Here is a 110,813-nt window from a genome sequence, read left to right as displayed (position 1 = left end):
TGACCATGCAGAGCATCCCCTACCCCGTGGAGGGACCGGATTGCATCAAGCGCTGCTTGATAACAGAGATAGCTGTCCCGATCCCTGTCATTAAGTGGCGCATGACTGTTCATAGTAACCTGTTAATAGTACAGATCTGTAACATTTTCCCAAATGCAGTCACATACCATGGTAGCATCAAGTCTATTAAAAATAAAATAATGAAATGAATGGGGACCCACATGAAACTGGCTCATGACCAATTTGGTCATGGTGGGTCCTGACCCACAGTTTGAAAAACAGCATGCTGGCTACTTTAAGATTCTGACTAAGACTGTAGTTATTTTGCCCAACTGACATAAGTGTGATTGTCGAAGAGAGGAATGTGGTCAGCTGATTTGGTTGGGGCATAAAAAAGGAGGAAGGAGGTTCATTGTTAGCTAGGAGGATGACCTCTCCTTGTCTTGAAACCTGCAGATGAAAATGTGCTTCTCTTGTATTATTTTAAACTGCCTTTCTGTGAATTTGGAATGAAAGGAACTGAGCGCTTCCTACCCTATCCAGCCCTTCTCTCCTTTTTCTATGAAGGGAGCTTAAGGCCAGGAACCTGGGAAATGGGTCTAAGGCTGCCACAGCCAGGATCAAACTTTCTCAGTAAAAGATTCTTTGGTCACACGTTCAATCCAATATTTGCTCCCTTAATAATGATTCTTTTTATTCCTTTGGTTCTTAAAAAAAAAAAAAATCACTTCTGGTTGCTAAGTAACCATGGCAGTATTATCACAGATGTGCAAATAAGTACACCTACTTTTTATTGTCATCATTTTCTTTTCTTTTTTTTACATAAAAAGCACTTGCATTTTGAAAATTATTTCAGTCTCATCAATAGATTGGTCTCTGAAATGACCTCACTGTTGTTGGCAAATAAGCTGGCAGTCTGTCAGAGCCTGGCCTGGGGGCTACTTGTACTATGTCATAAACTCAAATATCATCAACATCTTATCACTGGTGATTTATTTTTTCTCAACAAAAATGTGACAACTTGCTAACTGATTATATATTTGGTTTTGATATTAGCATTGCCAGCTTTTTTTCTGGCATGGCTCTTGTACCTTTGGCAGCTGCAAACTAGACAAAAATTCAACAGGTGTAATTTTCCTCAGCATGGAGATTCACTAATGTGTAACATTTTGTCTGCCAAGAAAAAGGGAGCCACCCTATTTGGTTGTTTTCTCATGCTTGTTTCTAGGACATCTTGGCATATCCATTATCCTGGGAAAGGCACGCAGGACTTGGAGCCATGGAGCTAATTTTTTAAATATTATTTATGGGCTCCCTTAAGACATAACAGGAATATTACACTTCAGGCTTGGAATGTATCTTTGAGAATGTCCACAGTGTGAAATTCAATAAGCTGCACTTCATGGATTTGTGGGCATTCAACATTTGTGAAGGGTCTGAAGAATCACAAGCAAAAGAAGTCTTCACACTTAAAAAAGGAGGAGAGTCCCCAGGCATCACCTCCATTGGAGGCTAGCTCAAGTTCACCTCATTATGCCAGAGAGATGCTCTTAACAAAAAAAGTCCACCTTGCCACCAGGGCCATCCTCCATGGCAGTTGTTTGTCCTCTTTTATCTTGAATGACTCTTTTAGGCACCTTAACCTACTATTTCTCTTTGGGGAGCCCAATCTTAATTAAATCCCCTGGGTCAATGCAGCGGTGCCAGCATGGCTTGCACTGCACCCTGCAGGGGAAACCTGCGGTCTGGAGGTCTCCTCGGGGTAAGGGGTCACCTTGGCCCGAGGAAAGCCCCAACTGCTGCAATTGGTCTATTTGGACCTGCACCTGCTAATTCACCAGCACAAGTCAGAGTAGACTCATGTTGGCAGATCTCTCCTGGGGAGGGGAATAGGATATGTCATGTGCCAGCACAAATCCCATCCCTCCAAGGCCTGATTCACTCCAGCATGTGGACGGAGCATCACAACACCCCAGTTTGGGAACCTGCCCTAACAGCTTGATCTTATGCAGCCTGAGCCCATTGAAATCCTGAGCCTGAGCTTCACATGCAATATGTGTCATAACCTAGGCATTAGTCAGTGACTTCAGTGACTCTGCAGAGGTCTTGTGGCCCCACAGCTTGGGCTGCAAGAAAGCTAGACAGAAACCACAACAGTGTATTCAGTTTGCTAGAGACTGGGGGGAGGGGGCAAAGTCATGTACTTGTCCCCCCAGCTTAATAGTCATAAAAGCATAGAACGTTGGAGTTGGAAAACCTTTAGAGACTATCTAACCCAATCTCTGTTCAGGGCAAGCAGTGACCACAGCATCCCCAACAGGTGGCTATTGAAAACCTCTAATGAAGGATAGCTCACATGTGCTTGATGTAGATTGCTCCAGTGCTGGATGATTCGTATAGATAGAAAATTCTTTGGGTGTCTAGCCTAAATCTAAGTTGCTGTCGTTTCAGTCCACTGGTTCTAGTCCTGCTCTCAGGAGCCACAGAAAGCAAATCTTCCCCTTCTTTTGCCTGACAGCTTTTTACATACTCGAAGATGGCTGACATATCTCCCCTTAGTCTTCTCCAGGCTTAACGTATCAAGCTCTTTAAACAGTTCCTCTTAGGATTTGGATTCCAAACCCCCTCCCCATTTAGTTGCCCTCTTCTGAACCTGCAGAGCATTGCCTTTGAGTCTGAATTTTTATGTGGGTTCATATTTGCCTAACTGTTGTTATTTTTCATCAAAGCAAGCTGTGCCTTTAAAAATATGATCTATAATTTGATTGCCGAGCATGCTGGAAGAAGAGTTTTGTCCTTGTGTGCTCAAAAAGTAATACTCTGCCTGCGTAAGCTCCAAAAGGTCAGAACTTGATTTAATAAATTCTTCTTTCAAGAATATAAGATGCCTTCTTTAAAGTTTAACATTAGCACTTACTGGGGAAATGGATGCATGGGGCATTGCTAATGAGCTCTTTAACATGCATGTCACACATCTGAATGCATACCACAAGGCTGTATAAGACGTACTCCCTAATGAGGCATGTGTGATTTCTTTTCTTTGGTGCGTTTGATGACTCTGATGTGCAAGAAGCAACTATAGAAGATGGGTGTCCTCTACCTCAAATCCCTGGGCCTTGAGAGGATTGGGTTGCCAGATCAAAAATTCTACAAGGAAATCCTTGATCTTATGCTTGGCGCATACTGCACTGAACAATGATTAGACTCCTGCCCCTGGCACATGGGTGACCCCCTCATCATGCTCTGGATCTCAGATCTTGCTCTGCCTCCCCCCTGAAAAAATTGCCACTTCTACCTGATAATTCCTCTTCCAGTGCAAGCAGGAAGCTCTTATGTGATCCATCCCCCTCCCCAACATTGTCAATAAGGAGCTGTGGCAAGGAGAGGGCTGGAAGCGGTGCCTCAAATAATTGTGCTGAAATCTGGACTGTCCACTATGATGGATGTGTGGAAATAAGAAGCATTCATCATCTTCTGTGGTCCTGCAGTTTTCTCAAATGGGGGGTCTAAAAGCATGCTATCTCTGGCAAGTCTGTGGGACATTTGGCACTGTTATTGTGGGCAGTACCTGCTCTTGCTGCTACTTTTGTCCCTTATGCTGCTGAGACATTGCCTCTCAAAGCAAAACAAATCCTTGCTGTATCTCTGGGTCTGTTCACCAGCTATCACTTCAGAAATCCAGACTTTGTACTAATTGGTACAACATTTAACAGGCTGTCCATGGAGAAATAATAAGCGTTGGCTCGGTCATGTCGTGAGAATGGATGATGGCCGGATCCCAAAGGATCTCCTCTATGGAGAACTCGTGCAAGGAAAGCGCCCTACAGGTAGACCACAGCTGCGATACAAGGACATCTGCAAGAGGGATCTGAAGGCCTTAGGAGTGGACCTCAACAAGTGGGAAACCCTGGCCTCTGAGCGGCCCGCTTGGAGGCAGGCTGTGCAGCATGGCCTTTCCCAGTTTGAAGAGACACTTGGCCAACAGTCTGAGGCTAAGAGGCAAAGAAGGAAGGCCCATAGCCAGGGAGACAGGCCAGGGACAGACTGCACTTGCTCCCGGCGTGGAAGGGATTGTCACTCCCGGATTGGCCTTTTCAGCCACACTAGACGCTGTTCCAGAACCACCTTTTAGAGCGTGATACCATAGTCTCTCGAGACTGAAGTCTCTCGAGACTGAAGGTTGCCAACAACAACCATGGAGAACAAATGGAATCGTTCAGTGGTCCCCAAATGTTTTAGCATCGTGACCTACTTAAAAAAAAGTACCAACCGCTCAAGCCTCTGAGGCTATAATGGTGATTGGGCAGCAGTGCTCCCCCCCCCCCAAGTAGCAGGTTCTTTAACTCTTGATGCACATAGCCTAATCTGTCTTGTCAGTTCATGACCCACAAAAATTGGGTTGTGACACAGTGGTGAGCCCTGGACCCACAGTTTGGGAACCGCTGAAATAGTCCACGGAGATGGAGAATATTTTCTTTCTGCTACCTTTTATAGAGAATGTCTTTCCCTGAGTGGTTTACTGATAAAGGAGTTATTACACAGTATGTACATTTTAATCTACAATTGCCTGTGAAGTCCATTACCAGACAACAGCTATTGACGACATTTTCTTTAGAAGGTTACTACTTTAGGGCTTCTATGCCTTTAACATCTGTTTGACTGACACAAAATCCACAGGTGGTTTCTCCCAGCACTCTAGCCAATGTGGGGAGGCTTCACCTCTTGAACTTCTATCTGTCATGCAGTGGTTAAAAGTACAGAGATTCTGACAGAAAACCCTACCAGCATATATTTTGCTGCTCTGCAACAAAAATTCTTGGCAGCTGGCGCTATCTGGATATAGTGAGCAGTTAAGTTGTTTGGCAAAACATTAATTCAGCTGCAGATAATGGCTCAAATCCAGGGGATCCATTTATGTTTGGACAAGAGAATGGTATGGGCAGCTGCCGCAAGCACTCTCATTTTCATCATGTGGTTCCCTAATAATAATGCCAGCAATTTCTGAGCACATAGCTATAGTGGATAACCTTGTGATGGGCCACACTGGTGAGAGACCTGGGCATTGCTAACATAGCATATAATTGCGTGATCCACCTTAACCATGATATATGCAAATGTTTCTGAAAGTAGCATGGGAGCACTCGCAGGATAGTGGCAACACTTTGCTCAGGGCAATGTTAGAACAGGGCTTTGTGGGATCTTCCTTTCTTCTTGTGGGATCTTTCCTACAGCAAATAGCAGCTGTGGGGGGCAGGGCTGTGCTCCAGATGGAAATCACAGCAGTGGCGGGGGAGAGTGGAGGTTAAAGTTCTAATCCAGACCAGTTCCCTACCTCAGGGACTCATATTTTGAAGAAGAAAAAAACAGGGCTCATTCTCATTCTCCTTGGTATGATCTGTCTAGCTCAAAAAAATTGGAAGTTCAGAAGATATTCGACTTGCGGTATATTTCATTCTGGAATAATTTGCAAATTCATACATTACTGGCAAAATGTGGAAGTGTACGGTGTATCTGGACAGCTTGCATGTTCGTGCAGCAAAATATATAGAATGAAATCAGCTACCTATTTGTCATCTCATCAACATGTAAAAAGTATAATATTTAGGGCCCAATCCTGAGCCTTGTGCGCTGGCTCACCACCAGCATGCATTGTTGCAAATGTGCCATAAGGCATGTTTGCGAGCCTTACCGCAGGCCCAGTGCCGAAGCTAGCCCATGGGACTCCTTGATTCTGCACCAGCTAAAGAGCCACTAAAGAACTAAAGAGCCACCACAGAACTGAGTAGCCCCATTGCAGGGCTACCTCCCTTCCTCAAGGAGCCGGTGGCAACTGCCCAGCGTACTTAGGATGCCGCTTTTGGCACCGCAGCAGCCCCGCACACCTGGCAGCTCAGGACTGAGCTGTCCATCTCCTCTCAAGCTCCTTCCTCATCATACAGTACTTGCAGCACAATCCTAGGCACATGTACTCAGAAGTAAGTCCCACTGAGCTCAATGGAACATACTCCCCGGTAAGTGTGAATAGGATTGCAACCTAAGTAATATCTTTTTCTGTTCACTCATCCTTAGCATGAGCACAAAACAAACAATTTTAAACATTTAAATTCAGCAAAAATGGAACACTGACTATGCTGCTCTGAAAATCTGTTTAGCAGTTGTCAAATCCCTTATATCTGTAACTTTGATATTATTCATATGGATTACTGCAGTGTTTCTCACACTGTGGGTCAGGACCCACCAAGTGGGTCACGAGCCAATTTCAGGTGGGTCCCCATTCATTTCAATATTTTATTTTTAATATATTGGACTTGATGCCACCATAGCATGTGACTGCATTTGGGGAAATGTTACACACCTGTACTTTTAACAGACTACTAGGTATATACTTTTAACAATGATAGTAAATGGGACTTACTCCTGGATAAGTATGGATAGGATTGCAGCCTAGGATTGTTAAAAAAATTTCCTGCTTGATGACATCACTTTCAGTCATGACATCACTTCTGGTGGGTTCTGACAGATTCTCATTCTAAAAAGTGGGTCCCAGTGCTAAATGTGTGAGAACCACTAGATTACTGTATTTAGCCACTGTTGTTGTTGCAGTTCAATCTGCAGCTGGATTTGTCCAGTGTTGGACTATAGGTACAACACCGCCTGAAGGACTCTGGAGTGCAGTGTATTGACTAGATGCCTGAGACCCTTTACCTTGTTCTCTGTGGCACCTGTAGGAGGTGTGCTCTTCAAGGAACTTCCTTCCTCTCTTCTGTCACATATCTCTCCTTAACCATCAAAGGAGCCACATCTAGGCTCCTGATCTCTGTCCCTAAATAGTAGACAGCCATTGCTAAAGAGCACCTCCTTACTTCCCACACATTCATGTTCTCCGTTCCCTTTTTAAAAATCTCAGAAATGTATATGACTGTAAACTGTGAGCAAAGTCTTTTCTTTTAAAACTTTAACTACCTTTGCTCCTGGTACTTATTGATAGCAGCAAACTAGCTGGTTGGCAGAAATTACCTTAGGAGAAGTGTTCTTCTGCGGCTTTGCTCTGCTCATTAGAAACCCCCCTTTCCACCCAGGCCTCTGCAGACATTTCTGGAGATGTCTGAACCACTATCAGCATGAATTGCATGGATCCCTTTTCAAACATTTGGAACTGCAATCTTGAATGGAACTTAAAAGACTTAAGACACACAATAAGCTAACTGATAGAAAGTCTGTCAGGCTTTGGAAAAATGGAAAATATTGCTTCAGTAATGGAGAAAAGATGATGAAAAGTCTGTTTCTATGACACACCTGTCTTTTCAAGCAGTCCGGAACCTGTGAATTTTAACAACTGTGGTGAGTGAAATGTCACTGAGCTGTAACTGCATATTTCTGAAGAACCATTTTATTGGAGTGAATTGCAAACTGAATTACTTCACTGATGGTACTTAAGATGCTGGTGTCTAGGAGGCACTTTGGCCTCGAGAGCCACTTACCTTCCAAGTTAAAGAAAGAGGAACAGCTTGCCTTAAAAGGGGCATTGCCTTCAGCCAGGAGCTCTACATTTTGCAGCTGGTACAATTCATTGCCTTTCAGAAAAAAGGCATTATACCACTCATGCTTTAGACTCATCATTTTGACATTGAAGGCCAAACTTGATGTAATGTGGCAGGCCCATTTGTTTAAATCCAGCTTTACTTCAGTCCCAATTAAAGCTGCTGGGGCTTTATCTCCTGATTTGTGAAGCAAAAGGTATGTGAGGAGAGCTGAACCCATCCTATACTTGCTTGTAGCCTTTTTTCCCTCCTGCTCCATGCTTTTTTTTTAACTGCAAGCAAATTTCCTTCCAGGATTGGACATTGACTGAAGAGAAAAAAAAAAGGGGGGGGAGGAAATGGACATTCCTCAAGGAGGGTTTTTAGAGTGAAAGAAGGTGTTAACAATTGTGGGGGATGCCAACACGTGTCAGTCATTAATACCTTGTTGTTCGAAAAATCAGAGTGCCGTTACCTAATACAGTGGTTCTCAAATGTTTTAGAGGTCCTGGAGGCTGCTGCCTGATTTATAAATGCCAAGGGGTGTGGCCATAATGGTGATTGGGCAGCAGTGCTCCTCCCCCCAGTAGCAGCTTGTTGAACCCTTAATGCACATAGCCTAATCTGCCCTGTCAGTTTTGCAAACCAACAAAAATTGGATCACAACCCACTGGTGGATCCTGGACCCACAATTTGGGAACCGCTGGTCTAATGATGTGGACAGGCCTTGGTTTCAATAAACAGGATTACTGCTGTCATATCTAGAAGCTGTCACCATCTGTACCTCATCCAGTTGTTGCTGGAACAGGCCTTTATTTGTGTTCCCTCATACAGACCCCAATGGGAACTTGGCTCTATAATGCTTTACAAGCTTCAGATGATTCAGAAATCCTGTTCCATTGGAAAAGGGGAGGGTGGAGCTCTAATGCTAATCAAAGCATGTTTGCTAATTGAGGCACTGGCCTCCAGAGCAAATCAAGAGTTCATTGCCACACCCTCCCTCAACAGGGTACAAAACAATCAGGGAACCCATTTCAAGCTGGGGATGACAACTCACTTCAGTACCCTTATTCCCTCTGCTATCAGAAGACAGCTGTGTCAGCCATCTTCCATGACAGGTATCAACCCATTCCCTTTCCAGCCTTTCCCCCTTTTTTCTTCCCTAAGTATCACTGAAAAGCTGCTGCTGCAATGCCTACTGCTGAGTCATCCTGCAACACATCCCTTGCCCCCAGGAGAGCAGCTTGTACTCCCTTGCCTTGCTTTCCTCCTTGGAACTAGCTATGGCTACTGCCTAACAGTTGGATTTGCTTTTCTAGCCCCTTTCCCCTTTCTGTCATGCTTTGAATCAGGAGATTGCTTGCTCTAGGCCAGTGGCATCACTGGAGGAGTACAGGAGAATGTGGCCTGCACCTGATGATGTGCATGGAAGGGTGACACCACTACTGGCCAAAATTTTTAAAATCTTGGTATTTTTAAATAATACCATAATGTTATATAACAATTGATGCAAAACGCAATGAAGCAAACCATGTTGAAATATGCCTATTCTTTCAAAAATTATAGCCAAAAAACCAGCAGGTGCAGGACAATGGTATATCACCATGCCCACTGCCTGGAGTGTTGCCCCACTCACTGCATGGGAGGAGATGTGGGTGATGTGCTGGCTTCCCACTCTGGTTGACGCAAACCCTTGTGACTGCTCTTGGCAGTCTAATCTGCTGCAGTGTTTCAACTCAAAACAGCAGAAACAAATGCCACCTTGGTCTTTGGTAAGTCTGGCCCATTGACCCACAAACCCTGCTCTATAGTCTTGTCTTGTGTGCAGTCAAATAGACAACACGCTTATTGCTTTTATCTTTTTGTTTTTTGTGTGAGTGAATTCACATAGGTGAATCTAGGACTTTTAAGTCAATTTTTTATCTGTTTTGGGGGGAAACCCAAAGGTTGGCCCTAGGCCTCCAATGACTGGCTCCTGTTCTCTGACCCATTGTGGCAAGATACATATGCATGTACTGTATGCTAGAACAGCTATGTTTAGAAAGAACATATTTAGGAACACCTTAACTTAAAATAGATTTTAAGCTGTCTGATGCAACAGCTGCTTGAGTTTGTCAAGACAGGAATGGAACTGGGGTTAAGAAGATGGGTGCATACAAAAGGATCTACATTCAATCCTTGGCCTAGTGTATCCAATTACTGTTGAGAAAGACTTGGCCCACCTCCCATTTTTTTTAGCAAACCCTGACCATTTTTTTTAGAGACCCTGACCTGCTGTGATCAGTCAGTCGCTATGTCCATTCAAACTTCTATATATGGAACAAATGAGTTAGCAAATGAGATAGATATTATCTTACTTTAGATTAGTTTAATGGTTCCTTTTTAACCCTTGCTCTTTACCGATAATAATATCTGAATTGCCTTCTCCATTCTTAATCTTTTTCAACCTTTTAAATTTTTAAAAAATATCTTATTGATAGAAGATTGAGCTACTACAGACATGGACATATTTTTATTATTCATAAATTTAATATTTTACAACCCTGAAATTTCAAGCACCCATTTGGAAAAAAGACAAGACAAAAAATCTTGCTAACCTATTTTATGATTTTTGTGATAGAAAACTCGTAACAGTGCAAGCCTATAGGTGCCTACTCAGCAGTAAATCCCACTGAGTTAACCAGGACTTACTTCCAGATAAGTGCGAATAGGATTGCAGCATACATTAAGGCACATAATTTAAAAATAGCATGTATTATCACCATTAAGCAGCAAGAGGCAAATGATTTTAAACCACCCTTCCTTATGTGACTGAAGAAACGGCTCTGTGATCATTTTTAACCTTTCATCAGGATAATTGCAAAAAAATTAATAATGATAAAATGATTACAGAGTGTGAGGCATGAGAGTGATTAGCATAAAAGTGCACAGCACATTTGACTGAGAGGTGACCTATTTAACTTGCCGTTTATCTTATGAAATATCTTGGCAAGGGAAATGGCAGGAATTCAAAAGCACCTGCGTGCTTGTGAATGCAATATTTCTTTAACATGTTTCTCATGTTCCCAAAGTTTAAATTGCTCATTCCACTTACATTTTTTTAAAGTATGCAGATCCTGGGCACAAGCAGAGGTTTGATCATCCTTTTAGTACGTGTTCATGAAATGGCACAAGAGATTCCAGTTGTAAGATGGAAGTTTCTATTCTTCCTACCCATCGGTGTCAAAGCAGATGTGATGTTAAACATCTTGTCTTCCTGTGGTTTTTAAAGAAAAAACAGTAGCCATAACAGGGAGCTTGGGGTTGTGGCACAGGTGGAAGGGTTTTAATCCATCTTCCCCACCACAATGCCAATGAAAATTGCCCTTCTCTCTCTCTCTCTCTCACTGGTTTTTCAAATTTCAGAATTTTCATATGGATCACTATGCTAAATGAAAAAAAAATTGCTGTTCTGCCTGCCTCTCTAGCAGTGAGGTTGTCCCTCAACATCTCACATCCAAAGCAACAGCAACAATGTTGTTGAATATTAGTAATGAAGTGATACTGAAAGTATTGTGCATGCTCAGTAGATACTGTTTGCAAGTATCTACAGCAGCCATTTTCAACCACTGTTCCGTGGCACACTGGTGTGTCGTGAGTGGTTCACAGGTGTGCCACAGGAATTTGGGGGAAGATTATTTATTAGTAGTGCCAATGGGGAAGTGAGCCCCCCACAGGCAGCATGGTGTGCCTTGTCAAGTGTCAAAAACCTGATGGTGTGCCTTGACAATTTTAGTGTCTTGTCAGTGTGCCATGAGGTGAAAAAGGTTGAAAATCGCTGATCTACAGTATTAGCACATTCTCTGTGTGCAACTACAACTAAGGACCCAATCCTATGCAACTTTCCAGCTCTGATGCAGCCGCAATGTTCGCTTACCTTGGGGAGGCCTCTATGACTGCCATCCCACTGCAGGATGAAGCACATGCCCCATTGGCACGGCTGCACTGGCACTGGAAAGTTGAATAGGATTTTGTCTTTATGTATGTATGGAGTAAGAGCCATTGTAATATTCTGCAGATTAGTTCATAAAAACGGAATGCATGAAACAAAAGTTATAACTTTTATACCACAGATGAATCGAAGTGGATTGATGGCCTTACTTGTTCTACACAGTTGGTGCCTTGGTATCCGCAGGGAATCCATTTCCAGACTCCCTGCAGATTAAAAAAAAACCCGCAGATAAAAAAATTCATGGATAGGCACCCCTTAAAGCTGCGGTTTTCAACCTCTCCAGGAGTTTGAAACCCACAGTAAGTTCTTGCAAGGGAGGGGAGGGAAGCAGCAGGGGTGGGGGGAAGGCAGCGACATGATCCCCAGGATCACACCACTTGGGGGGCTGCAGGGACTGGGGTGCATCCACCAGTCTCTGCAGCAGCCTTCCTGGAGTGCGGGGAGCCCTGCATGAGTGCCAGCAGGGCTCCCCAGGTCAGGAAAAGTGAAAGTGGAGCGATCACGCTCTGCCTTTGCAAAATCGGAAGCAGAGTGCAATTGCCCCACTTTCACTTTGGAAGCATCTGGGAGCCCTGCAGACAGTTGAGCAGGGTTCCCCGCACCCCCAGGAGGCTGTGGTAAGTACAGCCAAGCCCCTGCAGCCCCCTGAGTGGCGTGATCCTGGGGATTGCGCTGCTGTCTCCTCCCTGCCTCCTGGCTGCCCCCACCCCTTAAGGGGGCAGAGGCCAGGGCCCACAGGCTGGGGGCGTCGCGACACCCCAGTCTGAAAACCTCTGCCTTAAAGCCTCTGAAAGTAATTGGAGCTCTGCTCAGATTGCTTCTAGAGACTCTTCTGAGGCCCGTGGAGGCCTCCATGGTCCTCTGAAAGCCTTCTAAGACCTCTGGAAAGCCTTAAATGTCACTTCCAGTTTTGACGCAGAGGCTTCCACAGGTTTCAGAAGAACTTCCAGAGGCAACCAGAGCATGGCTCCAGTCACCTTCAGGTTGGGCCAAATCTGGCTTAATGTGGGTCCAGGGGACCTGAGCTGAGCCAGAACTGCAGACACAAAATCTGTGGCTAAGTAGACTCAACCTATACTAATAATCATTACCCTGGAGTGGGGAAAGATCACTCAAGCCTATAGGGTAATTCTGGTCTCCCAACTATGATTAGAAGACTGGAAGATTTAAACTTGTACTCGTGCACCTGTACCAGTCCAACATGGGGTGAAATTGTTGCCATCTCAATGATTAAAAACATTTGTATCTGAGCTTATGTAGAGAGTATTCTCTTCACCAGTGCCTACCCCTTTCATTATTTATCCTGTAGCATTGTGTTTGGGACAGTGGGGCCATCTTGTTTTCTGTGTTTCTTTAAACTTTTGCTTAAAGAAAGCCACTGTCCTCCTTTTGCTGTTGTGGGAATAATCAATGTTTGGTTACTGTGCACTGTTAATATATTTGATGTTATTTTTACTATAGCCATATGCGCAAACAGCTTTTTCACATTCTTTGTTATTTAAGCAACTGAAAGTCATTAGCATGAGTTGCTGTTTTTGGAACAGCTAATTAACAAGATCACTGTGATTCAATAGAGTAAAATCTACCAATATATTTTAAAAAGTGTTAGGGAAATCATTTTTTTTTTCTCAGCAGTGCAGATGTAAACTTCTTTAGCAAGCAAGGACATGTTACTCTGTATTATCTTTGAAGAGATGTTTATAGAACCTTTAAAATGTCATTCATAAGTAACAACCGCTAGGAAAATAATTGCATGAAGTCCTATTCCATTACTGATAAGCAGAATTTGTTTACCCTAGCAATAATGTAAAAATAATCATCAGGTTTTATTAGATTTTCTACTTTCTTTTGGCTTAGTCTGACTTCATTATTTCTGAACACAATCTAATATGTATTATACTGGGTGTCTTTTTTATTGAAAAAAAATGTATTGAAATTAGTTGGATAAAAACCAGATAATATAGCAAACGTATTATACATTATCTGTTCCTTGAACAGTGTGTTTAAGTTTCTACGTATGTCTTTGCTGAAATTATAAGCATATCTGCATGGTAATTTTCAGTACAGTTAAATAAATTCAGCATATGACAGGAATGAGTCATTTATTACTGACTTCTGACAATATACTTTGATGGAAATCATAAAGGCCAGAGAATGCATGTTTTTAATAGTGTGAATGAATCAGAGAAACAAAGGATATGGAAAGCATAGGTCTAATGGGAGAAACTAGCTGGTAATCTCTAGAACTTGAACAGAATTCAGACTAAACCAAGCCCTGAGTCTCACTTTATTTGGGGGTTAAAGTCACCATGAAACACCTTTTCCTCATCATTTTTCACTTGATAGTCTGTATCAATACAACATCTGGAGTTTGGAGACTAGGGAGCTAAAGGGGATAAAAAGAAACAGTCGGAAATACTGCAACTAGCAGACCAATCCTAATTTCCAGCATCAATGCAGCCATGCCAGTGGGAAGAAATCATGGAGCCCTCATTTGTTAGTCTAACTTCATTATTTCTGAACACACTCTAATATTTGTCCTCATTTGTTCCCATTCCTTGTGCCTTCATTGCAGCTGAATCAGTGCTGGAATGTTGGTTAGGACTGAGAGACAGATGTTTTATATACCTGTGAGGGCCTCCTGTGCTTAAGTGCCACATACCTCCGTGCATGTTTGTCTAACAGCACAATCCAATGCATGTCTACTAAGAAATGAATCTCATTATGTTCAGTGCATCTTACTCCCAGGAAAGTGTGTATAGGATTATAGCCCAAGAAACCACTAGGTATATCTTAGATTTCAAAAAGCTTCTGACAGCCCTTCCTTAGACCAGAATATTTTTTGGACAAGATAAAAACAATAACACATTTGTTAAACTATCTAAAACCCATATGTTGGTTGAATTTCTGTCCCAAAATGCAGTCCACAAGTAAGCGCCCAATGCATTCAGGCATCACTTTTTGTAAGTCAGTGATTCCCAAATATTTTAAAGGCCCCAGAAGCTGCTGCCTGATTTATAAATACCAAGAGTTGTAGCTACAATGGTGATTGGGTAGCAGTGCTTCCACACACACCCCCCCCCCCAAGTAGCAGCTTGTTTTAACCCTTGATGCACATAGCATGGCAAGCCTGCTACATTATTGAAGTTGTCAGATTCTGGCAATTTTCTTTTTAAATGGGACCTCTGGAGTAAAAATTGATTCTCAAATGAAGAGCAGAAATTTAGCAGGCATTAAGATTTTTAACCTATTTTTGCCCACAAGTGTACACATTTGGTCCCTGTTGCGTATATGCAATATTGGGTAGAAATTAACAGTCTTAGTTTGTCTAACTTTTCCCAGAGCTGAACTATGTGGTAATATCCATCTCTGGTTTCAGTCAAGGTACAGGTTCTTCCAAATAGTTCACACATGCTGATTCATACATGCATGCTCATCGCTTGATGAGTACAACATCAAGTAATGACAAATTTCACTTCTGCTATACAGTATATCACCCATAAATAGTCTTATGATTATTTGCTCTTACAATTGATAGATGTTTCACCTGAGGAAAAAATGTCATTCCGCATTTCTTCCAAGATATTTAATGAAAATCTTCCTTTCAATCAATCTAAGTGTGTGTGTGTGTGTAATATTACATAATAATGTAAGTACATACATAATAATGTATGTATTAAATATATTTAATTAAGATCTTTCCAATCCAATCTGTGTGTGTGCATATGTGTATATATAATCTTTTCCCCAGAAAATAGGAGTCTCTTTTTGCCAGTCTCCTTTCTGATTAAAAAAAGTATATGATGGAGGAGCAAGAAACTTCTAGAATTGTCCATAAGCATAATCCACAGAATGTCATTTTGACTAGATCAGCCCGAGCTTTAAAAAAGGCAGCTTTTCCAGGAGTGATTGACTTGTCACCACTGAAAATAGTTCATATTTCTCATCTTCTTTATATTCAGTGTGTGGCTATAGCTAAGTGTGATTAGCATTAGCAAATACCCAAAGAGCTGGCCACTGTATGGAAAACTGAAAACCTAAGTCGGAAGGAACTTAAGGTTAAATATAGCCTCTTTTTAAGAGCCAAGACTAAATTTTCTGAAAAATCCAGGGTGACAGGAGAGAACCTAATATTGAGAGGCCCACGAGAATCCTTTCTAATCCATTTTCACTACTGTTCTTCACTCAGCGACCCCCTCACATCTGCTCTGGTCTGCTTCAAGATACAGCAAATCTGTAATTTAAATATATATTTAATCATCAGTCTATAATCACAACCTCTATTCAAATCTCTTTAGGCAGTTTCTATTTTTAAAACTGTATTTTTAATGAATATGGAATAAGTGTAGGCAACTTTAGACATCTAAATCAATCCAAAATGAGCAATATCTGGCTGTCCTCCCTTTGCCATCTTTACTTACCCATGGTCAGCTGCTGCCACTTTCCCCAACTGTTGTCCGTCTACTCACCCAGACACATTATTATATTACATGCAAGTGCCTGGATTCTGAAAAAATCTGACATGCTGTGTTACTTGTGTTACGTATGTTAAGTGACCTTCTTCAGAGAGATCATTATATAGTCGGTTCTCATTATCTGCTAAGGTTAAGTTCCTGGAAAACCTAGCAGATACCAAATTAGTGGATACCTTGAGCCTATGGGAAAAATTGGGTTAAGTCCCAGGGAATCCTTTTCACCATACACTCTATGAACTTTATGAATCTGAATTTTAATTTGAAGTCTGTAAGGCTGGGTGATAGCAAGGGTTCATCAACATCTCCAACATCTGGTACTTTCTTCCATGCTGGCAATCCTTTAAATCAGGGGTCTCCAAACCCTGGCCCGGGGGCCAGATGCAGCCCACAGGGACTCTCTATCTGACCCTTGGCCAGCCTCTGATCCCCTGAGAGCCTCTGGCCCAGTTGACCAAACACAACCAGAGTTGTGCTTGTGAGGTGGGGGAATGGGGGTCTATTTTAGTGTGTGTGCTTTATTTCTTGGGCTGTGTTGGTACTTGGAGAAATCCTAGACATTTGAGCCCATTCATTCATTCATTTCAGTTATTTATCTAAGCTCCATCTCTAATGTATGCATTTAAATTTTATATTTAATTTTTTTCCTGGCCCTCGACACTGTGCCAGACATTTGATGCAGCCCTTCGGCCAAAAAGTTTAGAGACCCCTGCTTTAAATCATTGAAGGTTGCTGACCCAACAACAAGGCCTCAGATTTCAGCGGGGGAGGGGGGCCTGCTTCACCTTCTTTTCCACCTGACTCTTGGCTCTTTCCCTGGGCTTGCCCCAGCTCCAGAGTAGCCCTCAGGTAGCTTTCCAGAGACCTCTCATAATCAGTCTCTCATCATTGCTAGGGTTGTGAAGGGTCAGCTGGTGTCACCAAGATGATGGGGCAAATTTGGACGCAGGCACAAGTGTGTCTGATTCTCCATGGGCCAATACCAATGTTTGATTGATGCAGAAAATTGACCCAATCCAGACAACTTTCTTAAAAATGAGGAGTATCATTGACTGTATGCAATTACCACAGCCCTCTCCCCTGGAGACTGTATACCAGGGGTGCTCAATAGGTGGATCCCGATCTACCGGTAGATCGCGAGGCAAAATGAGTAGATCGTGGAGTGCCGGACCCCCCCTTCAGGTGCTTCTGGGAGGAAACGCCGGGAGTAAGGCCCATTGTACTCAATGGGGCTTACTCCCAGGTAAGTGTGGCTAGGATTGCAGTCTCACAGCCTAATCCTAGGCATGTCTACTCAGGAGTAAGTCCTGTTATACTCAGTGGGGCTCAAGGTACACCAACATACATTGTACACATAAATGTTATATGTTATGATGGCGCAAACATTGTAAAAAAACTCTGGTAGATCTCCGGGCCTTGCTGGGTTTCAAAGTAGCTCTCGAGCCAAAAAAGTGTGAGCACCCCTGCTGTATACTATAGGCATCTCTTTCTCTCCCCTGTGCATGGTGCCAGCCTTTTGCTCACGAGGAAGCCATTGTCTCTTCTTTTTCTCCTCCTCCTGCAACCTCACGCCCCTGCCTGCCTTCTCATAGCTGTGCTGAGCCATTCCCCCACCCCAAGTGCACTGGCACAGTATGCACTGGCACAGTATTCACTGATATCGAGAACAAGCAGATAGGTAGCAATTCTGCCTCCTGCGGAAAGCAAATTCACATAGAAAGAAAACTGACTGTACAGTTAGTCTTCTGAGGAGGACTGTTAGTATTACTATGCCCCCATTTATGTCTATATATGTTGCTGTTGGCCATGTATTATAAGGGGACACTCACTGGACATAGCATATTATCCTTATCTACTGTTCCATTTTTTTAAGACACTCAAAATTATTTGTGAATTTCAACTTTTAGCTTGATATTTCTGAAAAAGTGAGATGGGCTTCACTAAGGAGGTCTTAACAGTTGCAGGGAGAAATGCAAATTCCAGCAGCGCAGCCCAATCATAGGACTGTGCTGTCAGCCACTACATTACACCAGCGCTCTATGAGTGGTATGATATACAGATAAAATTGATAACAACAAGGGGCATATTGAAATGGAAAGAAATGTGACTAGGGGCATTGGCACAGACAAACCTCTATAGGGCTAAGCAAACAAATTACACATAAGGTTCATAATCCCAAATGACAACTGAGCAAAGATCAGTTTCTCAACCTATGGTTTCCTTTCTTTAGCAGCAGATGGTGCCAGAGCAAACTTGCACAGTAGCTGAAGAGAGTAATTGTGAATGAGTTTGAAGCAGATATAACAGAGAATCTGAGGAAGGAAGACTAGGTAGGTTTGATAATAAAAGAATTAAGGCTGTACAAGCTTTTTGTTTTTAAATTTCATTATCGGTTTCTTCATCCATTTTGGGGTGGTTGGCAACCTTCAGTCTCAAAAGACTATGGTATAAGCACCCGGTATTCCCAAGCAGTCTCCCATCCAAGGACTAACCAGGCCTGACCCTGCTTAGCTTCCGAGATCAGACAAGATCGGGCACGTGCAGGGTTGGTTTTTAGGTTTTATGCTGATTTTTAAGATTGCCTTTAACTAGTGGTGGCTATTTCCATTACCCCATTCACAGCCCAACCCTAATCAGTGATGGAGCAGAGAAGCCAAATGGTCCATGCTGTATCTTTTACTGGTTAGGACCAGGCTGGAGGTCTATGCCCCAGGTAATGCCCCAGCCTGCCCAATGAGGCTATTCCAATCTGCACCAGCAAAATTACTGGTGCAAATCCAAAAAGCTTCATGTAGGTCTTTCTGATCCAAGAAGGGGGCTGGGATATGATGGACGCCTCCTCCACCGACCCCACCCCCCTCCCAGACCTGAACTGCCCCCTTCCCACCCTCCCCTGCCTAAAACCTTCTCTTCCTGCCTCTCTTCCACCCTCCCACTCCCCCTGCACTGCTTAGTGCTGTACTTACCAGCGCCAGTGGCCATTGGGCTAGATTCAGTGCTGGCAGGACAGAGCTAGTCTTCCAACTGGCACTCATTACTCACAAGTCATTGCAGACATGCTTTATGCATGTTTTGCTTTATGCATGTTTGCAATGGCTAGCATCAGTGCAGCAGTAGCTGCACCAGTACAGTACAAGATTAGGATTGTGCTCTCATTTTCATAAGGGGAGCTTATTTTCTAGTGTGGCAGTAGCCGATGGGCTCTTTTTTAAAAGCCATTTGAAGCCGAAAAGGAGTGGCATAGCTCATTTTACCAGCTGCCTTTGATGGCAGCCCCCTTTTCCCCCACAGTGCCCTGGAGGTTTCATTACTGCAGGCCTTGGTGGGATGGGGTGGGGGGGAAGCTTCCAATAGAGGAGGCCACTCATTTTTTTGTGAAAGGTTCTCTTTTTTTTTTTTTTCCTATAAGGCAGGAGTGCCCAAACCCCGGCCCTGGGGCCACATGCGGCCCTCAAGGCCTCTCAATGCGGCCCTCAGGGAGCCCCCAGTCTCCAATGAGCCTCCGGCCCTCAGGAGATTTGTTGGAGCCTGCATTGGCCCGACACAACTGCTCTCAGCATGAGGGTGACTGTTTGACCTCTTGTATGGGCTGTGGGATGAGGGCTTCCTCCACTGCTTGCTGTTTCACGTCTGTGATGCAGTAGCAGAAGCAAAGGAAAGGCCGGCCTTGCTTTGTGCAAGGCCTTTTATAGGCCTTGAGCTATTGCAAGACTTTTATGCATTCATAGAAGTTCATCTTTAATATATTTATTTATGTAAACTTATGTAAATTTATTTAAATTTTAAATGTAAATTAATTTTTTTTTCCCTGGCCCCCGACACAGTGTCTGAGAGATGATGTGGCCCTCCTGCCAAAAGCTTTGGACACCCCTGCTATTAAGTGTTGGGAAGATGCAACATCCAGGGCATGGGAGGAAATAGCCATTGCCAAAGACAGCTACCAGAAAGAGTTCTGCTACTCCTTCCAACTTTAAACAAAAATAGAAAGAAAAACAAGCCTACTGCTGCTATGCTACAAAGTAAGCTCTCTCCTCCATTATGAAAACAAATGACTTTCCATCTAAACCAAATGGTATCTATGCCATCCAATTAATTCAGGCATTTGAACATGTTTAATTTTTGGACAGCAACAGAGAAAGGGAGCAATACTTCAATGTGTAATTGGCACTTGTTTTATTACACAGCACAGCTTACAGGCTTCATCACCATTTTTACCGTATTTCCTCCATCTTCTATTTTCAGCATTTTTAAGGGGGTGGGGTGAAGCAACTATTCAAAGGCAAATTTTAGTCTTCATCCTTACATCAGAAACAGTTACTATCAGACCATTCCTGCATTTTTTGCATCATTGCACCTCTATTTTTAGATTATATTAGATCAGGGGTCTCCAAATGTTTTGGCCAGAGGGCCGCATCAAATATCTGGTGTGGTGTTGAGGACCGAAAAAAAATTTCAATATAAAATTTAAATAAATAAATTAGAGATGGAACTTAGATGAGTGAATGAATGGGCTCATTCATTTAACCTGTCTGGTTTTCAGAACACCCTATAGACACAATCAGAGCACAGTTCTGGTCATATTCAGTTGAGAGGGCCAGAGGCTTTCACGGACAAGAGGTTGGCCTCGGGCCAGAAAGAGGCTTGCTGCGGGCCGCATCTGGCCCCTGGGCCAGGGTTTGGAGACCCCTGTATTAGATGGTAGAATTCAAATAACTTTAGATTATGATGGTGAAGTTTACGAGAGTTGGTAAACTCTGATTTATAATATTTACATTTAATGTATTGTAGTGTTAATGGGTCCTGATATCTGAAGACATTTCTTCATTGGCCCATGATTATTGATGACTACTACCAGGCAGGTAAGAGTAAAGGCCAATCTAGACAAGACAACTTGTGCTGGAACAGGTAGGCCGACTGGCCTGTGGTGTATCCAGCACAGGGCTGGGGCTGGCTGAGGTGCCAGATTAAAGGGAATCACTTTCCCTTATCCCATGTTGTGTGGCAGCTACCCTACTGGGGCAAAATAGGTGGTGCAGATCTGAACAGGATGATGTAAGCTCAGGCTGCTTGGGAGAGGGTTAGGATCTGGCTGGATTCTGGCACCTTACCCCTCCTGGGCCCAGACCACCCACCAGCCCAACCTCCCAGCTCTATCTCTCCTTTCCTCCAGACTCCAAGGTGGCGGATGAGGGCCTGGAGCGCTGCCTGGAAGCAATGAGGATCTGGATGGGGGCTAACAAGCTGAAATTAAATCCGGATAAGACAGAGGCTCTCCCGGTTCGGAAATCCTCGATGCAGGTGCTGGATTATCGACTTGCTCTGAATGGGGTTGCACTCCCTCTGAAGGAGCAGGTTCGCAGCTTGGGGGTCCTCCTGGATTCGCAGCTGCTCCTGGATTCCCAGGTGGCGGCTGTGGCTAGGGGGGCCTTTGCTCAGCTTCGGCTGGTGCGCCAGCTGCAACCGTACTTGGATCGTGCAGACCTGGCCACGGTGATCCATGCCATGGTGACATCGAGGTTAGATTACTGTAACGCGCTCTATGTGGGGCTGCCCCTGAAGACGGTTCGGAAACTACAATTAGTACAGAATGCGGCGGCCCGTGTGGTCACCGGAGCCAGGCGGTTTGACTCTGTCAGCCCGCTTCTCCGGGGGCTGCATTGGCTGCCCATTCGTTTCTGGGCCCAATTCAAGGTGCTGGTTTTGACCTTTAAAGCCCTATACTGCTCTGGGCCAGGATATCTTAGAGACCACCTACTCCCGTACAATCCGGCTTGCCATCTCAGGTCATCAGAGAAGGCCTTTTTGCAAGTGCCGCCACCCAAGGAGGTCCAGGGGGGTGGCTGCAAGAAATAGGGCCTTCTCGGTAGTGGCACCAACATTATGGAACTCCCTTCCCCTTGACTTGAGAATGGCTCCCTCTCTTGAGAGCTTTCGGTGAGGCCTGAAAACACTGTTGTTTAAACAAGCCTTCTGATTTCTGGCCTTCTTAACTTTTTATACATCTTTTAGTTTTACAGGCTTGATTCCTCGGTGATCTGCTCTTTTACTCTTTTAATCTGACTACTGTTTTTATGGCCCTGTAGTGTGTTTTTAAATGTTTTTATTTGTTTGTATTAATGTTTTTTAAATTCTATTGTTTTTTAATATGTTGTTAGCCGCCCTGGGTCCCGTTAGGGAGAAGGGCGGGATAAAAATAAAGTTTTATTATTATTTATTATTATTAGTTTTCTATGTGCAAGACTTTCTCTCTCCCTCTCTCTTTTGTTAGGTAAGGATAAGGGAATCCTCACCTACATCTGAGGACAAGTCAGACAATTGTCATCTCAGACCATCTTGAAGATTTGGGTTTGTTCTGCAGTGAGATGAGCTTCCTTGTGAAATGCTTCCTTCCACTCCACTATATTGTTCTGAGTTCTCTGAACCCAGTTCTTCCTGTTGTCAGTCTCAGATGCAAATGGATCAGTTATCTCAGATACTAATATCAGCTCTTTAGTTGTAATGTATCGAGAAAGCTGCATACCTTCAGGATGGTAATGCTTGGAAAGCCTGTGAGAGCCAGAGATAAATCTTTCTCACTGAGAAGGATTGCTCTGTGGACTAACTTCCAAAGGCGATTAGATTAATCCACAGTTTAATCACCTTTAGGATATTCTGTAAGACCTTCTTCTGTTCTAAAGCTTTCCCTCCAGTTAGACTGATGTTTACAGGAACATCATTGCAATAAAATCAAACCCATCCTAAAATTTCCCTGAATATGTAAGTAAGTGTTCCTCTTTTTATTGTCAGTTTCAGGATGAAAGTAACTATCAAATTGTTTGTTGCTTTTTAGTTTATCAATACACTAGACATTTGATGCCTTAATTCTAGGTATTAACAAAATCACATTTCAAAATTAATATACATGACTGTCACATTAAAAACGGCACACTATTGACTATGGTGAAGTATGCAATTCATGTTCTGTAAATGGTGGGTTCTGAGCTTCTCGTTTGCAAATTTGAAGTGTTTATCTTGAACTTTACCACAGACATTAATTTACAGGCCCTCTGGTGTCACATGGCAAACTGCTACTGATATAGAGGAGAGTTTCAAAAGGAGAGACCAGCAACAAAATACTGTATCTTCCCAACCATAAATTAGCTCAAACAGGCCAATTGTTACTCCTTCACACTTTCATGTCCTGCTGTTACTTTTTTTTCCAATTGACTCCTCAATATTCCATGGCTTCTGGGAGACTATTGAGTGTGCTCTGTTGGCACTGTACTGCATCTTTGGCAATGAAGCTTCAGGCTGCAATCCTAACCACACTTTCCTGAGAGTAAGCCCCATTGAACAAAATAGGACTTACTTCTGAGTAGACCTGATTAGGATTGTGCCCTCAGACACAATCTTGCCTAGTTTTCTTGCTGGTCAAAAAACAAGGGCTGAAGTGGTGCAATGACACAGAATGAGCATAAATATTTCAACTGCCAAGGGCAGTGGTTGTCACACATTTAGCACCAGGATCCACTTTTTAGAATGAGAATTTTGTCAGGACCCACCGGAGGTGATGTCATGACCAGAAGTGACATTATCAAGCAGGAAAATTTTTAACAGTCCTAGGCTGAATCCTACCCACACTTACCCAGGAGTAAGTCTCATTTACTATTATTGTTAAAAGAATATACATAGTAGCTTGTTAAAAGTACAGGTCTGCAACATTTCCCCAAATGCAGTCACATACAATAGTAGCATCAAGTCTAATATATTAAAAATAAAATAATGAATGGGGACCCACCTGAAATTGGCTCGCGACCCACCTAGTGGATCCCGACCCACAGTTTGAGAAACACTGGCCTAGGGAGCAAAGCTGCCAGAATGTCTGCAGTCAATCTTCTTCAAGGAATGGGAAAATTGCTAGTTGAACTGGGATGAAAACATCACACAGGCAGAAGGGACATTAATAGCTTTGAAGTAGACTGAGGACTTGGAAAAGATCCCAAGAGATACAAAAGGCAAGGATCAAGGAGCCTAAAGGCAAGGTGGTGGAGGAACAATGCAGATCAGTCAACAGATTGAGATAAAGAAATCTGAGGAAAAAATAGGTAGAGAAGCAAGAGGCTGGTGCAACGTACTCTTACCTTTGTCTGGCCAGCTCTTTCTCCTTACTGCACTACATGTTTTTTAAAAGGCAGCAGTAGGCATGGGAAAGAAGAAGAGGGAGAGCAGTAGAGACAACTGTGTGTCTCTACTGCTGGGCCATAAGTGTGCATGGTGCTTTATATAATGAAAGACTGCTCCCTGCTCTGGAGTACTTACAGCTATTTACATAAAGGGGACAACAGAGGGGGTGGAAGAGTTTGGAAATGGGGTAAACAAAGTAAGCATGTACCATTATTTCCATTACAGGTAATTACCTCAGTTAGAAGATGACTACAGTGGTACTGCTACGGAACTAGTTTTTCTGTTTTTTGTTTTGTTTTAAATAGGCATGGGTTTTGCATAATTACTCTTAATAGTTATACAGGTCATGTCTTGTTATCCACTGGGGTTCCATTCCGGATTTCAGATTTCTTGCTCCTCTGTTGTCACCCCAGAATGCATTGGTATAAATGCTATACCACATCCAGACATTAGATGGGGTGAAAAATGGAATCTAATGGAATGAAATTATAATTATTTAACAGCGCAAAGATAGGAAATTTTATTTTGGTGCTTTTTTCCTTGTTTCAAGGTATTTAGCGGTGGACCTCTGTATCAGTGGTTAGTCAAATCAGTGGATAACAAATCCGTGGATACTGAGGTCCCACCTGTATGCCATTTGTCAACAAGTAGTTCACAAAACAGTTTACATGGTAAAATAAATCAGTGACATTTGTGTTTGGTGAGTCAGGGTGACCAGACATCCTCTTTTTCCAGGATCTCTTTTATAGCCTTGTGTCCAGGAAAAGTTTTCCTTTTCCCTGTGAGCAGACTCCTGCAGACAGCGCATAGCCTTTTCTTATAATTATTAAAATACATTTAATAAATTATATGTAATATAGTTTAACATTTAATAAGTAAGATAGTGTTTAGTGTTTAGTTATAGTGTTTAGATTAAATGAAATAAATATACAAGGGTTTTTAGCTCTTATTTTGTCCTACATTTTTCTTGGATGTCTTACATTTTGGGGTACCTTGTTCTCTTTTGTGGTTATGACATCTGGTCACCCTGCCTCTGGCCCACCTTTGAACTTCTGCCGGAGCATCAGCATTTCTCATTTGTTGGCCACCGTTTGTGGAAGTGGATGGCTGGCCATTTACTATGTAAAAAAATGTTTTAAATGGATGGGATATGGTATTACACTGATTCAACATTTACATTTTTTTAGAGCTAATACTGTATTAACACTTCAAATTGTATTAGTGTTTTTAGGGAAATGGATAATCAGCATGGTCATGAAGTGTTACCGGGGTGAAAGGAAGAAGTTCTTTGTCTAATGATGCAGGAAAGCAAGCAGGCTTTGCTGATCCCTCCTATGGAGCTCATGGCACCCAAGAGGATATTTTCTACAAACATTTCTCCTATCACCTTCCAGAAACCATTACCCCACCCCAGCATACTTTCTACAGAAAGGGTTTCCTTCCCAAAACAAGAAGGGGAAAAGAAGTTAAGGGTTCTATTCCCACAAAGGGGCTGGCAAGCATTTTTTACTTGATTGAGGCTACAATCCTATACTCACTTTCCTGGGAGTAGGCCCCAATGAGCACAATGGTGCTTACTTCTGAGTAGGATTGGGCTGTGAATGTTACAATTTTAAGTTACTAAGGGCACAATCCTAACCACTTCCAAATGCCATCCAAGATGCAGTACTTGCCCCATTGGCACCACTATGCAGTGCTGAAAAGTTGGTTAGGATTTGGGCCTAAAGGAATAGAATAGGATCAGTATTCTTTTTTATATCCATTAAAGCTTATTCTATTCATTCTTCCAGGTTTAAATGCTTCCCTTGAACTATATAATCTTTTTCTCTTACTCCCTCACTCTCAACTCTTCCAATCAAAGTAGAAGATTGGGGGGGACGGGACGGGACAGAAACAGTTTTAGCTCAAGATCTTCCTCTGTGGATGGGGGGGGGGGATGACACATCTTTAACCAGGAGAGTTGTTGGCATTCTTCAGTCTCGGAAGACTATGGTGTCACACTCTGATTGGTGGTTCTGGAACAGAGTGTCCTCTCCAGTGCGCGAAGCCTGGGTAAAGTAAGTATGGAGGATAGGCTGTTACCCATGCAGCAAATCCCTCCTCTCCACATCGCTGAAATGGTCCAATGGAAAGGCAGAAGGCAATACGGTTGGTTCCAGCGGCGTCGCAGGAGTGGCCAGAACCTGACTTTGTTCAGCCATGAACTGCCTCAGGACTCTGGCTCCGGATTTTGCCTCGAGGTTAACTCCTGAAGCCTTTTCCATAACTGGATGTAGCCACAAGGCAGTGGAGGTTTGGGATCAGAGTTTCCAGGAGAGTTAGAGATGTGTCATCTATACACTTGTTAAAGGTCCAGGATTCCTAAAGTTGACAGTTTGTCCAGCCCTGCTCTAGATACCTGTTCTCAAATTCTTTGGTCTCCAGAGCCCTTTATACTCCGAAATGAAGTCTCGGGAAGACCCAGAAGAACACTGGCTCATGTGCAGTATGGCACAGCACCGAGCATATGGTGGCCACTTACTTATGTTTGTGGAGACCTGGAGGGTTTTCAGGGAGTCCCATGGCTCCCAGGTGCACACTTTGAGAATCATTGCTCTAGGTCACTGTTGTAATCCTTATTTCAAATTTGGGAGCTCCTTCTGAGTAAACTTAATCCATGGGTTGGTATTGTGTGATGTCTAAAACTGCTTAAAATAGAATGCCTGCTGCAGAAAAATAACAAGTGGGATGTTACGTGCCACACCAGGTGAAGGGTTACAGCAGTGGGGAAAAGCAGAACTTGTAAATTATGTGTATAATGTGAAATGTGGAAAGGTTCTGAATAAGTGAAGCACTTTAAAATACACGTGTCAGTTTTCCCTTTATTCTTTATATAAGTGTCTAAGAGCTCTGTCCAACACTTGTCTACTCAGGAGCAAGTACCATTATGCACGATGGATCTTAGGGCCCAATTCCATCCAATTTTCCAGTGCTTGTGCAACTGTGGCAATGGGGCTTACGCTGCACCCTGCAGTGAAGAGCCAGTCACTGAGGGAGAGGCAGTCACTGAGGTCTCCTTGATATGGGAACATATGTTTGTCCTCTCACTTTGGCGCGGCATTGTGGGTGCACCAGTGTTGGAAAGTTGGGTGAGTCCCTTAGGACCCAATCCTATCCAACTTTCCAGCCCTGGTGCAGCTGCAGTGTAACCCCAAAGTAAAGGAACAAATGTTCCCTTACCTTGCGGAAGCCTTCATAACTACCTTCCCACCGCAAGATGCAGCATGCACCTCATTGGTACGACTACACCAGGGCTGGAAAGTTGGATAGGATTGGGCCCTTAGCCTCAGGAAAGAGTGTGTAGGGCTGCACTCCAAAAGATGTCTCAATGTGCCCGTGTGCACATACGAACAGTGAAGCCAGCAGTCGAGTCTTTGTGATGGGGGAGGGAATGGAGTCAGAGTGTTCAACAGAGGCGTGCATCTGTGTGAAGGGGGGGAGAGGAGAGCAAAGGGCGGGTGGCTTGGCCGGCGCATTGTTTTCCTTCAGGGTGGGGCTTGTTATTGCAGTGTCTTGGCTGACCCTGCCTCAAAGCAGCTGCAGCAGCAGCGAGCACACACACACACACACACACACACACACAGGCGTGTGTGTGTATTTGTGTGTCTAATGCATGATGGCAGCGCCTGGTGTCCTGTCCTGAGCCACGCTGGGGGTGCCTTCAGTAGCACACCCCGGCTTGGGCGAGGGGCTGTGAGGCTGGGTAGGCGGGCTCCGTGGCGGAGAGGTGCGCACTGCCTGCCAGGCGCTGTGAAGGCAGCAATTGCAGCAGCAGCCACGGCTTTTGTCCGGCAGGCCCGGGCGCTGAGTGGTGCAGCGCGCGCCCGGAGAGCGCTGCTGGCTGGCTGGTTTGCTTTTCCCCGCCCGCCTCCTTGCTCCGCCTTTCTCGCTTCGCCAGGGCGCATCTCGGCCGCCCGGAGCCAGCCACCGTGGGCCCAGGTGAGTCTCCGCGGCGCTCGGCCGGGCTTGCTGGGCGGCTGCTGGCAGGAGGGGAGCGGGAGCTGGAGCGCAGCAGGCCCCAGTGCGCTTTTGCTTTCCCTTCGCTGGTTGCAACGTGGAGGGCCCCTGCAGTCCCTGGGCTTGCTGGGTATGGCTTCTCCTCCCTTCTGACCAGTGCTCCAGGGGTGGGACTCTGCGGGGAGGGAGCAGCAGGGACGTGGACACGGTGTACACCCACTCCGCCCTTTCCCTGCAGGATTGCTTGCTAAACCTGGGCGTGTGTGGCCTTGAATGTCTCTCTCTCTCCCTGCCTGGGCGAGAATCAGGAGCGGAGGCTCCTTTTCTTCCGCAGTCCTTATGCTCCGCTTTACACCATCGCCGGGTTCAGCTCGGAGCAACAGGTTTCTTAGTTGCAACTTGGGTGGGTTTGATACAGATACGTGGGATGAAACAACCCCACGCTGCTGCGTGGAGATTCAGCCTGCTGTGTCCTTCCCCCTTCCCTCCCTCCTTCCCTTCCCTTTGTGTTGCCACTTTCCAACCCCCTGCCTTGAATGCTAGCGGTGAGTGTGAAAAGGCACCAGCCTCTCTCTTGCTTCCTTCTGACTCGGCTTTGAAAGAAGCATTTTACCTTCTTTGGCCACTTCTCATTTAATTTGCTGTGTTGTTTTCCAGACTTCATACTGGGCTTAAAAAAAAAATCACCCCAGATAGCATGGAGGTTTGGGGGGGGGGAAGACTGGTGTCTGAGGGAATGAAGAATGAATGAAGGGAATCCTTGACTGGAGATGGATGTGGCTTCTTTTGACATTGTGGCTTGTTACTGTTCCTTAAAGTGTAACCCAGGGCACCATTCTTTGGCCATTTTACAATGTATAGTGGAGCCTTGGTGTTAGCATTTTCTTCACTTAGCATGAGTGGTTGATTCAGGGTATCAGTCCTGCAAATTGCAGTTTCCTTGTCCATTTTTTGGACTGGTCCATTGTCTCTGCAATTTTGCCCCTCTCTTTTGTACTCGCCATGCTGCCTGATGAAAGGTGGCTGACTGAGAGTTACCTTTAATAAAACACTTCCATTTCTGAAGTATTTTGTGCCGGTAATAGAGAGGGGGAAGAGTGATTTGTGTGTGTGTGTGTGTGTGTGTGTGAAGCATCTTGAGTCACTTGAGGATAAATGGCTAAAACCAGCTAACAATTCAGTTATCCTAATTAAATGCCATATATTTTGTATCTCCTTGCATCAAAGATGTGTAATGGATCTTCACAGTCATTTCCACCTGTGAAAATGGTGGTTCTGCAGGTACCTTTTCCTACGGGCATTCCTGTTGTAATCTAGTGAGCATTGATTTCCTTCTTCCTTTCCCTGCTCCATTATGTTTGTTAGGGAGCAGCCAAGAACAGCTACATTGTTCTTTCATCACCATGGTGAAGTTTAATTTTACACTAAATAATTTATTTTGTACAGAGCATTGTATTCTCTGAGACAGATACATTGTAAGGGGCAGGGTGACTGCAAAGTAAAATTGAGGGAATGATTTCAAAGGCCTCATCCTAATATTGGGTTGGGTGTCATTCTCTTTCTTTCCCTGCCTCCCCCAGCCACTCCCAGTTTCTGCAGACTGAATATATCTGTAACATACTAACACTTGCACAGTAACTGTAAAATGCTGAAGAACATTAGCAAAACCTACATTGCAATTCACTGCCTCCTACTGAGTTGTGAGAATATCTTTGGGGTTGGTTTGTACAATTGTATTGCATCACAGAAAAAGGCCTTCTGGTGTGCTAAGGTGATTGGAAATGTTCTGTGGAGTGTAGTATTTAAACAAAATATTTCCTGCAAAAAGAACGAGAGACTCTTTCTTCCAGAACTTCTAGTGCAGATCTTTCCTCTTTGGTCTTGTAGAAAATGTTTGTGATTGTATTGTATGTGTATCTTTGTAAATAGCTGGAAAGAACTGTGATCTCTTAGGTCAAGGGTCCCCAGACTTATGCCTGGCACAGTGTCAAGGGCTGGAAAAATAAATTTGAATAAATATATTAGAGATGGAACTTAGATGAATGAATGAATGAATGAATGAATGAATGAATGGGCTCAAAGTTCCAGGATTTCTCCAAGCCCCACCACAGAAATTAAAAACACACTTAAATGGACCCCCATCTCTCCAAGCATCTTACTTAAATGTGCAGGAGTAAATATCTCAGAACCAGCAGATCACAGGCAATTTCCAGGATTTCTCTAAGGCCCACCATACACCAGAGAAGCTTACTTAAATGAAAAGAAATAAGTCTCTCAGAACACAGTTCACCAAAATTAGAAGGGAAGATCTCTTGGAAAAAGCAGCCCAAAGCACTTAATGCAGTTTCCAGAAAAAAAAGAGTTTTGTCCCCCAGAAGCATAATTCCTCCCCCCCAGGTCCAAAGCACTTTCAAAATAACAGAGGGAAAAGAGGGAAAGAGCTTGCAAGCTAGCCCCAAAGAACAAAAAGAAAGAAAAAAAAAAAAGAAAAAAAAAAGGAAATGGGGGTAGAAAATATCTAGCAAACCAGCCCAGAAACACTTAAAAAAAAGAAAAGAAAAGAGGGACTGGGGGAGAAGGAAAATATCTTGCAAACCAACCCAAAAAGCACTTTTTAAAAATTGAGGGAAGCGGGAAGGAAAATATCTTGCAAACCAGCCTAGAGAAGACTCTCATCTTCTAGCTGGCTCCTGCAGCCTCTCCTCCTCCAGCAGACCTCTGCAGCCTCTCCACATGGGGGCTCTTGGGGGGGGGGAACCAGGTGTGACCTTCTAAGGTCTTTCAGAGGCCATAGAAGTCATTCTGAAGACTGGGGAGGCCACATGCGGCCTCCCCAACACTGGAGGTGAGGGGAGCAGAGCTTCCCTTGCCTCCAGAGGATTACAGTGCATGGGGAGCCTCTGAAGGCTGGAGGCTCAATGAGATCTGAATGGAGGGAGTCTGCAGGCTGGGGTTTGGGGACCCCGTCTTAGGTGATCAAAAGCAAATAGTCTTGTGTATTTCGGTTTGGTCTTGACAGATCTATGTACAAACCCTCACAGAGATGAATTGAGAGAGGAGACAAGTAAGCAAGGTATTAACAAATAATAGACCAAACACAGCTCTAGCTGCCAGAACTTCATGTTAGAGTTTGGACCTGATGCACAACCCTGACACAGAGAAGAAGTGCCTCTGAACAAGATGATGTGAAAGTTTGAATTCCACCAACCTTTCCAGAATGCGTGCGTGTGCTTTTTGTGGGGGCAGCCCAGTCTACCCATTACAACTGTGATGGTTACAATCTTGGAAAAGCATCAGAAGAAAGCAAAAAATTCATTTGTTGTATCTTCAGCAGTGTCAGTGCTATGGAGCAGGGTTATGTTTCAGGCTTGAGTTGGGTTTTGGAGCCTGTGCAGCGCTTTAGTTGTTTAGTGAGAAGCTAAGAAGAAATTCAGGCCAATAATTATAAACAAGATGGATGAATTTGCTTCTCAGAAAAATCATAATTGCTTGGAAATTTCTTAGTTTGGACTTCTTCCTTTTGCTGTGTATATTTTGAATAAATATTACTTATAGAAAAGCTATATTTCAGATACTTTTCCTTTATATGAATAAAGGTGTGAGTGGTGAAGAGGTGGTATGGTACTTTTTGAATCAATTAAAAATATCTAGAACACAAATTTTCTCTTGGCTGTTCTTAGTATCTTCAAATGAAGAATACTTTAACTGTATTAAAAAGAATATTAATACTTAACTCTTGTGCAGTGCACAAGAACATGGCCCAGCCAAGATGGTGGTGCCCAGTAGAGCTGGTAAGAAGAGGCTACTGGGGCTGTCCCAAATCGCTTCTGTAAGTTCCTCATGGCAGTGCCATTGCCTGAGGCACTGTGGTGCAGTTTGGACACCACTGATTTAATATGTAGTACTAATTTGGCCTGGGCTGTGTTTTGGGCCAGATACACATTGAAAGCATGATCGGAAAACATGTACAGGTTGAGCCTCATTATTTGTGTGGGTTCCATTCCAAGCACTCACATGGATGGCAAAAAAACGAACTATAGCAAATCAATTTAAAAAACAAAGTTTCTTTGCTCTGGTGATTTAAAAACAGCCTTGTTGACCTTTGTGATGTTAAGATAAGAGTCATTAAGACGACAATCCAACAATCAGTCTCTCTCAAGGTGCTTAGAAAGGCTTCACTCAGTCCCTCCCTTCACCAATGCAAAGTATCTTTCTTTCAGCACATTCCTTCTCATTTGCAGGGGCCATTCCTTCTGGAGTCAAATCCGTATATAAAAAATCCGGGTATAAATAGGCTGGACCTGTAATTGATGCTCAAAAGATGAAGATATGTCTTCTGTTACCAGTGTGTTGGGAAAGGTTCTGATGCTGAGTTGACCTATTACAGGTCCAGCCTTTTTATGCATGGATTTTTTATATATGGATTTGACTCAACACGAATGGCCACTGCAGATGAGAAGGAACATGCTGATCCCTGGAGAGGGGGAGAAATGCATCTCTTTAAAATCAGTTTAAAAAATTGAACAGTCCTTTAACAGTAACCTCCTTAATGAGAGAGAGAGGAGAGAGGGCAGCTGACTGACAATCCATCAATCCTTCTCTCTCCAGGTGACCTCTCCCTTCCCCCTGAGCACATGAAAGAAAGGTGATCACATTGCACTGGTGAAGAGAGGAAGTGAGTGAAGTAATTTTGTAGCACTTGGAGGAGGACTGATTGATTGTTTGCTTAATGACTCTTATCTTTTTCTTATCTTTTTTTGCTATCCACTTGAGTGCTTGGAATGGAACCTGTACGAATAATGAGACTCAATCTGTATTATTATTATTTATTATTAACAGTATTTATATATTGATTTTCAACAAAAAGTTCACAAAGTGGTTTACAGAGAAAAATCAAATAACCTATGTAAGCAGGTATGTTCTGCAGTCACAAGTATATACTTTTGTGAGGCGGTTCTTCTTGCAATGTTAATGTAGTAGCAAGTGTACTCCTGACTAAACCAGTGTTGTTGCTGTACAAGAATTACTATAGAAAATGAAGGGATGGAGATAGAGAAATGCATGTAAATCCAAGGACTCCATGTGAATACCACCTCTTTGACACCATTTGTAATAATGTCTAAACATGGCATAAGTGAATTCTGATGTTTTGTTGCACCTGCTTGAATTACCTGACAAGAAGTTATTTTGATTAACCGAGAATTACTTATTTAAGTAAAAATGACACAGTTATTACCTTAAGGTTCCACTGTTGACCTGAATGGAGTAGCATGTGTTGCCTTGTATGCTGGTATGAGTTCAGGAGAATCTGAATTTTGAGTACAGTACATACTTTAGCAAATTGGTTTTTAGATAATGACTGTTCCAGTTTCCTAGTAACCTTCATCCCTGATGCAACTTTCTTTTCTTGTAGTTTTTGTCCCCTGGTATTTATGTAGTTTCAGCTTGAAAATATTATAAATGCACTTTGCGAGCTCTGCTTTTCATTATTTTCCCACAAATCCCCATTCTCTCTTGAGAATCAGGAAGCGATGTTTTAATAATAGGAAGGAAAAAATGACTTCCTTGTTTTCTTTCCTCATCTTCATTTATGACTTGGAAATACACAAATAACTATATAGTGGAAGCATCACCTTATCTTGCAATTTCACTATGAGTTTCATGCTTGAGATGTAAGAAAAAAAATTATGTATTAAAATGCAAGGGGAAAAAAGCAATGTTGTAACATTCCAATTTAAATCCACAGGGCTTGAAAAACTGAATCAAATCCCGAAGTTATTTTGTCAAAAAATCCCAATGTTTCTTGAAACAGTAACAGATACAGTAAGTAAGATCATTCACATTTTGAAATGTTCTTTCAGTGTATGGAATAAGTGTGAGATGTATAAGTAACTCAGTTTTTTTTGAAAATCAAGGACTGTATTAGTGTGATATTCTTAATTAATGGTACCGTGCAAGCTTCATCTCGACTTAAAACATTAGCTTATGTGGGCATCCCCCATTGAGCACATGAGACAGAGGCTTGGATTGATAACTTTTATTAAATTCAAACAATAACCTGCAGCGGGGAAAACCTAGCTAAGAAGGAACCCCCACAAGCTGCTGGCTACTAGTCATTTGGGAGAAATGGCCCAGCCGTCTGCCTCCCCCAGACCCCATGGATGTGACATACTGACTCAAAGCGTCACCCAGTTGGAGACTGGGTTATCTTACCATAGCCACCCCGAAGGGTCGAGGCAGCTGGCTAACATCGATCCACACAGGCAAAGCCTTGAGTTGGCCTTTGCTCAAACCAGCCAAGGGGCTCACCGACCCACCTCACCAACCCAGACAAGTGTTGTCAGAGCAATCCTGACCACTCTGACTTTACTAACCTTGGTATGCATGCCACCCCCATTCCTGGCTACCCTGCCAGCATCCCACCAGCCTAACCCAGGAAAACTGCATCAGTTAACACTTTCTGACCAGCCCAGTCCAAATGCAGTCTGGGGTAGGTGAAAAAACTGCTAACCAAAGGCCAATCAATTTAACAGCAAAAAATTCCTACCTGAACTTGTAAACAGCAGCCAGCTAATCTCAGACTGTACATAGGGAGGGTGGGTGCGCTTGAAGATCCAGGCGCGGGCTAAGGCTGGGCACTTGAAATGGCCCCAGCAACAGCTGCACCACACCTACCTGTCACCCAGGGGACAATGGGCTCCTGGGATTTTCCTGCCTCTGTCCTGCATGCTCCGAGGGATCCGTGCAAGGGGCACCAGGGCTCTAGGCACCCCAGCACAATTGTTTAATACATTATTGTGTGGTTTTCTGTGTAGATGAAATCTTCTGTATGAATATTTTCTTGAGAACATGTGCATTAAAATTGAAGATGCTTATGTCATTTCTGCCCAACGTTGCATATATGCAACAGGGATCGAATGTGTACACTTGTGGGCTGTGCAGAAATGGGTAATGTACAGAGGCATTCTTACAGGGATGTACAGTGTAAGATCTGTGGCCCATATCCAGCTTATTTAGTGTGCCTGGTTTACTAGTTTATTATGCTTAAAACGAATGGACTGAGAACAACCTAGGCATGGTAAATACGTAGATCTATGGACATTAAGTTACTGCTGATTCCTTCAGATTCTGATTTTAGGCCACTGATTTTCAAACGGTGTCTCAGGGAAACCTGAAGCTCCTGATTGAGAAGGTCAGTAATAGTTGCCAAGTTACAATGACCAGTTGCCAAATATTGATCTTTCTCTGTAATGTACAACTCCAGGAAAGTGTTGGGACTGTGTTAGTGCATCCACTCAGTCCACACAGGATGATACAAGGTCTTAACAGGCCTCCCCATTGCCTTGTTGCAGTGAGAGTGCATCCTAGAACATGTGCCAGAATCCAGGATGGATTCAATATAGATGGGGTTTTTGTAAGAGGCAAGTCGGTATGCAAAGCATTTCCTGGAAGAAGAAAGTTTGAAAATCACTGGTTCAGAGTAAGTAGGAACAAGTGCTTAGAGAACTAGGCTGGGTGGTTGGGGAATTTTAATGAGGATAGTGACTTTTTTTTTAAGCATCTTTAAAAGCATCAGGGAAACATTTACTAACATTCTGAATTTGGAACATCATGTAGTGATGTAGTCATGGATGCAGCAGAGCCGTTGGCTTTGCGTACCAATGACCTGCTCCAAAGAATGAAGCAAATGAATAAGATAGAAAGTTGCCAACAGCTATGCAGCACATGATCACAGAATGCGAGTTTATGCTAACATTGCAGGCATGTGTTTAATACTAGCACAAAAATGTTTAAAACTCAGATGCTAGTGAGTAGAAGGGGAGTTGGGGTTTACTTGACTGTAAAGTTGTCATCTGTAAATAGATGAATATGGGATATTATCTTCTGTTTTTAGGTGAGAAGATGAACAGCTGCAATACAGCAAACTTGAAATTTGGAATACTTGTACATAAATCCTCAAAGAGAGAAATTACAGTAATTAATATAAAAAGAGATGAAGGTATGAATTAACATAAAAAGAGATGATGGTATAATAGACCTAAGTAGCTAAAATATTGCTTGGAATAATCAATGTGGAATGGGTGATACCCAAATTTAAAGAGATTGGGGGACACTGACATATGAAACCGCCTTACACAGAGTTAGACCATTGATCTTGTGTATTGCTCCCCCTACCCACATACTCTGTCAGGTACTGGCACTATAAGGTAAAGGTATTTCCCACCACTGCAACCCAACCCAAGGGTGTTTTTCTTGTTTGTTTGTTTATAAATTACAGATTCCAGTAATTTGGTCTGAGACCTTCTGCATTCAAAGCTTGTGCTACCACTGAGCGGTGTCTGTCAGTTTGTTGAATATGTAGGCTGATATTAAATGAGCATCAAAGTGTTAATAAAAATATGGCTCTTGGTAGTGTTTAGAGATATAAAATTAGAATATGGCTTGCTAAAGAGTTGGCCCTGCATTGAAGAAAGGTTAAACATTGGCACAATTTGTAGCACAATTGTAGAGTGAATGGTATTTGTGAGAGACCAGAGTTCAATTTTCAAGGGCTGGTCATCCATAGAGTATCAACATGATTATTCTTTACTATACATGAGATGGTAATACTTCTTTGCATTGATTACACCTGAGTGGACAAAACTGCAGTATCTTTGTTGGGCTATATTACACCTTACAGCACATTCACTTCTTGTTGTAAATCTGTGGTATCAGAACATACTTTTGATTAGTTCCTGCAAGCATGTACATTACTTGACTTTATCAAACAAACTTGGGACTAATTCACAAAGTGGCTCATAAACTAGCCTGCAAATGGTTGGAAACCTCGAGGTGTAGCACATTTCAGTTCTTAAAGCTCATGGAGAACCTCTCCCACTCCTCTCTGCTTCCTTATTCAACTTGAAGTAGTGCCTGGCTTTTCCCTACATCAGAGAAAGCAAATTGTGCGTGTTTGTGGTTTTTTTGACTTGTTCACACATGCAAGTTATCAGTTGATGCACCTATCAAGTGATAAGGCTGGTTCACACATTTATGCATGTTCTTGACTGAATTTTCCCTGATAAGTCTAGTGAAAGAGCTTTTTCCCTGTGTCCAAGGTGGTGAGGGCATGTTGGGCAATAGAGAACAAAAGGGTCTGTTCTCTTTTGGCTGCTACTTAGCCAACTTTCTGCTTGTTATTAATTGGCTGTATGCCCAGGGCAATGTGAAAGATTTGGAAAACAAGAGTTACAGAACTCTTACTTTGAGTTGAATTCTGATCCCATTTACAGTAAGGACTTCAATAAGTAAGGCTTGCTTTCTGGAAAAAAGAAGAAAAAAGATTCAGATGAATATGCCAGGAATGGCACTCCTCATGGGATTATGTAGTGTGTACATAGTAATTAGAAATTTAAGATCAACTTTAGATCTGGAAGTAGCTTGAACTGAATAAGAAGATAGTGTGAAATAAATATTTTAAGACGTCAGTGCATAGGTTGAATATTTTGAAGTGGGAAAACTTCAGATTTAACAAAGTCTCAATGTGCTCTATAATTAATGGAATTTTATCCGCCTCCTGTTTACAAAGGAGTTATCCACATATCTTTTATCCCTTGCATGAAATGGAAGCAACCCTCCATAAAGCAAGGACAGAAGATAGTTTAAAAGGACTCTGGGTTAGTAGAAGATCTGCTCTTGAATTATATGTGAAGCAATGCATTAATAGGTATCAAAACCATAAGACTAGTTTTCCCCAAACTTACTTGGCTTGTAACATCCTCAAAACCTGGAAAGAAGTAGTGATAACGCAAAATAAATCATGCAGTGACATCACCACCATTTCCAGGTTTCGAGGACATTCACAAGCCCCAAAATAGCAGTAAGAGGGTCAAGGCAGAATGGTTGACTTTCCCAGTGGGTGGTTTTTGTGTGCCACAGCTCTGCCTGCTGTGCTGACCCTCCTGCCTTCTTGTTAAATATGTCCCTCTAGCTTGCATGCACACTACCTGCATGTCACATTCCTGTTCTAAAAACAAGAAACATGTCTGCTTGCTAATGAAAAAAGCAAGGTAATGGGGGCAGGTATTGTACTTATAGGGTCTCCCCTTATCTGTGGTTTCCGTATCCGCAGGGGCCTGGAACCGATCCGCTGTGGCTATGGGGAGACACCTGTATATTTCAACATAAGGAGCTGCTCGTGATTTACTGAGGTTTTCTGGGAAGTGTTCCTCCATATATAAATACAAAGGAGAGGATACTAATGTCCTATCATATGATGGCACATGTCCTTGCTTGCTTGCTTATTAATTCAAATGAATATTTATTTCTTTGCAAGGGAGCACTTGCACTGCCATTTCTAATCCTGTGGATTGGCTTTCATTGTAGCAGTGTACTGATGTTGGGTAGTGAAGCCTCTTCTTATTCCTTACAAGGGAATAGATCTATTTGGCTTTTTTTGATAGTAAGGCCACAGCTGGAATATTGTGTGCAGTTCTGGTCACCTTGTCTCAAAAAGGATATAGTGGAACAGGAAAAGGTGCAGAATGGGGACCAAAATGATTAGTGGACTGGGGAATGAGGAGACTACGATGTTTGGGCTGTGCAGTCTAGAAAGAAGACGCCTGAGAGGGGACATGATTGAGACATAAAGGGCGCAATCCTAACCCCTTATGTCAGTGCTGGAAAGGGCAATGCAGCTCTGAGGTAAAGGTAAAGCTCCTTCAAAAAGGGGGTTTAATAGTTAGTTAATGGAAAAGGCAGGCCTGCATCAGAAACATTTCCTTTTGTATACACTATCTCAAGCCTGTAAGGCAGAAGGCATGCATTATGCAGAGTGAAACTCTGTACTTTTTGCATCATTGAGGATGCACAAGGTTAAGAGCTTATCGGATGGCATTCTGTATTCCATCACCACTCCAGGTCACAGCCAGCTTACTTCTTGACTTTTCATCAGTTGAGTAAGAATTTCCTCTAGCTAACCAGTATGGGAAGCTTTGTAAATTGTGGTGAATGTGCTTCAAATGATTAATATATCTGTCTTGGTAAAATATTTTTATGAAGTTATTTTCAAGGCTGTGCTATTAAAGTTTTTGATACATAGAATTCTAACTTTGCAAAACAACTGAAATGTATTGCACATTTTAAAAAAATTTAAGTGTCTGAGACTGTTGAACTATGTCTTTTTCATCCTGTTTAATTCTGGTAGGAAACGCTATTGCTTGCTAGGTAAAATAAGGACATCTTACGTGTCACATTTACTTTATCCAATACTTCCTTGAGAAAAGGTTATGTAATAAGCTTAGAACTAAGCAATACAAATCAGATGAGATAAAACCACAATTAGAACATCCAGAAATATGTTGAGATAGAATCCTAGAAGTCAGTTGATTGAAGAGTTTAACATTTTCTTTTGCTTTAAAGCCTACTGTGAGCCAATATTGTCTTTTAACCATTTTCAAAATGCATGTAAAAATAAACCATATTAATAGAATAATTATTTGTCCATCCTGGATGCTGAATGCTTCCCCAAAACAAGAAGATGTTGTTTCCTAACCATTTGACAGTCAAACTAGGGTTTGTTGGCAAAGTCAATGTCGGGCAACCTGATCTGCTTGACAGGTTTGCTGTGAGGTTCAGCTCTGAGCAGTTTAGAGGAGGGTGGAATACAGGTGTAATAACACACTGTAGGAAGGATGCTCCAAAACCAGGAAGCAACTATTCAGAATACGTCTATGGGGCCCTCCTGCAGAAAGGTACAGCATGCAGTGCAAGATCTCTCAAATAGATCATTTGTTTCCAAGGCAGATTGGCAATAGCTGATACGTGTAGTCTGCTAGACTCATTTAAGGAACAGTGATGTCTCCTTTTATGGTCATGTATTCAGTCTGCAAGTACACTTGTTCAGTACTTTAGCTCTAGAGTAGTGTTTCCCACCTTGAGAGTCGTGAACCCCCCAGGGCAGTGGGAAACAACCTTTTTCCCCCTTTAGGGGAGTGGTGACTTGGTGATGACAACACTTCTGGGTTTGTACCACCACTAAGTAAGGAAGGGGATTTTGGATGTACCCATCTGTGGTGGTGGCTGAGGATGCTGCAAGTTCAAAGTCCTCTTTTTTTTTTCCTTAGTTGTCATTGGTGCTGGAATGAACCCAGAAGTGCTACCACCACCCCCTTTAATGGGCCTCATAAGCATTTATGAGTGATGCATAAATTACAGAAGCTATTTGGATGAGAATGGGAGGTAAAGGATACTCTGTTTATAAGCATTGAGTCCTCTTCTTCAAATTTATGAAGCAAAAATATAGACTTAATCTAAATGGAGTCCCTTAGAGATAAAGAGTGCTGATGAAGTTCTGAAAAAATAGAACAAAATGTTGGACATTTATAACATGGATTCTAATTCTTTGACACAACCATGGTCTTCTCACCCGGATAAGCATATGTCAAATTGTTGGATTATTGCTGGTCATGAAAACCTACGAACATATATAGAGTACTCTTTGTGACTTATTAAAAATAAATTTTCTTTAACTTTAGGAAAAAAATTATTGCTTCCCTGCAACTTTTTTGTACCTACTTAGAGTGCTTGAATGGGCATATGTAGTAAAAGCATGGGTTATGAGCAAGAGCTAATGTAGAGGATCTAAATTGGTTGAATCTGAATGTATTTTAAATTTTGGGTATTGATTTTATTTGTATTTGTGATGTGTTAATACAATGCAGTGTTGTGTGTCTGATTCTGTTAACCGCGTTGAGCATCTGTTGCCAGTATAAACATTTTTTTATCATTTTAAAATTTTTTTTGAGTAACCTGCATGAGAAGAGTAATAAAGCGTTGAGAGAAAATCCCATTGGACATGCCTAATGTAGGTCTTTTGATTCATGCCAGTTTTTTTAAATGTAACTTTGATTCTCATAGTATTTACTTGATTGATTTTGTTTAGTAAAACACTTGGTATTTGGACCTTCTATAGCTTCTTCTGGAACATTGTGATAACATTCACCTTTGCAGTATTTTTCTTCTGAGATATTCACTGCTGGTGTAATTGGAGATCTCCTGCAGTATGCCCTTCAATTAATGTTTGTGAATTCCCCCCCTTCCCTTATCTAAATTACCAACTGCCTTTTTTCATTATTGTGACGGAGGTGATGGGGTCCACCCTGGGCAGCCGACCACCTGGCTTCACTCACCCCAGAGGGGTTGCCCATTTCTCTCACGTGCCCACTCACAACTTCGAGTGCTTAGTAGTTCTACCAAACTTCCTGCTTTTCATTTGAGTCCTGTGAGCAACCTTCCCGCATGCACCCAGTCAGCAACACAGGTAACCCGTTAGGGCAGTGTTTCTCAAATTGTGGGTTGGGACCCACTAGGTAGGTTGCGAGCCAGTTTCAAGTGGGTCCCCGTTCATTTCAATTTTTTATTTTTAATAGACTTGATGTTACTATGGTATGTGACTGCATTTGGGAAAATGTTAGAGATCTGTACTTTTAACAAGCTACTATGTATATTCTTTTAACAATGGTAGTAAGTAGGACTTACTCCTGGGTAAGTGTGAGTAGGATTGTAAAAAATGTTCCTGCTTGATGATGTCACTTCCGGTCATGACATCACTTCCAGTGGGTCCTGACAGATTCTCATTCTAAAAAGTGGGTCCCGGTGCTAAATGTGTGAGAACCACTTCGTTAGGGAGTAAAAGAGAATTATTTAAAAGCAATTAACATATCGGGAGCAGTGTCATTCCCCACCATAGCAGCAAGCTATCCAAGAACACGCTCTGGGAAATAAGTATCGCTGCAGCTGAAAACATAACTAAGCTATCTGGACTATACTATTTACATTCTGTCCTATGTTCCCAAGGTCTTACATGGTCTGGTCTGGTGACTGAGAGATTGAGCCTTCAGCCGACCTCCATCCAACACAGTCGCCCTCATACGAAGAACTAGCTGATTTTTAAAGCCATTCCCCTTCTGACCCCACCAATCTGTGCGCTTACCCATTTTGCTGACTCATGTTCCCACTGCCCAGCACCCCAATCATATCCCTGACATGTTCCACTGAGAGTTAACTGTCCACCAAATTGGATGCACCTGGCAGCCTAATTAGCACGCTGTTATTATCTCCTTCTCAAGGCCAGCGTACCTTAACTCAGTGTTTCTCAGACTGTGGGTTGGGACCCACTAGGTGGGTCACGAGCCAATTTCAGGTGGGTCCCCATTCATTTCAATTTTTTATTTTTAGTAGACTAGATGCTACCATGGCATGTGACTGTATTGGGTAAATGTTACAGATCTGTACTTTTAACAGGCTACTATGTACAGGTGGAACCTTTTTATGCACATGAGTTTCGTTCCCTGACCTGCTGCGATTAGGAAAAAACGCGTTGTGCTAAATCAGACTTGGAAATGATGTGTTTTACACAAATTGCATAGATTTAAGCAAATACTCTACAGCCTGACACTTGGGGCTGGAAGGAAACTAAGGCAGCTGTTATCAATCCCCACCGCTGCCTCCCCCTTCCCGTACTCAGCCCTCCCCATTGCCAGCTGTCCTGCTTCTTTCATAGGTGGGATACTGAGCTTTTAAGAGTCCGGTACTATGCATTTCTACTCAGAAGTAAGCCCCATTGTAGTCAGTGGGCTTACTCCCAGGAAAGTGTGGATCGGATTGTAGCCTAAATCTCATGCTTTGGCTTGCTGGGAAGACTTGCTTGCTGGGCTGTTTTGTTTCTGTAGGCTGGAGCACGGAGACCCTGCACCATCTCAGTCTGAAGGGGGGGGATTCGGCAAACACTCCCTGAGGTTTTTAAAGCAATCCACCCTGTTAACTCCTGCATATGAGAGAGAGAGAGAGAGAGAGAGAGAGAGCGCGCGCGCGCGCGCGCGCTCCACGTGTTCTGGCTACAGAGGTTTCCCCTCTTCAGCCTCTTTGCTGGCTCAGGGTCTCCAGGAGTCTTACTGTTCCTTCACAAGGGAAACCTCTTCTGTGGCTCCAGGGCTATTTCCCAGCCTGTGGGAGGCAGAGCCTTTTTGCAGTGTTTTGGGCTGTCTTGAAACAGAGCAAGATGCCAGTGTAGGGCAAAGGAGGCAAAGGTGTGTGCAACTTTGAATTCCCCCCACCCCATTCATGCTGAGACAAATCCGTGGATAAATAGTTTGCACCTGTATATGATTCTAACAATGATAGTCAATGGGGCTTACTTCTGGGTAAGTGTGGGTAGAATTGCAGCCTAGGATTGTTAAAACCCTTCCTGCTTGGTGATGTCACTTCTGGTCTTAACTTCAGTCCCGGTGGGTCCTGACAGATTCTCATTCTAAAAAGTGGGTCCCAGTGCTAAAAGTTTGAGAATCACTGCCTTAACTAATTACAGAAACCAGAACTTTTACTTAACCATAAAGCTATGGTTTACAATAGCGTAGGCAAAGATATAACACATGTCAAATATTTTATGATGTTAAACTCAAAACATTCATAGTTAATTCCACTTTCCCAATATTTATATATACATTCTTCTTCATAATAATCTAAAATATCTAATTCACCAAATTATAACCCCTTACCATTGTCTCAATGATAGATGAAGGTGAAGGATTGCTGATTAAAAGCTGTTCTGAGATGAGCCTTAATTCATGCACACAAATAAAAGATGGCCCAGTCAGAATTCATTCTGTGCCCTGTTCAAGAAATGGAACTACTGAAGTGGTGTTTAATTGAGCATTTTGATTCAATTTCTGCTAAAACCACAATGGTTTCCCAAGAAGATCACCCTGTGGTCACAAAAATACTTCTATGTTAGAACATCTTGTGAAGGAGAAAGTCAAAATGCATTATTGTGGACCATCACCATTTTCATGGGGTGTGTGTGTGGGGGAATCACCAAGTTGAATTTAAAGGAGGTGTATGGCCAGATGTTACTGTGATCCCAAGCTCCACTGGTTGGGAGGCTGGTGGCACCCAAACGTTAAGAACCCAGGACAATCTATGTTCAGTGTAAAATGCAAAGTTTGTACTACTCTGCAACTAGAAGAAAAGATTCCTGTGAAAAAGGGGTGCTACACCCCTTGGTCCTGTCTGATAGCAGTGTTAGAAGGAGCTGTCCATCAAAACTGAGCATAACTTGTAGATGCAGTGAAGTCTCTAAAATCCTCATAAATATGCACATCATGTGCATCATTTCTGTAATCCTAAATTGAAGAAATGCTCTCCAGGTTGTTCAATCCAGCAAAGCCAACTTCATGAAGAATTCAAAGAACTATCTGTAAATGATTTGCAGCAGCTCTGCCGCGCCGCAGCTCAGCCACATCTTACTTTCAGTTTGGTGCTGCTAACCGCAAAGCACATTCAAAGTGTATTCGTTGTAGTGTGATGTGAGCAGGCAGTGTTACCTTAAGCAGGACAGAGTCAGAACATAGAGATATCTAAGGGAATCCCTCTAGTCTGCTGGCGCTTGATAATGTTGTCACAGAACATCTATCCAGATATCATACTAAATTGTGACTAATAAAAATTGGATGCTTTGTTAATGGAAAACCAGTGAATTTTTTTCACTTTGATTTTTAGTTGTTTGCAAGCTTCAAGCAAGTTACTTCAAGCAAAGAAGAGAGACACAACAGAAAGCTGATCTCAGATTTCTCAGTCATTCCTTTTTCAGAGATTGTTTTAACACTCTAGGCTTTCCAGAGTCCAAAGGAGTAGCCATCATCTTGGGTAAAAGCTTGAATTTTATGACCCAGAAATACTAAAGGATCTCAGGGACATTCATATTTGTCATAATTGAAAGCAGTGGCAGCCCTCCCCAGCCCCACGCCCTGGGGCAAAGGTCTTCGATGGGCTGTCCCATGGGCTGTTAAAGGTCCCACCGGCTGTTGCCGCCCCCTGTTGCAAATCCACCCCTCCCCCACTCACCTGAGGCTCTCAGACCCAAAGCTGCGTCAGGGAAGCCTCTGAGGTTCCCTGACATTATAAACTATGCTTCTGGGAAACTGGAAGCACAGTTTCTGACCCCGTCAGGAGCCTCAGAGAGGCTTCTGCAGGGTCCTACAGCCCTGCAGAACATACTGGGAGGTCCACAACTGGTTGAAAGAAAAACAAGCAACTCTGGGCTCTTTTTAAGCCCTAACACAGGAATAATTAGCCTGCCTTCAACAAGCATTCAAACTGTTCACTTCATCAGGGTCTGGTGAATTTCTGTTGGGTGAACACTTAAGTTTAACTTCTGCCCCACAATTGGACAAGAGGGGGGCCACTAGAGGAAAATAACCTATGGAAAATGACCATAGAGGAAACATCTTGTCTATGCTTTAATACTGACTTAAACAAATGTTAGCTAATGGACATCTAGTGGAAAGTGAACCCTGGAGTGAGATTTTTCTTTTTTTCTAAATGTTTTCAAACATACACTAGACTTGACTTCATCCTAACCTCATGTACCTTAAAGTCATCTGTGATAAGCTTCCATATTGGTCCTGTTACAGTTTCTGATCATGTAACTATGCTTCCTAAGTTACAGTGACATAAGGCCAGAGCCCACACTCCTATTTGGCGATTACATCAAACTCTTATCCCCAGATAAGGCACTGTGGCAGCAATTAGAGAAGAGCTTAAATCTTATTTTGACTTCAACTGTGATGGTTATGTGCCTTTAAATATAGTCTGGAATGCTTTGAAAGCAGTAATTCAAGGCAAATGCATCAACAAACGTGCTGCCAGACAGACTGGCAGAACAGGGTCTCTAGACTCCTCATAGGAAAATGTAAAGAGCTGGAGTTATTTGACTTATCTAAAATTCATACATCTTTGACTTACCTGTGGTAGGGCAATTATGAATGAGGCAACAATTGTGAAATGCTGGGAAACTGCATGCTAAAGAAAATGGACAAGTCTAGAATTGACAAAATGGTAACTAATGGTAAAATTGCCCAGTGAGCAATGTCTGTACCGCTTTTTACACTTCCTTCACGCCAGCTGTGACTGAGGAGTTCCTTGACAATCAGAAATTCAGGCATTAAGCTTGGAAAATCAAGACGTACTTAATCAGTGGATCACTGAAGAAGAAATTAAATCGACACTGAAGAAATTAAAGAATAGTAAATCCCTTATCAGTGAAATTGAAAGTGAATTTTAAAAAGTTTGCAAATGTCTTACTGTCACATGTTAGCCATTTTAAATGCTATCCTTGAGGGGGAAATATTCTAGATGCTTAGTGGGTCCCACACTTAGTAGTGATTCCCAAATCAGGCAATAGTGGTCTTATAGACCTGTTGTGCTACTTAATCAAGATGGAAAAGTATTTTCTGCTATCTTGGCAGTTAGGCTTAGGATGAAATTATTATGTCCATACAGGTGAGTTCTGGGTTTATGCCTGGCTGGCAGTTGAAGTCTGTGCATGTTGTTTACTCAGTGAAACAATCAAAGAACCAATTTACTGTCCTTTTTTCTAGATGTCCATAATCATTTGATAGGTTATAATGCTAGTTTCTACTTTGGTTGTTGAAGAGAACAAACATTGGAACTAAAGTGCTCTATATGGTGGGAAAACTTTGCAGGGAGTAAAGACAGTGATTAGGACCAATCTGTTAGATTCCAGTGGGATCAGATATCAAATTACCTCTAAATATTCTGGAACTTCTTGTAAATTGCCGCTTCAGATAGGCTAAGCTTGAACTACTAAATGCACATTGGTTTCATTTGTTACAGTTTGCTCATTTTACATCTCTACCAGTTGTCAGGAAACAAGCACTGCATCCATTGACACTTTTTGAGTCCCTATTGGCTGCACTGCCATGCTTATTTAAGGGGTAGCCACAAGGGTTCACAACATGCTGTTTGCCCAACATGATTCTGTAGTTACAGGTGGAGCCTATCTATAACGTGAGTTCCGTTCCATAATCCAATTCCACTGAGTTACGCAAATATGCTGCAGCCTGACACTTGGGGCTGGAAGGAAACTAAGGCAGCTGTTATCAATCCACTGCCTCCCCCTCCCCTGCTCCGTACTCAGCCCTCCCCATTGCCAGCTGTCCTGCTTCTTTCTAGAGAAGCTAGAGCAGCAATGTCTGCCAGTACCATCATTTCCTTCCTACAGTAATTATGGTCACCACACGTGTGCAAGCAAGGAAGAAACTAGAGAATTTATTAAGATTTTTATATATTTTTATTAAGAATATTTATATATGGCTTTTCAGCACAAAAGTAATTCATAAAGTAGTTTAGATAGCTAAATAAACAAGTTTCACTGTATCATGTAACTGTGTGTAACCTGTACTGTACTGAACACTGATAGTTTTGGCCAAGAATTTGTGAGTGAGTGTGGCTAGGTGTGACTGGGTGACTGTTTCAGCTTAATGTTCAAGAATGACATTGACTGAAGTCAATGAGAGTGTAAGACAGTTGGAGCCTGATGATGGAAGGGTCAGGACAGTTCATTGTGGGATGCTAGGGAGGTCAAGAGATTTGGGGCCTGTAAGCATGTATGCGGTACCAGCTCTCTTCTTTCCATGAAATCCTTCCTCAAATCTTTTCCTTTTCCTCATAACCTTTGGCTTATATCCTCAGTCCTAACTGTAATTTTCAGTAAACCATTTGGCTGTTATTCACCAAGTGTTTTACATCTGTCCACAATAAGAGCTAAGAGCAATTATGGGCACTCAAGGGTCTCGCTTGTCTGGCTTGGTGACTAGTGGGGAATAATAATAATAATAATAATAATACAGGTATTTATATACCGCCTTTCTTGGCCTTTATTCAAGACTTTATTTAAGGCGGTTTACATAGGCAGGCTATTTAAATCCCTGTAGGGATTTTTACAATTGAAAGAAGGTTCTATCTTTCAAGAACCACAACAATTCAGATGTTTCTTTCTGATCTGGTTTCACATTCTGGCCTTCATCCTCCCACGCTCAGAGCAGATGGAAAAACTCAGCTCAGCTTGTCAGCTGCTTCAAGGTCGCACGGTGCCGGTGGCCTCGAACTGGCGACCTTGTGGATGTTATCTTCAGGCAAATGGAGGCTCTACCCTCTAGACCAGACCTCCTGCTCAAGAGGGGAAGAGGGTTATCTTTCAGCCTAAACCTTAAGTCCAACTTGTATTAAGCTTTAGGCCCACAGCCAAGCATTTTCCTGAGCTAAGGTTGGGTTCTTTCCGGTGTTGCCGTTTCAAAGATGGGGTATGTTCTTTTTTTGTGAACCATCATTGGAAGTGCTGAAATCCAGTAAAAGCATTATCAAGCCCCTCAGAAATAGGCCTGTGAAACATAATTGCAAAATTGACTGGCAGGTACATTTATCTAAAGATGCCCATTATAGAGCCTGTGTCAAGTGCAACATCATTTTTATATAACTTGGGAAGCAACCTAATGTAACATGCTGTCGGAGCTGGTGTACCATAGTGGTTAAAAGACTGAACTGTGAATCAAGACTTCACTAGTTCAGATCTCACCTTCTGGCCTCACTAAGAGGTTTTGGCAAACTGCTCCTCTCAGTCCTACTTGCAATATGAGGATAACAGTGCTTATACTTCTATAGTGTTAACTGTAAGTATTCTTTCAAGGTAAATACATGTGAAGTGCTTTGCATTCTCAAAAAGTACTATAGAAATGCTATTGCTGTGGGTGGGCTAATATAAGCAGAATCTACAGAGGTGATTTGATATCAAACTTTTATATTCAACAATTTTGCAAGATTTTAATTATGTTTAGTGAGAGATTGTAGTCTTTTTTTTTTTTTGCAGCGAAGTTTATTTATTTGTTACAGATACAGGTAAGGAAAATGGGTTAGACTTAGGGCTGGTACTACAGAGGTTACACATGAGGGTAATGTCCATCGATTACACCATACATTAATCCAAAAAAGAAATCAACAATGAATAAAAAGAAAATTATTCCTCAATACAAAAATTATCATATTTGTTAATCTACTAATTAATGATTTAACTAAACAATCAATATTGTTTAATTAAAATTATCCAGTCATAAAAAGGCTTCAAATTTTACTCATACAATATTCTTGCCACTATACTAATATTTACAATAAAATGTTTCTTATCTTGGTTCTAATTTCTGATGTTACATTTAAGAGGAATATTTCCAGTTTGAATGGTAATACACAATTCAGTATTTCTTGTAACAGTTTATATATCATTTTCCAATATTTCTTTGCTTTTTTGCATATCCACCACATATAATAAAAAGTTCCCTCAATCTCTTTACATATCCAACATTTATTTGATGACCCGGGGTACATTTTTACTATTTTCTCTGGAATTAAATACCATCTATAAAACTTTTAATATAATTTCTCTTTAAAAAAATACCGCTTAGTTATCTTAATACCACTTTAATTATCTTAATATTTGTGTTATAAATTTGTTTTCTTTTACATCTGCTTTAATTTGATATAATTAATGGAATACTCTTCGCTTCTAAGGAGAATTCAGTCCATTAATATCTACAAAGAAAATTTCTACTTGTTCAGCCATTTTTACTTTCTGTCTTAGTACTTCCTTTGTTCTCTCTCTTGTTGGTATTTTCCTTCTTGCTCCTCCCACTGCTCCTTCCACTTCTTCTTAACTCTTGTATTTCTTGATCCCTCACTTTTCTTCTTTCTTTTTCTCCATTCTGTTCTTTTTGGATTTAATCCAAAAATTCTTCTTCTTCTTGAAACGACGTGCTGTCTTTCCCTGAAAGTTCCCTCTTTTTTCTTCCTTAAAATTCTTTTCTGATAATAAATGCTGCTTTTTCCATCTCCTGTCTCATTTAAAAAATCTCCACTTCTGTAGTTTCATCTGACATTTGATCGATTCTTTTTTCTTTGTTATTTGTAATCTGTCCCTGCATGCTTGTCAGGGAGGAATTTATTTGCTTCATTTGTTCAGATAATTTTCTCACCTCTTGCTTCATTTCGTTTCTGAAATCCCACAATATATCCATTAATAAAGTCTGGTTTTTACTAACATCCTTTACATTTTTTGATGCCATTCTTATCAATATCAAATCAGTCCAATATACCTCTGGCTGTAAAAAAAGAGATAAAATAGTCCAGCAATTAAAGAATCAACCAACTCTCATTATCTTGCTTCACCTTCTTGTAAGGCTAATTTCCAAATTTTATATCCAAAAGGGGTAAGTCAGTATTTTGCTTCAAGTCAATAGCAATGTCAAATCATTCCAACAGTTAAAGAATCATCCAGGTCTTATTATCTTGCATCCCTTCTTGTCCAAGATAATCCTTAATTTTTAATATCCAAAAGTGGTGGATCAGTAATCCAATTCAGGTCAATAACACTGACAAATTAAATTAATATGTCTTTAAATGATCAGGCCTAAATCCAGCTTGATTCCATCTTCTTGCTGGGAAAACGAAAGTAAAAGTTATTCCAGTCATTAAAGGTTAGTTATTTATTCCTTTTCCATGCATACCATTTCAGTAGGGTGATCCTTTATGTTCCCTTATTTATCTTCCTTTGTCTCTCACCTTTTCTTCCAGTCACCCTTATTACAAAAAGAAAAAAAAAACTACTCCCGCACGGGCTTCTTTAAATCCAGGTTCGCTCTTTTCCCCTCTGGGTGGCTACAAGCCAACGTAAATAATCTTAAAGTTATCTTTCCCTCCTTCCAACCTCTTGATTGCAGTTCTTTTTACAGCCTTTTAATGAACTGGCTTCTCACAGTTTAAAGCCTTTTTTGCTGTCATGTTGTTGTATCTAGACCTTGGGGGGGGGGAGGGTACCCAGCTATCCGAATCTGTCTTCTCCGAATCTTCTCAGAATATGGTGTCCGGTATACGATGTGATCCAGCATAGAGCAATATCTGGGGGTTATCTCTGTGACCGCCGTCCCTAGAGACCCCCCCCCCAAGTTCAAACTCTCAGCCTTCATGCCTTCTTAGACAATGAAGAGTCCCTCATTGCTGAGGTGCTCTGGAAACGCATCTATTTAGCAGTTCCCCCCCCCCAGTCCTCCAAGGTTCCCTGCTACTGCCCTGAGTGTTCACCCCCTGATAGATTGTAGTCTTAACCTCTGTTGAGTCTTGATTTTGAAAGAATGAGAATTGTCTTTAGGCGTGTTCTTATTTACATGAATAATATGCATGGGGGAAAAAGTGCTGCGAGATTTGGTATGATATGATAGTTCTTCCAAAAGCCAAAATAATGTGAATCTGGTTTCCAGAATGTATTTTTTGTATACTCAGTTTATGATGCATCAATACATTTTTTCCCTATGTAGATGAAGATTAAGAAAAGGTGCCAATGGTTGATAAAGATGCCTTTGTGCTATAAAATAGTGATAATGGTCAAAATCCTCAGCAGTCTCAAGCAAGACATTCTTTAATCTTGCACTTGTTACTTTTTAAAGGGGGAGGGGTTTCAACAGGATTGAACATGTTGCTTGTTGACTAGAAAGAAGCTTTTCGGTCTCATGTGAAATAAGAGCTTCTGTATTGCTGATCTTCATCAGATGTTGCATCTTACTGTCCTATCTTGAGAGAGAGGTTTATTAAGATAGAACCTAAGAGGCATCCATGGGAGAGCTGAATATGCACTTAAACCAGTGGTTTTCAACCAGTGTGCTGCAGCACATTGGTGTGTATCTGGGAACTCCTGGATAAGGGGGGCCTACTGTATATCACGAGATAAGATGTTCTTTTTCTTGTATTGATCCAGTTTGTGTGCTTAGACTTTTTTACATAATTTTCCTTTGGATCAATATCCTGTCTTACATCCTTCACCAGGTTTCCCTCTTTGGATTCTGGGAGGTCAGTGCATTCTTAATGTGAATTGTCACTTAACCTTGATATTGGTACTAGGGCATAGCATCGCCCATTTTCTCTGTAATGTCGGTTCTTCCATCATTTCTTATGCATATTAATCATGGCTAAGGTTTATGGCATCATCACCACTGGCTATGGTTAATGCCAGTTAGGTTTTGCTCTAAATCAGGATTTGAAACCAACTTCAAACTCGAGGTTTATCAGCTTTGGTATAAATGTGCTGGGATGAGTATTTGTGCATATGAATATGATTGTCTGGTGATTTGTGCATATAAACACACTTGCTTACAGGCCAAGTGTACATTGGGAGGGGAGCATAGGTGCTGTACTGAGTGATCCTTAGGAGTGATCCTTAACAGAATTTCTGGTTTCTAGGATGGAAAGGATTGAGAACTACTCATTTTAAGAATGTATACTTTTGCAAGGTATAATATAAAGCAACCTCTTAAGACACTGTAGGGCTGGGGAAGATGCAGTAAATATGAAATATACAGCTAAGTCAAGTTCGTTAGATCAAAATGGGCAGTGACTGAATAGGGGGGAGTTTGGGCTATGTAGAAAAACTTGGAAATATTAGTGTTTGGAGAATTGGTTGGTTATTTTAGGAGAGCAAACTACAAATGTTACTACTTTTTTTTAAAAAAAATTATGATGCTTTCTGAACTGCTGTCCAAGAACCATGAACTATGAAAGACTAGAACTATTCAATTGTAAAAATCCCTACGGGGGTTTAGAACAGCCTGCCTATGTAAACCGCCTTGAATTAAAGTCTGAGGAGAAATCTGACGACCAAAGAAAGGTGGTATATAAATACCTATATAAATAAATAAACCAAGCTTAAATCTGTTGTGTTGCAGAGTAATTGATTTCCCGTGGCTAACACCCTGTAATGCTAACTTCTTGTGTTTTCAGAACTCTTGAAAATTAACTGAAGGGAGGATGGATGCCACAGTAATATTGCCTATTCTGAAGAAAAAGTTAGCTTTCCTTTCAGGTACAGTTTGTGTGTGTGTGTGTTTTAATTCTTTATTCATTCCGTTCCTTTGTAAGAGCTGATTTGTTGAGCTATTTAATTTTTTCCTCCTTCTTCCAGATGTATGTCATGAAATTCTTTTAATGGTAGTTATAAGCTGTCTTAATTTTAAGCATATAGCATCTGTATTGAAGCATATAGCATCTGTATTGAAGCAGCAGATAGTTATTGTGGATACTCTGGAAGTCGCCTTTTTGTCTCCATGCGACCTTGTTAAACTTACCCAAGCAAATTTGGCTTTATTATATCTTTCTTGCATTTTAAAAACGGTTAGTGTGAAATTGGGAACAATAGTCTGTTGACTGGTATGTGAATAATTCTAAAAACATAATGAGTTTCCAGACAGTTGTTCATTCAGGCACTGACTTGACTGCAGATCTCTTATCTAGATTGCTTGAAGTTGTTGTCATCCTGGGATGCTGTCAGCCTTTTATATGGTTACCTTTGTGTTTACAGTGCATAAAGAGACTGAGGGCACAATCCTAACCAGGTCTACTCAGACGTAAGTCCTATTTTGTTCAGTGGGGCTTATGCTCAGGAAAGTGTAGTTAGGATTATAGCCATAGCATGCTCAGAAGTAAGCCTCATTGAATTCAGTGAACTTGCTCCCGAGGAAGTGGGGATACGATTGTAGCCCCAGGCATTAAAAATACTATGATTTTCTGGTTGACAGCGGATTGATTTTGTATTACTAAAACTGATGTTGAGACCTGAACTGTTGACAACTACGCACATATCCCACAGTTATATCCCTATATCCCCATATCCCTATAGAGCAGGTTTTTATTTGATAATTGAGATTTGCTTTTTTTTTTAATTATATTGAACTTTTCTTGCTTAGAACCAAATATATATCATTGTATGCAGTTTGATTCATCTTGCAATTTTGTGTTGCAGTCATAGCAAAAAATATCTTCCAGTTAGTGTTATAGCTGACAATTAGTTGACAAAACATGATAAACTATCTCATTAGGAAATGACTCAACAACCATTTACACTTGTGTAGTCTCACTTAAGGCTATGGAAATGTGCTTTTGTTATAGTCCCTTAGTGATTGTTAGGGATTGTAAAAATTAATACATATTCAGCATTAACTCGTTCTTTTGAGCTCTCTATTGCTACTTGTACAAATGAACTGTCTTAATACATATTTTTTCCCCAGAAAAATGTCTTGGTGCATAACTATGTAGTTGATTGCTCAACTTGAGACATTTATCAACCTATCTTCAAACTCATAAGTTGACTGTATAAACTACCAGATGGTGTATTTAATAATGATGATGATTATAACAACGACAACAACGATGATAATAACAACAATAGGGTTTGTGTAGGTGTAACACTGCCTGCCCTTTAACCCTGGCAAAGGATCAGGTGCAAGCAGTGAAACGGCATGTTCCTATTCTTCCTTTATGTGAATGCCATCTGCCCTCTCCCACCAGAAGAGAAGGGGTTTAGGGTGGTGGGACGGGAGAGTGCTTTATTCTATGGGCTGTTCCCCAGGTTCTTATCAGTGACTGGGGAAGCTGGAATGCTGTATCCTCATTGACCCTGGTTACAAAATAAGCTTGCACCTGGACCTTAAAACAAACTTAGAATTCAAAGTTTGTTTTCATTTGAGCGGACAGGAACAGAGTGCAGTTTTCTGCATGCTTTGGTTTCTAATAATCAAAGTGAAAATTGAGAGCAAGGATAGCCTGGAGTACGGTGCTGTCATTGTTCAACTGACCTCAGTCCTGTTTTGCTCATCCATCAAGGATTTTTTTTCATTCTTAACAAGATGGCCAGAATATATCTCTTGGTTTAAGGTTGTTCACAACATGATGAATTACCTGAGTTGGTAAATCTAGATTTTTCACATGCTCTTTTTATCCTAACCTTCTCTTCCTTGAACAGAAGTTTTTTTCTAGTTGCACAAGAGAAGGGTGTGTATGTGTGATAATCACAGTTCTCTACATAACCTCAGAGTGCTATGAATCTCACAAAAACATGCTCTGGAGCATCCAGTGAACATCATAGATTTTGTTGGGGATGCAGAGGGCTGTTGGGCTTCAGAAAGGGGTGAGTGTTTTTGTCCACATGTACCCCTTAGTATAAAACACTTTGCTTTTTATGGAGGGGAAATCCATCATTTCTCTCAGAACATTTGTTTTCCTCTCTACAGAGCAATGACAAAGAACCAGGCATAAGACCTTTGTGTGCTATACAAAAAAATTTGGACTTCTCATGTCCAAATAGGAACAAGCATGAAAAATGCTGTGAAATGGACAAAGTCAATAAAACAATGCCATTAAATGTCTTATTTACTCACTCTTCTGGTATCCCCCTGTTGTTTTGTTCTCTTAATTTATCAAATTGTGCTATGATTACTACATCATCACCTCTTCACTGTAGCTTAATGAGCCTTACACTTAGTTCTAAACAAACTCCCATCCCATAGTGCCAATTAAGATAGGATTGTTTGCTTTCTATTCATGGCTGTATTGTAATCTCTTACTGCAAAATAGTTTGTCATTGTTATTTCTAAATTTAGAAGTTGGGAGAAACTAAGTAATGAGTGGGTTTGGAAAATATGCATAGGTGGTAACTTGGTCTACCCAACTTGGACTTAAGTTACATTTTAGTAGAGCATATGTAAAAACTATGTCTTTGACATTGAATGAATGACAGGCATCCAAATTGTCAATGTTGTTTTGAAGATTAAGTCCCTGATATAGGAAATCTTTCTCCATAGAAGTTCCTGGATGAGCAAGGTTTTCCACATTTTTCTCTTTATTTATAACATTTTATGCTCTACCATTCTTTCTTGGAACTCAAGGCAGTAGTCTTAAGGTTTCCAGACACTTGCTAGACTTAGATTTGCTTAGCTTTGTCGTAGATGTATCATGTGCCTTTATGCTATGCCCTGAGACTCTAATGCTAAGAACTACAAGTGATCATTTCAAAAACAGTCAAAGGGCAGTCAGTCTTGCTTTGCTTATCTTTTCTTCTCCTCTGGTCCTTCTTCCACATGTATAGAGCTAAGTGCATGCTCTGGCATGCCTAAGTATGCCAGGATGAGAGCCAGGATGGTGTAGTGGTTTGGGAGGTGGACTTAGACCTGGATGATCCAGGTTCAAATCTCCCCTCAGCCACAAAGCTTCCTGGGTGACCTTGGGCCATTCACTTTCTCTCAGCCTCACCTACCTCATAGGGTTGTTGTGATGACAAGAAGGAGGGGAGGAGCAGCTGTGTAAACAGCTCTGAGCTCTTTGGAGGAAGGGCGGTATAAAAATGTGATTAAAATAAAAAATAAAATAAAAAAGTAAGAACAGTTCCCTGTGTGTGTGTTGCATTGATTTATGTGCTAGATTTATTTTATTGGTACACGTGTTTTGTAGCCCATGAAATATACGGCCCATTGTCAATGCAAATATGTAAAGAGAAAATTTCGGTATCGGAGTATTCGCTCTTGGGTAAGCACCCCCCTTCTGAACTTCTCACCAGGAAGCATTCCTGCCAAAGGTGGAGGTGGCAGGGAACATGGGGCCTAAGGAGAGGAGTCAGCTGCTTCATGCTTCAAGATAAGGGGCAGAAGAAGGGGGAAGGCTTGTTTTAAAGTGATTGCTTGAGTCACAGCAGTGAGCAGGCATCAAGGGTAAGTGGCGGGACTGTGCTGGACTCCAGTAAAATTGTTCAGTTGGTTGCTCGCTATACACAGGATAAGCAGGGTTGATTCATAACATTTTCCATATGCTCTTTTGCAAATCAGGCTTTTCAGGGAGAAGTTGAATCGCCTCTTTTTCCTGCTTGTCATAATTTATATTGTCAGTTTCTTGAAAATCAATGTAACCAATTAACAATGAGAGAAGCTAACTTGTTATAATTGAATAATAGTTTTTTCTTTAATGAACCTGAAGTCAAATGGGGATCATTAATAGACCAGAGGAAAACAAAATTACCAGCAGGGCATCTCTTTCCTGGCAAAGAACGTTTACAACACTTCTTCCTGGCAGGCATTAAATGCATGGTTGCCGGGCAGTCATTCCAGCCATGGCATTTCATATTCCAGATGAAATATTTCATCTGTTGCAAACACTTTAATGGAAATAAAGCCTTTAATTGTTGGTTATAAAGCCTGCTGTTTTGATGTCTTTTTAAACACATATATTAGTCTTCAGCTTTGATTATTTATGAGGTTCTGGACCCTGGAATTCATTGTCCAAATCATTGTTTTTCTTTTTCTTTTTTAGGCTTACATTTTGTACTTTTAAAATCTTGTTTTGACATGTCTTGTCACACATTCTGTAATGAAGATGGATGGATGTCCTTAACAGTTTTTTTTTATTTTTTTTAATTCTTCGTCTTCATGCACCTTCCAGAAACAAAAGAAAACAATTTGAAAGTGGAAAAGCCTGACTCTTGCTTGTTTCATTGTCCAAACAAATATATTTTAGAGGAGAATAATTAGGTTTTCAAGTGGCACAAGAGAAGGAAGGAAAGCACCTTCTCCTTAAGTATATGCAGCTGCTTCAGGTTAAAGAATAGATGTGATCTTATTCTTTTGAACAATGATGGATCGTTTCCTCTTCCTCCACCTGCTTCCTTTATATCTTCCAACAGTATTTTCTGTTGGAAGTAGTCCTGTTCCTAAGAGTGTAGGAGGAAAAAGCAAGTTCTTTGTGGTTTCTGATGCAGGTTCAGAATTGTAAGCTTAAACAAGTGAAATCTCAGTTGCTAGTAGTATTTTTTTCCTTGTTTTTGGAGTAGTGTATTGGAGGTATATAAGAGATTTTAATTTCATAATTCCTTTACCCCAGGTCACTAGCTGCAGGAAAATATGAGCCGAGGCAAACAATTCAGAATGTGCCTGTGGCAATACCAATGTTTGCATGTTGCTTTAAAGCCTAAATACATTTTCAGAAAAAGTATGTTGGGACTATACCATATTGTAGGTAGGATTGCAGCATGTGAATGCTCTGTTGCATTAAAACTCTATGCCTAGTTTTCATGCTTAAAGTATAAGTAGTCTTTACCATCTCAGTTGCCACAAAACGACTAGAATAGTTAGGATTCATGTTATATGCTTCCTGAGAGCATATTGTACTTCATATCTATTCTTTTGGTCATTATAACAACATTCTAAAATGGTCCAGTAGTCCCCAAGTTATGTACTGGCTTCATTCTGGAGGTTTGTCTGGAAATTGGAAGTATGGAAGTCTTGCCGACTCAGCACTGTTGTGTCTTCTACTCTAAAGAACCACAATGGATGGACTGTGTGAAAGTGCCAAGGCTGCCATCCGTAACTTGGATGCCCAGAACTCTGGGACCCAGTATATTATCACGTTACACATGGAGGGGCATATAATGAGTGTGGCTTGTCTTTCCAGTGAGTTCATAGCTGAACTGAATTGTTGATTGAAGGATTTCTAACTTGTTTTTCTTATTATTCTTATTAACTATATTCCCCACAACTCTCCTATGTAATCACTTCTAGTGACATTTCATTACAAGACTGGTCAAATTCTGCTTTTTGCTTTCAAGTTTAACATTGTGACTAAAACCTATACGGAACAATTCTGAGATGGCAGATATCCAAATTTTCCTTTTTAAAAAATCTTCCACAAAACTAGATACTTTCAAGTCTTCGGTTCAGTTCTCCCAGCTGACAGGACTAACCCATCTGTTAAGCAGGCTAGCATTCTGCTCCAGACAACAAAGCATTATTCAGAAATGATCCACTGTACTTCAGCTGAAGTCCTGCTTCAGTCCTGCTTTATGTGACTGAATGCATTGAGGATAATTTGAATAGCATGGCTAAAACCAAGAAAAGAATGCATGGAGTGTACAGGTGGAGCCTCATTATTCCCATGAGTTCCTTTCCAAGCACTTGTGTGGATGGCAAAAAACAAAGTTTCTTTGCTCCAGTGATTTAAAAAATGGTCTTGCTGACCTTTGTGATGTAAGATAAGAGTCATTAAGAAGTCAATCCAGCAATCAGTCCTCCTCCAAAGCACTTAGAAAGGTGCTTCACTCATTCCTGCCCTTCACCAATGCAAAGTGATCACCTTTCCTTTCAGGTGCTCAGGGGGAAGGGAGGGATCTGCTGGAGAGAGGAGGATTGATGGATTGTCAACCAACTGCCCCCCCCCCATTAAGGAGGCTGTTGTTAAAGGACTGATCAGTTTTTTTAAACTGATTTTAAATGGTTGCATTTTTTCCCTTCTCCAGGGATCAGCACATTCCTTCTCATTTGCAGTGGCCATTCTTGTTGATTCAAATCCATGTATAAAAAATCAGTGTATAAATAGGCTGGTCCTGTACAGGGCAGGTAGAACAAAAAGGAGCCATACATAATGCACCTTAACAACTAAGGGTTGTACCCAACATTTTTGTTCCATAATCAGAACTCTCCTTCTGTGAAGGGGGGGGTGTGACAACTTTAGCTAGCTCAAGATATTCAGAAAACACTGTAAATGTTTTTGCACAGTATTTAGTGGACTTTGTACTTCTGAACTTTGAAACGGACACTTCGGTGTTGTTAAGACTCCTATTTAATTTATCTATTTTAATTCTTAGTGTGCATCTTAACTTTTTCCTGTATTGATTCTCCTTAGGTAACTTACATTTTTCTTGATTTTTGGAAAAAAGATGTGCTCCTGTGTTGATCGTTTATAATCATGTTTCTCAAATTGTGCATCGTGGCTCCCTGGGGAAGTGCCATGAACGTACGGGGGGGGGGATAAACGCACACCCCTACCTGGATAAAATATGAGTTGCTCTGGCATAGCTATCTTCTGCATTTTTTTTAAGCGGAGGAAGCGGGGGCTGCTCAGTCAGTCCAAGAGTGACTGCAAGAGTGTATGTTGCGCTCCTTCCTCTCCAAGGCTGCCTTCTTTTTCATTTACTTTTTTTGTTTCCGAAGCTGTATGACTGGAACCCTAGAGCTGGCAAATACCAAGCATGTTCAGTCTGTAGCCCTTGCCGTTACTGACTGTCAGAAAGAAACCCTCTTTGATCCCTGTCCAGAAACACTATTAGAGTTCGTTCCTAGTTCTCAGCCTGGGATCACTTCTTATCAAAGTGAAATTTTTCTTTGCAACCTCTTCCCTCTTCCACTCCCCTCTTTCGAATACCAAATTTTTCAATTTTCTTCCCTCCTCCTCAATACAATGCTTCCTATTTTATCACAGTCACCAGGCTTTGTAGAGTTGTTTCTGTGTAATTTGCAAATGCAATTCCATGCAAAAAGTCTAGTTGGTGCTGCCTCAAAGTTTTATCTCAAGTGCCTGCCAAATGTAATTTAGTTTAATTGTATCAAAATTCACTGCTGCAAAATGTGGAAAGCAGTTTGTTCTATCGATTAGTTGTTATAGGTAGCTTTCCTAACTAAAATGTTCAACTAGTAAAGTCAGAAATGTGTGGGGAAAAGTAGTGCTGAATCTCTATTACTTTCTCATGCAGCTTTCTAAACTTAGTTTTAAAAATATTATTTATCCTGTGACCTTATAAAATCTGTTTATGCGCAAGCCGCTTTAGCATAGCTCTGGTCTACTTTTTAATTTTTTTAAAAAAGTATCCTGTAAAGGATACAAATAGAGATTATGAAGTCATCTGATTGAATAAGCTGTACTTAATAGGTTTCAGTCTTTCATCCTTAGCAGGTATAGCTCTAGAGTAGACTATGGTCTGAACGTGCAGTTGATTTGTGATATAAAAAAAGGTCTTTCTTCCCCTTTAAGGAAAAAAAAAACTTTAATACAAATCTTAAAATTTAGTGAAGGGAGAACTTGCCTTGGTTTGTTTCAGAGTTGGGTTAGCGGTTACAAGTATCTTTTGAAGGACACTTAAAACATTTTTTGCCAGTAGTCTAAACCAGGGGTGCCCAAACCCCGGCCCTGGGGCCACTTGCGGCCCTCAAGGCCTCTCAATGCGGCCCTCAGGGAGCCCTCAGTCTCCAATGAGCCTCTGGCCCTCCAGAGATTTGTTGGAACCCACACTGGCCCGACACAACTGCTCTCAGTGTGAGGGTGATTGTTTGACCTCTCACATGAGCTGTAGGATGAGGGCTCTCTCCACTGCTTGTTGTTTCACATCTGTGATGCAGTAGCAGCAGCAAAGGAAAGGCCAGTCTTGCTTTGTGCAAGGCCTTTTATAGGCCTTGAGCTATTGCAAGACCTTCATTGATTCATAGAAGTTCATCTTTAATATAATCATTTATGTAAATTTATGCAAATTTATTCAAATTTTAAATGTAAATTAATTCTTTTTTCCCTCCGGCCCCCAACACAGTGTCAGAGAAATGATGTGGCCCTCCTGCCAAAAACTTTGGACACCCCTGGTCTAAACTGACTACTGCACTGGATTATGTTGACTTAAACTTTCATCTCCCTTTTGTCCAGGTCCTGGACACTAATTGCAGCTCAGAGTTAAATTTACAGAGAGCGAGATAGTTCAAGACATCAGATAACTGAGCAAAGCCAGGGAATCTATAGAGGTTTGAGGCGAAAGGGTTGGGCAATCTTTGGGGATCATCTGAGCACCTGGAAGCTCCTCAAGACAAACAGCCTTTAACTTATTATTCAAAGGCTTCTACACTCCCCTTTTTATTCTTTAACTATTCCTTGCTTCCATGGCTATAATTTCAGTTTATTGTGTAGCCGGTGAGCATTCTCTCCCCCCCCCCCGAAGTCTCAGTGTTTAATATAAATAACAGTGTGGAAACATTGCCACATTCAAGCAGATATTTCTGGTGATCCAAGTGGTTGGACTTTAAATCTTGTTTTAAACAATTAGTAGTTGCATTTTACGAATTTCCCATGGCTTCATCATTAAGAGAGCATAATGTGATCTCAAAGTATACGAGACCTTCCTCTTTGAAGCAAGTAGGGCAGAATGTTCTTGTGCACAACTTGGACTCTGAATAGGAACATCCAAAACGGAATGTCTTGTAAGGCTAACTTTTTTTAATAGGTTATGTGCATCACTATAGTTGTGAAGAATTAAACAAAATTCTTTCTGACATTTTAATATTAGTGTTTAGTCTGATTTGGAGTCATATAATAATGCTGGCGTGTACTATCTATTTTACTCTAGTGTTCTGCTTATGGTGATACATTTGTGCTCTGATGTGCATACCCAAGGGGCGTATCACAGCATTTCAGTTGCAGCATTTTCCAAAAGTGTAGCATTACCGTTCATTAAAATACTTAGTTTGAGATTAAAGTATGTGTTATGTTAGGTAAAACCGAATGTCTTTTAATTCAGAACTAACAGTTTGTTAACTACTGTTTTATAGGTGGGAAGGACCGAAGAAGTGGCCTCATTTTGACAATTCCATTATGCCTTGAACAAACCAATATGGATGAACTGAGTGTTACTTTAGACTACCTGCTAAGCATTCCAAGGTGACACAATGAGTTTGCCCTGACTATGTATTATAATTTTGTTTCGAACCACAGTACAGTGGTACCTCGCATAACGAATGCCTCGCGCACCGAAAAACTCGTAGAACGAAAGCATTTTGCGATTTTTGGTGACTTGCACAACAAATTTTTATGACCCGTGCTTCGCAAGACGAATTTTTTGTTTTGTTTTGTTTTGGCTTGTTTTAAGGGGGGGGATCTTCATGCCAGTTTATGATCCCGTCCACCCTAGTAAGGGGAGGATCTTCATGTCGGTTTATGATCCCGTCCACCCTAGTAAGGGGAGGATCTTCATGTCAGTTTATGTAAGTAAGTCCCATTGTGCTTGCTGCCAGGAAAGTGTGCACAGGATTGCAGCCTTCAAACTCCCCACTCAGCGTCCCCCCATCGCTCATTCACCCTCGCACTGCCCCATTTCCTTCACGTTTCCCCCCATGATCACGGCAAAAGCAAGCAATTGAGTGTAGCTGCTCTGTCCTCCTCCCCAGCTTAGAGCACAATCCTGTGCATGTCTCCTCAGAAGTAAGTCCCATTGTGCTTACTCCCAGGAAAGTGTGCACAAGATTACAGCCTTCAAGCTCCCCACTCAGCATCCCCCCCCTGTTTTTGAAATCCTCTGTACAGTATGTATACCTTTAAAGAGCACTTAATAAACACTTTGTAAACCAAATTTGACTTTGTTCTGACTTTTTTTGCCCATAGGAACGCATTAATTAAATTTCAATGCATTCCTGTGGGAAAACTCGTTATGCGAGGCACCACTGTACACTTCTTGCAAAAATGGGGAAACTCACCAGATGCCTTTTAGCTGGTGAAGTTCTCAATTAACGTGGGATTCACAACACAGAATGTGATATAGTTTACATTTAGAATTCAGAAGGGAAGCGGTTTGAATCCAGCTCCTGTTTTTTCTTTCAGATGATTAGTTGCATAGTTGCATAATTGGTGGGAAGTTAATATTTTAACATTTTATTCTACATGTTGAGTGCTGAACATCTTGAGTTCTGTGGTCTTTTTCGTCTTAAGTTTTGATAATTCAGTTGTATCAGATTGTGTTAATAAGTGTAATATATGCTTTTTAGTGCTTTAGTAATTTCTTTCCAAAGTTGGAGGTCACATTTCACGAATTGCTTTTAATACTGCTAGAGCAGGGCATTTTTCACTTCCCTATAAGTTAACACAAAGTTAAGTTGGCAAAGTTAACCCATTTTCCTTCTGGGTGCCTGTCACAAATTCAGAGTTTTGCAGTAAAACTGTCTTCAGGACACACTGTGGGAAGAAAATTGTGCTTTCTTAGTTACAAGACAAGCTCAACTTTTCTTTCTCTCAACTGAAAAATATGGACCACCTTAGACTAATTCTATAGGTTGGTTTCAGAGAAAGCAGCACAGTTGTATCTGGCACTGCTGCACTAAACAAAGAACCATTGCCAGGCAAAGTTCTGGTGACGTTGCCAGGCAAGTAAGACAAAGTGCAGTGTTGCCCTGCAAACTATTACTGAAAAAGGTAGCTACCAGTTGTGCATACTGGGTCACTCAAATGTATCTCATAAAAGATTTACTGTTGCTGCTGAGCCTTCTGCCAGTGCTTTCGAAGTGCCCTTGCATGGTCATTTTGAAGCTTAAGCAAAGCAGTTGTAATGTACTGGAACAGAATTTCTATCCAAGCACTGGTACAACAGTATTCTCTGTTTCCTAATGCCTGAGCTGAGAACACCTGCAGCAATGATTAGCAATGATTAACATCAGAGTTGGTCACAGTTCTGCATTTAGCACTTAATGATCCATAGCAAGGGGGATAGTAAGATTTGCTTGCTTGTTGCTCGTGTTCTTCAGGTGGTCTGTTCTGTTACCCATCCATCCTATTAATTTCCCTGATGATTAAGCTAAATAAGTTTTATTTTAAAACATTTTTATCCCGTGTTTCCCCTTATGTATAAGGCAGCTTTCCCCTTATATATAAGGTAGTGAAAATGATACTGGAGCAGGTGTTCAAGAGGGCTATACAGTGACAGTAAGGTACAGTTTGGGGAATAGGCCATTATCCCACAAGTCTCAAATTCCCAAATTTAGTGAAACCTGCACAGCTTCAATAAGGGGATGTACATATATGTATCTCTAAGCAAGCAATGTAAGCAAGAAAAAGTAGAACAGTGAATCCCAATCTGGGGTATGTGTACCCCCAGGGGTACTTGCCAGGACCTTTAGGGGTACTTGAAAAAGAACTGAACAATGGCAGAAAAAGGCAGGTCTGTATTAGATTGCCTTGCGGGGCTGGCAATAGACTGCCTTGCGGGGCTAATGTGAGGGTTACAATTTATAGAAATTTGGCTGCCAAGGGGTATGCAAGTGAAAAAATGTTGAAAACCACTGCAGTAGGACATGAAAGCTATTGTGACTGAGTGTTTCGTCTGTTTATAGTGAAAAGTGCAAAGCCAGAGGATTTACTGTTATAGTGGATGGGAGAAAATCTCAATGGAATGTTGTGAAGACTGTTGTGTTAATGCTACAGGTAAGAACATTTTCTGAATTAGTAGCAACAAAGAGGCTGTGCTGTACTGGAAATAGAAAACTGAGTAATAGGATTCCTTTTACTTGATTGAACTGTCCTCTAATGTTCCTCTACTTTAATGTTGCTGTTTCTAAAGAGTTCAAGACCGGAAGGCACTTCTCTTCTTGACTTAATGAACATTTGTAACAGATTTTGGCTTAATGAGATTTGACATTTTGACCTGACACCATTTTTTGTCAAGTGGCAAAATTCCTCTTCTTAGTTCTGTTTGAATCTTCTTTTACAGGATGTGATGTGTTCTGTCAAGGTCTTTGAATAATAAGCTTTGTTTCTGCCGCCTGTCTATTTAATTAGTTACATATATTTTCATATAGAGAGGCGGAATTGAAAAGCAACTCAACAGGCAGAAGAAACAACTATCTACCACAAACAATACTAAATGCTTTTCAGCTGTGAACCAAGGCTATTTTTTGGCTTGATAAGTGGAATATAGAACTTAAGGAGGCTGTTTTTCTAATGTAATCGAATCTGTGAATCAGAGTGGTCTTCATTTTATGGTCCCTACTTAAAAGAGTACTTAGCTTGAAGGCCTTAGGCTTTCTAATTATCATAAAACAGGTATCATCCTCAGAAATTAAGTATATTAAGAGACTACTTCCAAGGCTTCTTGAAATCCCATTTTGAAGATTCAAACAGTAAATTAGACTTTACTTTAATATGTCAGTACTTTAATATGTGGAATGTTTTGTTCATTGTGGATGTCCATAGTACTGCATTCTTCAGAGACTTGGACTGTCAGTGGTATAGCTGAGGCATCTGCTATTCCGGGTTACAGAAAATTTTGGCACCCTCATACAACAAAATCAATCAATTAATATGTAATATATATAATTCAAATATATTATTAAGAAGCATTGATACATTATCAATGACCAGGTAGCATAAAGGCATATCAAAAATAAAATATTTTTTTAAAGCTTCTAAAATATATACAGGTTATGCCTCGTTATTCACTGGGGTTCTGTTCCTGAACCCCCAGTAGATTAAAAAAAAATCAGTGGATACCAAGTCAGTGGAAAAATAGCTTTAAAGACCCACTTCCAGGTTTCTTGCTCCTCCACATTCAGCAGCTAGATGGGGTGAATAATGGAATCTAGTGGAACTAAATTATAATTTTTTAAAAATTTGGAAATTCGGTTTTGCTTTTTTCCTTGTTACAAGGCATTTAAAGATGGATCTCAGTATCAGTGGTGAGTCAAATCAATGGATTCTGAGATCCCACCTGTACTTAAAAAAAACTTTATTAATAAACAGTACCAAATTTTATTAATGCAAAAGGCAAAGCATACTGAAATCACAGAAATATATTCCCTTATCCCCCCAAATGTTTTGTCACTAACTAGAGAGTGAGAACAGGGAGCACAAGAAACAGAGGGAGCCACTGGAGAGGCAGCTGAAGGTGTTGCCTGCAAATATTACGGGGCAAATCCCCCCTTGCCCATGCCTTGGGTGGCTTCCTCCTTCATCCCCAGTTGTAGCTCATGCCAAAGCCAAACCATCAGGCCCAATCCCAATCGCTAGGACTCTGTTACCCAGCCACTCAGTTCAAGCACAGCCCAGACATGTCACCATCTCACCAAAGCCTTCCTCTCCTTGTTCCTTTTTTGGACCTGGTCACAAGGCACGCACATCAAAAAGACAGAGCAGCAAGGAAGCAGGGTTGCTTCCTGTAAGGCTTCTGGGTGGCTGCAAGAGTGGCAGGCATCCACAGTGCAGCTTCAAAACACCAGTGGCTTGGCCATGTCTCTCTCCCCTACTCAGGAGAACCATTCTCAGAGAACCTTTCCAAGGCTTGGAATCTGTGGAGCCAGCCAGCAGTGTCATGCAGAGTAGCAGGATCTCTGTGTGGACAGAGGATGGTGGCACTGCCCCTCAAGTGTGCTGCCTGGGCACATTGTATCCCCTCACCCCCCCCCCAACTATGCGACTTGGGCTGCTAAATCCGGATTTGTTGTCACCAGATTTGTTGTCACCACACCACTGGACACAGTCCAGAACTGTGTCACCAGTTATTGAAATACCAGAAATTTTATTGAAATGTATACAAGGTTATCTGTGTAGATCTAGATTACAGTATACGATGTGAACTAGATGGTTTGAGCTTTATAAGATATGTTACCAATTTATAATCAGAAATTCTAGTATAGAGGCATGATGTTCTCTAGTCTGTGAAAATTATATCTTTATACTTTTCTTCATCTTAGAATGTTGTTCCAGCTGAAGTATCGCTTGTCTGTGTAGTAAAACCAGATGAATTCTGGGACAAGAAGGTTACACACTTTTGTTTTTGGAAAGAGAAAGATAGACTTGGTTTTGAGGTATGTAATTTTTTTATTTGTAGTTGGGCTACAATTGCATGTAAGATCATTTTTTTAAATTTCCAGAGCAGTACTTGGCATCTTACACTTTAGCATTATCAAAATCTCATTGTGATTGTGGTTAAGTTCCATATTGTTGAATTGTTACTGAGTACTTTAATAAAAACAAATTGACCCACTGAAAGAACTTTAAATACAGTTCTGCCTCATTATCTGTGGGGGTTCTTTTCCTAGAACCCCTGCAGATGCCAAAATCCGCGGATAATGAAATCAGAGGATTTGAAGAGGAAAATAAGTGGGAATTGTTTGGAAAGTCAATGAGCAAAGATAAAGAACAGCAAAGCTATTTAAAAAATCATACAGAGAGCTTTCAGTGCTACTGGGGGAGCAGATCATGCTGTTTCTTAATAGTAAAACATTAAAATGTTCTTGGTGTTCTGGTGTTCTGGACAAAACAAAATTCTCATAATCATGGTTGTGTGTCTCTGTACACTTAATTGTGGAGGTTTATTGGATAGGATTAAAATAGCCAAACAGCCATCTTTTCAGTGAAGTGCTGATGTTGTTTTATTCTGTTATTGGAACAGATGTTGTAATTCCATGTTACTTGGTCCTTTGTCTTACCTCTAATAATATTTTAAATTGCAGGGCTCCTTAGTTTGAAAAATTCCCCACCTGACTGATCATCCTGCTAGCTTTATCTTATCACTGACTTTTTCCCAGACAAATTAGCACAATACCTAAAGTAAAAAATTGATTGTACTAATGAGCCTGGGATAATGTCCAGATTCAAGCTCTTTCAGAATGTAGGCTGTCTCTATTATTTAACCTGAAAGGCTGATACAATATCAATCATTTAATAATAAAAAATGTATTAAATTCAGTAAAGAGAGGCATTTAATTAAGAACATTGTAGTGGCCATGTGGATAATTTCCACTGCTGTAATTGCATTTCAGTTATGAATATATAACTTAATGTGTCTAAATAACACAGGCACCCCCCAAATAAGAATGCAGGACGAGGCTTGGGATTTAAGAAAACTTTTAAAACTTTAAATATGAAACCTGCAGCAGGGGAAAAGTAACCCAACATGCTATGCTAGGTTTTGGGGGAAACTGCACTAGTGGTCTCTGTTTGCCATGCCCCCAATCAAGAGTCTCATCCTGGCTCCAGCCTTAGAGATAGAATTAGCCTATCACACCTCAAACAAAGGTTTGAGGCAGCTGGTCAGCACCAACCTGCTCAGGCCAAGCCTTCTGTTGGCTTTTGTGCACACTAACCAAGGGGTTTTGCTGACCAGCCTCCCAAACTGGGTCAAAGTAGTCCTGGCTCACTCCCTGACCTTATTTGCCTCAGTATGTACGCCAGTATTTACCTGGCTACCCAGCGAGCACGTGACCTCCCTACACTCACCACCAACTATTAAACCAACCACAGATGCCAGTCTGGTATGAGCGAAAAAAATTGCTAACCAAGACAAGTCAGGTTGACATGAAAAAATTCTTACCCAAGCAACCAGCTACTCTCTTGACTGTACGGAGGGCAGGTGGGAAGGGCTTGAAAACCTGTTCCAAACTGAGGCAGGTGAGTGCCTGTCTCCAGACTTCAACTGAGCCATGCTCCTTGCAGCAGGGTCAGCAAAGGAGAATTTATGCCATCTTATTTATTTATTTGATTTATACTCTGCCTTTCTCCCCAAAGGGTACTCAAGGCAGCTAACAATCAATAGGTAAAAAATACAAAAATGGCTGAAATACAAATAAAACCATAAAAGATAATGAAAACAGTATAGACAATAAAAACAATAAAAGTGGATTAAGGGTGGGAGATAAATGTAATGATTATAATTTGTCAGTAAATGAGGCTGACAAGGGCACACTGGTAACAGGCAGTGAAAAACAGATCTTCCATTTATTGACAGTGAAATAGTCAAATAGAAGAAATTTATTGGAGGATTTTAAACCAGGAGGTTATGAAATTTTTTTGTGTACTGCTTTGGTATTCAATTAGAAGATACAGGTGGATTATCAGTCTTTGACCTTTCAGATTCAGGTTCTACCTAACTTGCAACATGGATCCATTGATTCCTTGGTACCAGTGGGAATGAATGCACATACTCAAAGGGGTTCTCATGTTGTCTGCATGTTTCAGGGTGTAGTTTTGCTACAGAAAATGAGTTGCCCTAACCCTACAGCGCAGTCTAAAATTGGAAAAGCCAAAAACTCCAACTCCCCCCCTCTCTCAAATGGTTGATTTCTCAAGAAGAAATTGGAATGGATCAATATGATATTGTTTTATCTGCAGAAGTTGCCTAAGAAGCAAAAGGAAAATGGAGCAGTAAAGAATGCTGGATAAATGATTTTGGGGGTGGGGGGTGAGTTTTATCAACTGGGTTATGTTCAAAATTGCCTCCAGATTATTTTGATTTTCTGTGAAGTTATTTTTTTAATTTTTTATCTTTTATGAAAAAATCTATCAGACTTCTGATATAAAACTGTCAGATTAGCTCTTTGAAAATCAAAACTCTGTAAAGGCACAAGAACTGACCTATTTTCAGTCTCATTAATGTAGTAGAATAAGTTTTATAATACTTAGTTTTGCAAGCAGGAGATGAGAAAAATCTAAAATACAGAAAGCAGAAATGTTATAAAAATAAGAACACTGTGAATCCTTTGTATCTTTTTCTGTGTTTGGAAACTAAAAGATGCAAAAAGCTGTATGGCAGTGTCTAGGATAATTTTTTTTCTTGAATATTTCAGCTACCCTCTCACAGGAAAGTTGTGGTATTTTGTACATTAGTATTCATATTTGAAATAAGATACAATTTTCTTTTCAGGTTCATGAAGACTTTTCAGTTTATATTACTGGAATTTTGGAACGTGGACTTTTTGGACTGATGGAGACTCAAGGGCCAGTCCCATCCAACTTTCCAGCACTGATGGATCCATGCCAATGAGGTGTGCGCTCCATCCTGCAGTGTGGGGGGCAGTTGCAGAGGCCCCAGCAAAGTAAGGGAATGCTTGTTCCCTTACCTGAGGGCTGCATTGTGGCTGCATCAGTGCTGGAAAGTTGGATAGGATTGGAGCCCAATAGATGGCAAGTAAGGGATATGGAGATTTGAGTATCTAAGTGGCCTGTTGGAACACAGCCTTTATAAGACTCCTAGACCAGAAATCATTCACTTTATTGATAAGTTGGCATTCTTTGATCAGCAAGGGGAGAGAAATATTTTCTTAAGATATTTCAGCATGCCAAGTTTACCATTTAATCAATGAAAACAGGAAGAAAGTGAAACAAACCCTTATTTGAAAGAGCACTCTATTGAGGTGACTCAAAATAAAGTTAAATAACAATCAAAACAATTCAAGAGGCATAAAATAAAACACAACAATAGAGCTGAATTCTGACACCATTGCCAAACATGCTCGTTCTCCAAAAACTGAAAACTGCTGTGGGTTGTGATGCTGCTGGTGGTGCTGGAGGCCTCTCCTGGCCCACTCTACAGGCCTCAGAAGCCACTTCCATTTTTTGGAAGTAAATTGCTGGGCTGGGAGGGACCTCAGTAACTAAAGAGTTCTGTAATGGCTCCTATTTGGAGCCAACACAGTGCAAGGGCAGGCGGGAGAGCCCAGATCATGCCCCACTGTGCTTAGGCTTACGACCTACACTTTAGAGAGCACTCATCTAGCCAAATCTGAAGCTCCATTGGTTTTTGTGGGTGTATTAAGCATTTGCTTAAATGGCTCCTGTTGAAATAAATAGGCTTGAACTGCATTGTTTAGAATTGCAGCATGCAATAACTTCATGATATTCACATCTTCCCCCCCCCCCCCCCCGTTGAAGAGTATTACTGCTTCAGCAGCATTTCATTAACATAGTTGCAGTTTTGCTTAGATTGTGAGGTTGCTCTTAGTAGAAGTAGAGCCATTTGGAGAAAAGATTAGAGCAAGGTTCAAACCCATCACTACCATTCTTGCTCGCTGTGAATAGCATGATAGGGGCGGGCATAGAAAGCCAAAGGGAAATAGAAACCTCAGGCATAAATTATTAATGATATTTATTTCATCTCTGTAGCCATCTGTCCAGTTCTATCCTAATTCTCTAAGGAAGTTTAGTCTTTTCATAATAAATTGATGTTGCACCCTAGTCTTTTGCCGAGTAAGCCATTTGTACTCAGGTGACTTCTTTGGATATCAGAATATCATGTGAAAATTAACATACTGGAAACCATGTGATAATACATCCTTCTTGTTGTTACTGTTTATATTCACATCTTGTGAAAATAAAGTGTACTTTATAAGAGGGGTTGGGGGAAGGCATTTGGTGTGACCTTTGAAAATGAAGGAAACTAACAGTGATATAATAATGATGGTTAGTGAGGCTTCTGAGGGAACAGCATTCCTGTGTTTGAGATCCTGCTGTTGCGGCAAAGAGGGTAGATGAATGTAAAACGGATTTTAGACCCGGTGCTTCCTGGAAAGATATACAACCCACTTGTGGAATTCATTAGAGTGAAAAGTTGAGCCAAGTTGAATTTTCAAGTCGGTATTTGAAATGTGAAGAGTTGTTGATACTTGAAGTTCCAGTTGTGACAGGTAGCAAAGAGAAAGGGACTGCTTTCTAAGGCTAATACATGGTTAAAGCGTGCAGTCCTGTTCAAAAACACTTTTGAGATGTGAGGGGAATTCTTAAAGGAGAAGTCTGGTATCTTAGAACATAAGAAGAGCCCAGTTGGATCAGACCAAATGCCCATTCAGTCCAGCTTCCTGTATCTCACAGTGGCCCACCAAATGCTTCAGGGAGCACAAAAGACAGCAAGACGCAACCTGCGCCCTGGTGCCCTCCCCTGTATCTGCATTCTGAGGTAGTTTACTTCTAAAACCAGGAGCTTGAGCATACCTATCATGACTTGTAACCCATGGTGTAGTTTTTCTCCAGACATTTGTCCAATCCCCTCTTAAAGGCATCTAGGTAAGATGCCATCACCACTTTCCGTGGCAAAGAATTCCACAGACTAATTACACACCTGGTAAAGAAATATTTTCTTTTGTCTGTCCTAACTTTCCCAACACTCAGTTTTAGTGGATGTCCCCAAATAATTGAAAAATAATCTTAGTGAGAGCATGAATCCTTGGTCACATCAGTGACATTATTCTTGATTAGACTTAACACTGTTTATATTTCACAGGTTCAAATGTATCATAATCCTAGTTCTTAACTATTCATCTGATGAATTTACTGACAACTGGCTACCAAAGCTGAAAGAAGAGCTTTCCATTACAAACAAGGCAGGGTTTTCCATATCATAGATACATATAGTCTTCTCTGTGGTGGCCGGCACTTGTGGAATTCATTAGAGTGAAAAGTTGAGCCAAGTTGAATTTTCAAGTCGGTATTTGAAATGTGAAGAGTTGTTGATACTTGAAGTTCCAGTTGTGACAGGTAGCAAAGAGAAAGGGACTGCTTTCTAAGGCTAATACATGGTTAAAGCGTGCAGTCCTGTTCAAAAACACTTTTGAGATGTGAGGGGAATTCTTAAAGGAGAAGTCTGGTATCTTAGAACATAAGAAGAGCCCAGTTGGATCAGACCAAATGCCCATTCAGTCCAGCTTCCTGTATCTCACAGTGGCCCACCAAATGCTTCAGGGAGCACAAAAGACAGCAAGACGCAACCTGCGCCCTGGTGCCCTCCCCTGTATCTGCATTCTGAGGTAGTTTACTTCTAAAACCAGGAGCTTGAGCATACCTATCATGACTTGTAACCCATGGTGTAGTTTTTCTCCAGACATTTGTCCAATCCCCTCTTAAAGGCATCTAGGTAAGATGCCATCACCACTTTCCGTGGCAAAGAATTCCACAGACTAATTACACACCTGGTAAAGAAATATTTTCTTTTGTCTGTCCTAACTTTCCCAACACTCAGTTTTAGTGGATGTCCCCAAATAATTGAAAAATAATCTTAGTGAGAGCATGAATCCTTGGTCACATCAGTGACATTATTCTTGATTAGACTTAACACTGTTTATATTTCACAGGTTCAAATGTATCATAATCCTAGTTCTTAACTATTCATCTGATGAATTTACTGACAACTGGCTACCAAAGCTGAAAGAAGAGCTTTCCATTACAAACAAGGCAGGGTTTTCCATATCATAGATACATATAGTCTTCTCTGTGGTGGCCGGCACTTGTGGAATTCATTAGAGTGAAAAGTTGAGCCAAGTTGAATTTTCAAGTCGGTATTTGAAATGTGAAGAGTTGTTGATACTTGAAGTTCCAGTTGTGACAGGTAGCAAAGAGAAAGGGACTGCTTTCTAAGGCTAATACATGGTTAAAGCGTGCAGTCCTGTTCAAAAACACTTTTGAGATGTGAGGGGAATTCTTAAAGGAGAAGTCTGGTATCTTAGAACATAAGAAGAGCCCAGTTGGATCAGACCAAATGCCCATTCAGTCCAGCTTCCTGTATCTCACAGTGGCCCACCAAATGCTTCAGGGAGCACAAAAGACAGCAAGACGCAACCTGCGCCCTGGTGCCCTCCCCTGTATCTGCATTCTGAGGTAGTTTACTTCTAAAACCAGGAGCTTGAGCATACCTATCATGACTTGTAACCCATGGTGTAGTTTTTCTCCAGACATTTGTCCAATCCCCTCTTAAAGGCATCTAGGTAAGATGCCATCACCACTTTCCGTGGCAAAGAATTCCACAGACTAATTACACACCTGGTAAAGAAATATTTTCTTTTGTCTGTCCTAACTTTCCCAACACTCAGTTTTAGTGGATGTCCCCAAATAATTGAAAAATAATCTTAGTGAGAGCATGAATCCTTGGTCACATCAGTGACATTATTCTTGATTAGACTTAACACTGTTTATATTTCACAGGTTCAAATGTATCATAATCCTAGTTCTTAACTATTCATCTGATGAATTTACTGACAACTGGCTACCAAAGCTGAAAGAAGAGCTTTCCATTACAAACAAGGCAGGGTTTTCCATATCATAGATACATATAGTCTTCTCTGTGGTGGCCGGCACATTATGGAACAACTTACCCTTGAAGTTTGTCCTTTTTTGTTTTTCACCATCAGCTGAAAGCCCAGCTTGTTTGTCAGACACTCAGAAATGTTATGTAATTTTTGCTTTTATGTTTTTGTAATACTCAGTCTTTTGGATTGTTGTGGTGTTAGCTGTTTGTTTTTGGTTGTGTATTGGATTCACATTTTAAAAGAACTATTTAATAGTTTCACACTCTCCATTTGACCAACATCAAACTGTCTGCTGTTTGCTGCTTTTAATCTTTCTCCAATGTCATTTTTTAAATTGCTACATCATACCAGCAATTAAAATAGCACACTTGGCAGAGTGCAAAATGGCTCCCAGTCATGCTGTTAGCATCTACCATCTTTATGGGAACTATGGGTAGATAAAACATGGAAATCATTTGCTACCTTGAAACTCAGGCTACCTTTTCCCAGAAGAACTTCTGTATAGAACTTGCCTATATTGTGTGTTACAGAACCTGCATTTTCCCACTTTTCTTGGCAGACTAATGAAAATAAAAAGCACACTAGCTGCAGAACGGCTAAGGAAGCATATATTATTATGTTGAATAAGGCTGTTTTGAAAGAGGCAGCCATTCAGACTGGAGTAAGATGACTTAGGCCCCAACTTTCCAGAGCCAGTGCAGCCCCAAGGCAAGGGAACTAATGTTTCCTTGCCTTGAGGAAATCTCTGTGACAGTCCTTCCACCACAGGATGCAGCACACACCCAGTTAGCATGGCTGCTTGACTGCTGGGAAGTTGACTAGGACTGGACCCTTAGTTTTCAAGTGCCAAAGTTTTAGTGTATGCGTTTGACCAGAAGATCAAATTCAAGGAGATCTGAATAGCTGAATCCTTAGCATGGCTATTCTGTCACTTGTATAATCTTTTGTAAATATTTTTCAGCTGTAAGAGGATTTTCAAATTGTCAAGGTGTGACTGCATGATTAAAGTGAGGAGAGGATGGATTTTTCTGAACTTTGGAGCTGGGGAATGGAAAAGAAGGGATTTTTTTTACTTGTCCATCACAGAAATGAACAATTCCTAATAAACTATAAAGTTTTGTGCTGATGCATGCTCCCAACAAAATTTCATTTCCATCTACTAACATTCTAAAATATTTTTAATCTATTAAGATTGCAGTTCTATATACACTTACCTGAAGTGTACTTTAATATCGAACTTGGTGGGGCTTACTCCTGAGTAGACATCCATGGAATAGTGCTTTTTTGGTAGTGTGTGTGTAATACAAAAATATAATATTGGCTTGGAACTATGTGTTGCGTGACTGTTTTCCTTTTGCCATTTTTGACTGCTCCTGCCTTGGTAAACAGCATTGGATATAGGAACTTACAAAAACAGATTTGGTGGGTGAGGGGAGAGATGCATAATTTTCTTTCCTACCTGTTGCTTTCGCCCCTGCTATTTCTTCCGTCCAACCACCCCCCTCCCGATTTCAGACGGATGTAAAAGATAGCAGGCATTTCTGAAAGTAGACTAGCCCAAGGAAGGGTTACAGACCCTGTCTCCCCATGGCTTTTCTCAACAAATCATTCCCATTTGATGCTACTTTTTCCACTATCAGCTGACAACCCAGCTTAGCAGAGAAAGATACAATAGCTCAGAATGTGGAAACAAAGTTGGCCATGGATCATCTGCTTCTGGTTTAAGGCTACAATCTTAAGCGCATTTACTAGGGAACCAATTCTTCTGAACCCATTGGAACTTATATTGGAGTTAACACATTTATTGCAGAATTAATCAATGATCTTTGGGTAGAACAAATATGTAACAGTCAAAACTGTTGGATCGCCTGATAAATCGTTGTACTGAAAAAGTTTCTTTCTTTCTTTCTTTCTTTCTTTCTTTCTTTCTTTCTTTCTTTCTTTCTTTCTTTCTTTCTTTCTAAAAAGAGTAATGACAATTTATTATTTGATACTGTCCTTTTTTGTAGAAATTTGAATCCTTTTTCTCAGGGATCCTGTTTTTAAGATGCGTTAAAGCAGTAGCTTAAGAATCTCTGAAATAATGAAATAATAAATAATGAATATTATTTTAATGAAAGTTTTAATGAAACTATTGTTTTAATGAAAGTGTTTTTAACCTAGTTTTTCTGGTGGTAAGCGAAGCTCCAAAGTGTTACCCAACATCTCTTTTAATGTATCCATACAGGTTATTTTAGTATCTGCGAACAAGCTTACTCGATACATAGAACCATGCCAGCTGACAGAAGATTTTGGGGGGAGTCTTACATACGATCACATGGATTGGCTGAACAAGAGGCTGGTTAGTTTCTTGGTTAATTATTGTCCTGTTGTTTCAGACTTTACAAGAGACGTAAGGGAAGATATTACTAGGTCTCTTAGAGGTGTAAAATTCCATCAGTGTTCTGGATATTAAAGGTAAAGTGTATATCATTGGGGGATTATGGCAATTAGCAGTTGGACTGGTGGATTGGAGGACAATAAATAAAATATGAAAGTTTTTTTTTGCACGTGCACACACAATATATGCAGATTTTCAAGAATTAATTAGCAAGTCTGTTTTTTTTTGCAGTTTTGCTCAGTTTTAACATTTCATGCTTTAGAGATCAAAATATGTTTAAGCAAGTATTGGTCGATAACAGTATAGCATGATCACTAGGCCTCTGTTGCAGATCTTCCTTTAAAGAGCTAGTTACACTGGGTTCTTGCAAAGCCAATCACTTTGTTAGTCATGTGTATGAGAACTTTACAAGTATTACAACTAAACTGATTTTTTTAAAGCTCTCCCTTGTGTGATTATTTGAGTACAGATATTTGCAACCAGATTTGCAGTTATTTGAATAAAGATATTTGTAACTCTTCCTAAATCATTAATAGTTTAAAAAATGGATTTAATTGTCCAGTAGTGTGTTGACATCACCACTGTTGTGATATCTAGCATCAATCACTATGTCATATTTACACGTCATAATATGTTGTTCCATATCAATGTACAGTATGTGTTCCTAGCATGATAATTTATATATAGGATGGGAAATCCAGCATAGTGACTAATACACAGGCTCTTCTCAGGTGGTCTTTGTAAATTACCATAATCTGAGTACTTGGCCTAGGTTCAGCAGTAAATGTTAGGAAAACTAAAATATAGCGGAAGTCCTTGCAGTCCTGAATTAATACATCTCAGTAAGTCATCTTTATTCCACATTTTTGATATAGAGTTTGAGTTATTTCCAGAAGTATTTCCAGCAATCCACCTTGTAATTAAGCAATTAAAATGTACAAAAGCTGGTGATGAGTTTAACTTTGTTTTCCTACACAAATCTTGATATGTAGGGACCCACATTTTTCATTATCTCCCCCAAACCATGTTTAATGAGCCCTGCTCTTTGGTGAGCAAACTCCAGCCTTCCAGTCAGCCTTGAAGCTGCAGAAGCAGGTGGGGCTAATCTTGCAATTGCACAGTGGTCTCCATCCTATTCAAAGTTTGAAGAAAGACGGGGATTAATTTGGCCACTCTGCAGCCAAGACCCCAGAAGTGCCTTACTGGTAGCAGGCTAAGTCAGGAAGTCCCCTTTATGCTATTCAGTTCCAGAGCCTGAAGGACAGGAGGTTGTGCTACTTGGTTGCAGTTTGGAGCACATTGGTTGAATGATGGTCTAGGGCTGCACCCCCCCCCCCGCTTCACTGAGGCGCCTACAATATCTTAATTGAGCAATGCCCAAATGGCCAAACTCTGTATCACCCTTTTCAATGCAGCTTCCTTGCCCCTGATTGATAGAGGCTCTGAGAGCAGAAAGGCAGACTACAACTTCTTATTTGGCAACTAGGCCCACCTGCAACTGTGGACTCTATTCATATGAGTGAATGAATCTTTAGCAAGAAGTTATTGGACAAGAAAAGGTGAAATAGATGCACAGTTTCTTGCTTTTTAAACTGGACAGGCTTAAAATAATTCGTTTCTGGGTATTTAAGTTTGTTCTTCATTGTGCATGTCTTTGTACCTTTTGCTGATTATACTGTGTTTATACAAGCCAGGCAGTTTGAATTTGTGCTATAAATCTTAACTTTTTGCAAGCTCTTTGTTAATTTTTACGGTCTCAGTATTGCTTATAAATATTTTATACAGGCATTTGAAAAGTTTACAAAGGAGTCAACGTCCTTACTGGATGAACTTGCCTTAATCAACAGCGGAAATGATAAAGGAAACCAACAGGAAAAAGAGAGGTAGTTCTGTTGCTTGTGTTCATTCTTCATCAATCAGGAATTAAATCCTTTTTTCAGTTTTACCCATTGTGCTGATTGTAACTCATTTGAGCAGACTGAGGGTGACACTGTTTTTCTGCATCAGTACTTAGAAAAATGCTGAGTCCTTAAGATACGTTTCTGTCCAAGACAACAGGTGCCATACCCCGGCCCGCAGGCCAGGTCCCATGCCTGCAAACCTTCCCCAATGACAGCAGTGCTTAGTGCTCCGCGCAGCTGCCTGTTAATGCCAGCCAATCTTCTTGCAAAGTCATGCTGAGCAGCCACTTCTGCTGCCCGTCACCCTAGCAGGTGCTGTGCCCGGATTTCCAGGTGGACTTGCAAGAAGATCAGCTGGCAAGATAACAGGCAGGAGGATGGAACGGTAAGTGTTGCTTCTGATGGGGAAGGCAATTTTCAAACGCAACAGTCCCAAAATTTGGAGACGGCTGGCCCTGGACATTGAACTGGCTTTCTAGTTCTCTGATACATAAACTTTGAAACTGCATCAAAATGCACCTCTGTTCCCAGGCAGTGTAGGAAATTTTTCTTTGGCTCGAAAGCCAGAAGAATACCTGTTTCCATAGATATTTGTCTTACCCTACTGGATTACATCTACATTACTATCCAGTTTTCATAATGTTTGTAAGTCTCTTTAGAGGTTTTTGTTTAAGTCCCTGACAGACGGGGAGATTACATATACAGGTATGCGCCACTTTGCGAGGTTGCGGCTTATGCTGGGACGACCGCGTCGAGGGGAGCTCTGCTTCGTTCCGGAGGGTTGTCTGAACCTCCCAGAGGCAGCACATGTCAGAACACTGCCTCTGCAAGGCTCAGGCTGAGGGAGATTGCATCTCATGTGATTTCTGGTTTCCTCTGTGAAACTGGAAGTCTCACGAGAGATGCAGTTTCCCTCAGTCTGAACTACGGATCCGCATGCTACTGCCTCTAGGAAACTCAGAAGACCCTCCAGAGGGAAGAGGAGTGGAGCATCCCTTCCATGAGGAGGGTCCGGATTGCATCAAGCGCCACTTGACGACAGGGTCTGTTGTTAAGTGGCGCACAACTGTATTTTAAATGCCAGTGGTACCCATTTTTCAGTTTTATGGAAACATTTTGGGGTTGAATTTATGCAAAGTATAATCAAGCAGAATGAAGATGGGAATCCTTGACATTTTGAACAAAGTTGAGTGAATGTAGGCTTTCGTATAACTGTTTGTCATGCTGGAGTAGCATGGCATTTTCAAGTTTGCATGCATTTCTGTGTCCAGTTTATTTGCACGAGGCCATTTCTCAGTGGGATCACGCTTTTTCACCAAACCTTGACTCAATTTCCCACTGAGCTGCAAGAAAAGATTTATTCCGATATTCATATATCTGAACATATATTCAGATACGTTGTGAAAGGTGGGTACTTCATATATTTTTTCAAGGCTGCCAGCACCCACTTATCTGTTTCATTTGAAAAATAGCTCCAAAATGTTAAATGTCCCAACATTTCTGATATTTTGAGAATGTTGTCAGAATTTTGCTTGATGTTGTCAAGTTGAAACTCTTGTTTCAGTACAAAAATTCATTGTACTGAATGAATTTCAGAAAAAAGGGGGAAAAGAAAAAAGTGTTACTTTCTGATGTTTTGTGTGGTGTGTTTAAAAAGTCTGTTGCTCCAGTGCTACCTAAGGCTTCTGACTCCCTGTTTTCTGTGTGTATAAATTAACAGTTTATCTCTCCATTTCAAGGTCTGTAGACTTAAATTTTCTTCCATCTGTTGATCCTGAAACAGTTCTGCAGACAGGTATGGTAAACCGATATAACTTTTGTTGATTTTTATTATTATTTTTTTACTTAATATGCAAGTGGACATTATGTACTGTTAATGGGTTGCATCCAGGGTAACACTCGTGTAAATGGCAGAAGGCTCCATGAGTGCAGCCTTCCTCCAAGAACAGAAAGAACGTTCCAATCACACAAAGATCCCCTTCTGTTCACACAAGGATCCTTTGCGTGAGTGGGATGCGCCTTCTGTTCTCAGAGATCCTGCATGTATATGTTTGCACAGCCTAAACTTTAGGTAAGTGACAAGTTGCCACCTGTTTCAGCACTTGCTACTAAAGTTTGCCATTGGCTTTGCTGTTTAAACTGGGATTGATCTCGGTGTGTGCCATGCTTCTCTCTTTTGTTTAAAGAGCCTGCTCAGAAGAAGTGGTTAGATCACTGTGCTCCACGGATCTTTCCCTTTCTTCCATGCAGGCCATGTAAACAAAAGGGGACCACTTGGGGTGCATTGGAAATGATCTCAGACCGAAGCAAGTGCTGAACCCTACAAAGCAGAGAGTGCCAAATGAGTGGCTACTTGACAAGTTTATGTAAAGTTTGGACTGTGCAAATAACATATGTTGTGGCTTACGTAAGTCGGGGGTACCTGTATTCTAACAGGTTGATTTATACCATTTTTAGGAATAGCAGTTATAAAGAAATATAGTCTACCTTTCTACTGAAATTGCCAATCAATCTCCTGAGAATATAAAAAAGGCGATTTTCCTCACACCATACCAGAGCAGACTTGTGTAAAAACTGAACCTGACTAGTTTCAAATCAGAATACAGTTGCCTCTTTTAACTTTGTCTCCCAACAGAATGTCTTCAGTCTTTTACTTGAGCTATTTGCACTCTGTAACTCATTTTTACCACTTTGCACTGTATAATAAGTGACTCCTTATTATATTTAATAACATTTCTTTTATCATTGAAGGTCATGAGTTGTTATCTGAATTACAACAGCGCCGCTTTAATGGTTCAGATGGAGGGGTCTCGTGGTCTCCCATGGATGATGAACTGCTTGCTCAACCCCAGGTTATGAAGCTGTTAGATTCCCTCCGAGAACAATATACCCGTTACCAAGAAGTATGCCGGCAGCGGAGTAAGCGCACTCAACTGGAGGAGATTCAACAGAAGGTAATGCAGGTAGGTGCCAAGCTCCACTTGGTTTCTTTTATTTATTGTAATTTGTCTTGTTGTGTTCTTTTGCACCTTGTTCTTACTTCATTTGTGTAACTATACTTAAATGCTAAGTGTTAGCAGGGTTTCCCAGAGAGAGAGAGAGAGAGAGCGCGCACATGTGCTTGTGCACATGTTGTCTCTCCCAGTGTATTGTCCAGTCCAGAAAAATTCAGTGATCTCTTGTGTTACTAATTATTCTCAGTTCCTCAATGGAATAAAAGTATTTAGCAGCCTGTATGTGCATGCACACATGTATGTAATCAATCAAATAACATTTGCAGCTTGGAATATTAGAATGCAGTAACTTCCTTCCTGTAGGTGATTTGGGAATCATGTGAGCCAGTTCTTAGGCATTCTCGTACTCTTGGGATAGAGCAGAGCAGCTTTGCTTTCACCACAGTACTTATTCTGCTATCATAGTAGTTAGTAATATTATAAATATTTATACATCTGCTAGATTGTGTATTAGCTGAATCTGTTCAGTGTTATTGGTAAAAAAAAATGTATTCATTTGTCTTAGCAACTAATATTTAAATAGGTTAGCATATCTAATGATTAAAAACAATTTTTTTTAGTAAGTTTGTTTCTGACTATGAGTAAACATTGGTTTAATGAATTGGTTGGTAAAAAGTCTTAAAGGATTGAGTTGATGCTTTGAAAATCAGTATGTCATTGGCAATGTTAACACTTCTGCAGACATTGTCTCAGTAGAGATAATAGAGGAAATGGAATCAATTTGTTTTTGTTCCCAAGCTGCTTATTTGAAATTAGATGTGTGAATATATATATCTTAGCAGCTGTGCTGAGTAGACTGGAATGGGTATGAACTGTTGTATGTACCCTTTAACCTCAAAATGCTCACATTTCAAACTGCGGTGGTGGTTTGGATAGAAGGGAAATCAGGTGATTTTTTTTTGCTTCACAGTATTCTGTATGTATTTAAATACAACACCTAACAATTCCTCCTTCTATTTTCAAGCATAAAATTCTAGACATTCAGAGCACAGTCTTAACATGCTTTGCTGTAATTTTTTAAAAATCAAGGCTTTATTGCCACAACAAAAAAGGTTGAACACCAAATAGATCATGCGTAGGGGTCAAATGTACATAAACAGTATCTCATACTCTTTTTTTTTTTTCCCCTGTGGTGACTTGAGTATTCAAATGATCTGAACAAAGATGGACTGATTAGAATAAAGTTTATAACCTTGTTTGGCAAACTGCCATCATTAATGCATTTAAATAACTTGTTTACTGGGACATCAACCTCAATTTGCATCATTCTGATTAGAAATTGTCATTCATTTGCTCTGTCTGTGTTACCGAAGCTGCATAGTAAATGAATTGAACCTTGGCAGGCAGTATCATTGAGCAATCATCTGTATTTTTATTTAGCTAATCAATTTGGAAGGTACCTGAAAGATATCTAAATATTGCAGGAGGACAGAAGTGTCATTAAAAAAAAAATCTAAAAATCTTTGTAGCCCAAGTGGATCACATATTTCTGCTTGTCCACCTACAGCATGAATGTGTGATGTAGCAGGTGATGAAAAAGGAAAACTGAAGTAGATAGTGCAAGTCATCTTTTTGTATAATTTAGCCCAGACAAAAGGTAACTGCATAAATAGCAGTTTAGTTAAATTTGCATTTTACAAAAAAGTACTTGATGCAGTGAGAAATTACTTCTATCAAATTCTGAGGTGAATTTCATTAAGTGATTAGACTTGCTCCTAGATATACAATCTTATAAGGTTGCAACCCAAGGGCAGTTTTTGCTGAAAAGCTGGTTTTGCTACTTAGTGCCGCAAACAAGAGATGTAAGTCAATCAGGTAGATTTAATTGTCCAGATCTTTCAGGCAAGTTAGGGCCATTTTACTCATAATTTTTTGTACTCTGGTATGGATAGTCAAGTTCAAAATGCATATACCACCTTTTCAAAGGTGCATGCATATTTAATTGGCTGGTTCGTACACTACATACACAGAAGAGATCGTCAGGGAAGGATCAGGCCCATCGTTTTGGGTGAGTTGCGGAAAAATTCAACCAATTAAATATCAGTTGCCATTCATTGTTGACAAGCTGCCACGTGTATTTTGTACTTGTCTATTTGTACAAAAGTATAATCTGAATCAACCAACATAGATTGAACATGCAAGGATGTTGCAGGATGTGTAAGGATGTTGCATGTGTAAGGATGTTCCTGGATTTGCATCTCAACTAGTACTTCTGATTTTGGTTGCTCTTGTTGTGAATAGAAGAAGCATTCTGCTTGTGCAAGGGACCCTTGAAGAAGACTGTGTAGCAGCAAGAGATGCTGGGCAGGATCCCCTTAGTTTATATAGTTGTATACAGCAACTGTTACCCTGTAATTGCCTGATCTTATCTGATCTTGGAAGCTAAGCAGGGTCAGGCCTGGTTAGTACTTGGATGGGGGACCGCCTGGGAATACCGGGGTGCTGTAGGCTTATACCATAGTCTTTCGAGACTGAAGGTTGCCAGCCATATAGTTGTATATTGCCCAGAGGTTGTGAATATGCATGTAAGCAGCCCGAGCATTACAGTTCCACAGCTTAGGCAGTAATTATGCTGAAACCAGTATAAGATATCTGTGTAAACAGGGCTTTTGACATTGCTTTACTTATGGATGCCTCAAAAGTGTAATGAATGGAGCTGTCAGCCTATGCATGTGTACACTTGCACACACACCCCTATACATCTGATTGTGCTTTAATTGTGATTTTTATTCTCTTGTATTTTGATTTTTTGTAAGCTACCTTGGGTCCCTTCGGGGAGAAAGAGGGGTAAAAATACTATAAAGAGGTTCTTGGGGTAGCAATCTTGTTCCTCTTTGTCTTTTTAGTTCTCTGATCCTTGATGAGTATTTTAAAGATACTACTTTTTGTTAATGATCTACTGTTTCCCCTCAGTTCTTAGTCTTTCACTGTCCCTCTTTCTGAAACTTCTAGTTCTCATTCTCTGTCATCACACAAAGAATTTGTACATGAAAAATTTTTATAGCTTGTGCAGTGAAACTTTGCGTAGGATGAGGCAGCTCCACAATTTATTATTTTTCATTTATATCGTAAATCATCTCAGGGCACTTCTCAATGTTATAAAATAATTCAAATAATCAATGTGCAAATCTGTTCATACTTGTCTGGCAGAGAGCAGTAGTCCTCCCTGATAATCTCAGTCCAGAAGTTAAGCAAGATGAGTAGCTTATCAACCTCCTTTTAAATAGTTAAGGCCTTCCTGAATCTATCTTGGCAGAGTGATACAAACCCATGAAAAAACCCCAAAGAGACCCTTTCCCACATGCACTTTGGTAGTAATTCCCTAAATGGCAGTATACATAGAGAAGCCTCCCCTGAAGATCTAAAACTAGTTCTGTCAAATACGCAACTCAGCTACAGTTAGGGTCCAATCCTACCCAACTTTCCAGCACTGATGCAGCTGTGTCAATGGAGCGTGTGCTGTGTCCTTTGGTGGTAAGTGATTCACAGAAGGCTCTTCAAACCCCTTACCTCAGGACTGCATTGTGGTTACAGCTGGAAAGTTGGATAGGATTGCGCCCTGAGTCTGCTTTACTGCCTGCAATTAAACACCTATACAAATAACTGCAAATGTACTCTACTATTAGAGAGTAGCAAATATTGTAGCATAAATCGAGATACTGGTTGAATCTTGTTATTCATAGGGTTCCATTCCCAGAACTCAGATGGCAAAAATCACATTAAAGCAAATCCATTAAAAAAATAATGTTCCTTTGCTAGGCGATTTAAAACGGCCTTTGTGATGTAAGACACAGTCATTAGGTAGACAATCCATCAATCAGTCTCTCTCCAGGTGTTAGAAAGGCTTCACTCTGAGCCTGCAACCCAACTCCTCCCTTCACCCAGAGTGCAACAAAGTGATTGAATGCAAAGTGATTATCTTTCTTTCATGTTCAGGGGGAAGGAAGGGGTTGTTTGTTTTGGAGTGAAGCTGTTTTAAGTGCCTGGAGAATGATTGGCTTGTCAGCTGGCTAACCCTCTCTCACATAAAAGAGGCTATTGTTAAAACAACTTTTTTCCTTTAATTGAAAGGGCCCTTCTTATAGCCATTGAGATAAAATCGCAGATAAAAAATCTGTATATTCCTAAACTGACTAAACTGTATACAGGTCCAGACTCATTATTCGAGAGGGTTCCATTCCAACCACTCACAGTGAATGGAAAAAAATGCACTATAGCAAATCTATTTAAAAAACAAAGTTTCTTTGCTCTGGTGATTTAAAACAGCCTTGCTGACCTTTTGAAATGTACACAGAGGTGATCAATCTGTCTCCAGGTGCTTAGGCTTCACTAGGAGGCAGCAATCCCTCCCTTCACTAGGAGCCCCAGCTAGGGGGAAAGAATTGAGGAGGTGATAGGAGGTGATAATTGCTGCCATTTAGCCTTCTTTCAGAGACAAGGGAGGAGTGAAGCCTGCAGAGAGAATGACTGTTGGATTGACAGCAGGCTGCCCTGTCTGACATTATTAAAGGACTGTGTTCCTTTAATTTAAAGGGCCCTTCTCATCAGCTTTGAGATAGAAAAACCTGTGGAAACTTAGGTTATACCTGTAATCACTTGTATGACTGTCTCTCTGCAACAGTAAAAAGCAGTTTTTTAAACTGTAATTTTAAAGGGGTGCATTTTTCCTCTTCTACTGGGATCAGCACATTCCTTCTCATTTCCAGGGGGCCATTCGTGTTGAGTGAAATCCGTGTTTAAAAAATCCACGTATAACAAGGCTGGACCTATATTCCTAAACTGATTTGGGCACTATAATTTTGCAGTTTAGAACAATATTGCTTTTCACTAGAAACGTACAGTTCATTTCCCTTTTTCTGAAGAAGCTAGCTTTTCATCTTACCTGCTAATGCAAATATGAATTGACAAATTTGAGTGTGCCAAATAGTTTCATGCTTCATTTCTAATGTGAGGTGACAGGTTATTAAGGCTCACAAAGAGAACATTCTTCCAAAAAAAACATTTAGGAATGTTTGAGCAGTTTTCCTGGGTCTACTTGCCCTTGTACCTAAAAGAAATATCTCCCCTCCCCATTCTTGTTTATCTTGGGGCTAAGACATTATTGTTGTTTTTTTTCAAGTGCATTGTGAACTACTTCTGGAAGGGAAATTTAAATGACATTAGTTCTTTAAATTCTACCCAGCTTGTGTTGGTTTAATTATTTGCTGTGATGTAAATGTTGCTGTTTGATCAACAGGTGGTGAACTGGCTTGAAGGGCCTGGTTCAGAACAGCTTAGAACCCAGTGGGGGATAGGTGATTCAATTAGAGCCTCGCAAGCTTTGCAACAGAAACATGAAGAGATTGAAAGTCAGCACAGTGTGAGTTTTCATTTTCCTAAGGAAGTTACTGCATGTTTGTTCTTATATGTGCAATTAATTATGTGCAACATTTTCTAATGACATTTTTTCTAGTAAATTTTAGGCAGTGATTTATGAGGTATAAAATACTGCTCTTTTTCTTCAGTTTACAGCTTAGAATAATAGCTGCCTATAAATATTGCCAACCTCCATAAGAGTTGATTAAAGCCTAGTGTCATGGCAATATCCTGCTGTTTCAAAAGGAAAAGTACTAGTTTGGACTTCTCATGAAAAGTAAGGACACAAAATGTGTTTTGTGACAACACAAATTGGGAAGCACTAATTTGAGGGTAAATATATTTTTCTGAGAAGCATTTGGTAGAATCACTTTCATGATCAATTATGGCAAGTAAAATCATATGTAAACTTTGAAAACGGGTTGTTGCGTGATTTATAAATTTTGTTTTTAAAGAACAAAAATTATTTTAAAATATTTGGTTTAATTAAAGTGAGCTAAATGGAGAATGTGCAGAAAAAACCATTCATTGGATATCATGCAGAATGCATGCGTACTTTTTACCTGCTTCATGTTATCGGGAAATGAGGTCAGTCTTGTGGTGTTCTCTTTGCAACTTAAGTAAATTCCAAATCTTCTGCAATAGAGGCAGCCTGAATGGAAGATGTGTTTGCAGCATCATGGAGGGCAACTCCCTAAATTGGTCTGCTTGCAAAAAATACACAATAAAATATCCAGAGATTATGAAAATTGCATCTTAGTAGCACTGCCAACCATGATTTGCCAGACTTCTTCAATGGACAGGGCACAGTTCCATACACCGATGAGTAAGAACAGAAATGCTGTTCCAACATTAAAACGATATCCCACCCTCTCATGAGTTCTGCATAGAAAAACAGGCTCCTAACCTGTAACTGATGTTCCTCCAGCAGTCATCTGTGCAGTGTGTTCTCCTAAACCCCACTGCAAGTGTCACTCATTTATTAGATCTTGGCATGGTAACATAAAATAAGCTGAATGTGAAGCTGCTAGCTTCCACCTTTGAGGCACATGCAGGTAATCTTTAAAAAAGGTCTTCAGAAGAGGGGTAGGAGCACCACTTCTTGATTAAAGCTGTGGACTGTTTTTAAAGATTGTTCTGAACAGATGCAGAAACTATTTGTGGGACTGCACAGATGACCATTCAAATAATATCAATTACAGATAAGCAGTCTATTGACACAACATGGCTTTCTCATGAGGTTAGGCCTTTATTACTTCCTTAATGGTAGGCGCCATAGGTCTCCTCTGTAGAGAACTAGTGCAGGGAAAGCACCCCACAGGCAGACCACAGCAGTGATACAAGGATATCTGCAAGAGGGATCTGAAGGCCTTAGGAATGGACCTCAATAGTTGGGGAAACCTTGGCTTCTGAGCGTCCTGCTTGGAGGCAGGATGTGCAGCATGGCCTCTCCCAGTTTGAAGAGACACTTGCCCAACAGACTGAGGTAAAGAGGCAAAGAAGAAAGGCCCGTAGCCTGGGAGACAGACCAGGGACAGAATATATTTGCACTCAGTGTGGAAGGGATTGTTACTCCCGAATCGGCCTTTCCAGCCACACTAGACGCTGTTCCAGAACCACCATTCAGAGCGCAACACCATAGTCTTTTAAGACTGAAGGATGCCAACAACAATGGTAGGTGCATAAGGGCTGATCATGCTTAACTGCGACAGCCAAAAGTATTATGGAGTCCTCACAAACACTCAAGAATTGTTTCTTTGGACTGAACTTTGGCATTAAGAACACTTAATGGGGTAACACACTGTGGGGTTTAGCCAGCCCAGTGCTAGAAATTCCTGATATCTGAGGTAAAATAGTGAAGATTCAAAATGATCAGCACCCCCATGCCATTTGTAGTTGTTGGGCTTGGTGAAACTGTACCCTGTTTCTGGACCTGTCCCACCCACCACAGTTGTGAGGGGATTGGGTTTTAACTTAAAAACTCAAGGCCCAGCTCTTCTCCCCCCCCCCCCCCATTGTTTCATTCTGAGAATAGGAAACAGTTTTCGTCTTGAAACCTAAGGCCAGCTGAAATGGATGCAAATAATATCATCCAGGAATACCTGGCGCTGGAACAGCACTGTGTACTTCCAGCACCCTGACCAGTTACAGAATATTAGAAAAAGGGTGATAATTGTTAAGGTCTGAGGGGTCTAGACATGGTGTATTTAACTACAGATTTACTCCTCTCTCTCAAGGAAGGCATTTATCATTTCTGCTGTTCAAATGTACTAAGACACAGGCTTGCTGTCTTAATAAGTCAGGGAATAAGGCAAGGTTTTGAGTGTGCAAATGGCTGATTGTGCAGTTCCAATTGTTCTTTGTGTGTTATTGGCTGAACAAGCTGAAAGTTTCACTTAAATGTTTTATATTTGCTATTGATCAGGTATTATGTGTTACCTCAGAGATTGTGACAGAATATTTCTTACGGTGTTGATTTTGCAGGAATGGTTTGCAGTGTATGTGGAACTTAATCAACAGATTGCAGCGTTGCTGAATGCTGGGGATGAGGAAGACCTTGTTGAACTGAAAGCGCTACAGCAGCAATTGAGTGATGTTTGTTACCGGCAAGCCAGCCAGCTGGAGTTTAGGCAAAATCTGTTGCAAGCAGCCCTTGAATTTCATGGTGTTGCCCAAGACGTAAGTAAAATATTTGTACACTTTTTCATTATACATTGTTGCTTTGTGAATATTACTGTAAAAAGTCAACAGTTCAAGCAGGTTCTGCCAGTAATAAATGAAGCCAAAGTAATTTTTTCCTTATTCTTCTTCAAGCCTTCATTTTCACAAAAGTTAAAGATCCTGTTTCCTATCATTCTCAGGATGTTCTCTTCAAGAAGTATCCTAGTTGCAGATCTTGGAAGTACAGCAATGCCTTGCACTTTTGTCGGGTTAGGGATCAGAGCATGGATGAAAGTTTAAAAATGAATGAATGTCAAAACATAGTCTTATTTAGCTTGCAAATTTATTTTGGCTGGCGAAAAACATAAATAACTATATAACATATTTGAATGTGTGCAAAACCAAAACAAACATAAGAACATCATGGAAGGTTGGATGAAAGAGGAAAACACATGACATTAGAAATGTGGTTATAAATGAAAATGGTTGAAAGAGCACTTGAAAGTTGAAAGTCAAGTGGATGAAAGTTCTGATATTGCTGTAATGTAATAGAACCAATATGGTGTAATGGTTCTTTTGTTGAACTTAGACTTGGCAGATTCAGGTACAAAATCCCCATTCAGCCAAAAAGCTTCCTGGGTGACATTGGGCCAGTTACTATCTCTCAACCTTATCTTCCGCACAGGGTTGTTGTGAGGACAAAATGGAGGAAGGAACCATTTACACCAGCCTGAGCTCCTTGGAGGAACAGTGGTATAAAATGTGAAAAATAATAATTGATCTTCTTTTTTTAGTTGTCTCAGCAATTAGATGGCCTACTAGGAATGTTGTGTGTTGATGTAGCACCTGCTGATGGAGCATCAATTCAGCAAACTTTAAAACTACTTGAAGAGAAACTAAAAAGTGTTGGTAAGCCAAAAATTGTCAGAATGCAAGTATATTAACTGCAGATGAATTAGGAGGATAATAATATTTAATAGTAAAAAATGTAGAACTTATTGTTCATAAAAGCATTTCTTTTCATCAGATGTGTGACTGTCTCTTCACTGCTCCTCTAGATACATTTGAAGTTTCTTTTGTTTAAAAAATAATAAATTGCATTGCAATACATGGACAGAGGTGAAAACATGACCTCACCTCTTCTTTTGTTTCATAAGGGCTCCGAAGTTATTTTAATGACTTGGCACTAAAAGTGATTGATACATTTATTATTTAATTTGCACTGCAGAGACATGCACTTGGGTTTTTGACAAGCTGCTTGTTTCAGATAGATGAAATATCTGTATAAACCGAGATCTATAAGAAGTTGTCTGTGGCATGCCTTGTTCATGTATAATTGCAAATGCAAAGCTAGGTTGAGTATGCCAGTATTTTAAAAGGCTTTAATGAGAAATCTAGCAAGAAAAACGTTTCTGAAAACTTCAGTTTAAGGTGAAAAAACATTGCACAGTGCAAAACATTTTAAAAAGAAAACTTTAAATTAATCGTAGTTGTGCCCTAAAAACTCGTAAGGAAAACACTGAAGCTGCTTTATACTGAGACAATCATTGGTTATCCTGACCCCAAACTATCTACTGACTGGCTGTAGCTCTCTAAGATTTCAGGCAAAGGTGTTTTCCAGTTATTTTTGTTTGGAGATGTCAGGTATTGAACCTAGCACCTTCAGTGTGCAAGGCATGTGCTGATGGGCCTCTCCCTGTAATAAATGTTAAAGCTGTCTGTAACAAATGATAGACATTTTGCAAATTCTTTGTGCCGAGTGCAGCTTAAATGCTAATTACCTACTGAGTTACTATGTTGAGTTGATTGTCAACTTATGTAGGATGTGTTGAAGCACTTATTTTATTTTATAGTCTAGTAAGTTAAGTGACATCGTTTTATTGAAAGTTAAATTGCTGCAACTAACTTATGCAGGAATGAAGAGAAAATTGGGCAGACATTCATGAAAGGGTAATAATATATATTCACATTTGCTGAAGGATAATATATACTAATTCTGTGAAATAAAAAGTTTGGTTTATTGTACCTTAGACTTGGGTCTGCAAGGTTTGCGTGAAAAAGGTCAAAGTCTTCTTGATCAGATGTCTAACCAAGCTTCTTGGGCTTATGGGAAGGATGTAACCATTGAAAACAAAGAGAATGTTGATCACATCCAGGGAGTGATGGAGGACATGCAGCTCAGAAAGCAAAGGTGATAATTGTGATGAGAATTTTCTTCTCCGTTCAGAAGTTCAATTTAAAAACATTTTACTTCAATTTTCTATCAGATTCTATGTGAGTTTAATTTGCTATTCCATTAAAAGTTCTACAGCTCACTTGATGCCTTCTCTACTACTATTGTGGTATCTTTTTCAAAAAGAATACTAAGATACAATTTGTACCATGCACTGTCGCACAGCAGATCATAAGATCAGGCTTAAAGAGAATATGCTAATCAGAGCGACTAAGATGATTACGGGGCTGGGGCACCTTCCTTATGAGGAAAGGCTACGGCGTTTGGGCCTCTTCAGCCTAGAAAAGAGACGCTTGAGGGGGGACATGATTGAGACATACAAAATTATGCAGGGGATGGACAGAGTGGATAGGGAGATGCTCTTTACACTCTCACATAATACCAGAACCAGGGGACATCCACTGAAATTGAGTGTTGGGTGGGTTAGGACAGACAAAAGAAAATATTTCTTTACTCAGCGCGTGGTCGGTCTGTGGAACTCCTTGCCACAGGATGTGGTGCTGGCGTCTAGCCTAGACGCCTTTAAAAGGGGATTGGACGAGTTTCTGGAGGAAAAATCCATTATGGGGTACAAGCCATGATGAGTATGCGCAACCTCCTGATTTTAGGAATGGGTTAAGTCAGAATGCCAGATGTAGGGGAGGGCACCAGGATGAGGTCTCTTGTTATCTGGTGTGCTCCCTGGGCATTTGGTGGGCCGCTGTGAGATACAGGAAGCTGGACTACATGGGCCTATGGCCTGATCCAGTGGGGCTGTTCTTATGTTCTTATGTTCATGAACTAGAACTGGTTCCCCTTCATTTTTCAATCAATTTTAAATATGCCTTAAAATTATGACAAACTAGTCTAGAAAGTTTATAGGATTTTATTATCAAATGCTTAATTTATCTTGTAACATTTAAATATTAAGTATTTCTTTATCTCTCTGGGTACTAAGACTTGAGAGAGAGAAACTGTATTGGAGGCATTCAATCTAGGTCTCCACAGCTTGCTTCTCTACTTAGTAGGTTGCTTATTGCTGTTCTGGCAGATCCTCATGACCATGCCACAGAGGTGGCTGCCATAATCTGGAAAGGGGGTAGTTAGGAAGGGCTGAGAAAGTAAATGCTAGCTGTGTTGCTCTGGGAAGGAAGGGCTGGCATTCTTACTACTGGGGATGCCCCTTCTCCTGGAAGGTGGGATCGGAACCTCAATGAACGGATACTCCTCCCACCTTGGGGGCATCCCCTCCTGTTCCCCAGTTCCAGTCCTACCTTCCAGGAACGAGGACGGACCTCTGTCGTACTCTGGCACGAGATCAGTATTTTTTTCTTTATTTTTTCTTTCTGCCTTCTTCCTTGGAGCGGGGTGGGGGTAGAACCTGCCTCCCAGGCTCTGCACAGAAGCCAAAGCCCGTCCGTTGGTGGGACTCAGCGCTGCCTTCCCCCTCACTGCAAGCAGGCAGGAATGGCGGGTTGAGGCAGCGTGGGAGGCTTCCGACCCTCTCCCCCACCCAGAGGCGGCAGCGGCAGCACCCTCCCCGCCAGCCAGCAGGATCACTGGAACCATGTGGCAGGCGCCATCTTGGACCCTCCCCCCTTTCCCGCGGGAGGGACTCAGGCCGGTGGCAGCCCAGCGGTGGAGCGCTCTGCAGGCCCCAGTGACGCTGCACCCGCAGATGGCTCACTGGGGCGGCGAAGCACCCATTGGTCGCCGCTCCCCACAAGCGGCAGCGGGGTTCCGCCCTCATCCAGCAGGCCCCCCCAGACCTCCAGTAGCAGCAGTGACAGCGGACCCAGTAAGCCCCCAGACAGAGCAGCCACTCCTTCTCTGCAGCGGTGCGCGACTGCGGGGGGAGCAGGAACGCTAACAGGCAGCGCGCCAGGTGGGCGGTGCTACCGCACCCCTCACAGCGGGGTCACCGCGGGGCAGGCACCCCCCTTGCGGGCCGCAGCGAAGCCCGCCCTCCGGGCAGCACCTCCCACACAGGCTACCTGCCCTACCCCACAGCACAGGCCTGCTAGGCAAGGGGGGAAGCATGGTGGGGGAAGGGTGAGCGCCCCGGCAGGCCCCACCTTTTCTAGTTTTGCCGCTTCGCAAGGCCCCCCCCATGGAGGATGGGAACCTGCAGCGCCTGGGGCTGCAGCCCCAAGGAGGACAGGAGGAGTACCAGGACCCACCTGGCACCGCAGTTACCCCAGGGGGACACGGGCCTACCATGGGCCAGTCCAGGGGGGGATGTCTGTGTTGTCCCAGGCCCAAATTGAGTCCATGGTGTGACGGATCCTGGGGGAATCCAGCAGCCCCGGGCCCACGGGGGGGCAAGAGGAAGTGTAAACGGCCCCCCCATCATCCTGCTCCGATTCCAGCAGCCCTGAGAGGGAGCCCCCCCCCCACGCAAGCGGCATTAGGCCAAGGCTGAAAAGGGCGAGTCAGAAAAGCCTAAGCTCTTTTGCCCACTAAGCTACTTGCCCACTGTTGTGGGATATATTCATATTATTGATCAAAAAATATTAAAGTATTAGCATTCAAGATTCCAGTAATTTTTAAAGCAGTTACTTCTATATTTTTTACTGTAGGATGATGGTAATATTTTGCCAAGCTTCAGTAATGGGGGGAAAAAACTTGCTACCAAAATCTAACAGTTTATGTTCATTGTGTTTTACTATGAAGGTGATATCTAGATAGAAGGGTTAATACAATGGTAGTTTGATGTCGTTGCATATTTTTCTGGCTTTTGCAGGTGTGAGGACATGGTTGATGTACGACGATTAAAGATGCTTCAGATGGTTCAGTTATTTAAGTGTGAAGAAGATGCTGCTCAGGTAAGATCTAGAGATACATTTATTGTGACCTGTTGGCTTCATGTCCTGCATGTGAGCTTCTAAGAGGCATCAGGTTGGCTACTGTGATAAATGGGATGCTGTACCACAGCGTTTCTCAGTGGGTCATGAGCTAATTTCAGGTGGATTGCATAGCACCTAGCTCATCCACCTTTGAAAATAGAGGGCTGAAAATACAGGATACAGAGTTACTGGGCAGGGCAGGCATGGTGCTTTGCCCTGAACAAGTGGGAAGGTAGGACACTGGAAAGGGGGGAGGGCTGTGTGGTTGGAGAAGGATATAAGTCTGCATTCTGCTTTAACTTCTGAGCTGGAATGTTTGAATTCCAAGCTATATAAAATAACAGCATGAGCACACAAAGTAATGGGACCTTTGGCTGATCGTGGCTTAGGTTTGAAGTATAAATTAATGATGTCACTTCTGACCATGACATCACTTCCAGGAAAATGACATCACTTCCAGTGGGTCTTGACAGATTGTTGTTTTAAAAAGTGGTCCCCGGTGTTAAATATTTTTTTAGAACCACTGGTGTATCAGAGAGGCCTTTATAGATTGATCCAGGAAGATTGCTCTTTGTGAATGCCTTGTTTAACTGACAGATTAGTACTAAAGAGAATTTAGTTCTTAATATCTGAACACCCCTTTAACACATCGCAAAGTTAGTCTTATTCAGTGCATCTCAGACAAATAGATTATGGTAGTTTAAAATGATTTTCTGTTTTATAGTTGTTCTCCTCTTCTGTGTAGGCTGTAGAATGGTTAAGTGAATTATTAGATGCTCTATTGAAGACCCATATCCGACTGGGAGATGATGCTCAAGAAACCAAAATTTTGTTGGAAAAGCATCGGAAATTTGTTGATGTGGCACAGGTATATGATAAAATTCTTTCATTCTGTAGTTAGATTAACCACTGAAAACTTTTCAAATGGCTGTTGTCTTTACAACTGTTAATTATTGTTAGATCATGTAGTATTGTTTAATGAATGAAACCTTAATTGCCAGAAATCATGACTAGATCAGACAAGATTGTGGCATATTGTTGTGAACAGCTATAAAGTTATCTTTATAAAGTTATAAAGTATACAGGTGTCTTCCTGGGTAATGTACAGAATGGGTTTTTATATGCTTGAATTTACTTCATCCTCAACAAGCATTTCATGGTTACTCCATGTATACCAGTGGTGTCCAAAGTTTCATCATCTCTCTGACACTGTGTCGGGGGCCCGGGGAAAAAGAATTAATTTACATTTAAAATTTGAATAAATTTGCATAAGTTTACATAAATGAATATATTAAAGATGAACTTATATGAATGAATGAAGGTCTTGTGATAGCTCAAGGCCTATAAAAGGCCTTGCACAAAGCAAGGCTGACCTTTCCTTTGCTGCCTCTGCTGCATCACAGACATGAAACAGCAAGCAGTAGAGGGAGCCCTCATCCCACAGCTCAAGCGAGAGATCAAACAGTTGCCCTCACGCTGAGAGCAGTTGTGTTGGGCCAGTGCGGGCTCCAACAAATCTACAGAGCGCCAGAGGCTCACTGGAGACTGGGGGCTCCCTGAGGGCCACATTGAGAGGCCTCGAGGGCCGCATGTGGCCCCAGGGCCGGGGTTTGGGCACCCCTGATGTATACCAAGCAACGCTTCCACATTTTTCAGAAGTTAATTTCATTTAACTATGTAACTTGATAAAGGAACTAATTCATTCATACATGCAAGAAATAAATGTCAGCAGTGCTGTATATGAAGTAAGGGTCCAAATGCTTTGGTATAATTTACGTGCTAGCCATTATTTTCTGGTTGCAACTGACCTCTGCTTTTCCCTGGATCTTTTATCATAACTCTGAAAGGAATTGTGGTTTTCTCTGCTCTTACACTGACCTCCACAGAAGGCATATGCTGCATTGCACAGCTATAACCTTCTCTAGAAGCCCAACGGGGAAGGAGAAGTGCCACTCTTTCTTTCTTCCCCCAACTTCTGAGTAAAGGAGAAGAATGGCGGTTTTTTCCCTTACATTGGGGTTTTGTGGCCAATATCTTGCTTCTGCTTCCAGCAAAAGTTCAATGGGAAAGGAGAAAAATCATCCACTTTCTCAAGTTTTCTGTGAGCAATATAGAAATAGGGCGAGGTAGTTGACTTTTGCATTGACTTTCCTGCATCCTAACGTGAGTTTTCATAGAACATGAGGTGGGAGGACATTTGTGATACTTGGTTGAAACCTGGACTGGAGCCACAGGAGAGTGTATTACTCACTGTTGGTGAGTAGGTGGATGGATTAATCAATGGAACCCTGGTATGTTCCATCAGGGGAGAACTAAATTTTGCTGATGGTCCTGGAAGTGTTTATGCTTCATAGTGGGCAAAGAGTGTATATGGAGAGAATGGTGTTGGAGGAAATTGGTAATGTACCTGACCTGTCTGGTCATCTTACTCTTAAAGAAGTTACCAAAATTTGCATAGCAGAGTTTGTCGGACATAGTAAGTGCCTATTTCCATTTTGTGTGCATTCACATGCAAATACACACATACTTCAGCAACTTGTTTGGAGCAAAAAAGACACAAAGTCATCTTCCAGTATCCCTGCCCTTCATTCCCCACCTGGATTTATCAAGCAAGGTTGTTGCTAGACAAGCTAGTTTATACAAATAGGCTGATACTTGAATGGAAGAAATAAGTCTTGTGATTTACATTTTAAATATTTCATGTCTTTCAGATGTATTGCTGTGTTGTCTTCAAATCTGTTCCAAGATTTGAAATTCAAATTTTACATCTATTTTTCTTTTTATAGAGTACATATGATTATGGGAGGCAGTTACTACAGGCTACAGTCGTTTTGTGTCAGTCTCTGCGATGCACTTCTAGGTCCTCAGGAGACACACTTCCAAAACTGAATAGAGTATGGAAACAGTTCACAATAACTTCAGAAGAAAGAGTAACTAGGTTGGAGATGGCTGTTGCGTTCCATTCAAATGCTGAAAAAGTAAGTGGCATCAAATTATTCTAACTTTGATGTGAAATACTTGCTTTTGGTTAATACATTTCAGTTAGGGTTTTTTCCCCAGAATATTCAGATTACAAAGGTTTGAGTTAACACACATTTCCATATTTTGTAACTACAGGTTGGGACTAATTGTCTGTGGATATTTAATCCATGGATTTGATCAGTGCAGGTCCCCCAACCCATGTTGAGTCCTGACCTGTACCTTCTGAATGCAACCTAAGCTGTGAAATCATTATTATGTCTGGTTTTCAGTCTGTGCCTCCACTTCAAATGTGCCAGGGCACCCGGGGGGGCATATGGCTCCCGTTGAAAATGGCTGGTCTAGTGTGCCAACTGTATTCCTTACTTGAAAGATCTGATCTGGCCACAGTTATATAGGCCACTTCTTGGTTAGACTACAGTATTGAGCTTTAAATGGAGCTGCTCCTGAAAGACATTGCATCTGTTCCTGCAGAAGAAAGGCAGGGTATAAATCTTTTAAACAAATATTTGGAGGCTGCAGCTGGTTCAGAATGCTGTAGTCAGGGAGCCACCTGAAAGGAGAATATTATTCCATTCTTCAGGAATGGCACTGGCTTCCTGTTGGTTTCTGGGTCAAATTCAAGGTTACTGGTTATTACCTTTAAAGCACTTCACAGTTTTGGCCCTTGATACCTTAAAGGGACTGCCTTCTGCCATATCAATTTGTCCATCTGCTGAGATCTTCACCACTGAGCAAGGCTTTCCTGATGTGTACATGGGAAAGGGTCTTTTCCATGATTACCCCTCTGCCAATATGAAACTCTGTTCCTCAGGACATTTGAGAGGTGCTCTCTCCCCACACTTTTAAAAGTGTTCTTAAGATTTATCTGTTTCATCAGATATTTGGGTGTTTAACGTGACTTGTTCCTTAACGGTGGTCTGCTGTTTGCATAGTTGTATTTATCTGTTTTGATTATGGTTTTGTTTTGTTGACCATAGCTTTTATTGGAAATTGATTTTAATGTTTTGTTACTTTTATGTTGGCCACCTTGGGACCTTCTGAATGAAAGGCAGAGGATAAGAATTAAATAAGTCTTATTTGAATGACAGAAGCACAAAAATTTGACAATAACAGGCTTCCTAATTTTTCATGGCTATTCCCCAGTTCATTGTGTTATTACTTCCATACACTCAAGTTGCCTGAGAGCAAGCACTAAGATAACAGAACCTCTGTCAGGTTTAAAAGGGGTAATGTTACCAAAAAGGCTGCTTTCTTTGTTTAGGGGAATTAGTATATTAGCCTTTTGGAAACTTTTTTTTGGTACCATAGGCTGGATTAACAAGACAGCGTAGAGCAAAGAAATCCCTTGTTTAGCTTAAAGAGGAGACTGGGAGGAAGGTAACTTTCAATCAAAGGATTATATTTTTATTGTGTATTGCAAAAATACACAAAGGTAAAACATAATACACATGGAGAATCGATAAGTATAGATTTCTAGTACTGGTCTGGTGTACCTAATTAGTGGTGGGTGCGTGTGCTGTGTATTTTGGGTGCATCCGAAAAAGAATCAGAAATGGACAGGAAGTAGGGAGGTATTATAGGGGTTCCTTAATCTGCTAAACCCAGTTGCTGACTAAAGATGGGGGAGCAGGGAGGAATAGGTAGGGAAGAAGGGGGGGGAAGTTTAGACGCAACGATATATTTACCTGTCGGGGGGGGAGAGTTGGAGGAAGAGTACCGCAGGACCACTCTCGCATGAGAGCAATCAGAGAGAGCCCGCATGTGCTCTGAGTTCTCTCTTAAGAATTGTCTTTGACCTGGAAGTCAATTCAAACTAACCGGAAGTATCCCAGAGCTGTGGGCATGCTCAGTAACACACAATGGTACACGTGGAGTATGTAAAGAAAAGGTGGAAGGGTCCAGAACTCAGTTATCAGCAAAGTTTGTCTCTGGGGAAGGGAGGCAATTTGCATAAGGTGCTTAAGAGTGTTAAAGCTACAACAAAAGAACAATAGACTTCCTCCTCCGTAGGTGCATGCTTGTTTTGCATAATCAGGAGACACAGTGATTAGGTTATACATTGACCTGCAAGGAATTGGGGGTTTGTGTAATTCATGTGTTTGTAGCTTGGCCATGGCCCTTAGAAACATGTGCTGGGGGAGGAGTGGCCTGCTTGCTTGGTCTGTAGAGTCCAAAACACATAACTAGATATAAAAACACAACTTGGAAGGGAAAAAGGGGATTTTCACGTAACAGGATTCCCCGCCTTGGGGCCGAGATCACGTGAGTGATCAAATCACACCAAATCAAACTAAGTAAAACACATTGAGACAAGATTATTGCAAAAAAAAACCACATCAATAATAAAAATATCTTGTGAACATCCATAATAAAATCTCTTGTACTGAGAAATCATGCATGCTATAACACAGCTCATTATTATGGTGCCTTGTGTATGGGACGGTACAGAGCAGCTTGTCACCAGCATCAGGGTGGCGAAGTTGTGGTCTTCCTCGAAGGGGTGTCGTCTGGCACAGCTGGAACTCAAGAAGGTTGTGGATCCCGTTGCATACCTTGGACCTATTCATCTGGAGCGATCGCCATGGCGTGCAGTCACCTTGTTGCCTTGCTGTCTCGCTGAGAGAGAGTCCACAGGCTGAGTGAAAAGTCACATTGTTCTGACAGCCATGCTGCTTCCAAGAGAGGTACAGTCCAACAGAAAACGGGTCCAGCTTGTCTTGCTGTCCACGCCAGAGTTTCCAGGGATGCGAGGTTGCTCAACTTGTGTCCACCGATGGATGCTTGAGGTGTCTTTTTATTTCTTTCCCCGCCTAGCTACTAAGACATCAAGTACACCAGATAATGCTGAGCATTCATGATTTCTGAGGGTACCAAGAGTTAAACACATTAAAAAAACAACTTTAAGAAAAACCATAACTCTGTCTTGCTTGGAGATCTGTTGGTTTTAGCTATAGAGTTCATAGAGAAATGTTTCTTGATGCAAAAACTTCTCCTTCTGCTCACTGCATCTCAGGTTGCTTTGTTTGGAACAGAATACATGAGGTAGACTTGTTGGGATTACATTTACATGAATACAGGTTACATGCATAAGGTGTATAGAAATTGTGAAGAGAGAGAGAGAGAGAGAGAAGAGAAAAAAAACTGATTTTGAAATTTATAGTCACCCAATTTGTGCTTCGAACCAGATTAGCATTGGATAGCCAATTTCTCTATAAACTGGACTTGACTGAGAATCAGAAGGGCTGATAAACATTCTGAGGCTCGCACTGTGTATCAGTTAAAATGTCTGTTGTGGGTGACATACAACAGGCAAAGTGAGGTGTTATTTGTAAATAAACGAAATAAATTGTCATGAAAAGCCTTCTACTATAGAAGGAAATACTTCATTAGTATTAAAAAAAAAGATATAGGCTCATTGCTCAACTCCTGTAAAGGAATTTGAGATTTAAGTAAATTTTGTCCTTTGGAGGACATTTGTCCTTTGGAGGACATGTCCTCGTCCTTTTCCTTTGTCCTTACTTGCTGTTGAAGCAAAATAAGGGTTAAAACTGAAAGATAGCCTTTGCTAAATTAGGCAGTAAAGGTTTTGCTTTGTTTGCTTCTTGCATTAAGTTGCTGGAACAAAAAAAAATTAAAACAAAAGATTGCTACTAGTTTGCACTCTGTGCATGCTCTGAAGCACCAAGATTAGGAGGGTTCCTCCTGCTTTTCTTCTCATTAGGAACAATGCATTGGCTTCTTGCATTGCTTACATAAGATCTAGAAAGTTTCAAGGAAACATAAAGTTATTAGTAAAACTTTTGTTGCTGGCACAGTGGCAGGGAGTTCCAACAGCCACTATAATCTAAACTTTTAGCATCAAAGAAGAAAAAAAAATGTTAATAGGTTTTAAAATGCATTTTACACACAAATGGTTCAATCCTTTCTCCAACGATAATGTCTTCTTTGGGGTGGAAATCTTCCACTCCCTATGGTTCTTTTATCCCTAATTCTAGGTTTGAAAGTTATTTCTTCTTGGCTGATGGAAGAGATGACTGAAGACTGCTCTCTTCCTGCTTTAGCAGCCATGTGTCCATATGGACTTTTGCCTACTGGAGCTTTCCTATTATACTTCTGCCTGTTCAAAACATCAGAAAAATCTTGTCCTAAAAGAAATGATGTAGGTGTGTCTGAATGTACAGCCACAACACGTGTACCTTTCCATCCTTTAAATTCTAAATGCACCTTTGCTTTAGGTACAAAAATCTCTGGATTTTCATAAGGCTTTACCTTATATGTTTCTCCAGGTAAAATCTGACATTCTTTCACTAAGTTTCTATGAATTGAGGTCAGTCTGGCTCCAGAATCTATGTGTCCCCATATCTTTTTCCCATTAATAGTAAAAAAAAACTTGATTTTTGCTAGGAGGGGGCTTGGAAGTGCAAGCACTGAAGACCATCATGGGGAAAACTGGTTCTGAGGCAGATTGCTCTACCTGTTCAACTGCTGCTACAGGTTCATTGCTATAGCTCATTGCTACAGGCTCATTGCTATAGCTTATTGCTACAGGCTCAGGAGCTCTGGGACTGTATTTTGATGCTAATTCTATTAACTCTTGCACAGTAGCTCTTTCCCAAAGCTCTTCAGGGACTTCACTCTCTGCTGGTATTTCCCTGAGGTAAGCTTTATATTCCTCTATTTCCTTTTCTTCAGGGGAGTTGTCTATTTCTATGCCCTGATTCTGACTGTAAAATGGATTGAAATCCTGGCTCCCATTTCTCTCCCAATTTTGAGTATCGTTTTCATATGGGGAGTGAGGGCTATAATTAGAGAAGGCTACTGCCTGGATTGGTTCCTCTTGAATCTCCTCTTGTTCATGTGTTGCAAACCCTGTTCCAGTAACTCTCATCAATTCAGATACTTGAGCGAGCTTACGCTGCAGTCTAGCGTAGGTTAGATGGGCAGTATTGATTAGGCCCAGGTGAATTTTAGTTTGCTTATTTAAAGCATCATAAACTCCAGATATGAAATCTGGTCTATCGAAGTCATACTGGCCCCCTACCTGAGGAACTGCACCAACTAACTGGGCCATTAATTTCTTTCTTTCTAAGAAAGCAACTGGGCTCTCATTTTTATATTGTTCAGTGTTACAGTAGATTTTTATCATTGAGGTGTCTGGTACCAAGGTGTACCAGACAGACCTCATCCAAGGGAGCATTTCTAAACCATGTAGGTCCTGAGCAGCCACAAGACTGTCCAGAGCTACACTGTCTTGACCCTGTGCACATTTTTGTGCTAGGGGAGTGAGGTCTACACCAGTTAAATGGGGATAACGCCTGTGAACTTTGAACATCCAATCAAGGCAGTTGCTTCTTGATAAAGTGCCTAGTTCTCTGGCAACAGCCTCTAATTCTGAAGGTTTCTATGGAGCATATACTAGTTCCGTGGTAATGTTGTTATTAGCCACTATTTCCTTGTGGTAACGGGATTAACTGGGCACTGTGTCTCTCCTTCCCATTGAGGTTTAAATGGAGACGAAGGTACTGCATCAGAGGGCAAAGTTTGCTCTGATTCCAATATTTCTTCTGCTCCATTCCCATAGACTGCGGCTATTGCAGCTTTGTGTGAGTTTAGAGCCTCTTTTAATTGCTGTATTTCCTTCTGGCAACTCACATGGCTTACAGACTGTTTGTTTTGTTGGGCCTGGGTCATGAGTTTTAACACTAAATTTCTGGTTTGTTCTAGATCCTCCTTTAGTTTTCTGTTTTCTTGTTCATATTTAAGAACCTGATCATATTCTTCTATGGACTGTTTCCTTTCTAGGGTGTAAATGGCAAGTTCGTTTGTGTAATGTTGTAACTGCCTGTTCAGATCAGTTATCCTAGCCTCTTTCTCTGCTATCTTCTCTAACTGAATCTCTTGATCTCTTTTAAATTCTGCTATCTGGGCATCTTTTATTTCTATGCTTTTCTGGAAGGTCAAAATACCATTCCACAAAGCATGAGCAAAAACTGCATCCTTCTTAGCCCCTCTTGGTCTGTATTTCTTTTTGAATTCTTCACAAAGAACAACCATTTTCCCACAAATATCCTTGCTTTCAAAGCAGCCTAATTTCCATGGATTCTGTCCTTTTTTTCCTAACCATTTCTCTATACAATTAACTCCTGAACTTGTGTACAAGTTCTGGGTTTCTTTAGATTCTGCTTCATTCATTTTCATGGTTGTTTTTTTTCCTCTCATATATTGTGCTTGCTAATTGCTTCAGTTAAAAGCACACTGGGAAGGAATTTTTATTGAGGCTTGCTTACTCATAAGGAGCAAACAGCTGACTCCTTTTAGCAGGATCAAGAGCAAAAAGTGAGTACTGGAGGGTCTGCTTCTTGCAGACTGTAACCAGAGCCACGGGTGTAAAATTTTCCTGGTCTGCATTCAGGTAGTCCACCCAACTCCAAAAATCACAAATCTGTGAGTCTAGCGTTTCTCAAGTCTATGTTCCTACTCCCTATGCTTTTTCCTTTAACATTCAGCAAGGTTTTTCCTAGCATCTCCAAAAGGATCTTTGCAGAACTACTGTCTGATCCTGTGTTAGCTCTGTCACACTGGCATCACCAACACATGCCTGCCCGCATTCTCCACCAATAATAATGTTACCAAAAAGGCTGCTTTCTTTGTTTAGGGGAATTAGTATATTAGCCTTTTGGAAACTTTTTTTGGTACCATAGGCTGGATTAACAAGACAGCGTAGAGCAAAGAAATCCCTTGTTTAGCTTAAAGAGGAGACTGGGAGGAAGGTAACTTTCAATCAAAGGATTATATTTTTATTGTGTATTGCAAAAATACACAAAGGTAAAACATAATACACATGGAGAATCGATAAGTATAGATTTCTAGTACTGGTCTGGTGTACCTAATTAGTGGTGGGTGCGTGTGCTGTGTATTTTGGGTGCATCCGAAAAAGAATCAGAAATGGACAGGAAGTAGGGAGGTATTATAGGGGTTCCTTAATCTGCTAAACCCAGTTGCTGACTAAAGATGGGGGAGCAGGGAGGAATAGGTAGGGAAGAAGGGGGGGAAGTTTAGACGCAACGATATATTTACGTGTCGGGGGGGAGAGTTGGAGGAAGAGTCCCGCAGGATCACTCTCGCATGAGAGCAATCAGAGAGAGCCCGCATGTGCTCTGAGTTCTCTCTTAAGAATTGTCTTTGACCTGGAAGTCAATTCAAACTAACCGGAAGTATCCCAGAGCTGTGGGCATGCTCAGTAACACACAATGGTACACGTGGAGTATGTAAAGAAAAGGTGGAAGGGTCCAGAACTCAGTTATCAGCAAAGCTTGTCTCTGGGGGAGGGAGGCAATTTGCATAAGGTGCTTAAGAGTGTTAAAGCTACAACAAAAGAACAATAGACTTCCTCCTCCGTAGGTGCATGCTTGTTTTGCATAATCAGGAGACACAGTGATTAGGTTATACATTGACCTGCAAGGAATTGGGGGTTTGTGTAATTCATGTGTTTGTAGCTTGGCCATGGCCCTTAGAAACATGTGCTGGGGGAGGAGTGGCCTGCTTGCTTGGTCTGTAGAGTCCAAAATACATAACTAGATATAAAAACACAACTTGGAAGGGAAAAAGGGGATTTTCACGTAACAGTAATGCCAGTGATATGCACTACTGCTTCTCTATGTCAGGTACCAACCCACTCTGGAGCAGCATTATCAGTCTCTAAAAGTCATTTAGACAAGTCACCAATCTCTTAAGAACAGCTCTATCAAAGACCACAGTGAAACTTGCAAGATTTTTAGAAGACATGAGAACTGTAGAAGCACAACATATGTTTCTTAATATCATTTTATTTTTTTATTTTACAGGTTTTACAAGAATGCCCAGATCAGCCTGAATCTGTTAATGACATGGAACAATTTGATGAAATTGAAGTTGTTGGGAAATCACTTTTGGACAGATTAACAGTGCCTGTAATTTATCCTGATGGGTATGTTGGCTGTTCTTACGACTTTGATTATTCTAAATGGTTTGGTTTGTAACAAAAGCTGACCCAAACTAGGTGTAGAAATGCAAAAATACTGTCATGTCATTATTGTATTAAATTTTGGGAAACAAAACAGTAAGTTAGATGCTAAGGCAATTAGCAATTAGGAGAATTATTTTAAAAGGATATCTTAATTAATAATCTTACATCTGCTTTCTTTCTGTGCTTTCTTGCTGAATATAGTATAATGAGGAAATACAATTTTATTGTTCACTTGAAGTAAAACTTTGAATTCAACAAACATTTCACATTAGTTTGAAGCAGAGGGGGTGTTTTGCTGGCTACCTGTTTTTGCTTTTTTCATACTCTACAGCAGGGGTCTCCAAACTTTTTGGCCAGAGGGCCGCATCAAATATCTGGCATGGTGTGGAGGGCCGGAAAAAAAATTTAAATATAAAATTTAAATAAATAAATTAGAGATGGAACTTAGATGAGAATGGGCTCATTCATTCTACCTCTCTGACCCTCAGAACACACTCCAGACACAATCAGTTCACGGTTCTGGTCATGTTCAGTTGAGTGGGCCAGAGGCTTTCAGGGGACAAGAGGTTGGCCGCGGGCCGGAAAGAGGCTTGCTGCCGGCTGCATCTGTTCCGCGGGCCAGGGTTTGGAGACCCCTGCTCTACAGCCATAATTTGCTATATGCTGTGAGAAAAACTGTGAGCTCCTTGCCTTTTTCTGTCCTTTTCTCAAAGTAGCTCTCCAGTAATGCTAGTCAGAATGTTATGGGATGCAGTTTTCCTGAATGGTTTCTTTAAACTGAATATATTTAACTAAATACAGCAATACCTTGCACTTTCATCTGGTTAGGGACCGGAGTATGGATGAAAGTAAAAAATGGATGAACATCAAAGCATAGCCTTATCTAGCTTGCAGATTAATTTTGGCCAGCAAAAACTGTAAATAACTATATAATACACGAAAATGTGTGGGAAACCTAAGTAAACAAAAATAAAAGCATAAGAAAAATTGATGAACATCATGTAAGGTTGGATGAAATTGGATGGAAGAGGAAAGCATGTGGACAAAATTTGAAATGTGATTATAATTGAAAACAGCTAAAAGAGCAAAGTAATGAAAGTCAAGCTATTGCTGCAAATTCACGATACATCTTAAATTCATTTCTTGGTTTTCCCCCTCCTGTTTGTTTTTAGTACTGAGCAGTACTTTGGGAGCCCAAGTGACATGGCTTCTACAGCTGAACACATTAGAGAGAAGATAAAGCTAGTTTGTCTGAAAAAGCAGCAACTGAGTCAACAAGAAGTCTGTACAACAGAGAGCTAATAGTCCGGACTTTATCTGCCAGTTCATAAGATGTCTGTTTGTAATCCAGCATGTCATTGCAATTTACGCCTATCATAACACATTAAAATGCATTTCCACAGCAATTATAAAAAATATCTTTTTTGAAGTAAACCTTTACATCTTAACAGTGTATTTCTACCAAGCCATAATTATTTAACATGCTATGAAACCATAGACATCAAATATTATCAGAAGGAACGGAAAACATTGCACTGAACCCTTGCTCTGAAGCTTTACCCGACTTGTCAGATGCTTCTTTGCCTAAGCAGCTGATGCAAGCTTTGAATGGTGCTAATAAATACAGGTTCCACACAAAATAGTAATTCTCTTTATTCTCCAGATGAAGTAGTATTTTTAGGATGTAGGCAAGCTATCTGTTGTGTAGACAGTGGTGACCCTATAATTTTAATTTGTATTACTTTTTAAATGGTCCTTTTTATTGTGCCAATATGCATCTCACCCATCAAATCTTTGAATATCAAATTTAATTATAGTGGGGTTTTTTCCAATTTGTATGGATAATGTATCGAGAGCTGTTTTGTGCTTAATAAAATCTATCTTCTAAAAATCTGACAACACTTATGTAAGCCTGTATTTCCTAAGGTGTAGCAGAATTCATGAGTACAAGTGGGAAGGCAGTGCTTTCTTTTGTCTCCAGCATTGGAAAAAGAGAATTTACACTCTTTCTATGATGTGAAGGAGGTGTATATGTACACTTCAGATCAGTGGCGTAGCTAATGATTGTGTAGCCCAGTGCCAAGCTCAAAATGTTGCCCTGGAAATGATGTCACAACCAGAAGTGACATCACGCCCGGGCTTTTAAAAAGTGAAAATTGGAAGGAACCCACCTCCTTACCCCAGCAGCTTGAAACTGACTTTCTCTGCTGCCCCCCCGGTCAGTGGCATAGCTAAGGCATCTATCTGGTACCTGGGGGTCAAAGATTTGTAGCCCCCTCCGACAAAATCAAATTTAATTAAGTAAATAAATGTGTGCCCCTGATTGGTTCAAGACACTGTGTTGGGGTGAAGAGGGATGGTTATCCTCCCCTTGCTAAATATAAGAGGGGCACCACTTGAAAAAGTGCCTTTTTACCCAGTTAGACTGTATTATGATACATGGAAAAGTGAGCTGAGTCATATTAACACTTCATTTGTTTCCTGTTGTATCACGATAACATGACATTGCAACATGTCAATGACATAATATGTCTAGTTCTCAGAACAATCAGTCTCATAATTCAGTTTTGAGTTAAGGAAATCCTTTTTCTTTTCCATAAGGCATTTGTGTTTTCATGTTCTGGTTAATTGGCCATAACGTTTGATAGAATACAGATATTCCAGTGCACTTTGCTTCATTGCATTCAGCATTAAATTACCTTTCCAATGATATATAACATGATGGTATTATTCATATATACCAAGATTTTCACAATTTTGGTCACTAGTGTCAAGCTCAGCTTGTTGCTCCCCTTAAATTTGATGCCTGGTGCAACTGCTACCCCCTGCACCCTCTTAGCTACGCCACTGCTTCAGAGTCTAACTGGAAGACCTTATCGCTTGAGCTGAGATAAAATTGTAACCACATTTCTCCTGTTGTCTCTAGGCCAAACTAGACATGAGTTTTTATCATGCTATTTGGCCCTTGTGTGTTGAAGCAATGGGGACCCTGGTTCAGATTTGGGTTTCAGGTGATGGGCATTTAACTTCTTTTCCCATCATGATTGTAATTCATCCCTCCCCACCCCGAAGCTGCTGCTTGTCCTATGAAAATAGTAGTTAGAGGGAGGAGAGCTGAAAGCAGTGCAGACTTGATCTGGGTTGGGGCTGCTGCATGGATACTATGCTGCAGCCCCACCCCAAGATGCTATAAAACACAGGATACCAACAACATGTTTACATTCATGTCTAGTGTAGCCCTAAATTAAACATCTGAGGAGTAAGAAAATACATTGAGAGGGGAAGGAGCATGCACACCCTCCTGTAGTTCAGCTTCTTTCTGCAAACCTGAGAGTTGTGCAAATCATCACGTCTTCCTGTCTACTCCCACCTATAGATGGAGAAAAAAGGATTTATATTTTATAAGAAAGGGCGACGAAGGAAATCTAAATCAAAGAAGATACAAGGATGTAAGTTGATCTGTCCTTAGCTAGGAGGTAATGAATGATTTAATGACTTGGTGAGATACTGGCTCCCCCCTTCACTTGGTACTGTACTAGCAAACATTGCAGGTATGTGTTCTGTCAATTACATGCTCTTGACTGAGAAAACCCAAGACAAACAATTTGTATAAAATTTCCAGAATTGATAAATGCTACATATTGTAATATTATTAAATGTAGGGAATAAGATAAAATTATATGCAGACTGTATTTACTCTACCAATCTGCAAAAGCCAAATAAAGACCTTTTATATTTATGAAGTATGAGCACATTTTCTTTTTTTTCTACTTTCTGGAAAGGTAGTGCATTATGAAATAATGATGTGGAGGTTTAGATCCCCTATGCTCAAAGTGTTTGCCATCTTGGCTCATGAAGATGGAGCCAGTTGCAGAAGGCACAGATTTGCAACTTTGAAAAACAATCCAAAGTTTACTTGGAGTGCAGGATACATGTCATTTTGTCCTCTCCCTTTAACATAAGAACATAACATAAGAACATCCCCACTGGATCAGGCCATAGGCCCATCTAGTCCAGCTTCCTGTATCTCACAGCAGCCCACCAAATGCCCCAGGGAGCACACCAGATAACAAGAGACCTCATCCTGGTGCCCTCCCTTGCATCTGGCATTCTGAGATAACCCATTTCTAAAATCAGGAGGTTGCGCATACACATCATGGCTTGTACCCCATAATGGATTTTTCCTCCAGAAACTTGTCCAATCGCCTTTTAAAGGCGTCTAGGCTAGACGCCAGCACCACATCCTGTGGCAAGGAGTTACACAGACCGACCACAGACTTCCACAGACCGAGTTCCACAGACTTTCTGCCTCCTACTGGACAGCTTCATAAGCCATTAAGCTGGTGTGGTATGTGGGTATAGTACTTTCAGGTTTTTATGGATAGAAAGCAATTTCTGAGTCGGAGAACTCCAGAACCTGAATCTGAGGAAGAAATTGAACTATTCTTTTGTCCTGGCCATACTGATGGGGTGCAGTGAACAGTTCAATGACTTCCACTTTGGACAAGAAACAAGTACACACACAAAGTATTTAACTTACAGCTACATTATAGATATTATGACCCAGGTTATGTATGCACTGCATTAAAATGATCATCACAATTCATTCCAATCCATGGTATTGTCCATGTACCTTCCAATGTATTTCTGCAAACATAAGTGCTAGAACAGTGTTTCTCAAACTATGCGTTGGGACCCACTAGGTGGGTCGTGAGCCAATTTCAGGTGGGTCCCCATTCATTTCAGTATCTTATTTTTAATAGACTTGATGCTACCATGGTATGTGACTGCATCTGGGGAAATGCCACAGCTCTGTATTTTTAACAGGCTAATATTTATATGCTTTTAACAAAGGTAGTCAATGGGGCTTACTCCTGGGTAAGTGTGGGTAGGATTGTCAAAAATTTTCCTGCTTGATGATGTCACTTCCGATCATGAGGTCACTTCCAGTGGGTCCTGAGAGATTCTCATTCTAAAAAAGTGGATCCCGGTGTTAAACAACTGAGAACCTCTGTGCTAGAAAATTTTTAAAAAGAAGACAAACATAGTTAAGAATATGGTGTAACACCCAGTCCACCTTCATATGAGAGCAGAAAGCACTTCTGCTCCTGCATAGGGACAAAATTCCACGGTAGCCTCTTGTGCCTTTTGGATATCATTCAAGTATTGCCTGCCCCTTGGGAGATACCAGCCTGCTTTTTGGGGAAATCAGCCTGTCAATTGAAGGGATGAGTTTGCGTGCACACAAGGTAATTGTGCC

General features: G+C 41.1%; 1 protein-coding gene and 1 pseudogene across 8 annotated transcripts; both read left to right on the top strand.

Annotated features, from left to right (window-relative positions):
- Nucleotides 1-27,847: 27,847 nt before the first annotated feature.
- Nucleotides 27,848-109,296, top strand: SESTD1 (SEC14 and spectrin domain containing 1). Of its 8 annotated transcripts, none has more exons than XM_066612350.1 (19): nucleotides 27,848-28,124; nucleotides 33,889-33,965; nucleotides 36,037-36,141; nucleotides 62,195-62,303; nucleotides 64,742-64,832; nucleotides 67,097-67,210; nucleotides 76,425-76,538; nucleotides 78,363-78,460; nucleotides 80,218-80,273; nucleotides 81,230-81,432; nucleotides 86,729-86,851; nucleotides 89,332-89,526; nucleotides 90,303-90,417; nucleotides 91,540-91,699; nucleotides 94,464-94,545; nucleotides 95,312-95,434; nucleotides 97,353-97,544; nucleotides 105,393-105,514; nucleotides 106,726-109,296. In XM_066612350.1, exons 3-19 carry the CDS (start codon nucleotides 36,045-36,047, stop codon nucleotides 106,853-106,855), a joined length of 2,124 nt encoding a protein of 707 aa, XP_066468447.1. In that variant the 5' UTR covers nucleotides 27,848-28,124; nucleotides 33,889-33,965; nucleotides 36,037-36,044; the 3' UTR covers nucleotides 106,856-109,296. The 8 variants fall into 8 exon arrangements, with proteins under 8 accessions (XP_066468447.1, XP_066468445.1, XP_066468448.1 ...); XM_066612348.1 differs by having other exon boundaries at nucleotides 81,230-81,441; XM_066612351.1 differs by lacking the exon at nucleotides 36,037-36,141 and adding an exon at nucleotides 52,797-52,878 and having other exon boundaries at nucleotides 27,849-28,124; nucleotides 81,230-81,441.
- LOC136637300 (5S ribosomal RNA) lies at nucleotides 83,823-83,943 on the top strand (annotated as a pseudogene).
- Nucleotides 109,297-110,813: the final 1,517 nt, after the last annotated feature.

The sequence above is a fragment of the Tiliqua scincoides genome, chromosome 1 (genome assembly GCF_035046505.1).
Source record: "Tiliqua scincoides isolate rTilSci1 chromosome 1, rTilSci1.hap2, whole genome shotgun sequence".
In the NCBI taxonomy this organism is placed as follows: domain Eukaryota; kingdom Metazoa; phylum Chordata; class Lepidosauria; order Squamata; family Scincidae; genus Tiliqua; species Tiliqua scincoides.
Note: the sequence above shows the minus strand (reverse complement) of the source record. Positions and strands in the feature narration are given on the sequence as shown.

What these genes read in the sequence shown, in the direction of transcription:
- SESTD1 (XM_066612348.1), top strand. Translation starts at nt 36,045, where the DNA reads ATGAACAGCTGCAATACAGCAAACTTGAAATTTGGAATACTTGTACAT. An exon ending in AAGATAGACTTGGTTTTGAG is followed by an intron (nt 67,211 to 76,424) that starts GTATGTAATTTT and finishes GTATCCATACAG; the next exon opens with GTTATTTTAGTATCTGCGAA. An exon ending in AGAGAAACTAAAAAGTGTTG is followed by an intron (nt 90,418 to 91,539) that starts GTAAGCCAAAAA and finishes ATTGTACCTTAG; the next exon opens with ACTTGGGTCTGCAAGGTTTG.